The 139463-nt window shown below is 40.3% G+C and overlaps 18 protein-coding genes, 1 long non-coding RNA gene and 1 pseudogene across 30 annotated transcripts in view; 13 read left to right on the forward strand and 7 right to left on the reverse strand.

Annotated features, from left to right (window-relative positions):
* Positions 1-1917: 1917 nt before the first annotated feature.
* On the reverse strand, positions 1918-7522 carry LOC130179407 (tripartite motif-containing protein 16-like). 2 transcript variants are annotated; one of them, XM_056392358.1, is made up of 2 exons: positions 7478-7519; positions 1918-6685 (listed from the first exon to the last, which is right to left on the reverse strand). In XM_056392358.1, the coding sequence occupies exon 2, from the start codon at positions 6525-6527 to the stop codon at positions 4860-4862; it is 1668 nt and encodes a 555-aa protein (XP_056248333.1). In that variant the 5' UTR covers positions 6528-6685; positions 7478-7519; the 3' UTR covers positions 1918-4859. The 2 variants fall into 2 exon arrangements, 1 of the variants encoding a protein (XP_056248333.1); XR_008829290.1 differs by lacking the exon at positions 1918-6685 and adding an exon at positions 6700-6781 and having other exon boundaries at positions 7478-7522.
* Positions 7523-8571: 1049 nt separating this feature from the next.
* LOC130179402 (tripartite motif-containing protein 16-like) lies at positions 8572-11566 on the reverse strand. The gene has a single exon (XM_056392353.1). It carries the CDS (start codon positions 11340-11342, stop codon positions 9678-9680), a length of 1665 nt encoding a protein of 554 aa, XP_056248328.1. The 5' UTR covers positions 11343-11566; the 3' UTR covers positions 8572-9677.
* Positions 11567-13304: 1738 nt separating this feature from the next.
* On the forward strand, positions 13305-18827 carry LOC130179328 (uncharacterized). Its single transcript, XM_056392230.1, has 3 exons — positions 13305-13381; positions 13491-13589; positions 14026-18827. Exon 3 carries the CDS (start codon positions 14198-14200, stop codon positions 16055-16057), a length of 1860 nt encoding a protein of 619 aa, XP_056248205.1. The 5' UTR covers positions 13305-13381; positions 13491-13589; positions 14026-14197; the 3' UTR covers positions 16058-18827.
* Positions 18828-20870: 2043 nt separating this feature from the next.
* On the reverse strand, positions 20871-23807 carry LOC130179329 (tripartite motif-containing protein 16-like). Its single transcript, XM_056392231.1, has one exon. The coding sequence runs from the start codon at positions 23403-23405 to the stop codon at positions 21723-21725; it is 1683 nt and encodes a 560-aa protein (XP_056248206.1). The 5' UTR covers positions 23406-23807; the 3' UTR covers positions 20871-21722.
* A 1689-nt stretch (positions 23808-25496) lies between these two features.
* crfb16 (cytokine receptor family member B16) lies at positions 25497-31011 on the reverse strand. Its single transcript, XM_056391196.1, has 7 exons — positions 30942-31011; positions 30188-30314; positions 28911-29101; positions 27967-28091; positions 27643-27790; positions 26226-26377; positions 25497-25679 (listed from the first exon to the last, which is right to left on the reverse strand). Exons 1-7 carry the CDS (start codon positions 31009-31011, stop codon positions 25497-25499), a joined length of 996 nt encoding a protein of 331 aa, XP_056247171.1.
* A 4993-nt stretch (positions 31012-36004) lies between these two features.
* Positions 36005-41603, forward strand: cldn15la (claudin 15-like a). Its single transcript, XM_056392093.1, has 5 exons — positions 36005-36403; positions 37826-37990; positions 38931-39012; positions 40328-40441; positions 40960-41603. The coding sequence occupies exons 1-5, from the start codon at positions 36187-36189 to the stop codon at positions 41036-41038; spliced, it is 657 nt and encodes a 218-aa protein (XP_056248068.1). The 5' UTR covers positions 36005-36186; the 3' UTR covers positions 41039-41603.
* Positions 41604-43384: 1781 nt separating this feature from the next.
* Positions 43385-47886, reverse strand: LOC130178315 (uncharacterized). The gene is made up of 3 exons (XR_008829141.1): positions 47798-47886; positions 46685-46790; positions 43385-43522 (listed from the first exon to the last, which is right to left on the reverse strand). It is a non-coding gene; the product is annotated as an uncharacterized LOC130178315 (long non-coding RNA).
* Positions 43387-64125, forward strand: saga (S-antigen; retina and pineal gland (arrestin) a). 4 transcript variants are annotated; one of them, XM_056390419.1, is made up of 16 exons: positions 43387-43533; positions 46724-46806; positions 47836-47896; positions 48394-48438; positions 48839-49038; positions 49720-49779; positions 49878-49945; positions 50045-50186; positions 50540-50624; positions 50727-50799; positions 54073-54210; positions 54297-54374; positions 55218-55232; positions 55634-55686; positions 55862-55871; positions 56665-58073. In XM_056390419.1, the coding sequence occupies exons 2-16, from the start codon at positions 46759-46761 to the stop codon at positions 56789-56791; spliced, it is 1203 nt and encodes a 400-aa protein (XP_056246394.1). In that variant the 5' UTR covers positions 43387-43533; positions 46724-46758; the 3' UTR covers positions 56792-58073. The 4 variants fall into 4 exon arrangements, with proteins under 4 accessions (XP_056246394.1, XP_056246392.1, XP_056246391.1 ...); XM_056390416.1 differs by lacking the exon at positions 55862-55871 and having other exon boundaries at positions 43390-43533; XM_056390417.1 differs by lacking the exons at positions 55218-55232; positions 55862-55871.
* LOC130178311 (nuclear factor 7, brain-like) lies at positions 51194-53758 on the forward strand. Its single transcript, XM_056390410.1, has one exon. The coding sequence runs from the start codon at positions 51292-51294 to the stop codon at positions 52687-52689; it is 1398 nt and encodes a 465-aa protein (XP_056246385.1). The 5' UTR covers positions 51194-51291; the 3' UTR covers positions 52690-53758.
* Positions 58364-68735, reverse strand: LOC130178309 (collagen alpha-1(X) chain-like). Its single transcript, XM_056390405.1, has 5 exons — positions 65380-68735; positions 64216-64663; positions 64046-64126; positions 63185-63265; positions 58364-61908 (listed from the first exon to the last, which is right to left on the reverse strand). Exons 1-5 carry the CDS (start codon positions 65401-65403, stop codon positions 60989-60991), a joined length of 1554 nt encoding a protein of 517 aa, XP_056246380.1. The 5' UTR covers positions 65404-68735; the 3' UTR covers positions 58364-60988.
* A 149-nt stretch (positions 68736-68884) lies between these two features.
* proca (protein C (inactivator of coagulation factors Va and VIIIa), a) lies at positions 68885-77149 on the forward strand. 4 transcript variants are annotated; one of them, XM_056390415.1, is made up of 10 exons: positions 68885-68902; positions 69850-69887; positions 70028-70111; positions 70846-71003; positions 71673-71697; positions 72622-72732; positions 73576-73716; positions 74638-74756; positions 75011-75128; positions 76379-77149. In XM_056390415.1, the coding sequence occupies exons 3-10, from the start codon at positions 70042-70044 to the stop codon at positions 76963-76965; spliced, it is 1329 nt and encodes a 442-aa protein (XP_056246390.1). In that variant the 5' UTR covers positions 68885-68902; positions 69850-69887; positions 70028-70041; the 3' UTR covers positions 76966-77149. The 4 variants fall into 4 exon arrangements, with proteins under 4 accessions (XP_056246390.1, XP_056246388.1, XP_056246389.1 ...); XM_056390413.1 differs by lacking the exon at positions 68885-68902 and adding an exon at positions 69180-69515; XM_056390414.1 differs by lacking the exon at positions 68885-68902 and adding an exon at positions 69562-69672.
* A 592-nt stretch (positions 77150-77741) lies between these two features.
* On the reverse strand, positions 77742-83356 carry dusp28 (dual specificity phosphatase 28). Its single transcript, XM_056390421.1, has 3 exons — positions 82731-83356; positions 81050-81460; positions 77742-79953 (listed from the first exon to the last, which is right to left on the reverse strand). The coding sequence occupies exons 2-3, from the start codon at positions 81392-81394 to the stop codon at positions 79828-79830; spliced, it is 471 nt and encodes a 156-aa protein (XP_056246396.1). The 5' UTR covers positions 81395-81460; positions 82731-83356; the 3' UTR covers positions 77742-79827.
* A 1409-nt stretch (positions 83357-84765) lies between these two features.
* On the forward strand, positions 84766-94607 carry LOC130178310 (zinc finger protein OZF-like). 4 transcript variants are annotated; one of them, XM_056390409.1, is made up of 3 exons: positions 84766-85018; positions 85883-86647; positions 86754-87734. In XM_056390409.1, the coding sequence occupies exons 1-3, from the start codon at positions 84847-84849 to the stop codon at positions 86777-86779; spliced, it is 963 nt and encodes a 320-aa protein (XP_056246384.1). In that variant the 5' UTR covers positions 84766-84846; the 3' UTR covers positions 86780-87734. The 4 variants fall into 4 exon arrangements, with proteins under 4 accessions (XP_056246384.1, XP_056246382.1, XP_056246383.1 ...); XM_056390407.1 differs by lacking the exons at positions 85883-86647; positions 86754-87734 and adding an exon at positions 92918-94607; XM_056390408.1 differs by having other exon boundaries at positions 85883-87740.
* A 1515-nt stretch (positions 94608-96122) lies between these two features.
* Positions 96123-100796, forward strand: LOC130178305 (gastrula zinc finger protein XlCGF57.1-like). Its single transcript, XM_056390399.1, is given in 4 exon segments — positions 96123-96335; positions 96337-96392; positions 96693-96953; positions 99008-100796. Coding segments are annotated over 4 exon segments (1800 nt in total). The 5' UTR covers positions 96123-96225; the 3' UTR covers positions 100381-100796.
* A 916-nt stretch (positions 100797-101712) lies between these two features.
* Positions 101713-106984, forward strand: LOC130178307 (zinc finger protein OZF-like). The gene is made up of 4 exons (XM_056390402.1): positions 101713-101890; positions 102567-102690; positions 104295-104582; positions 105678-106984. Exons 2-4 carry the CDS (start codon positions 102582-102584, stop codon positions 106850-106852), a joined length of 1572 nt encoding a protein of 523 aa, XP_056246377.1. The 5' UTR covers positions 101713-101890; positions 102567-102581; the 3' UTR covers positions 106853-106984.
* Positions 106985-108632: 1648 nt separating this feature from the next.
* LOC130178308 (gastrula zinc finger protein XlCGF57.1-like) lies at positions 108633-113123 on the forward strand. Its single transcript, XM_056390404.1, has 4 exons — positions 108633-108811; positions 109494-109617; positions 110393-110680; positions 111806-113123. The coding sequence occupies exons 2-4, from the start codon at positions 109509-109511 to the stop codon at positions 112978-112980; spliced, it is 1572 nt and encodes a 523-aa protein (XP_056246379.1). The 5' UTR covers positions 108633-108811; positions 109494-109508; the 3' UTR covers positions 112981-113123.
* A 1492-nt stretch (positions 113124-114615) lies between these two features.
* LOC130178303 (oocyte zinc finger protein XlCOF6-like) lies at positions 114616-119787 on the forward strand. Its single transcript, XM_056390398.1, has 4 exons — positions 114616-114939; positions 115629-115752; positions 116599-116886; positions 117336-119787. Exons 2-4 carry the CDS (start codon positions 115644-115646, stop codon positions 119348-119350), a joined length of 2412 nt encoding a protein of 803 aa, XP_056246373.1. The 5' UTR covers positions 114616-114939; positions 115629-115643; the 3' UTR covers positions 119351-119787.
* A 3849-nt stretch (positions 119788-123636) lies between these two features.
* LOC130178743 (zinc finger protein 239-like) lies at positions 123637-126484 on the forward strand (annotated as a pseudogene).
* A 356-nt stretch (positions 126485-126840) lies between these two features.
* LOC130178306 (gastrula zinc finger protein XlCGF57.1-like) lies at positions 126841-131660 on the forward strand. 2 transcript variants are annotated; one of them, XM_056390401.1, is made up of 3 exons: positions 126841-126913; positions 127409-127663; positions 128834-131660. In XM_056390401.1, exons 2-3 carry the CDS (start codon positions 127597-127599, stop codon positions 130321-130323), a joined length of 1557 nt encoding a protein of 518 aa, XP_056246376.1. In that variant the 5' UTR covers positions 126841-126913; positions 127409-127596; the 3' UTR covers positions 130324-131660. The 2 variants fall into 2 exon arrangements, with proteins under 2 accessions (XP_056246376.1, XP_056246375.1); XM_056390400.1 differs by having other exon boundaries at positions 126852-127109.
* Positions 131661-132353: 693 nt separating this feature from the next.
* The window catches only part of LOC130178744 (zinc finger protein ZFP2-like), a 7781-nt gene continuing 671 nt past the window's right edge, over positions 132354-139463 (forward strand). Inside the window, exons 1-5 of the mRNA XM_056391197.1 lie at positions 132354-132995; positions 134244-135163; positions 136380-136383; positions 137172-137396; positions 138576-139463. The exon at positions 138576-139463 is cut by the window's right edge and continues 671 nt beyond it. Coding sequence (XP_056247172.1) covers positions 132824-132995; positions 134244-135163; positions 136380-136383; positions 137172-137396; positions 138576-139463 — 2209 coding nt within the window. The 5' untranslated portion in view covers positions 132354-132823. The remainder of the gene's footprint in view (positions 132996-134243; positions 135164-136379; positions 136384-137171; positions 137397-138575) is intronic.

The raw sequence follows: 139463 nt of genomic DNA on the forward strand, positions 1-139463 counted from the left end.
GCTCTAATCAGGTTTGAATAACAAACCCTGTTCACTGAGTGAGTGCACGAAACCGATCTGAGAAAAATCAAGTGGCAGAAAACCTCCAGGACAAAGATTATTTGGTGAAGAAAAACACCAAGGAGGACAGAGAACGACTGACAAACATTCTCCATCCACTCCGACCTTCAATGCCACCATTTAAATCTTCACTTCATTCACCCAGTTAGCTTAATGGTCAGTTTTTACATCGTCTTATCCAAACTAGCTAACGTGTAGCTAAAGGCTAAAGTTAGAAACTAGCTAACATGAGTCAGCTAACCTGTAACCTGTGTCAAAATCAATCCACATGTCAGCAGACAAACCGGTCTCACAGTCTTCATGAAATCATCTTAAATCTTATTATCTTATCTACTAATGATTCAGAACAGATAAATGAAGAGAGAAATCAAACTCAATTTGAACGAGAAAATAAAAATGTTGCAGAATATTTTTCTGACATACAAAAAAAACCCAAAACATATTAACACATTTGTTAGGAAACAGTTCAAATCCAGAATGATTTAAACACACATGGTTGAATCAGGAAGTTGTTTATTGTAACTCTGCATCCAGAAGGATGTGGATGAACCAGATCAGCTGCTTCTGCACTTGATCATTTAGGGCTCCTGTCTTTTCCCAGAGGTAAAGAAACGTCTGCTGGCTGCAGAGCCCTTTCCTCTCGGGCCCCTCTGCTCTGGAACAACCTCCCTGCTGATATCAGACTGTCTGACTCCATTCAGACTTTCAAATCTAAACTTCAAACGTATTTTTATAATTTAACTTTCAGTTAGCTTCTTATTCTTTTACAAACTCAGGCTCTGTACCTGCTGCCATCCTACCACCAGTGGGTGGGCCTCAGTCTCATAAACCAGTAAGCTCAGTACAGTATAGTCCAGGTTGTCATGCCGACGAAATCACTGTAAACTTTCTTAAAATCACTGCATCACTAAAACCATTTGACCGGAGAACTGATCCCTCTGATGCAGGTGTCGACCTCTTTGCTGTTGGTTATTCATTTGTCAATGAGACAAACAATCGTGATGCAAACAAATATATTTATCAAACTAGAGACAGGACGAGCTTCAGTTGTATTTAGATATAAATATGGTTTTAGCTAAGAAGTGATCCAGTTCTTTAAATAGAGTGGAACGACTGATGTCAGAAAAGAGAAACTGTCAATTCTACTGATTTATTCACTAACAAGACTGAACATGATTTAATAATAATAATAATAATGAAACACTTTATTTGTACTTAATAAAATTTAATTGCAGATAGTGAAAAATATTATCACTTTGAATAAGATAAAAAAGATTATTAAGTATTGTTAAGCTTTTTATTTGATCAAGGAGATTTCATGACCTCAACCCTGTCTTCTCAGCTGTTGCTAATTGAAACTGAATGTTTCTCTGAGTCTCTCAAACTTTTTCCTAATAAGAAATGTCTGTCAGTAGTTAATGTTTTTTTACTCAGGTCTTTATTTAAGTCAAAGACATGAAAACACAGAGTTGAAATACTCTGATACAAGTAAAAGTCCCGCAGTCAACATTTTCTTTAAGATAAAGTCTAAAAGTATTAACATGAAAACACACATAAAGTATCAAAAGTAAAAGTCCTTTCAGAATAATGTCAATCATATGACTGGATTCTGATTATTGATGTATTAATGTGTAAACAACACTTTAATGTTGCAGCTTGTGAAGATGGGACTCATTTTAATGACTTAGATGAACCTTATCTCACCTCTAATAATACATTGTAATTAATTATTGATTATATTTCATATATTTAATACGAATCTGCAAAGTGAGCATTAGCTGCAGCTGCTCTCATATTAGTTTGACATGTTCTCCGTCAGCTTTGAGTCAGATCCTGGAGTGAAGACAAAAAGAAACATTTGATTGATTGTTGATGAAAATCAACTTTATTCATGACGTGAAGCTTCAGTTTGTTCACACACTGAATCAGTAAAGTCTGTTCAATGACTCTTGTTCAGTGATTTCATGAACAGATTCACTTCATCCACACAATCAGTTTGTTTCACATGAATCTCAGAGATGGAAAAGAAAATAATGAATCATCTCCTCGTTGATTATTATCATGATAATGACACTTTGATTAAACTTCATAGACCTTATTGTGAGTGGATTTGAACAACAACAACATTTGTTCTGACAAACACATCAATGTAAATGTAATTATAGATTTCTGTCTTTACACAGTGAGAACAAAACATCTGTGATAAAGGAAGGTCTGGTGATTTCTCTGTTCAGGACCAAACAACAACATAGTTTAGTTTAATTTAGTTAGTTTATTTCGAACATGTGCGAGTAACACACAAAGTAAAATGAAAAACAAACAAATCCAATAACAATAATCAAAACAAAAATAATAATGTTAACCCAACATGTCCGAAAAGGAGTAGGATGAAGCATATGCTTATTTAAACCTACCCCTTCTCCACTACTCAATTATCAGTCTTTCTTCCCAAACATATATATTTACATAAAGTAGAAGAAAATAAATAGATTAAATAAACAAATACATAAATCATTTATCATTTATGAAAACACCCGATTATTAAAGCCCTTCTTCCTCCCTGTACCTCGTGAAAACCATGTGTTTGTACCACTTTTTAAACTGGATCATGCTTGGACATTGCCTGAGCTCCACACCCAGTCTGTTCCACAGCCTCACTCCACAAACTGACAGACAAAAACTTTTTAGTGTTGTACGTGCCCGCTGATGTTTTAAGTTGAACTCACCCCTCAGATTATAACCCCCAACTCTGTGAAAAAACAATTTTTGAATATTTCCAGGAAGTAGATTGTTTATTGCTTTGTACATAATTTGTGCTGTTTGGAAATTAACCAGGTCAGTGAATTTTAATGTTTTTGATTTTAAGAATAGTGAATTTGTGTGATCTCTATAACCGGTATTATGAATTATTCTTATGGCTCTTTTCTGCAGTATGGATAGAGATTGTATTGCACATTTATAAGTATTGCCCCAAACCTCTGCACAGTATTGTAAATATGGTAAAATCAGTGAACAGTAGAGAATGTGGAGTGATTTGTGGTCCAGAATGTGTTTTGCTTTGCTCAGAACTGAAATGCTTCTTGACAGTTTGCTTTGTACATGTTTTATATGAGACTTCCAGTTTATTTTATCATCAATTGTTACCCCAAGAAACTTGTTTTCATATACTCTTTCAACGTCCACCCCATCTATTTGTAACTGTACTAGTGTATTCTTATTGCAATTACCGAATAACATGAATTTAGTTTTACTTAAGTTTAACGATAATTTGTTTCTGTCAAACCACATTTTCAGTTTGCACATTTCAGTGGTGATCCTCCCCAGTAGTTCATGTAAATCCCCCCCACAACAAAAAATACTAGTGTCATCTGCAAATAACACTAATTTTAGTGTTCTTGAAACTTTGCATATGTCGTTTATGTAAAGTATAAATAATATTGGACCTAATACTGACCCCTGTGGGACGCCACAAGCAATGTCCAAGCATGACGATGAATGTTCCCCCAACTTCACAAATTGTTTTGTTACTTAAATAACTTCTCACCCAGTGCAATACTAACCCCCTGATCCCGTACCGTTCAAGTTTATTGAATAATATGTTATGATTAATTGTATCAAAAGCTTTTTTGAGATCTATGAATACTCCAACTGAATGCAGTTTGTGATCTATAGCGTTTGTGATCTCCTCAATTGATTCTGTTAATGCCAGTGATGTTGAGCTGTTTGCTCTAAATCCGTATTGACTGTCAGAAAGTAATTTATGTTTGTTTATGAATTTGTCTAATCTGTTATTGAATAGTTTTTCTAGAATTTTGGAGAATTGAGGAAGTAAAGAAACTGGCCTGTAATTTGTGAAGTGGTGTCTATCCCCAGTTTTATACAGCGGCACAACTTTAGCTATTTTCATGTTGTTAGGAAATTTTCCAGTTTGGAATGATAAGTTACAGATGTATGTAAGTGGTTCAGAAATCCCCTCAATGACCTTTTTTACAACTTTCATATCAATTTCATTCAGATCAGTAGATGTTTTGTATTTACATTTATTTACTATATCTATTATTTCTTTTTCTTCCACTGCTGTAAGGAACATTGAACTGGGATTTCTCACTATGAGGTTATCATTCCAATCCTCAGATAACAATGGATCTGGAATTTTTTTTGCCAGGTTTGGTCCAACATTTACAAAAAAATGATTAAAGCTATTGACCACATCATCCATATTGTCCTTTTTAATATTATTATCGATAAAATATTGAGGGTAGCTCTGTTGTTTAGGACTATTTTTAATAATACTATTTAATATGTCCCATATTCCTTTAATATTGCTTTTGTTATAATATAATATTTTAGTATAGTATTCTCTCCTACATACCCTTATAATATTGGTTAACTTATTTTTATAGTTTTTATATTTCTTTTCTGCCTCTTTAGTCCTTAGTTTTATGAATTCTCTATATAGTGTATTTTTCTTTTTACAGGCATTTTGTAATCCTTTCGTAACACATAAAACGCTGACACATAAAACGTAACACATAAAAACACATCAACACAAATATCCAACAAACACTCAGAGCTCAGAGAAGTTTGTGTTCTCATGCGGAGAAATGTGAGTTCAGGAGAAACTAACATCATCATGAGCAGTGATTTCCTCCATGGCTCCAGCTCGGCCTAAAGTCACTCCTACATCAACACCACAAGAAATGAGAAGAGGTCAAAGTGCTGACAATGACTCTCAGCGACAAACACAAAGACACTAAATACACTGAGAGGCTAAAATACACATTTTAACTCACTCCTGTCTATTTCACTTTACACAACTCTGCTGTGGTTCCATCAACCCAGTAAAGACAGAGTCCAGCATAGAGAGGCTGAGTGAATGTGGTCTGGACTCTGTGGAGGAGAGTCATGGTTTCAGAGACGCTGTAGAAGGACAGAACACCTGCTGTGTGATCCAGGTACACTCCTACTCTGGAGGGCCGAGGACCTGAGACTGGAGTTTTGATGTTGTTGAACCTAAATGAAAAAGTGTTTTGATCACAATATAATGCCCACGATTTGGAATTGTTTCCAAATAAACTTTCCTCCCCTGCTCTGCTGATATTCTTGTATGAGACTGATACACAAACTCCTCCTCTCCTCTCCACCTCCCAGTAACAACGTCCAGTCAGACTCTCTCTACTAAGGACCTGACAATATGTTGTGAATCTGTCTGGATGACGAGGATAAGACTGTTGTTTGAATGTAAATTTAACTTTTCTGTTTCCCTCAGATAATAACAGACGTGTGAAAGCTGTGTTCGGATCCAGTGTGATTTCCTGTGAATATTTTAAGAAGTCAGCTCTGGTCTTGGGCTCTGGTTGTGACAGTAAAACATCCACTTCAGTCACTGTCAGTGAGATGTTTGTCCATGTCTCTGTCAGAACGTCCTGTAGTTTCTCTCTGAGCTGTGACACAGCTGCTGTCACGTCCTCAAAGTATCTTTGAGGAAAGATATTGATACTGGACGAGTCTGTAGAGTCACTGAGTCGTGACAGTGAGGGGTAGTTGCGTAGAAAGTGGCTGTGATCCTCTGTGTGTGAGAGCTGCTTCAGCTCAGCGTCTTTCCTCTTCAGCTCAGCGATCTCCTGCTGCAGCTTCTCCTGAAGCTCTTTGACTCGACCGGCTTCAGTTTCCTGCTGGGATCTGATCTGCTGCTTCACATCAGAGCGTCTTTTCTCCATGAGACGGATCAGCTCGGTGAAGGTCTTCTCACTGTCCTCCACCGCTTCATCAGCAGAGCCGTCGATAGCCTCCACCTCCTGTCGAAGCAGCTTCATATCTTTCTCTCTGTCCTGGATTCTCTGCTGGATCTGTTGCCGACTCAGCTGGAGCTCTCTCTGCCTCTCAGTCCTTTCTGCTGCAGCTGAGACTGTGTCGTGGCCTTTATGTTCCTCCACAGAGCAGAGATAACAGATACACTGCTGATCGGTGCGGCAGAACATCTTCATCACCTCATCGTGACGAGAGCAGATGTTCTCCTGGAGCTTCTCGGAGGGCTCCACCAGCTTGTGTTTCTTTAATGGAGCTGCTTCATAATGAGGCTGCAGGTGATTCTCACAGTAAGAGGCCAGACAAACCAGACAGGATTTTACAGCTTTCAGTTTCCTCCCAGTGCAGACATCACAGGCCACGTCTTCAGGTCCAGCATAGCAGTGATCAGCAGCAGCAGATTGGAGTCCAGTCTTCTTCAGCTGCTCCACTAAAGCTGCTAACATGGTGTTTTTCACCAGGACAGGCCTCGGTGTGAAGGTCTGCCTACACTGAGGGCAGCTGTGGATTCTCTTCTCATCCTCTTCATCCCAAAAGCTTTTAATACAGTTCATGCAGTAGCTGTGTCCACAGGGAATAGCCACTGGATCCTTCAGTAGATCCAGACAGATGGAACAAGAGAAAGTCTCCCGGTCCAGCTGATCTCCTTTCTGCGCCATTTCAGCTCTCGGTGACAATGACTGTCTGAGTTTCACTTCCTCAGAACTGAAACTAGTTTGAGCTCTGATCTCAACAACATGTGTCTCTGCAGTGAACGAGGCCTGTCAGCTCTCGCACTTCACCACATGTTGGTTCCACCCATCTTCAAACTGTAGATCTGAAGGGAGGGAACAAGGAAACACATGAACAGAGTGGAGCGGACTGTGTTTGAGAGCAGGAAGAAGAGGGAGGGGCATCAGGCTTTGCCACATTCCTGGATGAGGAGCGGTAGGTAAATTAAAACTTTAGTTCCTTAAAAGTCACTTTGGTTCATTTGTTTTTAGTATTAAAAGATGGTGAAATAATTAATAACAAAACATTGAATGTTCACAATATAAAAGGGTTGTTTAACCTACAGATTTATTAATAAATAAACCTGATTATAGAAGCTTTGTTAAAATGCTTCATGTTAAAATCTTAAAATACTGACATTGTGCTGAATTATTTAAAAATAATTTGAGGAAACGAATCATGTAATGATTTGAAATAAGGCACTGATGGTGTTTCTTGCTTATTTATTTAGTATTAACGAATATGTTTTCTCTTTTTCAGCTTTTTTCATGTGAAGGTTTTTCACCCAGCGACATTTAATGACCAAAGAGTGGAACCATGTAACTGAGACTGCTGAACCTTCCAAAATAAAAGGAAAAAAAAGGGAAAACTATGTCATCACTAAGTGAAATCCAGTTAAAAGCCGTGTGGACGGACCAATCCCTTTCAAGTGGGGAAGCTGCGCATTCTCCAGGGATAACTCGACAATGTGTTAACTAACTACTGTACATTAAACTCAACACACTGAGAAGAACATCTGAGGTTATCAGGAGTAACACATGTAGAACAACTACCACCGTTCTGACTTCACAGCACTTCAAGGAAATAGTGCAAGGTATCAAGAAGAAAGGAAACTCACCTTTACACTCACACCAACAAACAGTTGTTACCAGGAGGGTTGTGCTGCAGGTGAAAGTGCTCGCACCTGAACTCAACTCTGTATATAACCTGTGATCAAGCCAGGCTCCTCCTCCTACCTGCACCTCAGTGATGACTTTCATATGACTCCTGTGAGGAGCGTCAGGGAGTGGTGCAGAGTCCTCCTCCAGAACGGAAGGGAAGACGATCAGCTCACAAACAGGAAACTTGTAGGTCCTTCCTCTGCACTTGATCATTTAGGGCTCCTGTCTGTTCCCAGAGTTAAAGAGACGTCTGCTGGCTGCAGAGCCCTTTCCTCTCGGGCCCCTCTGCTCTGGAACAACCTCCCTGCTGATATCAGACTGTCTGACTCCATTCAGACTTTCAAATCTAAACTTCAAATGTATTTTTATAATTTAACTTTCAGTTAGCTTCTTATTCTTTTACAAACTCCGGCTCTGTACCTGCTGCCATCCTACCACCAGTGGGTCGGCCTCAGTCTCAATAAACCAGTAAACTCAGTACAGTATAGTCCAGGTTGTCATGCCGACGAGATCACTGTAAACTTTCTGAAAATCACTGCATCACTAAAACCATTTGACCAGAGAACTGATCCCTCTGATGCAGGTGTCGACCTCTTTGCTGTTGGTTGTTCATTTGTCAATGAGACAAACAATCGTGATGCAAACAAATATATTTATCAAACTAGAGACAGGGCGAGCTTCATTTGTATATAAATATAAATATGGTTTTAGCTAAGAAGTGATCCAGTTCTTTAAATACAGTGGAACGACTGATGCCATGAACAGAAAAGAGAAACTGTCAATTCTACTGATTTATTCACTAACAAGACTGAACACGATTTAAAAATAATAATAATAATGAAACACTTTATTTGTACTTAATAAAATTTAATTGCAGATAGTGAAAAATATTATCACTTTGAATAAGATAAAAAAGATTATTAAGTATTGTTAAGCTTTTTATTTGATCAAGGAGATTTCATGAACTCAACCCCGTCTTCTCAGCTGTTGCTAATTGAAACTGAATGTTTCTCTGAGTCTCTCAAACTTTTTCCTAATAAGAAATGTCTGTCAGTAGTTAATGTTTTTTTACTCAGGTCTTTATTTGAGGCAAAGACATGAAAACACAGAGTTGAAATACTATGATACAAGTAAAAGTCCCGCAGTCAACATTTTCTTTAAGATAAAGTATAAAAGTATTAACATGAAAATACACGTAAAGTATCAAAAGTAAAAGTCCTTTCAGAATAATGTCAATCATATGACTGGATTCTGATTATTGATGTATTAATGTGTAAACAACACTTTAATGTTGCAGCTTGTGAAGATGGGACTCATTTTAATGACTTAGATGAACCTTATCTCACCTCTAATAATACATTATGATTAATTATTGATTATATTTCATATCATTAATACGAATCTGCAAAGTGAGCATTAGCTGCAGCTGCTCTCATATTAGTTTGACATGTTCTCCGTCAGCTTTGAGTCAGATCCTGGAGTGAAGACAAAAAGAAACATTTGATTGATTGTTGATGAAAATGAACTTTATTCATGACGTGAAGCTTCAGTTTGTTCACACACTGAATCAGTAAAGTCTGTTCAATGACACTTGTTCAGTAATTTCATGAACAGATTCACTTCATCCACACAATCAGTTTGTTTCACAAGAATCTCAGCGAGAGAAAAGAAAATAATGAATCATCTCCTCATTGATTATTATCATGATAATGACAGTTTGATCAAACATCATAGACCTTATTGTGAGTGGATTTGAACAACAACAACATTTGTTCTGACAAACACATCAATGTAAATGTAATTATAGATTTCTGTCTTTACACAGTGAGAACAAAACATCTGTGATAAAGGAAGGTCTGGTGATTTCTCTGTTCAGGACCAAACAACAACATAAAAACACATCAACACAAATATCCAACAAACATTCAGAGCTCAGAGAAGTTTGTGTTCTCATGTGGAGAAATGTGAGTTCAGGTGAAACTACCATCATCATGAGCAGTGATATCCTCCATGGCTCCAGCTCGGCCTAAAGTCACTCCTACATCAACACCACAAGAAATGAGAAGAGGTCAAAGTGCTGATAATGACTCTCAGCGACAAACACAAAGACACTAAATACACTGAGAGGCTAAAATACACATTTTAACTCACTCCTGTCTATTTCACTTTACACAACTCTGCTGTGGCGTTTCTATAATAAAGCCGAAGTCCAGCATAGAGAGGCTGAGTGAATGTGGTCTGGATTCTGTGGAGGAGAGTCATGGTTTCAGAGACGCTGTAGAAGGACAGAACACCTGCTCTGTGATCCAGGTACACTCCTACTCTGGAGGGCCGAGGACCTGAGACTGGAGTTTTGATGTTGTTGAACATAAATGAAAAACTGTTTTGATCACAATATAACACCCAAGATTTGTCATTATATCCAAATAAACTTTCCTCCCCTGCTCTGCTGATATTCTTGTATGAGACTGCTACACGAACTCCTTCTCTCCACTCCACCTCCCAGTAACAACGTCCAGTCAGACTCTTTCTACTCAGGACCTGAGGATGTGAAGTGAATCTGTCTGGATGACGAGGATAAGGCTGTTTTTCACTCATTACTGTTGCTTTTCTGTTTCCCTCAGATAATAACAGCCATGAATATGCTGTGTTGGGATCCACTGTGATTTCCTGTGAATATTTTAAGAAGTCAGCTCTGGTTTTGGGCTCTGGTTGTGACAGTAAAACATCCACTTGAGACACTGTCAGTGAGATGTTTGTCCATGTCTCTGTCAGAACGTCCTGTAGTTTCTCTCTGAGCTGTGACACAGCTGCTGTCACGTCCTCAAAGTATCTCAGAGGACGGATATTGATACTGGATGAGTCTGTAGAGTCACTGAGTCGTGACAGTGAGGGGTAGTTATGTAGAAAGTGGCTGTGATCCTCTGTGTGTGAGAGCTGCTTCAGCTCAGCGTCTTTCCTCTTCAGCTCAGCGATCTCCTGCTGCAGCTTCTCCTGAAGCTCTTTGACTCGACCGGCTTCAGTTTCCTGCTGGGATCTGATCTGCTGCTTCACATCAGAGCGTCTTTTCTCCATGAGACGGATCAGCTCAGTGAAGGTCTTCTCACTGTCCTCCACCGCTTCATCAGCAGAGCCATTGATAGCCTCCACCTCCTGTCGAAGCAGCTTCACATCTTTCTCTCTGTCCTGGATTCTCTGCTGGATCTCTTGTCGCCTCAGCTGGAGCTCTCTCTGCCTCTCAGTCCTTTCTGCTGCAGCTGAGACTGTGTCGTGGCCTTTATGTTCATCCACAGAGCAGAGATAACAGATACACTGCTGATCAGTGCGGCAGAACATCTTCATCACCTCATCGTGACGAGAGCAGATGTTCTCCTGGAGCTTCTCGGAGGGCTCCACCAGCTTGTGTTTCTTTAATGGAGCTGCTTCATAATGAGGCTGCAGGTGATTCTCACAGTAAGAGGCCAGACAAACCAGACAGGATTTAACAGCTTTCAGTTTCCTCCCAGTGCAGACATCACAGGCCACGTCTTCAGGTCCAGCATAGCAGTGATCAGCAGCAGCAGCTTGGAGTCCAGTCTTCTTCAGCTTCTCCACTAAAGCTGCTAACATGGTGTTTTTCACCAGGACAGGCCTCGGTGTGAAGGTCTGCCTACACTGAGGGCAGCTGTGGATTCTCTTCTCATCCTCTTCATCCCAGAAGCTTTTAATACAGTTCATGCAGTAGCTGTGTCCACAGGGAATAGTCACCGGATCCTTCAGTAAATCCAGACAGATGGAACAACAGAAGGTCTCCCGGTCCAGCTGATCTCCTTTCTGCGCCATTTCAGCTCTCAGTGACAACGACTGTCTGAGTTTCACTTCCTCAGAACTGAAACTAGTTTGAGCTCTGATCTAAACAACATGTGTCTCTGCAGTGAACGGGGCCTGTCAGCTCTCGCACTTCACCACATGTTGGTTCCACCCATCTTCAAACTGTAGATCTGAAGGGGAGGGAACAAGGAAACACATGAACAGAGTGGAGCTGACTGTGTTTGAGAGCAGGAAGAAGAGGGAGGGGCATCAGGCTTTGACTCATTGTGTGATACTGTGTGTTTAACCTTTGTACAACATAAAGTTCAGAATATGACCAATTAAGATGCAGCTTTCCAGACTGACTCACCATACACAAATAACAACAGCACAAAGTCACAATCAGGGTGTAGAGAACTGATCCCTCTGATGCAGGTGTCGACCTCTTTGCTGTTGGTTGTTCATGTGTCGGGGACACAAACAATCATGATACAAACAAATATATTTATCAAACTAGAGACAGGGCGAGCTTCAGTTGTATTTAGATATAAATATGGTTTTAGCTGAGAAGTGGACACAGGACGGGACTCACATAATCCCACGCTATTTCATGACGTCACCCAATGCTGTCTGTTGTTACTGATTTGATTGAGAGACCCTGAGAGGAAAAAGTTACAGACTGTGTGTTTAAAGGAGGATTTATGGGACGAAACTGCAGAACTAAGATTACACAGCGAAACCGGTGTATGCAATACATAATCAAAAAGAGCATTAGTGTACTTACAGTGATGTGTGATCCTCTGATGCAGAACTTTAGTGTCAGGCTTTATATCCTCTCGAGGAAGGAACACCCTCAGATGATTATTCATTAGCAGGAGGAGGCACAGAGGAGAATCAGGACGATTTCATAGAAATCGTGTGACCTGCAGAATGACTTTCACAATTTGTGTGTGTGGATGGTTGAGATAAAAAGTGTCTTACGTATTGAAGTCATTAAGCTGGTTTGTCTTCTTATCTTATGTACAGACTGTAGACTTGTCCTGCTTACATCGAGTAACATTTTATTTAAATATAGTCTGAAAATAAAAATGCTCTACTGGTCAAAATTTTCACAACACCTGAAATCTGGAGACTGTGCTGGTCTTCATCATTTGAGGCCACCGTCTGGTTCCTTTTCTCCGATGTTTTGGCTCATTATCTCGCTGTATTCTGACAGAATTCTGCAGTCCAGTGTTGTCCTAATAATGTATCAGAGGGTGCAGTAACAAAGTTTGTTCTAACACTGCCTTTGTACAGACAGAGGGTTTGTAAGTTATCAACAAACATTTGAATTGTTTCCATTAACTTTAAAGGCTTCATTTACTTTCATTGCTGCAGGAAAGCTGTAAGTTATCAAAAGAAGTGTGGAAAATTCTGCAAATTTTACTTTCACTTTCAGGTTTGCAGAGTGGCAAGAGAGCCTCACCCAAGGGTCTGTCTGTGTGCCTGTGTGGACTGTATATAAAGGAGCGGCAGAGTAAACTGAGACAGAACTCTCCCTCCATCCGTGATCAGAGGTAAGTTGCTGAATACACTGAGCTGTTGATTTAACTCTGTCTGTCTGTTGTTTTAGTGTTAATGTGATGATGATAGAGGCATTAACAAAGCTGCATGATTGCATTAGTATTGAAATTATATATGTTTTTATAGTCTTTTACTCTAATTGGAACTCAACTCTCGGTTTCTTGATTTTTGTTTTTTACATTCTGACCAATATAGTTGATTCCTAATATATAAAGAATCATAACTTTTATTGTGTGATGAAATAGCTGACAGTTTGCACTGCTTTTTCCATGAACTGCCTTACTCAAACTGAAACTGAAACTGGCTCATTTTTTTTCATTTAAATACATGCTTGCTCATTACTGGGTACATTCCTGTCTTTTAATGAAGGTGTAACTTACAAATAAATAAAAGAAAATCTGATCTGCCACTTTCTGCTGTTTACATTACATTAGAAGACATAAAGGAACGTAGGGCGTTGGAAAATGAAGTCCAACAGTGACGTGCTCCTCTTCATTGCCTAAGCTAAGGTAAATGATAAATGTGGAAATGTGGATCATAGTGATCCAAATAAATAGAATTTCTGAATCATAAACATAGCTCTGTTTTTATAGGCACTTTATTCTTTTTGTATTTTAGGATTTGGAGATAATGATTTAACTCTCGAGCAGCACTTTGCAAACACAACAGCTCTTGGATCCTACACTGGACAACAGGGGCAGAAAAGAGCCAACAGAGGTTTGTTGTAATTCATCTCCAGCAGTTTAATACTTAAGTGTTTTTACCTAGACTGCTTAGCTCCTACAACCAGGAACTCAACTCTGCACCATGGCTGCTAATTTTGCTTTAATCTGACTAAGGTCAACAGTGTGATGCTCTCTGAGAAACATTCTTGACCTGTCCCTGAGAGAAGTCAACTTGTTCATGTTTTACAAATGAAGCAGAATTTTTCAGTCCAACTGTTTGTACTGATGACTCAACCAAAATAATTTTATGTCCATTACAGTGAAAACAAATCCTCTAAGGATCACCTGGTGTTATCTATGGAAAAATTTAATGGACAAAGTCTATTTTATCATCCACCACCAGTTCAGCTGTTGCACGATTATTACAAGCAATAATAACATAGTGGTACTATCATGGTCTCTACAAATGTGTTTTTTTTTATATGCAGATTCAGACCAGAGAGCACTTACTTCACAATAACAGAAGCAACACTCACATCAAGATGGATGAACTTCTCTGACCACAAAGACTGCTCATCAGATAAACCTCCCAAGAAGACAGCTGGTACCAACTGATTTGTACTTTGATATTGTGATCACAAATTACTTGCCTTCATCATAATGATATCTAGAATAGCATCTGGATTTCGCTCAGCTTGCAAGTTAGTTAGATCAGTCTTTTCAAAATCAAAATCAAAATCAAAAGTTCCTGAAGAAACAAAGCCAACCACAAATTTTGCTGATTCACATCCTGTTAATTTACAACAAAATAACTATAATTCAGAGGAGCCAGAGTGCAGTAAACGGCTTGCTGATGCTGTTAAAGAAAGAAGCACAAAGCTGAAACATGAGACAGGGCCTCTCCCTGTTTATCAAATTCCCCTGATAGAAGAAAGGATCAATGTGGAGGGGTGTAAATGTTTCAGCTTTGGAAAAGAATCCACTAAAGGTAATCGCACCATAATGGTTCTTGGAGCAACTGGTGCTGGCAAATCAACTCTTATCAATGGGATGATCAATTACATTCTTGGTGTTGAATGGGAGGATCCATATCGGTTTAAGTTAGTTGACGAGGGTCAGTCGAAGTCACAAGCTGAAAGCCAGACTTCTGAAGTCACAGCATATAGAATCAACCATCAGGAGGGCTTTAAGATAGAGTACACACTCACTCTTGTTGACACTCCAGGCTTTGGAGATACAAGAGGCATAGAAAGAGACAGGATGATCGTAGAGCAGCTGCGTAATCTCTTCTCCTCTGAACTTGGAGTCAGTGAGATTGACGCTGTGTGTTTCGTCGCTCAGGCTTCTTTAGCACGACTCACACCAACACAGAAATATGTGTTTGATTCAGTTCTCTCAATCTTTGGCAAAGATGTGGCAGAAAACATCAGGGTTCTGGTGACATTTGCAGATGGCAAACGTCCACAAGTTCTCGAGGCGATCAATGCTTCAGGTGTCCCATGTCCTAAAACAAAAGACGGACTGCCAGATCACTTTAAGTTCAATAATTCAGCGTTGTTTGCACAAAACAAATCATCTGCAGCAGAGAGCATGAGTGGGGAAGATGATGAAGATGGAGGCTTTGATCAGATGTTTTGGAACATGGGGACAAGAAGCATGCAGAGGTTTTTTGTTGCTTTAAATAAAGTAGACACCAAAAGTTTGACATTGACAAAGGAGGTCCTCAGAGAAAGAAAGCAGCTTGAGATTTCGGTTGAGAATTTGAAGAAGCAGGTTAAAGATGGTTTAGCCAAGCTAGAGGAGATAAAAGAGACAGCTGAACAACTTAAAGAGCATGAGGCAGAGATCAGCAGAAATAAGAACTTTGAGTTTGAAGTCAGTGTCTCAAAGCCTTTTCAAGTGGATATTTCTGATACTGGATTTTACCTCACCAACTGTCAGCAGTGTCATTTTACCTGCCACGATGATTGTAGCATTGCAAATGATGCAAATAAAATAGACTGTAGTGTAATGGCGGATGGATACTGCACCCAGTGCCCAAGAAAATGTGTTTTTAGTGTACATTATAATCAGAAGTACAAATGGGAGTACAAGGAAGTGAAAGAAAAAAAAACAGTAAAAGAGCTGCAAAAAAAGTACCTTAAAGCCACAGAGGCTAAAATGCCTGTGCAGGCACTGATCGACAAACTGAGGCTGGAATATGATCTTGTAAAGGCTGAGGTGGTGACACTAATGGAGAGATCTGCCCAGTGTCTGAACAGACTTAAAGAGATAGCACTTAAGCCAAACCCTCTCTCCACTCCAGAGTACATCGACATGCTCATTGAGGGAGAGAAATATGAAGCCAAACCAGGCTGGAAGCAACGAGTTCAGTCCCTGATAGACATGAGAGAAAAAGCTGACTACATGGCTAAAGTAGAGAGAGGAGAAAAACTGCTGCAGAGTCCAACAACTGACTCCCAGGGTTTCAATCAAGGCCAAACAAAGAACAATGACAACCAAGACAAGGTCCTGATTTGATGCGATTCCCATTTTGTTTCAATTCAATTCAACATGGATTCAGTTAGAGATATTTCAGTTTCAATACTAATTTTTCTTGGATATGAATGAGATTCTCAGAAAACTATTGCTGTAAATTGTTACCCTGACCTGACACATTATTTAAAGGATTAACGTTATCATTAAGAATGGACTCCAAAGCGCTTACATTAATGCACTTTTTACATGACCTACAGTTTATACACACATCTGAAGAAGTAATAGGTAGGTAAGTAATGTGCATTCACTAAAGTAGCCCGGTGCACTGGCTACAGTCTTCTTCTTCTTCTTGCACATCTTGCTAATGGCTTTGCTTTTGTCTAGCTCTGTCTTCATAGTTTTTAAATCTGACATGCAACCATATATCTACCTTTAGACTTGCTGGTGCCTTTAGTGGAGCCGCATCTACCATTTTTTTGCCTCTCACATGGCCAGATCTCACTGCATGAGAAGTGTGGTCATGTGAGACTAACAGGGTTACAGCTTCACACATCCACAGACTGTAAAGGGAATATATGAAAAAGATCGGTCTCTGGATTTTATGAATCGATATCAGATTATTGAAATGAAGATAGCTACGAATCAGAGAATCCATTTTTTCCAACCCAGGCCAACAAGACAGACACTGATAACCACCAAGTCAAGACTGAGCCCAGTTCTGATAGGTATGTACCAAGATGAGGATCAGAAGCTGGATACCGACCGAGACCAAGATGAGACTGAGACTCATTCTAATATAAGCGAGGGCCAAGACAGTGAGATAGATTCTAACCCAACCCAAGACGAGACAGATTCTGATACAGGGTTTATACTGCTACCCAGCAAGACCGAGAACATACCGAGATCAGTGAAAACCAAGGTAAGACCATGATGTTGAATAAAATATCTAATATAAGTGAAAGTGCTGTTACCAATGATGAAATGATTAATTCACAGTCAATCAACAACAACTCTGCAGCTTTACGCCTCTTGAAACTCACTGTATTGGTTCTCCAGCTGTGAAGACTTTATAATGTTCTGTGTCAAAGTAGATAGCTGACAACGGTGGAAGTGAATGCAACTATGAAAATAACATTGCATATCTTACATAACATCCTTATATTTTCACACAGTTCTTTACACATATGTGCATGACATAACAGTATTATATAGGTGTGCTATGTGAGTATTATCTAATTTCATGTAACCATGAGTTATCGTTTTTATTGATGCTAGGAATTCATTCTATGTAATGTGGAAGTATGTAATTTTTTTTTGTTTTATGAGTTTGTAATGTTTCTGGTATTGGTTTCATGTTATTACTAGTTATTATAGTCCTGTATGGTCAGGTGTTCTGTGGTATGTGTTAGTGTTTTCTTTGTGGCATTGTTGTACTCCATTGGTCTGATAAAGGCTGAGGATGCCGGTTATATGTCTATCATGAGATACTATCAGAACAGGTCTCTTGACTGATATAAAAAGAGAGCTCACTGTTGTTCATTGGGAATCTCTGCTGATCCGTGTAAGTGAACAGTCCTCTATATTGTACAATATATATATAGATATATATATATAAGTCTATACACTCATCTAAAGTGTTTTCTGTGTTTTTTAGTGATGATATTTAAGCAGTTTCCAAAACACCTCTAATATTAAAGCCAGTTAAACTCTGGCAATTTGATGGTATTTGTTATACCATAGTAACTGTTACAATTAAATTATTTTGTACCCTGCAGTTGCCATAGATTTTATGTGTTTTGCATATTTTGTTTCTGAATTAAGTATATACCAGTGGCGATTGCTCTAAGACTGCAAGGGAAGCTCAGCTTCCCCTAAAATGTCAACAAAATAAGTGGTCAAATATGTCCTGTTGTGTGAACATTTCATTGACTAAATATGCGCTAGAACACGTTCATCTTTTGTTCAGAATCAGCTCCTTATCACAGGTAACCGACACGACTTCTTCTCCTTCCTCCCCGCAGCGCCACAGAGCTTTACACAGTGTAGACGCCGAGCGTCTCCTGACGTCACTGGGGAAGCAGAGAGTGGGTTGTTCCACTGCAGCTAAACTAGACGGTCATTGGATAAATGCTGGGCTTTGTCCCGCCCATCGGATGCTCAGCGTCTCTGGGGGTCTATGGGACAGTGGGCTGGCCCGGACGCTGCATGTTGATTGGATGATCTGTCTGAGGCTGAGTCCCTTTTTGATTGACAGCGAAATGAGCGAATCAGCGATCTTGAAGTATAAGCATCCACCGGAGAATTTGTCAAGTTTTTCATTCCGTTGTTCGGAGTTGATCTGGAGACGTTACTGATCCTCAGCGACTTTGTCTTTGTTAAAAACGACTAGCGTTGTGTGTGGCGACTCTCTTCTGTCACTCTGCGAATTTACATATAAATAAACGGACACATTTTATGATGTAGGCCGAAAATAAGCTTCCCCTCCTTATAAGACCAGCAGCCGCCACTGGGGTATACATAAATGTTTAAAGAAATTACACAATTGCAACCAGTTTACATTGTTCAATATAAGCTGCCTTTTACACAGAGCTGTCAGAATTTTGATTTTTGATTGTGTTCCTAACCTTTTTATCTTCGGAAAAAAAAACAAAGGTGACATAGATACTTACTACTGACACATAAACTATTGATGGGTATGGAAAAACATTTTATGGTCATGTGGTTTAATAAAAAAAAGTGCTGAGAATGACTCTCAACAACAAACACAAAGACACAAAAAACATTGAGGAGCCAAAATTCACATTTTTACTCACTTCTCTCTATTTCACTTTACACAACTCCGCTGTGGCGTTTCTATAAAAAAGCCGAAGTCCAGCATAGAGAGGCTGAGTGAATGTGGTCTGGACTCTGTGGAGGAGAGTCATGGTTTCAGAGACGCTGTAGAAGGACAGAACACCTGCTGTGTGATCCAGGTACACTCCTATTCTGGAGGACCGAGGACCTGAGACTGGAATTTTGATGCTGTTGAACCTAAATGAAAAAGTGTTTTGATCACAATATAATGCCCAAAATTTGTCATTATATCCAAATAAACTTTCCCTCTCTGCTCTGCTGATATTCTTGTATGAGACTGCTACACAAACTCCTCTTCTCCTCTCCACCTCCCAGTAACAATGTCCAGTCAGACTCTCTCTACTCAGGACCTGAGGATGTGAAGTGAATCTTTCTGGATGACGAGGATAAGACTGTTGTTGACTCCATGTTACTTTTCTGTTTCCCTCAGATAATAACAGCCATGTGAAAGCTGTGTTTGGATCCAGTGTGATTTCCTGTGAATATTTTAATAATCCACCTCTGGTCCTGGGAGAAATCAAACTCAATTTGAACGAGAAAATAAAAATGTTGCAGAATATTTTTCTGACATACAAAAAAAACCCAAAACATATTAACACATTTGTTAGGAAACAGTTCAAATCCAGAATGATTTAAACACACATGGTTGAATCAGGAAGTTGTTTGTTGTAACTCTAAATCCAGAAGGATGTGGATGAACCAGACCAGCTGCTTCTGCACTTGATCATTTAGGGCTCCTGTCTTTTCCCAGAGGTAAAGAAACGTCTGCTGGCTGCAGAGCCCTTTCCTCTCGGGCCCCTCTGCTCTGGAACAACCTCCCTGCTGATATCAGACTGTCTGACTCCATTCAGACTTTCAAATCTAAACTTCAAACGTATTTTTATAATTTAACTTTCAGTTAGCTTCTTATTCTTTTACAAACTCAGGCTCTGTACCTGCTGCCATCCTACCACCAGTGGGTGGGCCTCAGTCTCATAAACCAGTAAGCTCAGTACAGTATAGTCCAGGTTGTCATGCCGACGAAATCACTGTAAACTTTCTTAAAATCACTGCATCACTAAAACCATTTGACCGGAGAACTGATCCCTCTGATGCGGGTGTCGACCTCTTTGCTGTTGGTTGTTCATTTGTCAATGAGACAAACAATCGTGATGCAAACAAATATATTTATCAAACTAGAGACAGGACGAGCTTCAGTTGTATATAAATATAAATATGGTTTTAGCTAAGAAGTGATCCAGTTCTTTAAATAGAGTGGAACGACTGATGTCAGAAAAGAGAAACTGTCAATTCTACTGATTTATTCACTAACAAGACTGAACATGATTTAATAATAATAATAATAATGAAACACTTTATTTGTACTTAATAAAATTTAATTACAGATAGTGAAAAATATTATCACTTTGAATAAGATAAAAAAGATTATTAAGTATTGTTAAGCTTTTTATTTGATCAAGGAGATTTCATGACCTCAACCCTGTCTTCTCAGCTGTTTCTAATTGAAACTGAATGTTTCTCTGAGTCTCTCAAACTTTTTCCTAATAAGAAATGTCAGTCAGTAGTTAATGTTTTTTTACTCAGGTCTTTATTTAAGTCAAAGACATGAAAACACAGAGTTGAAATACTCTGATACAAGTAAAAGTCCCGCAGTCAACATTTTCTTTAAGATAAAGTCTAAAAGTATTAACATGAAAACACACATAAAGTATCAAAAGTAAATGACAGAATAATGTCAATCATATGACTGGATTCTGATTATTGATGTATTAATGTGTAAACAACACTTTAATGTTGCAGCTTGTGAAGATGGGACTCATTTTAATGACTTAGATGAACCTTATCTCACCTCTAATAATACATTATAATTAATTATTGATTATATTTCATATCATTAATACGAATCTGCAAAGTGAGCATTAGCTGCAGCTGCTATCATATCAGTTTGACATGTTCTCCGTCAGCTTTGAGTCAGATCCTGGAGTGAAGACAGAAAGAAACATTTGATTGATTGTTGATGAAAATCAACTTTATTCATGACGTGAAGCTTCAGTTTGTTCACACACTGAATCAGTAAAGTCTGTTCAATGACTCTTGTTCAGTGATTTCATGAACAGATTCACTTCATCCACACAATCAGTTTGTTTCACATGAATCTCAGAGAGGGAAAAGAAAATAATGAATCATCTCCTCATTGATTATTATGATAATGACACTTTGATTAAACTTCATAGACCTTATTGTGAGTGGATTTGAACAACGACAACATTTGTTCTGACAAACACATCAATGTAAATGTAATTATAGATTTCTGTCTGACACAGTGAGAACAAAACATCTGTGATAAAGGAAGGTCCGGTGATTTCTCTGTTCAGACCCAAACAACAACAGACAAACACATCAACACAAACATCCAACAAACACTCAGAGCTCAGAGAAGTTTTTGTTCTCATGTGGAGAAATGTGAGTTCAGGTGAAACTACCATCATCATGAGCAGTGATTTCCTCCATGGCTCCAGCTCGGCCTAAAGTCACTCCTACATCGACACCACAAGAGAGAAGAGGTCAAAGTGCTGACAATGACTCTCAGCAACAAACACAAAGGCACAAAATACATTGAGAGGCTAAAATACACATTTTTTTAAAGTTATTTTTTGGGGCTTTTTGTGCCTTTAATGGACAGGACAGTAGAGAGACAGGAAATTGGGTGGCAGAGAGAGGGGGAATGACATGCAGCAGGTCGTCCGAACCGGGGCCAACTGCAGCGAGGACTGTAGCCTCTACACATGGGGCGCCTGCTTAGACCACAATGCCACACAACGCCCCCCAATATACACATTTTAACTCACTCTGTCTATTTCACTTTACACAACTCTGCTGTGGTTCCTCTATTATAAACCCGAAGTCCAGCATAGAGAGGCTGAGTGAATGTGGTCTGGACCCTGTGGAGGAGAGTCATGGTTTCAGAGACGCTGTAGAAGGACAGAACACCTGCTCTGTGATCCAGGTACACTCCTACTCTGGAGGACTGAGGACCTGAGACTGGAGTTTTGATGCTGTTGAACCTAAATGAAAAACTGTTTTGATCACAATATAATGCCCAAGATCTGTCATTGTTTCCAAATAAACTTTCCTCCCCTGCTCTGCTGATATTCTTGTATGAGACTGCTACACAAACTCCTCTTCCTCTCCTCTCCACCTCCCAGTAACAACGTCCAGTCAGACTCTCTCTACTCAGGACCTGACAATATGAAGTGAATCTGTCTGGATGATCAGGATAAGACTGTTGTTTGAACATAAATTTTACTTTTTGGTTTCCCTTAAATAATAACAGCCATGTTAAAGCTGTGTTTGTATCCAGTGTGATTTCCTGTGAATATTTTAATAATCCACCTCTGGTCCTGGGCTCTGGTTGTGACAGTAAAACATCCACTTCAGTCACTGTCAGTGAGATGTTTGTCCATGTCTCTGTCAGAACGTCCTGTAGTTTCTCTCTGAGCTCTGACACAGCTGCTGTCACCTCCTCAAAGTATCTCAGAGGAAAGATATTGATGCTGGATGAGTCTGTAGATTCACTGAGTTGTGACAGTGAGGGGTAGTTGCGTAGAAAGTGGCTGTGATCCTCTGTGTGTGAGAGCTGCTTCAGCTCAGCGTCTTTCCTCTTCAGCTCAGCGTCTTTCCTCTTCAGCTCAGCGATCTCCTGCTCCAGCTTCTCCTGAAGCTCTTTGACTCGACTGGCTTCAGTTTCCTGCTGGGATCTGATCTGCTGCTTCACATCAGAGCGTCTTTTCTCCATGAGACGGATCAGCTCAGTGAAGATCTTCTCACTGTCCTCCACAACTTTATCAGCAGAGCCATTGATAGCCTCCCCCTCCTGTTGAAGCAGCTTCACATCTTTCTCTCTGTCCTGGATTCTCTGCTGGATCTCCTGTCGCCTCAGCTGGAGCTCTCTCTGCCTCTCAGTCCTTTCTGCTGCAGCTGAGACTGTGTCGTGGCCTTTATGTTCATCCACAGAGCAGAGATAACAGATACACTGCTGATCAGTGCGGCAGAACATATTCATCACCTCATCGTGACGAGAGCAGATGTTCTCCTGGAGCTTCTCGGAGGGCTCCACCAGCTTGTGTTTCTTTAATGGAGCTGCTTCATAATGAGGCTGCAGGTGATTCTCGCAGTAAGAGGCCAGACAAACCAGACAGGATTTAACAGCTTTCAGTTTCCTCCCAGTGCAGACATCACAGGCCACGTCTTCAGGTCCAGCATAGCAGTGATCAGCAGCAGCAGCTTGGAGTCCAGTCTTCTTCAGCTGCTCCACTAAAGCTGCTAACATGGTGTTTTTCCCCAGGACAGGCCTCGGTGTGAAGGTCTGCCTACACTGAGGGCAGCTGTGGATTCTCTTCTCATCCTCTTCATCCCAGAAGCTTTTAATACAGTTTATGCAGTAGCTGTGTCCACAGGGAATAGTCACCGGATCCTTCAGTAAATCCAGACAGATGGAACAAGACAAGATTTCCAGCTGATCTCCTTTCTGCGCCATTTCAGCTCTCAGTGACAACGACTGTCTGAGTTTCACTTCCTCAGAACTGAAACTAGTTTGAGCTCTGATCTCAACAACATGTGTCTCTGCAGTGAACGGGGCCTGTCAGCTCTCACACTTCACCACATGTTGGTTCCACCCATCTTCAAACTGTAGATCTGAAGGGGAGGGAACAAGGAAATGCATGAACAGAGTGGAGCTGACTGTGTTTGAGAGCAGGAAGAAGAGGGAGGGGCATTACAGGAAGTGGTTTGATACTGTGTGTTTAACCCTTTGTACAACATAAAGTTCAGAATATGACCAATAAAGATGCAGCTCTCCAGACTGACTGAAGTGAAAACTGCTTGTTGTATTCTTGCTGTTGTCACTTTACTGATTTGGATTATTTAGACGTTGAGTTTAAATTACCTTGGTAACTGAGTGAGAGTTTGTGACTTGAACTGTGATGTCAATTCTCATCCCACTTTCACTGATATGACTGATACTTGAATATTAATCAATTTAGAATGTTTATTAAACATCACTTTATTTTGGTAGGATATGTTGCATAAACAAATGATGATGTTACCAAAAACAGTTAGAAAAATGGCAAAGGATAATGACGTATCGGCTTGTTTGCAATTGTGTCGAGATAATTTTATTTCCTTTTTTGTTTTTTTGAAAAACAAATAATTGAAATTTATGATGCAATGCAGAATCGGACTTATTTTGATTTATTTCTTATTCAGTTATTCTTTAATAATTTATTTAGGTCATCAATCCTGATTGATTTTTGTAATGTTATGATTGTGTTCATTATTTGGTTTGTTTAGTATGACTTAATGTGTTAAGTTCGATCTGTATTACATGTTTTGTATTATGGTTATTTATGTCTTATTTTTGTTCAATTTAAAAAAAAAAAAAAGAGAAAAAAACCCAATTAAGACAGCCAGGGTTTAATACGTCACAAACCTAAGGAACAAGTCCTGTCAACTTGTGAGGACGGGGGGCGGGGCTAAATTATCCTGAAACCTTGTCAGTACAAAGAGAGAGTTAGCATTAGCAAAACTGCTAACACTGTGTCAGCCACTGCCAGTTACAAGCTAACAAACAACATAAAGAAATAAAAGATGCTAACTGTGCTAACCGTTCTGACCCGTCTGCTAGTCTCTGGTTCTGGTCTCAGACTCCTCCTCTGAGTCTGGGTCTGACTGAGGCTCAAACATGTGTCTGAGTCTCTCCAATGTTTCCTCCTCTCACCATCTTGATGCTCTCTGCTCTTTCACCTGTCCACCTGGAGCCAGCAGGTGGTGGGCGGGGCTAAAGGCCTGATCCAGATTTCTCAATGAGGAAGTAAGTGTAGATGATCTTACATGATTTCCATGTTTTTATGAAACATAATTTAAGACGCTGTTTGTCATCTCACCTTTTCCTCCCCTCTTTCTGTCATGTCTGTGTTTGTCCAGGTGTTGCCCTTGTCTTAGTTTCTGTCTGTGAGTTACCTACAGTGTCAGTCAGTGTTTAACCCTGTTCTAATTAATGTTTCCCTCAATCAAACACATGTTGACATGTGAAGGAAAAATGCTGAATGTCAGTCTCCTCAAACTTGAAGTGAATTGATTTGATACTAATACATATTCAAGAGCAACCAGTTTGTTTTATAGAGCATGTAGTAAAATCACAAGTAAATCACAAAACTCACGGGAAATAACGTCATGAATTCACTTTAACCACGTGGCTAAACATCATGTTACAAGAAGCTGGTAGAAAACTGGAAACAAAAGTCCAGTGTTTAGTTGTTCCACTCCTCCATACACCGCCTGGCGTCTTCCCTCAGTCCTGATGGACAAGAGTCATAAACACCCAATTGGAAACAAACATGTCATTTTTGGATATTTTCCTATTAAACCAGACGTCATCAGGGCCTCATGTTTCACCTCCTGTGGGCCACAAACTCTGTGTCCTGGTTTGACCCCCTTCCAACACAGACCAGTTGTGTCTCCATGCTGTTGTGCCATTTCCCTTTTGTTTCTTCTTTTGTTCCAGTTTTTCCCACAGCACTTGAAAGCAGCACGTACTCCAACCAACTCCCGTAAGACGCAGGAGAAACTTTTACACCACAAACTCCACAGTGAATGGAAGTTCACTACTCCGGTCTTCCAGAAGTGACATGAGTCCCGCATCAGCCTTTGACGCTTGGCGCTCTGAGTCGATGCTCGGCACCATGGTGATCCGCTCACAAAGCTCCGCCTCCTGATGACTCTTCTGGATTTGAATGTCGAGATCAGTTTGCCTCTGAGAAAAGATAAAGGAACAGTCGGCCTCACAAACTTTCTTCATTCACATTCAAAGTTGAACGTTTCAGCACACATTGATAAAACACTCACTTTTTCTATTTTAGAAAATATCTTGAGCAAATTATGACGAAGTATCTCAGGTCCTGGCAGATTTTTGGTCAAATTTAAATTCATCTGCGTAAAGAATATTAAATGTCTTATTTCCACATCTTAAATTTTTCACAAAAAGAAACAATAAATCAATTAACAAATACAAATCAATTAAACAAAAAGAAGACAAACAACACTTTACAGCTTAAAGTTGAAGTAGGTCTTTGAATTAGAAAAACATAATTGTGCTGATTATTATTGTAATTGTGATGAATTTGGCATTTTTAATATAAAATAACTTTTTTGAACAAAGCAGCCTTTGCATATGTTCCTATGAAGTGTTTTATACACACTGAATATTTCAATAACCAGTAAGTTTATTTCTACAGAGGCAACATGCCTTTCTGATGCTGATGTCGTATTTCTTCATGTATTTATCAGAGATGGAACTGACCAGCGAGTCGGGCAGTGGCTCTTTATGGAAATATGTTTGGCAGGCATCTGGATGACAGTGACTGATGGACCAGAACACGGCGAACAGGAGACCCGCCATGATGATGACAGTCACGGTCACAGTGGTCGCCCTCTTCCACACAGCGCCTGGACCTGCCAACAGTAAAAACATCCGTCTTTCTGTTTGCACACTGTCGGTATGTTAGATAGTTTTTACCAACCGGATCATTTGGACTTTACAGCTGTGTAGAGATGAAAGGTGTGATAATTATCTTCTGACAGTAACTGTCATTTGTGGCCATTTTCCCTTGATTACGTCAGGTTGGGATCCAGACCTGTTCACTGCTCCATCCTGGGGACAGAGCAGCTGATTCTCCACTCTACTGGTTTGTGAGATTTTTTTGTTTTTTATGTTTTCACCTGTATCAGTCAGCCAGTCAGTCAGTCAGTCAGTCAGTCAGTCAGTCAGTCAGTCAGCCAGTCAGCCAGTCAGTCAGCCAGCCAGTCAGCCAGTCAGTCAGTCAGTCAGTCAGTCAGTCAGTCAGCCAGTCAGCCAGTCAGTCAGTCAGTCAGTCAGTCAGCCAGTCAGCCAGTCAGTCAGTCAGTCAGTCAGTCAGTCAGTCAGCCAGTCAGCCAGTCAGTCAGTCAGTCAGTCAGCCAGTCAGTCAGTCAGTCAGCCAGTCAGTCAGTCAGGATTACACAAAAGTACTGAACCGATTTGCACCAACTTGGTGGAGGACATGGACATGGACCAGGGAAGAACCTGTTAAGTATTGGTGAGGATCCACTAAAGGTGTGTGCCCAGGAATTTCCTTTATCACTTATTCCTTAACATTGTGAGCATTTTTCAACATGTTTGATAATTTCTCAGGACAAAACGTTTGGATCTTTATGTAAAAAATCAGATGTGTTAGCGGTTTCTATGAGGTTGTACATTTTGGTAAGAATATGGATTGTGAAAACATTTTCTGAAGGTCAGTAAGTGCTCTTGAAAAGTGGGAATATTTTTGAAATTAGACATTTTAAGAAAGTAAAAACATGAACCATGAGGATGTTTTTGGAAAGGTATTTTTGTAAAATTAGGAAATTTTGGGAGAGTGGGGAGATTTGAAAGTTAAGTTTAAGGAAAAACATGAAATGTGCAGAAACTTATAAACACACTCTTGGAAAATGAGATTATTTTTGAAAATGGGAACATTTTAAGAAAAGTAAAAATAGTAATTTATTATAGATATTTTTGGAATTTAATTTAATTGAGTTTAAGTAATTTTATAAAATAACATTTTGAAAAAGTGAGTTTGGAATTTGGAAATGTTTGTTAGTTAGAATAGTTTAGCAAAGTAGGAACAGGAAATGTGAAGACATGAGGACACATGTCAGCAGAACATGCGTGTGTGAGTTTGCATGTACACCTGTACCTGTGAGGGACAGACAGTGGGGGTAGGTGCTGCTGCTCTGGAGCTGCGGTTGCAGGATGGTCTGAGCTCTGACACAGTACACGACTCCCTCCTGCAGGGCGGCGACATGCAGCATTTTCTGCTCAGCTGGCATCCTGTAGACAACAGCCTGAGGAGAGGGAGAGAGAAGAGCATGAGAAAATACAAGCATAGATGGAAGAAGGTAAGAACAGATAAAGGATGAAGGACAGAAAGAAGGAAAGAGAAAAGAAGAAAGGAAACGAAAGAGTAGAAGTAGAAACGAAGAGAAGAAGAAGGGAATAAAGAAGTGAGGGGAACTCTGACCTGCAGCTCGTCGCCTTTTTTCCACACCGTCACATTGACGACGGCCATGTGAGGAAGTTTGTCAAACGACACCTGCAGGGCGCCACCCACTGCCGACACATTCATCTCCGGCACCGTCAGCACCGCTGCACATAAGATTCACACTCTCACTCATTTATTCCTAGACTAGACTAGACTATGGTGGACAAAGGTCAAAGGTCAGTGTGAGTTTTTTAGCCATTACTTGAGACTTCACACAGCAATTATGACGAGATTTCGCACAAATGGTAAATAGTATTTCTAGTTTATGATGTCAGAATCTATTAGGATCTCCCAGTGATGGGGGGGGGGGGGAAACTGAATACAGTGATTTTAAAATGAGTCATCAGTTTTCAGCCTGACAGTTTAATCGTGGTCTTAGATTTCATCCGTCCATGCAAACGCAGTACCAGATTTTGGCCTGCAGATGTCGCCATTTCCCCACAGTGAAATCCTTCATGGTGCTTCAGTGCTTCACTAGGCCTCATTTACCCCATCACTAGTTGTAGAAGTTATAATTTGGTGTAATAATAAGATCACTGTATTATTAATTATAACAATAATCTGATCATATACATTTATACATTTGGTTCAGGGGGAGAACTTCAGCCAAACAGAGCAGAGGGGCAGCAGCTCGAGTCCCTGTAGCCACAATGTGTGAATGTTCGTTACCAGAACATGTTTAGTACTACTGACAAACCAAGAGATGGCGCCTCTGAGCAGCTTCGCTAATTCTGAGAATTACAATATGTGGCCTGAATATGAAGTGATTCTAACAAGGCAGCATAAACAGAGCAAAAATTCACCTGTCAAAAACATCTGCATTCTTTGAACAAATATTTAATTTGTCTAATATTTGATTTCACGTGTGAGGAAACAAAATCAGTTGCTGTGTCTCTGTAAAACCTGCCCTGTCGCCGTCTTACTGTCTCTGCGGTTGAAAGGTCGGCTGAGTTCGGTCCAGGCCGAGAGCTCCGACCCGCACTGCGCTCTGACCTGGAGGTTGTAGTCCGAGTCAGAGCCCAGGTCAGAGGTCAGGTCGCAGTGAGTGTGCCGAATCCGCTGGCACTCGTGAGCGTCCACCCATCTGCCGTTCTGGACCGTCAGCTCGAACTCGCTGAATGAGAAGGAGACACAACATCACAGAGAGTTTCAACCTGAACTGTTCCTCTTTTGTTTTTATTTAACATTATAGTTTCCTGGGTTACAGTTGCTCATGTCATGTTCTGACAACATGTGGCCGCCAAAGAGTGAAGAGCCAGATACCAAGTTCTGTCTTCGGACTCATTTCATGCCAAACTGCAACCAACATTATCTGGTGGCTTCAACGTACTGAGGAAATTTAAGATAAGATTTAAAGAAGTAGCTGAGCTGTTCAAAAGGAACCAATACTGATATCAGCTTTTAAATACATTGAACTCTGCTCCCGTCAAAACAGGGAAGTGTTGTAAGACTTGTCAACAGCCACAGGCCTGTACCTGAGAATGAACTAATACTGTGTGTGATTGACAGCTGACATGACACAGACTGAAGGTAGAAACTGTGAGTGTGAGTGTTGATGTGTCAGCACAGCGTCAGAGCAGACACACCTGCCGATTAGAGTTTATTTCGGCAGGTGTGACATTAATGTCTGTATGTAGATCAGAATTTAATTGTGCACAATGATCAAGTAGAACCTGCTGGTCTCAGCTACGTGTTTCACATATTTCACCCTGTGAGACTTGTTACTACTGCAAATACACTGCGCCCAAAACAATGGGACGATTAATTAGTTAGTCCATTAGCAAAAAGTTTGATCATTGCTCAGCAGCATTGTTGCCAGATTGGGCAACCTTCAGGTAAAAGCTGATTTGGGCTTTTTGTACCATTCGTTATTAGTTGTTGTAGTTTGGCTGCTCATCAAACACAAGTAGCAGCAGCTTTAAAGTAGGTTACTTTAAAACTCTTAACCACCTGATTGCTGCAATCTGAACCATGACAAATCTGAACACAGACATGAGGCACATATTTTTAGATTCAGTGACTCCCACTTTCAGAAGAAATCATTATCTTTGATTTGCATTGCAGATTGTATATATATGTATAATATAAATGAATAAACATCCATAAACCCACTTAATGAATAAACAAAATAGAGTCCAGCGCCTATGAACTGAAATAAGTGGCAACCTGACATGAAACTAAAATCATGTGTCTTACTCACCCCTGGAACTGGACATAGTAGAGGATTGAAGTGCCGCACGACGCCTGCGGGGGGCGCCACCTCAGTGTGTGTCTCATGTTGACAGACTCCATGGAGACTGTGCCGGGAGCCGGCAGCATCCAGACCTCTGCTGACACAGTGAGTTCATATTTCAAATCTTATCTTGAACGTCCGCAGACAGAGAGGGAGTGATTATTGTCAGGGTGGCGACTTGAGGTTTTAAGGCCCTTTGGTTTTTATAGTGAACTGAGCTGAAAAACCCAACACTTACATTTAACAGTGTAATCCTCAGGCTCTCTGTCAGTGTTGTTTGCTTTATTTACCGGCGCGTAATGAATCTCGGGGTCGGTTGGACCACAAAGAATCCATCGTCGGATTCTTCGTTGTCCAAGAAAAGAAGGATGCATTAGAAGGAGCCTTTGAAATAGGACAGTCTAGTCACGCCGCTGTGACCAATCGGTCCTCAAATGCAGCCTCTGAAGGATGCGCCCCCCCCCCCCCCGAGTTGAGACACTGCTTGTTGTTGTGTCCAGGCGAACGGGTCAGAGCATCAGTGAAACACCAAGGCTCGTGGTGCTCGCGGTCATCAGTGGTGACTCTGACGGACAAACAGCGCACTCTCATTCTTGCAGAGCACTATCAGTAAGACGGTGTCCTGAAAACCGCCAAAAAGTTGGGTGTAAAATGATGGACAATTCTCACCATCAACAGTCGCCATCTTGGCTACGTAGCAGGAGGGGAGGGACCAACGTACTTTCAAACTTGTGAATATGGCGGCAGAGGAAGGAGGACATGACACCAGCGCACACGGCAGCAAGTTCCATGTCGCAACACTAGCAGCGTGTTTCCATTAACTTGCTTAATGCGCGATTTGAAATTGCCAACTAAAAAACGAGTCATGGAAACACGTGAGATAAAAAATAATAATAAAAAAACTTTTCAAATGTAGCAAAAACAAAATGTTCGCATCCTTGCACGAGGTTGGTTTTCAGACTATTCCACAAAGCAATATTTCGGGGAATTGAAATGGAAACACTTTTTCTGCTTTTAAGTCACATGACATCCAAAAACTGATTCTGTCATTACCTGCACCGGACGCCCTCGTCGCCTTCAATCACATACAACAGCGATTGTTGCAGTGGATGCAACGATTACCAGATGATGGAAATCCGTCACCATGTTTAATTGGGATGATATCGCCAGAGGAGTCATCATTCAGTGGAAACACACGTTCACAATTATGTTTTGCCAAAAACATCGCTTCTATTTTTAGCAAAACTGCGAAGGAAACTCAGCTAATTGCAATCACATGTTTGATGTTTGATTGATCATGTTTGATTTCAGACGACACAACCCTGTCGAAGGTCGCGCCCCACGTCGGTGAGTATCTAGTGTAAACAGTGTACTGCACAGAAAGGGAAGTCGGGGGATGTGCTGGAAGTCTGATGCCTGGTCCACCTCGCGACTGACAACGTCCTGCTGCCAGAGCCCACAGGGACCACGGGTCTTGGTGAGCTGTGTGCATGAGGACCGGCAGGTGCAGGTCTCTGCAGAGTACAGACCTCATGCAGGCCGCCTCTATGTTCAATTTCCTGGATCAATTAGCTTGTCACACAACGAATAAAATAACACGATATCGGTTGTGTTGGAATTTGGTCAAATTCGTTCAAACGGAGGAATAAAAAGTGACAGCCCTAAAAAGTTTCCAGTGTTTAAACCGTCTTTTTACTTTCAGACATAATGTTCATACCCTCCAGCTTCTTTCACAAGGTATTGATCTTTTGTTGTAACTGATCTCCTTCTGACAGATTAAGACCTGAAACAGACTCTACTGAGAGAAAGTGAACTCACCATTCAGCAAGACCATCATCATCATCATCATCGGCAGGAGACTCACAGTCCATCTCAGTCTCATGACCACAGTGTTCAGTCTCCGACCGAAAGGAGGAAAAGGTCTGTTCACGTCAGGTCCACCATGTCCCGAACCCAAACTGATCCAGAATACAACATTTAATTTGATCCACAAATCCCTCAGCAGAGAAAACCTGGTCACTTCAGTTCATCCAAGAGGTGAGTAAAACCCTTAAATCCACTGTGAAGATGACACTAATACCCAAGTTAATCCTTCAGGTCAACATCCGCGTCGTTTCTCTCAGCGTCTGAATTGTCGGTTCAACACATGAGAAGCAGAAGCCGTGTGAGCGTCAGATTCCTGGACCTGCAGAGAAAAAGCTGGTGTGTCCGGATGCTGAGGATGGATCCGGGGCGGCAGAGCCGGTCTGACTTGTTGTCACCTCCCTCGGGGCGTCAGCTGTCATCTAATTTACAGGCTGACCTCATAACATGCCTGAAGACGCTTATGGGGCCTTTACAGCTGCAGGTATGTGCAGCCCTGCTGAGGGTTTCTGTGTCACTGTTTTCTAATGACAAGCAGTCTCTGTGCTGTGGGGGGGCTGAGTCTCTCCTGACGGGGAACAGTTTGGAGTTTATTATTAAAAAGTTAGAAATTATTGGAAAAAATAACTTTCTTTTCACAAAGACAAACAACATTTTTAATACTTGATTAATACTGTGAAAGTATCAAAGCCTCAGTCCACAGAGAAATGCACACAGCCTGTATTCAGAAACTGAGCCTTAAAACCAGCCGTCAGGACTTCTGGAACTTTGTGATGTCATAACAAAGCAGTCACCAAGCCCCGCCCACCTGGACCCACCATCCAAACCTTTACAGGATTTGGTTTCTTTACCTGAAATCTGCTATATTTTTATTGGATCACTCAGAATACAGTCAGCCAATCAGAGGAGAGAGCCTCCTCTCTTCTGGGGGCAGTTGCACACACTGTGCACCATGTGGTTTATCTGTAATCAAGAACATTTATACTGTGAATACACAATTTATGAAAAAACACAGTATGAATACCTGAAGCATGACGGCCTCTGTCCCTGTGTCCTTACAGTTCAGCAGGTTCAGCAGGTTTTTATTTCACAGTAGAAAGTAACAGGAACATTGAGTCTGTTAACAAAACATATTCAGACATCACATTCATCATATTCACGAATCATATTCAGACTGTCCCAGTGAATTCCATTGGGAGTGAAGGTAGAAGAAAGGGATCCGAAGAAAGAAATAAGTGCAGCATGAAAATTCTGGAGGAAATAAAAATAAAACTCAGATAATTAAAAGATGTTGAAATGGATCAGTTCGGGTGGATTTGTTGTTAGAAACTGTTTAGAAACAGTGGATGTTGCTGCTTTTCTTCTCATGTTTAGGGAGAAACTTATTGGGATTTACAACATTTTCGTTCTGTCTCTCTGAGAGAGAATAACCCGCCTCAGTCTGATCGTTTTTGTTTGTTTCTGTAGGACTGATTCACTCGGGTATGAAGTGTGAAGTGTCAGACTTTGGACTTTTATGATGATCAAACATTAACTGTCACCAGCCATAAAACTATAAAACAGAACCAATAAAACAACCTGTGAACCAGCTTCTTCTCTCTCTGTCTCAGCCTGAAACCAACAGATACACAACAACATCTGTGACAACTCACTCTCACATTATTTTTTAAGGTACTTGCTTAAAACATCATACCGACGTTTTATATCACAATATTCAAAACTATCTTGGCTCTCTTTTATAATAAAAAATTGAAGCCCAGTCTTTTGAAACTCTTGTGAAACAAACCTGTACTGATGTGGATGAATTGTTTTCGTGTTTGAAATGTGTTTATCAAAGTCTTAGGTTCATAAAAATAGAGCAACATGTGAGTAAAATAGTAGATTAATGCATAATAAATGCCTAAAACCTTAGAGGCCTTCTATCTCCACCTATGAGTCACGTACGAATATGAAACAGAAAGTGGAGAGTCGACAGATCCTAACAACATTTAAAGTATATTGCTACGCTGTGTTATCACAAAGATATTAATGGAAACATCCGTCGACCTCAGAGATTTAATATAATATTGTATTTATTCACAGTTTAAAATGTGCTCACACAGGTTCAAGCAGCTGTAACTTTTCCATTTCCACTGCAGCCATCATAAAAGGGTCAAAATACTTCTTACAGCAAGACACTAAATAATCGCCTCTTCAACAGAAGATTATGTCATTATTAGGGCGAGGAGACAGGAGACATTCCTGCCCTCCATGTTTATGTGACTCGTCAGTGAAAGAGTAGGCTGGGACCTGCACTTCTTTAATTGGACATAAAAATGTTTATTGTCCTTTTACTTCCTACAACACATCGCAGTGCGACGTCTCCTTTTGTCAGCGTTCGGAGGCAGGAAGTATGTGAACAGTGAACTTCAGAATAAAGGAGAGGATGAAACTGACGTTGAGCAGCCGTGTGCGAAACGTCACTGCAATAAAAATTGTTTATCTCAGTTTCATGGTAATAACTGCTGCTGGTTCACTCGAGCTCAGTATTCTTATTGTTATGCCCCATTTGTTCCTTACTTTTATAGTTTCAGGTTGATTCTCTTAGGTATCTGAACATCACAGTCCAGACGAGCTGAATCCTTTTCAGTTAATTACTTTCCACCATGCACTTAAAACAATAAGCTTAACACCCTTTTAGCTCCTAAGGCCACAGGCTGCTTATTGGTGAGGGTTGTTGAATGGAGTTCCTGCAGACACTTAAGGTTTTAAAGAGAAATCTGCAACTTTGTGATTCAGCTTAAAAGAAACCAGAACTGAACACCTTTCAGAAATAAGACTGTAAAGTACAGGGCTCTTTGTAGAGAAGATGCAACTTTACTATCAATCAGACTGATCTAAAAAGATCGTAAGTAGGGTTAGTACATTAATAAAACAGATGTCTACATAAAATTTATATCTGCGACACCAATTCTAAAACCAAACTGCCATTATTCCCTTTGTTCGTTTTGCATGTGAAGAACTGAGCTGTTTTCACTGTTACATAAACACATCCCAGCTTCTTCATTATATTCTTGTTCTCCTTCCTCTGAACATTTCTTCCTGTTTCTCCTCCTACTATTCATAATCACCAAAGCAACAACCTACAAGCAACCACTTTAACTCCCTAATAACTACTTGCCTGGCAACACACCGAAAAAAAAACATTTAGCGACACAGTAGCGTGCATCAAGTCCTAGCAAGCACCTAGCAACAACAGCCCTAGCAACGAAATAGTAACCAATAGAAACGTCCTGCAGGATGGAAATGCCCCTTACCAACCACGCTGTGTACTCAGCCTCTTACTATGTCAAAATCAACTGAACACCTAGCAACACCCTAGCAACACCCTAGCAACACCCTAACAACACCCTAACAACACCCTAGTGGCCAAATCCAAGCATCTTATAGAACGCCTAATAAAAACGTAACAACTACCACACTCAAGTATTTAGAGCAGAAATACTCCCCCAACTACCAGGTATTTAGCAGCATCTCAGCAACCAGGTGCACCATAGATACCACTCTAGCAAATCGTTAGCAACCACCTAGTGTCTTTTGGCATGAGGTGGTTTTAGCCCCTTCCTGTTGTGGCTGTAGTTCACTGCGTTGTTTTTGTTTCTGTAGCTTTCTGTTTGCAGAGCATCTCTATGTGGGAGACGCAGCTTTGAACGCAGAGCTGTGGATGGTTTTCAGGGTTATCTTAGGTGTGGTTGAAGGTTCATCATGATGATGATCAGTGCTGGTGGGTGGCGGCGGGGGGGGGGGCAGGGAGCGGCTCTCAGCAGTTTATGGCCGTGGCAGAGTGTAAAGTCCTCCTGTTCGAGCCACAGACGTCAGATTAACAAGAAACAACTGAAGGACAGAGACCAGAGCCTCCGACAAGACAAACTGCTCCTGGATTCCCTCGTTTTCTATCTCAGAAGACTGAAGACCAGGACCTGTGATCTTTTCATTCCCCTTTGTTCCACATTTTGAAGGCTCGACTTGACGGCTCCGTTTTCTTTAGATTATTTGTGGCAGTTGGATTTCCTCTGAGGGTCTTTGTTGTTTCATCTCAAGAGTTTTCTGGAAAAGTTGCCATCATGTCGACGGCTATGGAAGGGGTCGGATTCATCATGTGCATCATCAGCTGGCTGGTCACCGGAGCTGCACTGGCCAACGACTACTGGAAGATTTCCACCGTGTCCGGCAGCGTCATCATCTCCCAGAGGCAGTTTGAGAACTTGTGGCACGCCTGTGCCGAAAACAGCGCCGGCATCGCCGAGTGTCGGGACTTTGAGTCGCTGCTTGCCCTCCCCGGTAAGACGACATCAATGACCTACTGAGTTTTAAAAGCTTTTTCTAAACTTTTGCTTTAAAAGCAATTTTCTGGAATAAGGTGCAAGTGTAAGACATTTTAAGGGTTAGGGTTAGGCTTACCCTAGTCTCTTTGGTTTTTGCTTCAGTTTTCAAGTTTTCTTCTTTTGGTAAAAGTCAAAAAGAGTGTATGGGCACCTACATATTCAGTCTCAAGTCTGTGATGAAGTCTATAATGTACATGAGGTGGAAATTGTCACTACTGAGAGATATAAAATAAAACAAGAAATAAGAAATAGATAAAGATAGACATTTAAGAAATGCTAAGTCTTTTTAACTTCATTGGATCTTATTTAAAAAAAAATTTCTATATATTATCAAATCTGTTGCTCAGAAAATAGGCCAACAGGCCATGTGGCACCGTTTCTGAATTAGTCGTCCAAAGGTTGGTGGGTTTTGCAGTCCAGAGTTTCCCGCCTGAAAAGCAAATGAAGATCATTTACTGGTCAGACAGTTTGCTACACAGAAAACATGATTATCTTCATATACAACTGGTTTCATATACATTTTATACTTAGTTTTAGTACCTAGTTAATTTATGAGTTGATTACTTTTCCTCCCATGATGTGTCATATAAAATTATCTGTTCAGCGCCATTTTGAGCTTCATCCTCCAGTGACAGTAAAATGGAGGGAAACGCCTGTGAAGTCGAAACAGAAAGACGCAGCCGCTGTTGCTTTATGTTCACGTTAGTTTGTCTTTGCTTGTTATATCTCTTGTCTTATGGTTTTTTTTTAGTCATGAAGTAGTTGTCAGATTCCTGTTGAGGCAGACTGGTTAAGCTTTGGTACGTTGACATATTTTCACATTATTGGCTGAAAATAAAGGCCTGTGATTGGTCAGACAACTTGATTTAAATACCTCAAATATTTTGCCTGTTAAAGATTAAGCCCGGTCAATATGATCAATTACACACTGTATGATTCGACCTTCTTGGTTACCACCTCAGAGTTTGTCTCTCCTGAAACTGACTGAGGCTCATAAAGAGGCGCGGCAGATTTTTATGATCATTAGAGGTCATTTTATTAATAACTGACTGCACCAGCACAGCTGGGAACTGTGAAACACAGACACGCAATTTTACTTCCAGTTCCTCTTTTTTTCAACACTTTGGTTTTTGTGCATTTGAAACAACTGAGATATAAAGTGTTTATCAGTGAGCTTGTGGCTGTTCCAAATACTCACTAGATTAATGGATTAATCCGCCATCAACAAATAAACTACATTGACCTGTTTGTTTATTTGATTAAAAGAACAACAACACTGAGCTCCTGTTTTAGGAAACATCATCTTTTCAAAACCACAAAAATGTCTGCAGTTAAAGACTAAAGGTGAATTGATAAAAACATCTCTCCCTCTGTGCAGAATACGTGCAGGCGTGTCGCGCTCTGATGATCGTCTCTCTGCTGCTCGGCCTCGCCTCCATGATCGTGTCTCTGCTCGGACTCAAGTGCATCAGGATCGGCTCGGCCACCGACCAGTCCAAGGCCAAGATCGCCATCACCGGAGGGGCCCTGAGCATCTTCGCTGGTGAGCAAAGCTGACATCAAAACGCCAAGACGACAAGCGACACACCATAACCACAAGTGTTAAACACAGAACTACCTTTAGTGGAGTCAGTGAAGTAGATGGTCAATGAGTGAACAGCGTCAGACGCCTCCTCTTTGTCCAGGACACTCGAGCAGTGTGGGTGTCCGTCACCCAGCTCAGGGTTCTCCAAGGAAACGTCAATCGAGGGCAACTGGACTTGGTTGTAGATACTTGAAGACGTTTTACTTTCTCTTTAACCTCTGTGGGGTCGTCATCACGGGCACTGGGTTCGTTAGTGCTCCTGGCTGTTTGAATGACAGTGTTTAGAGTCACCTGAGGCCAAGTGTGAACGGTTCTTGTTGTTCCTGGGAAGCGATGAAAGGATAGTTTTGTTTGATGGCCGCCCTCACTTCTCTAAAATACGCCCGTGGTTGTCGTCCTTCAGGGGGAGGTAAACTCCTGAGCTGAGCCGTTTGTTTGTTTAAAGGTTGTTTGTGTCGCAGAAATAAAGTTCTGTATATTCCTCACTGCATGTGGCTTTTAGATGGACCAGTGTTTGGTCTCGGTGTGTTTTGTTTTACCGTATGTTTACCTCTTGAAAGCCGTCAGTCACGCCTCAGCCCCTCCACTAATGGAGATCGGCGCTCTAAGAGAAGGGCAGGATACAAATAGTTTGATGGTCAACTTCTTATCTTATCTTCTTAATTATCATTAGCAGTCTAATGATCAGGTGCAAACAGCTGATGTTTGGACACGTACTGGTTTACCAGTGTTGTAAGTAACTGAGTAAATGCTGTTTTCTTATCTTTCATATTTCTTCCCTGAACCTGATACAACCAGCGTTGACTGAAATATGTAACAGAAAATGCAGACAGGATTTTATCAGTCAATTATGTGAAAAAAAAGTTAAACTCATTAAACTTGTTTTTTGTGTTCACAGGTCTGTGCTGCTTGACAGCTTGTTCCTGGTACGCCTACAGAGTCGTTCAGGACTTCAACAACCCATTCTACGGCGGTGTGAAGTGAGTTGACCATCAGAGATCTCCCCTGAAAAGTTTAGTTTGTTCCTCCCACACAGTGGCTGACAGAGTTCAAGGAAAGAAGAAAGGGAAGTGATGTAATGAGTCTGTGGCGAGAGAACGACCTAAAGGTCCCATATTTTAAATGTTACTGGTGTTTTATTTGAAGTGTTGATCCATCAGAAGATATAAAAACCATCTCAGTGTAGTTTTACATCTCCTCTCTCAGGCTTCTCTCTGCAGCTCTAGTAACAACAGGTCAGTGAGCCAATCAGAAGAGAGGAGGCTCTGAGCCTCTCTTCTGATTGGCTGACTGTTTTCTGAGTGATCCAATAAAAATATAGGAGATTTCAGGTAAAAACACTCAGAGAAACCAAATCCTGCAAGGTTTGGATGGTGGGTCCAGGTGGGCGGGGCTTGGTGACTGCTTTGTTGTGACATCACAAAGTTCCAGAAGTCCTGACGGCTGGTTTTAAGGCTCAGTTTCTGAATACAGGCTGTGTGCATTTCTCTGTGGACTGAGGCTTTGATACTTTCACAGTATTAATATAGAAGCTAGAGCTGATCTATAATCTATAATCACACTACACATGGACACACACCTTTACACTGGAGGAGCTTTAATAATAACAAACAACAACTCGTTGTTTTGTTTCCTTTCTCCCACATTATTTAACATTTCACAAATCTGAGTTTTTGTTGCTGGAAAGTGACATGACGAGGATTTAAATCTGTACTGAAAGGTATTTGGTACCATCCTTCGATAGGCCACTTACAAAGGGTTTATATGCTGCAATTAATGAATGGATTGATTCATGGTTAAAAAATCATTTACTGAAACTTTATAGATATTTAGTTATATAGTTATGAGCCATTAATAAGAGCAACTTTTGGGTCACCAGGTTGTGGAAAGTCCTGTCTTCTCACCTGCAGACTTATTATAGTAGAACAATATTAACTTATACACAGAGTTTGAGTCAGTGTTGATGTCTGCATGGAAAGCTTGAAATAGAACAAATGTAGATAATGCAGATAATAACAATATTAATAATAATAAGTCATCAGGTCTGCAGCTATCAATGTTAGTTTGACATTAATAAAGACTCTCTGGGTTCTTGATTTCTAATGAGCCTTTAGTTTGTTAGAAACAGTCACCTGCAATTATAAACTTCAATAAGTTATTAATAAAAGGTTCTACATCAATGAAGTCCGCGGTTGTAAATGTTAATAATTGGTGTATAAATATAAAAAGACAGAAGTGTAAAGGTTTTAAGTGTAAAAGCTTATTGTGGTTGCTGAGTGACTGTGGTGTCTGCAGGTTCGAGCTGGGTACTGGTCTCTTCATGGGATGGGGCGGAGCCTCTCTGTCCATCCTGGGTGGAGGTTTTCTCTGCACTGCATGTAAAAGAGCGTCACCTGGTGGCAAGAAAGGGTAAGTGCATACACACCTGTCATACCTCCTCTGTCTTCTTTCTTTCTTTATATTTTTTGACAGTAACTTAAGTTATAATTTATTTCAGTTTTACTTTTCAGAAGAAAAAACATCTGTTTTATTATTATTTTATTCATTATTTATTATTATTATTATCATTATTATTATTATTATGTAATATTATTAATATACAAATTGTACTATGAGTATTTGATATATGTTATAAACTTATATGTTCATATATCCAGAGGAAGTTAAATATGTAACAATTATCTATCTCCTGTTAGGCGACGTATATGGCAACACCATTGATACAGGGACATATTTTACATTTCTGTATTGGATTGACTCTAAGCTGTTTTATGATGATGATGATGATGATGATGATGATGATGATGATGATGATGATGATGATGATGATGATGATGTTGTGACGCGTCGACATGACTCCTGTTTGGAGCTAATGTCCACGCACATTCACTTTAAACGAGTCTGACCTTGTCGCGCTTGTTTTTCAGAGGTTACCATGGAAACCAACCGCAGAAGGTCTACACTGCTACAGCAAAGTCGGATCCAGACTCCAGAGCTTACGTCTGAACACACACACACACACACACACACACACACACACATACACACACACACACACCGTACTACCTGCTCTCTTATAGACTACCATTCATTTTCTGAAGGCACTAAAAATAAAGTTTCTTTGAGGGGGCGGTTGGGGGACGGACCTGTACACAAGATGTCTGGCAGGATTTTAACTGATGTCTTAGGAACTATGGGAATTTTCTTACTTGTTTTGAAGAGTTTTTAAGGTTTTGAATCTGAATCTGAATCATGGGAACAGATAAATCTCTGCAGATGATTATTAATGATTGTGTGAGTGGGTGTTTTGTGTTTGTGTATATGTTACACATATGTCTTACAAACTGTGTTCTAATGTTTAATACAAAAATCTTCTACATATGTACGTGTATTACTAAATAAAATGACTAAATTAATACAATACAATGTCCAGCGTGTGTGAATCGTATGTGGAGCCAATATCGTTCACGTCTGTGGAAATTTAAAGTTTCCACATGTTCATCTTTACGTGAAACTAAGACGGTGAAAAGATGTGTTTTTTATTTTGTGATTCTTATTTCAATCGGTTGAATCTCAGCTCTTCAAACTTAATAAGAAAATAGTCATTTGAATCCTCTGGTTCAACATTTATAAAAGGTCAGTATACAACTAATAACTGGTTTGTAACGTGATGTGAGAACATATAGGACATTTATCATTTATCATGTATTTGTCAATAACTGTAAATCCTCCCATATAACACAGATCCTCAGGACCCTGGGCCAGTGCAGAGCGGCTTGTTTAGTAATCCAATATAAAATAACACAGCTGTAATAATTGTTAATATATTAATAAAGACTTAAAATGTCCTTGTATCTTACAACTTCATATTACTGTGTTGTATGGCTGTGACCCCAGGCACGTGCATACTGTGTGTGTGTGTGTGTGTGTGTGTGTGTGTGTGTGTGTGTGTGTGTGTGTGTGTGTGTGTGTGTGTGTGTGTGTGTGTGTGTGTGTGTGTTGTAATCCCCTGTGTAATAATGATGATTAATGCAGTAATCCACCTCTGTCTGTTTACCCGCTGACAGGCAGAACAGTGGATTAAAGATCCACAGCTTCACTCTGCCTATCTATAGACCTCTATACACACACACACACACACACACACACACACACACACACACACACACACACACACACACACACACACACACAAACACACACACACTGTGGACTGGATCGAACCTGCTGCTCAACCTTGAGGTTGCGTCTGGACAAACTCTGGATGTCAAAAGTCTGAACACAGCTTCCTATATGACATATGTTCATATGTCCTTATATCAAGAGTGACCTATAAGGAGATATATTATTATCACATACATCTGGATATGAAGATATAAGTTTAGAACATATATGAAATACCCATAGCAAAATTTGTATATTTACACATATTGAAAACACAAACAACACACAACAAATTATTTGTTAACATTATATATTTATTTATGCAAGTTTATTAAAACAACATACATGTTAAAAATCTATATGTTTATCTATGTTTGTGCATACATAAATAAATAAAATATATTATGTTAACACATAATTTCTAAATAGAAAACATGTGTTCTATGTAAAAACTCGTCACAATACAGATATTTTTAATACATATACATATACAAATTTCACAATAGGTATTTCATATATGTTCTAAACTTATATCTTCATATATCCAGAGGATGTATATATGTGATAATAATATATCCCCTTATAGGTGACATATGTGTCAATGCTCACTCTTGATATAGGGACATATGTCATATATTACATTTCTGCATATAACTAGTATCATGTAACATAATAAATGACAGATCTGTAAAATAATGTTTCCTGTTGAATTTCCCAGCATGCAGTTCTAAACTGTGTTTCCAAACCTCTCTCCTTGCTGCCTGCAGGGATCATTTATTTTGATGGGCTCAAAGTTGATTAACACATTATAACTTCAGTATGAAAAATTAATTGTAAAAATTATCATTCACAATTTAACATGAGTCTTCATCTAACACTCCACCAGAAATCAAATAAAGGTATTTTCGACAATATGTGGAGCTGTTCCTTCGACACAGTCAACTGTTTGTTTGTCTTTTGACAGAAACTGGAAAAAGTGGACCAGCATGAGATGCTCTCTCTCCCCTCTTACTCTGTCTCTCTATGTCTCTCTCTCTCTCTCTCTAATCTGGTCTGATGTGCTGACTGAGGGGGAACCAGCTTCAATCCTCTCAGTCGGCTCATTCACAGGAAGTGTGTGTCTGTCTCTCTGGATGTTGTGGGTTTGTGGGGGGGTGGAGGGTCAGCCTCCTGTGCGTTCAGGGTGGGTCAAAGTTCACAGCCGGGTCACCTGATTGGCTGATGCGGGTGAAGGAGGCTGTGACGGACAGCAGGTGTTGACATATAGAGCTTCTCTGACCGGCGTCTGTCTCCTCCTCTCATTCAACAACAACACACCCTTCATTTCTGCAACACAGGTGAGTCATTCTCATTCTAACATTGCAGAGAAGAAAACATTTCAGCTGTGATATAAATTGCATTTTTTAAATCCTTTTGTCTGTTTTTAAGTCTTAAAAATATAAAATGAGCATCACTATCTTCAAACACTGAACTAGAACCCAGAAAATGTTTGTGTATCTGTGGGAAATCCTCGAAAGGAGTTGATTTGTGTGTTGTGTTGATTTAATCTCATCCACACTGGAAGAATGTTCCACCTCTTTTTTTTAGGAAAATATTATTTCTGGGACTAAATTATAAATAGAAGGACTCAAAAACAAAGAAATTTGTCAATCAATGAGTATTTAAGCATAGATCATTCATATGGTGCGATAAATGTGTCATCGTGGCCAAATGATAGATAGAGATTTTTTTCTTTTCATCAATAGGAAGCAAGAAGGAAAAATAAAAGGTAAATATAAATCCAGCTGAGGGCACGGATGTCAGTATGACATAAATATATAGTTTTTATTTTCTTTTATATTTTAACATTTTATATTTGGCACCAGTATTGCTGGTTTTACTGAAAATATAATCTCATGTATCTTTTACACATTTTCTGTAAAACTTTTCTTGCTTATTTGAATCCTTTTCACAAGTTTTCAGTCGATTCCAAAACAATGAAAAGAAGTAAAAAATTTGTTTCCATTGTTTTCAGTGAGGAAAGGTGAAACACATCTGAGAAGATTTTAACAGGATTAAGAAGCTCAGCAGAGCTAAGTCTGTTTAAATCGCTCAGTCATCTCAATTCGATTAACTCTGCAAGGGGAGCTCATTCATCTATGTAAAATATAAATGAAATGAAACATTGAGTTTGTGAAAATATTCCGTTTTTCTTGAAATATAGTTGATTTTATTTTCACTTTATTCTTTGGTATATGTCTGGAATTTAAAGAAAGACGTACAATTCTGGGAAAAAGTTATAGTCTAAACATTGATCTTATCCATATTCGATTTTTAAAAAAAATCATAATAGATGTTGCATGTGGTTTATATCTAATTCCGTCTTGCAGTTCATCTTTGAGCCACTAAAAGGCGCCAAAGCACCGTGACCAGAGTTACACAGGTGTTGAGTTTTTTCGCTGAGATTTCTGCCTCCGCCACAGCACAGGGGAACAGAGGGCTACTTCGTTTGTGGTAATTACAGGAATTAAGAAATAGGTTTTAAAAATTAAAAGGTAACAACCTATTTATATTTCAGTGTCAGGTTAATCTTGGTAATCTTCAGAAAACGCAACTGACAATTTCCACAGGGACTATTTCTTTAGAGGAAAGTAGTTCCGGCGGAAAACGTTGACAGTTGCAGGTGTTTGGAGTCTCCGATGACGCTGTGTTTGGGAAGAGATGTCGGTGTTACGGGTCAGTTGGGATTATTTCGGAGATCCAGATTCACAGGTATCGATCTGAAGAGATAAAGTATTGATCTGATAAGATTAATATAAGTTTAAATTGGCAGATTCGACTCCTATTATCAAGCTAGTAGCCTCATTTGTGAAGCAGAAATCCTTAAACTAAGGAGGGGTCCTCCATGAGAAGTAATTGATAACCTACTTCCAATCCTTGAAAGAAGGATTATTTTCTCGATTAATTGATTATGCATCATTTAAAATGCCAGAAAACTGTGTGAAGTGTTTCGCAGTTTTGCTTTTAAATTACATCAACAATTAATCGACTATCAACAGTATTTGCTGCTTTTTTCTGTCAATGAATCCAACCAAACAAGGCCACTTAGCTAGCTTAGTTTGGGGTTAAATATATCAGACATGGCTTAAAGTTACCGAAACTGGCAAGTTGAGCAAGTTTAACGTTAATAAACAACAGTCAGGTTTCATTTGATCGTCTGGTCAGTTTATGGAATTAACGTTTTTAATGTTACAGTTAAACAAAATGGCGCCATTTGTTGTTTAAAAGTTCAGCGGTTACAAATGAGAAGCTTGATAACGTCACTCTCTTGGTCTTAATGCGCCCATGATATAGGCAAAAAAAAATAGTTCCATGTTGAACTGCTGTGTAAACAAACCTCACCCTGACAAAAAAAAAAATATAACAGTTAGTGATGAAATACTAGTTTAGCTAACCTGGTTATCGAAGTTGGTTTCTCTAAAAAAAAAAAAAAAAAAATAGATGTTTGGGATGTTCTGAAGGTGTTTCCATTCCCTCCAAACATCTGGTTGAAAAAAATATTCTGCTTACTGAATGATCAAGATGTGAATCCCCCTTTTTCAAGTTGTTGTATGACCTATTCATGTTGCTGGAAATAACATGCCCTTGCTCTTTTTGAGAAACACAAGCAAAATGTTGAAAATGTATAACATTGGAAAATCACTAACTAGTTCTGGTGACCATATTTGTTTGGATTAGGAAAGAGAGGTGTAATTAAGGCAATGGATTAAAATAATCTTTGCATTGCTCATTAGATGGAATATTTTACACACAGATGGTTTTAAGAGTCTCTCCAGGAATACCTCCGGAACAAAACTATGTGGACTTGCTTTATCTAAGGGTACTTTAAGGTCCTCAGGTTGGACAGAGCTATTCTGAAAAATATGTGATGTTACCAAACTACATGTACTATTATCAAATGAAGGTGTACATTGTCACAGTCCACCAGGTGCATAGCTACCTGGAGAGTGATGGGAGGACACACAGGGGTTGAGTAAAGTAAAAATAAGCAAAAACTCTTGTGTGGGTGAAACATGGACGTGTAGAGGCTTTAGGGAAATGTAAGGAGCCCTAAAATGGTCACAAAAGGGCTAAATCAAGCTTCTCAAATCAACATGGACGGCACCATGTGTCAGTGATTCGGTTGTGGTATATAGTGATTGTTTGGATCAGTGCCTCCAACTGGTAGTCACACCTTTGTACCCAGGTTGAAGGCTTTGACTGCCGACAGTCTGTGCCGTCGTTGTTAAATATGTCATTTTAGTTAAGCTGTATGACAGGTTAGGGGCACTTACTGACTCTACTTTATGCTGGTATATTTTACTGACATTTCTCTACAGCTTTCATGGTGTAATATTGAAATGTGTGACTGACCCCTGGCCTGAACCAGTTAATCATATCACAATAATCTGTAACAAACATTCATTGTTCAGTCTCAGAGAAACACATGGTCAGAGCTGCGACTCTCACGTGATGGAAGATGTTTACGTGTCGGGTTCTTTCTCTCAGGCGCTGCTGACTCGCTGCCCTCCATCCTCACCAACATGAGTCCAAAGAATGTCGTTTTCAAGAAGATCTGCAAAGACAAGTCGGTGAGTGAAACATCCCAGATGAAATAATATCACCACCTACACCCTCAGTCACTGTTAGAGAAAGTTAGGAGGGCCACAGCACAAATTTTATTAAACGCAACTGACATTTAAGAGATGGTTCAGTTCTGTAAAGGAACAGACTTGACTGTGCATTCTGTCCAAGTCCTCTTGTTAAACCACAGTCAGACATGTCTGACTGTATCAAGATTGACTCTCGTTAGCCAACGAGCTAGTCAGCAGCTGTAGTCAGCAGGGTTTAGTTAACAGTAGAGATAGGACAGAGCACAAACCTGACAGCGCCACTATGGAGATGCTGTGTGCACTCAGTAAACTGCTGTTGAACCTACAATGTCTCATTTTGTTGCTCGAGATGCAGCATCATGTGTAGTGGGGTTTTTTTGTTTTTTTAACCAAGATTTGATTTATTTACTCATATTTCAGCTTTTTGAAATAAATCTTGTAATTGTCACTGAGTAAAATATCACGTATAATAAGCTGCATGTACCAGGCATCTAACCCCTGATGACCTGCCTGTTATTATCCTCCAGTTCCTCCCTCAAACACTGTGTTTCTAAAAGGTCGTTTCTCACACTTGTTGAGCAGTAAAGGGGATAGCGACATCTGGTCAAGTGGATTAGTGTAAATGTTTGTCTTTGAGGTAAAAATTTTCCGTCTCGCTGCATTTTAATTCTGTAAAGCAGTTCAGCTGCTTGCCTGGCTGATCCTCAGGAGGTCGACACAAAGGCACGACAACGTGAGCGGAGCTGAGCCACGTGTGCGATCGACAGCTCCGTGTCAGATTACAGCTGACGGCGTCGCTCTGCCGAACTGCTTCATGTCTAATCTCAGATATTTGAGCTGCGGTCTTTGTATCTCTGTCGCTAAGACAAACTGCTTCACCTGCCTGTTTCTGCATGAGTTTGTCATATGAAAATACAGATCAACATTAATATTCAAGCATGAAATAAGATTTGATGAAGTGTGTAAATACCCTGCATGTCATCAGTGTGTCTTTTCCTGCCGCTCCAGGTTGGAGTCTACATGGGGAAAAGAGACTTTGTCGACCGTGTCGACTCTGTGGATCCAGTGGGTGAGTTGGTCCAAAACAAGAGCAGCAGTCACATGTTATATGTAATGTCAGGTCAGGGTCGACCACCTCTTTCACTGTCACTGTGACAGAAGTCTGTCATGGAGGAGCTGGAAACAACTGATCTGATGATTCCAGATACCAAACCTGCAGCCAAAACATATCATATTTTTAATCATAAGGCTTTTGTTCAGTCATACTCTAGATGATGTCTACTTGATCTTGTTCTATATTTACCCAGTTCCCTTGAGTCCAATTATTTAATAATGAAAGAAAGATTCATCTCGCTGTACAAACACAAGAAACTGACATTTTCCTCAATGCACCCGGACTCCTAAACACATTTATAATGCAATGAAATGAAATTATAGGCAGGAAGAAGCACGATGTTTATTCATTTAGTTGTTATTTATTTATGTCTCGTTTTGATTTTTGTAGTTATTAAAAAATGAGTTTCCATTTTTATTTTTTACTTTGTTTTTCTTTTTTTCTACCACTAGATGGCGTCATCCTCATTGATCCTGAGGCTCTGCAGGGGAGGAAAGGTCAGTGCTCAAACACACTATTCATTCCCGTCTCTCAGCTGTTGCTGCAGGATGCTGGTCCGGGCTCAGGATACAGTCTGAATTTAAAATGAAGTTCTGTGTGTTTTAACAAAGTTTGAACCGACCGTTTTAGAAAGTTATACATCCTCGTCCCAGTTTTGTCTTATTTTGAAATATGACTGTTGCTTCCATCTTATTATGAAGGACACATGGACACATTCACACCCTTGTCTTTGTATGCAATTTGTGTGCAATATACAATTACTGGAAATACACTTATAAGATAGAAAGATGTAAAGTTGTATAAACAGCTTCAGATGATTCCAGTTAAAATCCAGATTGATGGCTTCAGTTTTTAAAAGACCCCTGACGCTCACAGTGTGTCTCCTCCGCCCTCCAGTGTTCGTCACCCTGTCTTGCACCTTTCGCTACGGCAGAGATGACATGGACGTGATGGGAATCGCCTTCCGCAGGGAGCTGTACCTGTCAACCCGCCAGGTGTACCCGCCTCTGCAGGACCGTGAGAAAGGAATCCACACCAAGACACAGGCCCGGCTGCTGCGCAAGCTGGGAGACAACGCCCACCCGTTCTTCTTTGAGGTGAGAGTCTGTCTCTGGCAGTCAGGAGCAGCTGATCAGAGACTGACTGAAGCTGCTTTTCAGACAGCTGAGCTCTCAGCAGGAAGAAATGCTTCACCTGGGTAAAAGAGAAATACTCTCCAAACACAGGTCACAGTTCTGCATTTACAGTCTTAATAAAAACCACAGAGTCAGCAGTGGAAGAGTCAGTATGCAGACTAAAAATAAAATTAGTTTCTTTACATTCACTGTTGATAAACAGTAACGTCCCATAATGCAATGCAGAAAGGAAATGCAGCATCTGCTCAAAGCTGCAAAACATTAGAATAAATTGGTGAGAAAACAAAGTATTTTCTTTTCCTCGTGTCATATTTCATCCACAGTGACGTTCTGAAGTTACACGTCATCTGTGCTCATACAAAATACACATTGGTTCCTTGTTACTAACTGCAAGAACTATGGGTCCGAGTACAACTGACCCCCAAAGTCCAGTTCCTTTGGTTGGTGTGAACACTGTGGACCGTACCCGGGCACAGATCAACAAACCAGGATTCCAGTAAAGTTCATGTGCACTGAGGTTCGGGTCACATCAGGTGTGAAAACTACTGAACCAAAACATGCAAGTGGAATAGTTCAAGATCATTTACATGTTGTCATGGAAAGTAAGTAAAGACTGACTTACTGATGTGCTTTTGTTTTCAGTTTCCTGACAACCTGCCTTGCTCAGTGGCTCTCCAGCCAGCGCCCCATGACGTCGGCAAGGTAAGACCCTGACTGCAGATTCAAACTAGCAGCCGTTATTGATGAAGTGACCACACCGCAGGATGGCGACGCCTCTTCTCTCTTCTCTTTGTCCCTAGCAATGTGCCGTGGAGTTTGAGATCAAAGCGTTCAGCGCTGAGAGCCAGGACGCTAAAGTACGGAAACGGTGAGTCTGAGCTTCTCAGTCCTCACGGCAAGAGTGTGGAAGAAACTGAGCTGCAGGTTTGTATCAGCTGTTTGAGACTTCCTGTGCTTTGTCCAACAGGAGCTCAGTGAAGCTGATGCTCAGGAAGGTCCAGTACGCCCCAGAGGGCGAGGGAGAGGGAGTGGCGCCCTCCATTGAAACCACCAGGGACTTTGTCATGTCAGACAAACCACTGCATGTCAAGGCCAGTCTGGACAAAGAGGTGGGTTGCTTCATATTAATCGAAGTTTAACCTTTTTCGAAACCAGCTACTGGATCACACTCTTCACGGCTGCGCACAGAAACGTGAGACGTTGTGGTCTGATAGAAAACAGCCGAGATGACGTGATTCAGATCATCAGTTCTACGTGATAATCCCTGGAAAAGCTGCTTTGATAAACACTCTTGTATAACTCTGTATAACATCTGGGTTTTTGTCTCCATTTAAAAGCACTTGACTTTGATCAGCTCATTATCTTGATGGTTGTAGCTTGTAAACAGGAACATACCTGCGCTCATCGTGACCAGTAGTAAAAGATAATATGTTAATAGATGTTTCTCTGACCTTGTTTTTAGCTTTACTACCATGGCGAAGTCATCAAGGTGCACGTCAACGTCACGAACAGCTCCAGCAAAAACATCAAGAACATCATCGTCTCTGGTAAACATGACGCTGTGACATGTGTGACATTTTGCATGAAGCCGGTGCAGGATCAGAACTGGTGTTAAATGTGGTCTACGTGTCTCCTCTTGTCTCCCTCAGTGGATCAGGTCTCCACAGTGGTCTTGTACTCCAATGACATCTACGTCAAATCTGTGGCCATCGAGGAGTATGGGTAATGGTCAGCACACACAACATTTCACAACATTACAAACAGATGTTTGGTTATGACATCGCAGTGAGTTTTTGTCTGTTCGTCCATGTGTTCAGTCGCATGATGAAGGAATTCAAAAAAATCCCTCATAGTGAACTGGTTTCTGTCCAAGACGGTTTTTCTTCAGAACGTCACATGACACATTGTCTGTGTAAAGTGTTATTGCTTTATAGTATGAAGTTAAAACTGACCTTTGGACCCGAAAAAGCTCCAACTCACTTCAGACAAACCAGGAAACTAAAGTTATTATTTTTCCTCGGTGAGAAGAGACGCACTAACAAAAAGACAGACGAAGAATTCAGCAGGGAGTTCTGTGATCTCCGGCCTGCTGAGGGCTCCACACACTGAAGTCCGACAGGGAGAAAGACTCAAACTAACCTGGAGGTTGGAGGCACGTCGACTGACTGATGCTTTTCTAGTCTGAGCCATCAACCTGCTGTGTTTTCAGCTCCAATGGCTTCCAGATTAGAGCAGGATCTCTGCTGTCCCATCTGCCATGGAATCTTCAATGATCCTGTCATCCTGTCATGTCGCCACAGCTTCTGTAAAGACTGTCTGCAGAGCTGGTGGACGGACAGAGTGGCTCACGATTGTCCAATTTGCAGGAAGAGATCTTCAATGGAATTCCCTCTGTGTAATATTGTGTTAAGGAACCTGTGTGAGACCTTCTTACAGGAGAGAGATCATGGATCTTCAGAGGCTCTCTGCAGTCTGCACTCTGAGAAACTCAGACTCTTCTGTCTGGACCATCAGCAGCCAGTGTGTCTCGTCTGCAGAGACTCAGAGACACACAGCGACCACAGATTCAGACCCATCGATGAAGCTGCTCCACAACACAAGAAGGAACTTGAAGAAACTCTGGGGCCCTTAAAGGAGAAGTTAAATGCTCTTAATGAAGTTAAAGTGGAGTTTGATCAAACAGCAGAACACATTAAGGTCCAGGCCCGACACACAGAGACGCAGATCAAGGAGCAGTTTAAGAAGCTTCACCAGTTTCTAGAAGAGGAAGAGGAGGCCAGGATGGCTGCACTGAGGGAGGAAGAGGAGCAGAAGAGTCAGGTGATGAAGGAGAAGATGGAGGCTCTGAGCAGAGAGATAGCAGCTCTTTCAGACACAGTCAGAGCCACAGAGGACGAGCTGAGAGCTGAAGACGTCTCATTCCTGCTCAGCTACAAGGCTGCAGTGGACAGAGTCCAGCAGCGCCCCCTGCTGGAGGATCACCAGCTGGGCTCAGGAGCTCTGGTAGACCAGGCCAAACATCTGGGCAACCTGACCTTCAACATCTGGAACAAGATGAAGGACCTGGTCTCCTACAGTCCTGTGGTTCTGGGCCCAAACTCTGCTGATCCAGAACTAATCCTGTCTGAGGATCTGACCAGTGTGAGATGTGGAGAGAGACAGAAGCTTCCTGACAATCCAGAGAGGAGGAGGTGCTGTCGCTGCTCTGTCCTGGGCTCTGAAGGCTTCGACGCTGGGACTCACAGCTGGGACGTCGAGGTTGGAGACAGCACAGACTGGGAACTGGGTGTGTTCTCAGAGTCTGTCAGGAGGAAAGGACACTTGTGGACCGGGTTGTGGACAGTAGGTTTCTCTGATGGTAAATACAAAGCTCACTCCACTTTACATCCATCCAGTGTTTTCCTACTGAAGAAGAAGCCCCAGAGGATCAGAGTGAGTCTGGACTGGGAGGCCGGAAAATTGTCTTTTTGTGATCCCGACACTGACGCACATGTACACACCTTCACCGACACTTTCAGTGACAGAGTGTTTCCGTACATTTGGAATGTGAAAAATGTCACCTTGAAGATTTTACCAGTCTCCGTCTCTGTGGCTGTAGATCAGCAGAGTTAAGAGCCAGAGTTGATCCGTTTTATATCACTTATCTTAAAGTAATCGTCCGTATTATGAGGAATTATTGTTACTGCGGAGTGCTGACAAAATGTCATATTAATAATTGTCCCTGCTGGTTTTCATTGACACGTTGGTGAAACGGTTATTAAACTGTTTTCTATGTGGTATTAAAAATGAACTTGGTGAATCCTCCTGAAACCCTGATCACAGCTTGGGTCTAAGTTCATTAATAATTATTATTTGTATATAGTAGTTGGATTCATCAGGTTAGTGGCTGAGGGAAGTCTGATAGGTCGACCAAGCTGACACACAAACGCACACACACCTTAACACACACTTTCACTGGCAGACTATTTCCATACATGTGGATGGGGAGTGGAGATTTTACCAGTGACGGTGAATGTGACGGTACGACAACACTGGTGATGATGATGGTGATGCCACGCTCATAAACTCTTTGGGGTCATTTTGCCCACATTGAGGATTTTAACATGTCTACGTGTCACTGTTCTATAATAGATTTTGTCTGATCTAATTCTAAAATGTGTTTTGCGTTTTGTGTTTAATGGATGAATCCCTCGTTACTTCGTTGTTCTGCTTATGTCGCAGCGGCCATGTTAACTTGTCATAGTAGGAAAGTCACATGGAGCCAACCTGCACAAAACAAGACCCTCCATCTAGATCATCATTTTTACACATGCGATTTTCCTGTTGTGACGTGTTGAGATATCTTCCATTTAAAAGGCTTTTCAGAAACTCCAATGATTTTGTTTGAAGGTATCGTAAATTACACTGATACAGATTCCAAGTTGAGATTTAATTTAGTTTTTTTTATAAGAGCATGGGATGAATGTGTGACCATGTGATCTACATCTGTAACAACAAAGAAACAACCTGTGAAAACAGCAATACATGCACCTGCTTCTAGTTTAAAAATGTAAATTAATTTCCTTTTAAATTAATGTCTCTGTTGCTCTGGTGTTAATGTTAACTTTTATGTTTTTGTGCTCCACTTTCATGCTACAACCCTTTTTTTATATATATAGTTGTCATTTATTCATAAAGGTTTATAAAGCAACATGTCATCCATTTAAAACTTTTTATTGCTCTAAATAAAGATTGAGCAGGAAACTACAGAAGTCTCCTTGGTTCATGTTTATTTATTTTGTTACATGGAAGGAAGATTGATCAGGATAAAATTTGTGTTTGTGCTCGTCGTGTTTCTACTAAACTCCCTGGTTTATTACACGTCTAAATCTCACACCTTCCTCCCAGCTCAGGAGGACATTAAAGGTTTAGAGGTTGTGTAATGGCTGTTGATTGCATCTTGTTTTGTTTCCTGCTGAAGTTTTTATGTGCGACTGTGTCGTCCTCATGTCTCAGGGATTCAGTGTCTGCGGGAGGGACGCTGGAGAAAGTCTACAAGCTGCTGCCTCTGCTGGCCAACAACAGGGAGAGGAGGGGCATCGCTCTGGACGGCAAACTGAAGCACGAAGACACCAACCTGGCGTCATCGAGCATGTGAGCAAATGATCACAGCCTGCATCTTTAAATTCTGTTGGAGAGATCCAGACTCTCATTTAAATCATCTCTTTCTTCTCTTGCAGCATCAAGGAGGGTGTGTTGAAGGAGGTCATGGGCATGATGGTTTCATACAGAGTCATGGTGAAGCTCATCGTTGGAGGGTCAGTGTGTGTGTGTGTGTGTGTGTGTGTGTGTTTAAAACAAGTCAAGTTTGAACAAATTTAAACTCATAAGTAATTTGAGTACAGTCTCAGTATTTCCCCTTGTGGCAGCTGAAGTGTGCGTCTTGAGGTTGCGGTGAGAACGTTCGGCCATTATCCTGAAAACTCCCTGAAGCTGTTTCAATGAGCTGCTGCATATAGATTTTTTTTATGTCAACACGTTGTTTTGTTCCACACAAAAACACAACTGAATCAACTAAAGGAGCCAGTGATTGTGTTAATATTTATTTTTTTTAAGTTTGGTCGTGGTAAACTCAGCAAACATTTCAGACTAAATGAATCTTTATTTCTAAAGCTTCAAACACAGACTTCAGATCCACCATGGTCTGTGGTGAACAATCTTCTGCCTCATCTTTATCTAACGTCGCCATCGTTAGGACACTGACAGGTTCGTGACTGACAGTGGAGGAGTTGGCTGGAACAGCGTGTGGTCGATCACATTTTCAAAATAAAAGAAAATAAATTCCACTGACTAAAACCTGCTTCAAAGTAAGAGTCAAAAGTACAATATTTGTCTTTTAAGTGTAGTGGAGTAGAAGATAAAAGTACCTCCTACGAGCTTCAGGTGAAACTGCTGAGGATGACTGCTCACATTCACACAGCTCACACAGCGCGAAGGCGTCTTTAGACAAAAGTACTAGTAGTGCAGCCGTCTCAGATCATTCAGCAAAATATCTTTCCATACGATTCTTCCTACGATGCCTCCTGAGCATCGCGTTCTCCCTCTGTTATTTTGTTTGTCTCTAACTTTGACTTTCATCTTTGTCTCTGCGGCGCTCACAGGATGATGGGATCAAGGTGGGTTCACGTCTACTTGTTTCATTAATAGTAGCTGCTCTGTTCTGTTCGAATAGGTTACGTTACGTTGTTCTATTGCTTTTGTGCAAAATGAAAGTTAAGAAACTACAACTAAGGATGTAGTTTAGCAGAGAAAAGGCATGTAAGTGCACGTTCATTAGTGCTGCTCAGTACTATTACTTGATATAGTCTTCAGTTAATTAAAGTTAATTTATATTTAAATTTTTCTGTGTTTTAATCATCATATTGCGTAAGATGAAACTAAAAAATATTATTTAAATTTACATTTTTTGGGAATAGTGTATATTTATCACCATGAAGTGTTTGTTCACATCATGATGAATGATGCATTAATCCATTAAACACAGTTACAGCTAGAAACATAATTTTTTGTTTTGCAGTGAGGTCGGCCTGGAAGTTCCCTTTAAACTGATGCATCCTAAACCTGACGCAGGTGAGGACACGGACATTTCCCTGTGTTTGTTAGTGTGATCCGAGGCAGCTGTGCACATCTGTATCCAGTTAGAATAGAAAAGTCCACATTTTAACAGACAGGTGAGAGAAAGTCGACCAGCAGTCAAACTGAATGTAAACCCTCCTGTCTTTTTTGTCTTTACTGCTGCCAACAGTGAAGGAGAGGTAAGATGGTTTTTCCACTTACAGAAATAAATATGTAAAAGAATCTGAAGTTTCTTTAGTTCTTTAGAACGAGGACAGATCACAGTCCCTCGTGCCTGAGGACAAACATTCTTGTCTTTATTGTGACACGTTGTTTAACTGTCCTCTGTCTGTCGTCGCTTTTTGTTCAGTTCATTCGGGGACGGGATCAAGTTCCCGGATCTTTTATCACTTCATCAGCTCTTTTTCTAGGCCATTTTCCTCCGTTAGCTCCTGTTTATATCCCCGTGTCTTCTTCTGCAGTGTCAACTTTCCTCTGTTTGTGTTTTGATTTCCTGTTTCTTCAAGCCCCTTTTTGCTTTTTTTAAAAAAAAACGTTTTATCAGATCAAGTTCAGGCAGTTAACAGGAAACGATTTAAGTTGACTCTGGTTCCAACTTATTTATTTATCTGATTCTGTATTCCCATTCCCAGTTTCTTCAACCTGGATAAATCAGAGAAATCATATTCTGTCCATCAGTTTGACGGACAGGAGCTAACGGAGGAAAATGGCCTAGAAAAAGTCGGTCTCTGAGGCACAATCAGGAAAAATAATTTAAAACACCTCTACATGTGTCTTCTTTGTGACTTGAGTCTGAACATCAAACAACAAATCATTTCTAAAAAAATGACCACCACTTCACAGTATTTTACCATTTGTTTGCAGTTTTGGTCAAAGGTCACTGCTCAAGTTCACCTCACATATTGGTAGAAGTAGTTGTCATGTGTGGACTTCAGTCAACTTAAAGTCTGTTCCCACTGCTGTTGTCTGTAGTGAGTTGGAGGAAGAGATGGTGTTCCAGGAGTTCAAGCGCTCCTACCTGAAGGGGATAGTCGCCGATGACGAGGACGAAGAGGGAAACGTGTCGGGTGGTGACGACATGGCGCCCAAAGAGAAGTAGAGGAAAGAGTCGACCAGGGTGACGACAGCTGAAACAAAGACAGCTGGGAGTTTGAGTCGCCTCAGAGTTTGTGATAGAAAAAGATGAGATTTAGTTAAAGGACCATGTCTGTAATTCTGCATGTTTCAGCATCTCGCAGATGTACTTCACACCACTGTCTCTCGCTGACGCACTGACTGTGAAAACCTACAAGTCAACAGGCGAGAAACTCAGTGATGAAATGATCAGCTTCCTCGAAAACTCCACCATTGGCTTTTTCCGTTGTGACTGTGACAAAAATTGCTTTTAGTAGATTTTGACATCACAGAGCTGAACACAAGACTTGACATTTAGCATTAAGCTGCAATAAGTGATTTAGGGGCAGAAAGTCTCCAGCAACTCCCTACAGTTTTACATTGCATGTCTGTCTACTTGCAGTGTCTCTAATTCTGTCAGATTCTCTGCAACAAACACATGGCACAAATATTTGATTACAACGTCCCTTTTGAAGAGCGATCTGATATATTAAGGTTGGTCTTTCTAAGGTATGCTTGGAATATAGGACAACGGTGTTCATGGTGCCTGTAAACAGTGAGGAATATGTGAGACGGATTTCCTCTTTTTAAAACACTGATGTGATGTCAGTGGGAGGCAGAGGAAAAAAAAAAAAAAAGAATTATAACTTTCTCTTGCCTCACAGTTTCCTGCAAACACGCAAAACCACAGATATGGTCCAAAGGATCCTTTTAACGTAATTTGAAAAGAAAATGTTCAGTGCTTTTGTACTTTTAGTAACGTACATAGTATCTGACTCATGTCCGGATCTGAAGTAACTTGAGACATCATCAGTCCGTTCATCACCTGTTCTTTTCCTACGACAGGAGAATGATGGACGGCAGGAGACGGCAAAGAAGCTGGAGTGTCATAATATTTGAGCTGGGATTATGAATTTTAAATGTTTAAAAATGTGATGATTATTAAAAAACATTCAACTTTACTCTCAGAAAGGACAAAATCACAAGCTCCTTATAAATAATGAGAATTAGAGCACATGAGCGTTGAAACCAGCCGACACAGATGCCAGACGACGCCGTCGTCAACGCACTGGCTGAGTTTCTTCTCTGCTCAGCTCTGGGGGAAACAGTCAGTTGTTGCAATCAGCTGATGAGTTCAGATTTACCGTAGAAACATTTGTATAGAAGGCTGCGTTTTATTTGGCTTTTAAAGGAGATGTGAAGCTCTGTGCGACTGTGCAGTTTGAACACCTGTGACAATAAAAGCTGTTTGATCCATTCTTGCATTAGACGGTGTCTTGGTGTCATGTCGTTTCTGAGGCTGGAGGTCATGTGATGTACAGACAGTTCGTGGGACATTTTTACGATGGATCTATCATGGGGTTTTTTTGGATATATGTAAATTTTTAGGTTTTAAGGGCTATGACTGTTTCTCTCACAAACCCACGTTCAGATTCACCCCAGCGGTTCACAACACTTTCTCTCAAGCACGTTTGATCCTACTGAAAATGTAAATATGCCAAAAACACCAGTTTTTATCTTGTCACTCAAACAGGAGGAAATGGTGCATTTGTTTGGGACTACGTTCAGCAGCGGATGAATCCACATTTGGTGCTGTAGTGAGTATTTTGGGCAGCAGGACGGTGTTTGTGGGACTGAGGGCAGAATAAACCACAGTGAGTGTTCATGGTGATGAAGGAACATGTCGCCCAGTGTAACAGTATGACTATGACTGAAGGGAATAAGATATGTTAGAGTTTGAAACACACAGTACTTGTTAGTAAGTGACATTTATTGTTGGTTTGGCTCTGCACGTGAGATTGGATAATGGGAGGAAATATAGAATTTTACCAAACATAAACTTCCATTACGTTCTTTATTTCTCTCAATTTGAGGATTTTTGGGACCGTAATGTGAGTCAGGAGCCCAGAACACACGGATATGTTCACATATGGTATGAATTGTACAAAAAAATCAAAACCTCTGGATAAACTGTCAAACAGAAGCCTCAGGAGAAAGTTGATTTTTAATTTCAGACAAAAACCACGATGCACAGATCACAGCAAACTGAGGCATGAATATGTGACACACAACTGCTTGTTATCTGAAAACACTTCACTGAGGACTGACAGTGTTTTATCCGTTATGCCACCTTTCATCAGACTCTTCCATACCCATCTGTATCGTCCAATCACATGTCAAGAATCACCTGAAGGTGTCCTGTAGCATTCAGGATCACAGCATCCTTTTTAACATGTTTTTAATTTACCTCAAGGAGTTTTATGTCATTGATTGTTGTATAAATTCATCCATTTTTATTGATTTTGTTGGTCAGATAGTCATATGATGCCAAAATGCACCTTAAACTTCATAACAGCAAATCAATCAAAAAACAAATCATGTGACCTTGGATTCTGCCTTCAAAACTAAATATTCTTCAGATTTAAGGCAATATAAATAAAATAAATCCACTTGTTCCCTGTGCAGTCTCTCTCAGTATCTGCACTGTTATGTAAAATTCATTAAATCAGTTTTTTAATTGGTGAAATTCTTTCCGTTCACTGGCACATTTCTGTTTTTGTTTTTGGTTGTGATACTTCCCATCGTTCTTTAAACAGCCCTACCTGTACGCGTCTTTGTTGCTCCACATATTGGTTCCTTTACAGCGTCCTCCATCACCTGCTCACCTGCTCCTTCTCCGTTTAAACCTCTTCAACTAATCAAACCTTTGTCTCAACAAACCAATTTTACTCTAATGCAGGGCGCTGATTCACATATGAGAGCATCACAAGTCAGGCATGAGAATGGCGACCAGGTTTTCCATTTCGTTCCACCTTCGACATTTACAAAACATTGCACTTGCCACCATTACTCAGAGATTGTAGAGATAACTGATCTGCTATATATGAGCTTTAAACAGGCCATCAGTGCCTGCAGGTTCCACTCAGAAGTAGTTCCCACAGTCAAGTAGTGTAAAAACTTTTAAGTCTTACAAATAATTATTTTTGATAGTATTTCCTTGGCCTCTTGGGACTGTAAAGCTGTTTCTAGCAGTGCTAATTTATATATGTATTAATCAAAACTTCACCAACCCTGACTCTGAGAAAACGAAATATTCATATATTGCCTGATCTGCCATCCATCCATCCATCCACACTGGAAACAGCAGGAAGTGCATGTTTGTCAAACTCTACTTCAGACACTGTCGCTTTTGTCTGAAATAAAATGGGTAAAATAAAATGTCAGTGGACTCATGATAGAAGCAGCCGCTTTGGTTGCAATTTAATAGTCTTTTTTTTTTTTATGCATCAACATTTGAGAAGGCAAAGTGATAAAGGCTCTAAGACTAAGCTGCAGCAAACTGAGTTAAAAATAGGATAAAAATAAATTTACTCTGTGGATGCAAAGTGCTTTTAAAACATTTACCATTAGAGCAGATCTGAACCTCTAAAGCCAACTGAAAAAGTCTGCGGCCAGCTCTGCAATCTAAACATTTATTATAGTAAGTGCATGATCAAATGCAGATGTCAAGCTGGCACGTATAAGTCATTTTTATATTTCAGGTAGTGTTGAATCATGAGTGAATTTATCTCCGCACTTAAAGGGGGGGTATTTTCCTCCTCAATTTCTGTATCATATATATTTTTTGTTAGTTTCTTCTGACTTGTAGTTTCTCCAAGTTGTTTGGTTTCCAGAACGTCAGTACTGCTGATTTGAGTTTAACACACATAAAACACAAAACATAAAACGAAATAAAAATATGTTTCAAATAAAAGCGATATAGTTTCAAGAGTGTTTTAAGAAATTAGTGTTTGTATTTTAAGGTGAAAATTAAGCAGGTGTATTTACCATGTTCACAGTCTTAGTTTAGCTTTAGTTTAGACAAAATTTAATGTCAATGTCAGAACTAAATTCCATGGCAATCCATCCAATAGTTATTTCACCCAAAACCGCAAATGTTGATCCGATATTTGTTGATATTTCAGTCTGGACCAAAGTGGAGAGCCCATCAACAGACTTGCACTGAGTCACAGGTCACAAGCATGGCTTTTTTTTTTTTTTTTTTTTCCTCCATCTGAAAAATGGACGATTCTGCTTTTCTCGAATACCCCTCCTTTAAAAGTTGCAGTCATAAATACACACAGTGTTTGATTGGATGCAGGTGGATGCTTCATCTATATCTTTGCAACTGACTGGAAGCCTACTATGGTAGAGGAGTAGTGTTGCCTCGTGGACCATCCCAGCCAAAGTCTCCCTCCTGATACATCTTCATTTGCAGGTGATGTCGGCCCAAGGGAATTTCACAAGAGTCAGGGTGCAGCAGATACCCAGAGAACGTGCTGCTGCTCTCAATGTCGGTGTGAAGGCCGTTAGTCTCAGAATTCTTCACCTGCAGCCACACCTGGTCTCCCATAGTGAGGTGGAGGACGATAGTCTGGCTGGTGGTGGCTTGGTCGTTTCCTTCTGTTGTTCTGACTACAGGGTAGAGGTTACGGAACAGGCCAACTTTAAGCATCCTGAAGGCGACCGCAAGGTTGTAGGAGAAGACATAGGTGCCGTTGACAGGAGCTGTGTAGATGCCAGTGAGTGGGTTGAAGTGCCCTTGCTGGTTGGTAATTACAATTGGGAAAGCTATGGGCCAGTTGCTAGTAGGAAACGACTGGTTGATGAGTGCGGTGAATGCTGATTGGATGGCCGGGGAGCAGGGACCAGGTGGTCCAATGAGACCAATGATGCCCTGGTTACCTTTTGGCCCAGTGCGACCCTGTAAACCTTGGCCACCAATGTCACCTTTGTCCCCTTTAGCCCCCTTTTCTCCTGGTCTCCCCTCAGCGCCGCCCATCCCATCTTTGCACTCACATACCCCCTGCTCACCTTGATCACCCTTCTTGCCATTTATCCCGGGGACACCAGATGTACCCATGTCACCTTTATCACCCATAAGACCTTTGGGTCCCACATCTCCCTTGACCCCAGGTAAGCCACGGGCTCCAGCTGTTCCAGGGAGGCCTTGTACACCTGGTGGACCCTGGACACTCTCACAGGAGGCAGGGCATGTCCCGGTTTCTCCCTGGGGGCCCTGTGTACCCTGGGGCCCTATCAATCCTCGGTCCCCTTTCTCCCCTGGAAACACAAAAACACACATCAAGAGTATTTGCATTACATTGAAGCATCAAGTCAAATGGTTTAGTATGAAACCTCTCAGCACCTTAACCCTTTCCACGCCAAATGAGACCATCTGCCATTTTCAGAAGGTTTCTGATGATGGCATAAACTTACCAAATGGCTAAAGTGGATAGTATTGCAGAGTTCTTTCATTTCTATATGATCAAAGTTGCAGCTGAGAATTTAACGAACAGGTTCAGCAACATCAGCATCTACTGTTTCATTGTTACAAGCAGTGATCTTGCGTAATAGGTCAAGGCTTCGAGGAGTATGTGGAGTGTAGCTGAACATTTTTGGTTAAGTCAGTATCAATGCATGTATTGTTTAAGACGTATGACTAAACCGATGATGTGTGAAGCTTCGCACCTGTACCACGTGACTGCTTTTGGTGACAGTTTGAATTATGGAGCGACATTTGACTATCGATATAAGACTTTTGAGAGAAACAATGCATTGTCATAGATTTGGTCTTGGTCTTTGCTGGAATGGTTCAGTGCTTCAATAAGGAGACTTATTGTAGTTCAATATTCTCTCAGATGTCACTTATTAGCCTGAAGTTCTTCATTTTGGCCTCACATTTGTGGAGCGGTTGCTGATTGAATTTCTGTATATTTTTATAGACATAAATTCTTAAATTTGCCTAGGACTTGAGGTGTTAATCTCTTGATTCTCTCCTTCATTTCCCCCACTCTCCCACACAAAATCAGTGTCACATTTCTGTCTTTCTTCGCAAGGATCCCCACATTTTTCTTCATTTAATGTGTGGAGAATCATGCTCATCTGCCCAGACTGCATCTGCCTCTCTGCTCAGAATATCTCTGGATGAGGTTGTCTCTCTCAAAAATAACAACAGTCTTCATCAGTTGTTTTTGGAAATATCTCAAAGGCCCTCTAATGATTCTTAACCCTGATCAAGTAATTTCTGTTCTCCAGCCTAACCAAACCTTAACCATACTGGTGCATGGATGGTTCATCAAAACACTTGACTTGGACTTTGATAAGTAAGGCCACTGTTCACTCCATTTCTTACCATGAAAAGTTGGTCTTTTTACCATGACCAAAGTCTTTCCCTGACCTTAACCAAGTACCAAAACCTTAACCATAGCAATGTTAGATCATAAAATGTATGTTTGTAACAAATGATGCCATCCTTATGTAAGTGGGGTCATGGCGTCCATGTGACTCTAATGACCCTTTATATAGAGTGATCTTTCACGTAGTGATCTCAACAGACCTTTCAAGCCTCGCTCGCCCTTTGTCCCGGTGAAACCGACGGGGCCGGTCTGCCCTTTCTCCCCCAGGTCTCCCTTCTGACCTGCAACAACAGACAAACACAGAAATTATGAAAAGCAAGAGGTGACCTGTATTAAGACACACTAAACTAAACCAACAGGTCAAGTACATTGACCTGTTTTGATGATGCATTGATGCACAAACTGAACAAATAAAGACTTTGTTGGTGTCTGAAGTTTGATTTTCGACTGTAGTCCGGCAGGTTGAAGTAAAAAAAATAAAAATAAAAATAAAAAATTACATAGAAGCATGGCCAGCCCACTTTGCATTGCCTATGGTTCAATTTAAAGCCACTTTATGGAGGATTTAAAATTTTTTCTTTCTTTGGCGACACCTGATGTTATCATCAACTGTCAGACTTGCAGAAATCTTCTCTACTCCCACAGTAGCGAAGACAAGCAGACACAGAGACTGAAACAATTTTTGATTGTTCTTACTTACACATACACATGATTTGAAAGATGCTATAATCACACAATAATTCTACACACAGTGGCTTTTAAAGCAAAGTTTAACATTGCTTGCTGTTTTATCCAGAGTCAGAGAAGGACATGGATAAAATCAGACATTTCTGGAGTGGTTGAAGGTTTATGGTTTATTTTCTTCTGTAGGGATGGTGTTAGGATTGGAGTTTCCCCCTGCTTCCAGGCTTGTTTATGGTGTTATCGATGTTATCAGTGGACCCTCTGCAATGACAGAGCTGAGTCCAATGTAAAGCTAGCCTCGAGGTGAACAGGTCAATAGCGGGACTGAAATTTTGTTATGTTTGTTGTCATTACCAGTGCAGTGATGAGTAACTCACCCTTCATCCCCTGAGGGCCTGTGAATCCTGCTCGACCTTTGAACCCCATCATTCCTCTTCTCCCAGGACTCCCAGGTTTACCTGATCAAAGATTACAGTCTGGTCAGTTTTTGTTTTCTTTTCTTTTACATTTTAACATTCAAACTTGTGATTTAAAGTGGTCTGCATGCCTGGAGGACCCCGGTCTCCACGATCTCCTTTGGGTCCCATGGTGCCTTTACAGTGCGAACAGATGCAGAAAAATGGAATCTGGTCCATAGGCGGTGGTACCGCTGCGTTCAGCAGCATGTCGCAGATCGATGTATCAGGCATGAGCGGCGTCATCTGGTTGGTTTCGTCCAGCATCCGGAGCTTGTGGGGGTCACCGGTCATGTTGCCGCTGGGTGGCCATGGTTGTGCGGGGGGCATCGGCAGGGGGCCGCTGCGAGAGACAGGTGACCAGTTAGACGTTTCCTCCGATGACTCAGAAGGCCCCCCCTCATCTGAGCCAGACCAGTGGAAGGTGTTGGGGTCCGAGGTGGAGCCGCCCTCTTCACTGGACTCCATTTTGGCAGGGTTTCGTCGCAGCATGGCTGAGCAGAGGGAGGACAGGACGAGGAGTCCCAGCAGCCTCAACATCTGGAGGAAGAAGAGGATGATGAGAGTAAAAGAGAATTACACTGGGAAAATCTGCATCAGTCTGTTTGTGCTTATTTCCATAAAGTTTTTTAACTTAAGTGAAATGAATTCAAGCTGTTTCTAACAGAAATATGTTTTTCTCAGGTATTCTCCAGAATCAAGTGTCTGTGCTGAAGTGTGGCACTGACTCCATTTCAAGTGTCTCATATCCAAGACCAGATGAGATTTAATACCCCTCCATTTTACTGTACATTTAGCCACATATTTTTTTCTTTGTTGCCCAAATCATAAATCTGATTGCAAGCCTCTTTGTTTTCCTGGCTTCATGCAAATCAGGGTCGGCCCTCCTCCGGTCGAGAGGGAAGAGGTAATGCTACTGAAGCTGTTCTGCTCCTAAAGGTGGATAAAGAATCATGTAGAAAGGACTATGTACTTTTTGGGGGCCAATACACAGCGAACGCATCATCCACTCATGTAATAGATACGACAAATATCAAATCATTTTCTAAATTGAACCTCATCTTATCATTAAGAAGCTAAGAAGCATTAAGACAAGATGTTTTAAAGGAGCTGTGGATTGACAACATGTGTCTAACGTCTTAATAAAAAAATGTTTTATTGGGTTTAAAAAACTAAACAGGATAAAATTCCAGCCGACCTAAACTGCTCGCAGACAGGAAAACAACATCCTTACAGGCGTTTTAGGAAAAACTCACCGCTCCGTCCGAGTCGCGCAGCATCGTCTGGAAAGGGATTTGTGGGAAGATGAGCAGGATCGAGGAGGCTTTGATCCATTTATAAGCCTCGCCCAAAACAAAACTTCATTCAGGGTCCGTCTCACCTGCCGGGCCAGCAGACAAAGGCTGAGGACCGGGGGGGAAGAGTGGGAGGGAGGGGAGGTGCGTCTTCATTGTCTTGCTTAGGAAGAACTGGGCCCTCTGCCTGCGATGTGACCTTCCTCACCATGAAACAGCAAAAATATATTCAGAGCAGAAAGAAGAGACGCCTCTCTATTTATCTCTCCATCATTCTCCACCCTCCTTTTTCTCGCATCCTTTCATAAAACAAGATTCCCTCTTCAGTCTTTCCACAGCTCGTCTTTACTCACGGTTCCTCTAAAATCTGTGGAGTACTTTGTCTGATGCGGTTCATCGTTTGTTTCGATCAGTTTGGTTTTTCAGAGTCCAGGATTTTGTGTCAGTGCTGTTGATTCACAGCCTCTGAAATCTTAAATCTGCAACAAGAAAACCTTGTTCCAGACATTGCAAGTCATATCACTCAACACAATATAGTCCCATGAGTAAGGATGATTTTGAAAGTTGTTTATGAGAAGGGCTTATAACCTATTTCCTCATTTAAAGCTGGATATATTAGGGCATGAAATTTAAAAATCCGCCCTGCAGCAGTCACCCCCTCTGTTCAATAACTGCTATTTCTTCTATCCTCAAGAGACTGTCATTACATCCATGATGTTATTGATGTTATTCAAATATTTTCAATAAAACAAGAAAAAGCAAAATGAGCCAAATATAAGGAATTAGAAAATAAATTAAATGACTCCTCATATGAAAAGATACACAATGAAAACAAAAACAGCAGAAAGTAAAGTAACATGTTTTATCAACTTTTTGAACAAAAATCTAAATTGATTGATTTTGTTCTTTAAGATATAAAAGAATGACAAAAATAATAAAAGAAAGAAAGCAGTACTAATGATTTCATATACACATATACTTACACCTAAGTGCTTAATGGGGAAAATGATGTGTCCTCGGATACAAATCTAAAACTGTTTCACAATCAGTTTATTGAAGGCATCCGTCGTCTCCATCTCCACCACTGCACTGATCCAACAATCGGCAAGTAGGATGTTGGAAGAATTTTCGGGTTTTATTTTTCATAGAAACCTGCCTCTTTCTGTCTTTTTGTTGACACCAACTTCCATGACATTGTTTGGGAATAGATTTGTGTTGGAAACAAGTTGAAAGAACAGGAAACAAAAGTGTTTCCAAAAATGATTCGGTGAGGGAGGGAGTTCTTTGTGTGCATTCTGTAAACAAGCAGGTCAGTTGGTACAAGAAGCTGCTCAACAATACTGTAATCTAATCCTTCACAATAAGCAGCCTACTTTTATTTTCTAGCACATTTAACAGCAGAGGACAATCCACTCTGTAACAGCACCTCATGGGATTATCTGGATACAAAACAAATTACAAACATGAGAAAAAACAAGCGCACACAGGACAACACTTGTTGGCTGAAATTTAAAACTGGACTCTTACAAGACCTAAACTCTGACAAACCAGTGTAACATGATACTCATCCACCTGATCCTGTCAAACATAAAGTTTACACTTTGTCACTTCAGTTTCTGATGCTTCCTTCACTTTTACTTCAGTAAAGTCTTGAATCCAGACAGGTCTACTGCTGAAGTATTTGAGGACTTTCCTGTCTTCGCCTCCATCTCTCCGTCTCCTTTTTCTCTCAGCTTCTTGTCTTTTCTTTGTGACTTCTGGTGTCGATATGCAATAAGAAGCCCAGACTGTAAACAGATCAGACGGCTCACTGTTGCTGCTGTGACTGACGATGCTCCTCAGTCGCCATTTTCAGGCAGCACCTCATCTACTGAGAAATTAAAAGTGGGTAAAGACAAGACGAAACAGTTTATCAGTTCAATTCTAATTCAGAGAAGTCACTACGTCTGGCTGTTGGTCGCCAAGAAATAGCTCCAAGAAGTAAAACCATACATTGTTGGGGTATCTGGTAGTACCCCTTAACATATAACTTCAAAGACCCCTGGTTGAATTCTTACATTTACGGCATATATGAAAATTTTGCTAATTAATTAATCGTAAAAGTCCAATGTGAAGATTTTCACAGTAAACTGAAGGTCTTTGAATTTTGGACCATTGGTCAGACAAAACAAGACATTTGAAGATGTCACAAACAATCTGAGAACTAAAATTATTCTAAAATGAAATGACAACATTTTAATTGTTGGGTTCATGGGTCACAGGCAAAGAAATTCTGAGAGATTGTGGTGTTTTTGTTTTAGTGCTTTGTAATTGCGTAATTTTATCAACCTTGATTAAGGTACATTTTCTGTATCAGGACATTTTATTTGTTTGTTGGGAGTTTTTTGCAAGTTGTAAGAGAAGAAGTTTATCGTAAACATAAATGATCCACTGTTATTGCCTCGAAGCATTGACTGTGCATTGGCATCTGTATCAGTCAAACTTCACTCTGCAGAGAAAAAGACAAAAAGAGGAAATCCCATCTATAGAAAACAGTTGATGGAAGTAAAGGGGACAAACAGGAAACTGGTCTGAACAGCCAGTTCTCAGACCAGCTCACCATCACAAGAGAGTCATGCTTGGAAAGACCGCGCCCTCCCTCGCCACCTTCCAAATCAGTCACCTCATTGCAGAGTCACCCGTGGAACCAGAGACAGTTCCTTTATGTTCACAGGCCAGCTTTTATTCTGAAAAAATCAAAACACTTGAGGACACAAAAGTAAATTGAGCCAAGGGAACAAGGCTGAGGCACAAAAGAAGACAAGGAGATGAATAGTTAACCTTAATATGTGTCCTGGTTTCCATAGCCGCCGTTGCTCAGCGACACCCCAGAGGCCGGCCCGGGTTTCACACCTGTACCTGCTCGATCTTTGGGAGTTCACAGCAGGAGAACAACAAGACCGGCATTCCTGCTTGACTGAAGTTCACTGAACTCACTGTCATGTTGATGAAACCAGTTTGTGACATGGAGCATGATCCTGCAGGAAGGAGCCATTAGAAGATGGTGAACTGTGGCCATGAAGGGATGAACATGATCAGCAACAATACTCAGAGAGACTGAGACATTCAGATCATGATTGATTGATTGATTGATTGATTGATTGATTGATTGTTTGGTATTAAGAAGAAAACATTCCCCACACCATCACACCACCACCACCAGCCTGGACTGTTGACACAAGGAAGGTTGGTCCATGGATTCAAACTCTTGCTCTACCATCTGCTGCCTGAGCACAGATCCAGATCCATCAGACCAGGTCTTCACCTGTCCAGTGTTGGTGAGAATCAGGTTTCTGTTCTTGGTGACAGGAAGTGGAACCTGCTGTTGTGGGTTGGACGTGTTGTTCGCTCTGAAGCTTTTCTGTCAGCTTCAGTCAGTCTGTTCAGTCTCCTCTGACCTCTCTCATCAATGTGGGGCTCCACATTAAACCAGGACTATTTATCTGTGAGTGACTGCTACCGTCTACTGAACCTATGAGCCACAGCCTGGACTGGTTCTATATGAAGGGAGGGTTTAATCCAGTCGCCCTAAATCACATTCGATTGGATAAATTTGGACGTTAATCATTAAAAATACTGTAATGTTATCAGGTTGTATACTTCACTGTGTCTCTTTAAATATATCTGTTATATTGTCATCCTGGAAGAGGATCCCTCCTCTGTGGCTCTTCACGAGGTTTCTACTTTTTTGTTTTTTCTGAATCAAGGCTCTGAGGACGGAGGGTGTCGTATGCTCTACGGGGCTGTATAAATAAAACTAACTTGATTTGAATAATGTCCAGATCAATGCAGTTTTTTCTGCCGTGGACTGTTGTGTTTTTATCCGTCGCACGTCTGGTGTGAATGAGCAGAAACACTGAAAATGTAATAAAAATAGCAGCTTTTGGGGAACGGGGCTCTGCTCTGTTGCAGAGGTGAGTGGGTGGAGGTTGTGTTTGTGTGTTGGCAGACAGTGTTCGGCTGCAGACTGTGGACTCTCAGTAAACACTGGTAGTTAGTTATTAACAGTAGAAACAGAGCGAACTGTCATCTCTGTCCACCGCTTCGATTCTTCTCACGTAAGTACAAAAACACTCCTCCGTCTGAGAGATCCACTCATTTTTTTGTGTCTTTGTTTCATGGTGTTATGACAGTTTTTAGGACGTTGTCTCGGCCCCCGCTCCGGGCGCTGCCGTGAGCTGAACAGGGGTCAAAGGTCGTACAGGTTCAAACAAGGTCTGTCTCCTGCTGTGTGTCAGTTCAGGGGGCCTCTGCGGATTCAGCTGAAAATGATCAATAGTGTTGAAATGTTTGACTGAGGCTACAGAGGGATTATTGCAAACATTTAAAGCAGTGAGAAGGAAATTCTGAACGTGATGTGGTTGTGATTTTGTTCTTCTGTCTCGCCTCCAGCTCCTCCAGAATTCATCTTCTTAACCAGCTTTCATTTGGTAAGTCACACGAGCCTCCGCACCATCGCTCAGCTGTGGATTATGAATATTAATGTTTGTATTACTGGAGACACTGGGTAAACATAAACACTGAGGAGATAAGAAGTTGTCTCATGTCTGTCTCATCCCGTTGGCTGCAGGGACGCCTGACATCATGTCCCGCCTCGTGCTCTGCGTGTCCGTCATCGTCGCTCTGTGGTCAGCTTCAGTGCTCAGTGTCTCAGGTGGGTGTGCACGGGCCCACCGTGCACGACCTCTGTTTGAGATATTCACAGTTCTTGTTGCAGAGTGTCTGCAGCTCTTTAAAAGCTGATTTCAGTTCCCTTAAAAACACGGTCTCATATTTGTTTTCTATCCTGCCGCAGACAGTAAAAGCAAGATGGAAATGTTCCGTACAAATGTTCCAGACCTCCATTAATTCATTCATTCATCATCATTAATTCCTTCATGTGAATAAACTCATGTACTTTGTTAATAATTGTAGCTGTAGCAATGCTCTTATTTTCTGTGGTAATCATATTAATATTCTCATTGTAAAACAGTAACCAGTCTAACGGTTTATTCAAAATGCAAACAATTTATTTCAGTTAAGTGGCAAGTTCATCCAAAAACCAAACAAAGATTTTATCACTTTCCTCTTGTGTCGTCAGTAGTTTTGGTTTTGTCTCTCCAGGCTTTCAGAGATTTGTCTCTGAGATTTCTACCTCAGCACATTGGAGCTGGGCAGAACTGGAAAAAGATGCTGCTCTTAAAGTTTAGAAATGTCATTTTTCAACACCACTAACTAAATACTTTTCACCTCCACTGTACTGAGGTAAAGGCAGAACTGTAAGAGACAGAAATCTCAGAACCTGGACCCGTCAAACCAAAACCAACCTCACGAAGAGAAGAATACACTGTGTTGTTTTCTAATCTGGATGAGGTTTATGATATAACATTAGTCCTCTGTCTTCTTCAGTGTTCTCTGACCCTCCGGAGGCTCACATGCTGCTCCGGTCCCGTCGGGCGAACTCCTTCCTGGAGGAGCTGAAACCCGCCTCCAAGGAGCGCGAATGTGTGGAGGAAAGGTGTGACTTTGAAGAAGCCAGAGAGATTTTCGAAACCAGGGAAGCCACAGTAAGATGTTGAGTGTTTCTATGTCTCTCAAACATTTCATACATGTTCTTTTGTGTTGTCTTTGACCATTTTCCAGAGCATATCAAAGGTTTTATCTGATAGATTTCAGGTAAAAACACTCAGAGAAACCAAATCCTGCAAGGTTTGGATGGTGGGTCCAGGTGGGCGGGGCTTGGTGACTGCTTTGTTGTGACATCACAAAGTTCCAGAAGTCCTGACGGCTGGTTTTAAGGCTCAGTTTCTGAATACAGGCTGTGTGCATTTCTCTGTGGACTGAGGCTTTGATACTTTCACAGTATTAATATAGAAGCTAGAGCTGATCTATAATCTATAATCACACTACACATGGACACAGACCTTTACACTGGAGGAGCTTTAATGTTCTGCTCACTGCTGGGATGGAGGATCCGTCTCCAGCACCTTTCAAGAGTCTGAATATTATCAGCAGGAGTGTGAAGTATTTGTACTTTGTATTGAAGAAAACAAATCACCAGCAGTTCACTCCTTTATTACACAATCACAGCGAACGGCCACTTTTATGGACATCACCTACTAATTTCTCTCGACACATTCATGTTCAGGTTGTTACAGTGTCACAGTCGGACATCTCGACTCCTGAAGTCAAGTTTACCAGCTTTATCTCTGACTTGTTGCTCTGTGTGTTTGCAGCTGGAGTTCTGGACGGTTTACACAGGTAAGAAAAAGCTTCTTCCTCAGTATGAAACACTGAAGCATCTACTGTAACATACACATCATCAGGTCTGTTTCCAGCCACCTGATTTAACATGGTTTAGCATGAAAAACTTAAATGGAATCACCAGAAACGGCCACAGTATGTTGTTGTGCTCTTGATGCTAGTGTAAAGTTTCCATATGAGTAAAGAGAAGAGAGAAGTTTTAAAGGCTGATGCTGCGGGACCCGTTTCACCGGTATCAGTGTCCTGCTGCCTCTCATGGTTGTCTGTCTGACCAAACAATAAATGTGTGGACACAGGAAACTATTTAAGTTATGCAAATAATAAGAAAACATATAGGATGTAACCTGGAACTAGTCTGAGTGGCGGAGGCAGATAACTGCAAGGAGATGATTCTAGTTTTAACATCTGAATGGAAATATAACTTTAAACTTTCCTAAACTCTAAACTTTAGGCTTCCATCTCTCATCTAACGTTCTTAAATCACAGGTTATTGTCAGCAGATAATTAACGGAACACAAAAGATAATAGGCAGGATGTCGCTTTAAAATGACCTCATGAATTCAGAACTTCACGTCACTCCACAGTGGTTAGCCCTGGTGCTAATCGTCGTCATGCAGATAAACAGCTTCAGTCAGCTGCTGTTACCAAGTGAAACCGGACGGAAACAAACAGCTGTTATAAAAGGAGCTGAAGTGTAAATACTGGGTTTTATTTGGATGGAAGTGTCAGTGGTGAAGCGGGCGGGTGATGGGAGCATTGATATCTGATGTGAACGCAGCAGAAACATTTGTGACTAAACAAGTAGAATTAGTGTCAAAATGTCCAGAGACTGTGAATCTATATCATTTATCAGCTGATTTCTTGCGGCGCCTGTAGAGCATTATGGGAAACGTGTTTCATGTTGTTCTGAATGTGTTTTAGATGGGAACCAGTGCAACTCCAACATGTGTGTTCATGGAACCTGTGTGGATCAGTACCAAGGCTACGCCTGCCGGTGCAACAGCGGGTATGAGGGAAGATACTGCGACCACCGTGAGTCTGTGTGTGTGTGTGTGTGTGTGTGTGTGTGTGTGTGTGTGGTTTCTTACCTCTTGTGTTCATGCAGGCGAATGTATTGAGGTTTTAAATCCTAATTATATTCTCTCTGGTTAAAACACCTCAAGCTAATAAAAGCTAATAAAATAAAAGGAAAGAGACAGAAACTCGACGGCTGAAGCTCGTAAAACGGTTTATGAAGATTCCTGATGTTTGTCATTTGAGTTTAAATAAAGTTCTTTGTCATCAAGTCACTTTTAAACGGTAAATACCAGACGATGCTGCTAATGCACAATGTTGTGTTCTGGTGTTTTTGATCAGCTCAACTTCATCATAGTTCAAACTTTTTATACCATTATTATGATACATGTAACGAAAGAAAACAGGTTTTCAAATTATATGAAGATAATTCTAATATTATCCTTTATTTATATGTTTCAAAAACGAGTGAAAAGAAAAAGAAAAATTACAAAATAGAAAACAGATCAAGAAGTAGCATAAAAATAAAAACAAATAATAGAATAAAAATGAATTAACTCTCACTGACAAAAAATCATCTGAAACCTTTTTCCACTCGTTATAAAAATCCCAACTAACAATTATTTTCATTATTGATTAATCTGCTGATTATTTTCTTGATTGTCGATTTAATGGTTTTGACTGTAACATTTATAATTTCCCTGAGCTGAAGGTGATGTCTTCAGATGAGCAACATGTGATATTTTATTATTGAGATATGAAGCTCAAATCTGTTAGTTACTGTAAATAATTAAGGTCAGTGTTAATGTAAATGTAAACATGTTGTTTAGTTGAGGTAACACTCTGTCACCTGTGGCTCAGTTCTCACAGCCACTAACTGCTCTGTGGAGAACGGCGGCTGCGACCACGACTGCACGGAGAGCGAGGACGGTCTGGCGAGGAGCTGCAGCTGTGTGGGCGGATACAGACTGCACAACAACTCCAGGAAGTGTCTGCCAAAAGGTGAGAGAATAAATGATGATTGGTTTATTCACCAGCTCTGTAGACGACACCTGAGCTGCTGGATGGAGAGATTTGTTTCTAATAAGCAACATTTATTCATCTGAATGTTGAAACCACTTTCAACAAGTCTAGTTTCAACTCAGCCTCCAACCAATCAAACTGTCACCTGATAAATCCAGCACCAAGGTTATTTCTTTAGTCGGCGCTCACGTCAGATAATCCACCTGCACAAAGTCTTAACAGTGCGGAACTCATGTGCATCTCAGACAGAGGTGATTCAGTGTTTCACATAACGCCATAAAAACTGAAAAAAGAAAGAAGAACAGCATGAACATGTTCAAATTAAAAGAACAGGAAATTAAACATTAAATACTTAATTTGTGCTCTTACATTATTTACATTCTGCACACAAATTAGCACTTACAGTATTCTGTGTGCACCAGTTACTGAAGTCGTGCACAGGAATAAGACACTGTTGTGGTGTTGAAGCGTCTACAAATATCAGATTTATTTCCACGTGTTGAAATATTTGGACTGTCACATCCTCGGCGGAGGTTGTGATGCTGCACGACGTTGTTTCATCTGCTCAGCTCTAGTTTAAAGCTGCAGTGAAATAGAAACAGTCTAGAAACAGACCATAGACAATCTGCTCCACATGAACTGCAGGGATTTAATGATGTTTCACTCTGACGTTGGACACAGAGACACACTGATACTCTCAGTGTTTATTAAACCCTGTGGTGTTGTTTGAGTCCAGACGGGACATTTGTTGCTCGTCATCCCTCTGCTGTGAGCTGCCCACTAAAGACACAAAGAGGGTCATAAATATCTCGTAGAATCACTGGGCTCTGGAAATATCAACACTGGAGAGGACCCCTGTATATCTCTCTCTCTCTCTCTCTTTCTCCTTTTTCCCTACAGGTACCTCGTCCTGTGGTCAGCTGTTGATCGGCCGGTCGTCGTACACAAAACCGATGGTTGGTCTGCTGCCGTGGATGGTGGGAGGGGAGGTGGGAAAGAAGGGAGAGAGCCCCTGGCAGGTAACAAGAGTTTAACTGTCACTGCTTCTCTGAGCTGTAAACACTGTGGAAAATTCACCTGCAACACGACACAGCGGCCGAGTCCCGTCACGCCGGATCATTTAACCACCAGCTGCACACACACCTCACACAGACAGAAACAGTCAGGAGTCACGATATCACCATGTCACCTTCCATTGAAAACAGCAGCTGCAGGTGTTTTCATTTCTCACACACAAGCTCCACAAATTAACACTGCAGCCGTTTGTGTGCAGGTGCTGTTGCTGAACCCCAGAGGACAATTTAGCTGTGGGGGCGTCCTCATCGACGAGAGCTGGGTCCTGACGGCCGCTCACTGCCTCGAAAACAACCTGAAATTCAGAGTACGACTCGGTGAGTTCTCGCCCTGCACATACACGAACGCCCATAAACTAAAAGAACTTGTGACATTGTTCAGAGTATCTGCAAGTCTGGAAAACTGGAATGAATTCAGTTTCAGTTTAGAAGGTATCACAAAGTCTCAAATTTGATTTACAAAAAGCATTTTCTCTCGAACGCTGTCAGCATTAATGTTTCGTTGTGACGGTGGATCGAGCTGCAGGAAGGTTGAATTTCATTCTAAATTTAACTTGGTGAAACCTGCAGAAACCCAGATATCATCGAGAGGTTTATTTCTGTTGTTCAGTGAGTCTCATACAAACATAACACCACCTCAAGAGCTGTGTCCCAATTCCACATCCAGCCACAAAGGAGCTTGTGTTTCACCGTTTTTAACTGCTGAATCTCGGTTGAGGGCGACGGAGTATTAGGGGGCCACACTGAGGGAGAAACATTTTGAAATCGTGAGGAAAAAGTCATAATATCACAAGAACAAAGTTGTATTTTTAGTTTCCATGTTGTTTTCGAGGGAAATATCAGAAGCTTTAAAATGAGGAACGTGAAGCATCGAGTGAAGCTCTACTTTAGGTTTCACTAATAAGGAAAACCTTCATCTTTTGGCTCATCATCATCATCATCAGGATATTGGAAAGATTGTGAAGAAACTGAGTCTGTTCTATTGTCAGACAAACAGCAGCTGACTGTCCTTTCACCTGTTTGATTGATGTGATATTCTTAAAAATTATGTTTTTTTCTCTCAATATTTTACATTTTTAATTGTAACCCTTGTAATATTACAACTTTTTCTTGTAATACTATGACTTCATTCTCAAAATGTATTTTTTTTCCTAATACTTGCCTAATACTCCGTCGTAGTTAAAACCCTGCTAACACAATTTAATTCTGACTCCTCCCATCAGTGGAGGCTGCTGTATAAACAGTGGATTACAATACAGTAAAACACAGCTGTAATAATATAAAATACGTCTTCATGGGGGGAACAAATGTCCACATGTCTATGGAGTAGATGTAGCAGAACTAGATGGTCCAGGTTTCCTGCAGGGTATCAAACATCAGAGGTTATTATTACACTTTCATGTTATAAACCAAGTGTCAGGAAATCCAAGGCGAAGGTGTAACTGAGCTCAGCAGGTGAGTCATTGCCAGTCACTTCTCAGTAATCAGTCGGAGCTGAGTGGTGACAGCAGTCAGTCACTTACCACCTCAGGTGACTCATCCTGGAGAAACCTGATCTGTGTCTTCAGGTGACTACGAGCGTCGGAGAAATGAAGGCACCGAGGTGACCCTGAAGGTCATCAAGTACTTCAAACACCCAAACTACGACAGCAGGACGGTGGACAACGACATCGCCCTACTGCGTCTGGAGACCCCCGCCCCGTACTCTGAGTACATCCTCCCCGTTTGCCTGCCAGGACGCGAGATGGCCGAACGCGTGCTCCACCTCAACGGCACTATGACCGTGGTGACCGGCTGGGGCAATACTGACGTGGAGAGCAAAACGTTCAGCTCTGCGCTCAACGTCATCAAGATCCCGCTGGTCAGCCGCAGCGTCTGCACCCAGCAGATGTTCAACAACGTCTCCGACAACGTCCTCTGCGCCGGGTTCCTCGGACAGAGCATGGACGCCTGTGAGGGCGACAGCGGAGGACCGATGGTCACTCTGTACCAAGACACCTGGTTCCTGATCGGTCTGGTGTCCTGGGGCGAGGGCTGCGGCAGGAAGGACAAGGTGGGCATCTACACTAAGGTGTCCAACTACAACGATTGGATCAGCAGAGTGCGTGAAGAATGGGACAACAGTCATTTTACACCAAAACCACCAAGCATCTGAACCACCTCCAGCCCCAAGTCGATCCAGTCCGGTTGGTTAAACCCACTTAGAGGCCTCAGTACAGCAGAAATGTAACACACGGTTAAATAAACTCATTCTGGCCTCATTTAACTTTTTTAACCACGAATGAGTCTCAGAGCTTTGAGTAAGCTGAACAATAAAAAATAATCTCACTGTCAGTTCATACCTGTGGTCCTGACTTATTTCATTTACTCCTCTGACAGACGCTTTTGTCCAAAGCTTCATCACTAGAGCTTCAGTGCAGTAGGAGACCTCGGTGTGAGTACGAAGCACTGCATCTGTTTAATGAGCGAAGGAGATCGGGTGAAGAAGTGCGGTGAAAGTTCGTAGTAAGTGTTAGTCAGACATGTCGGGGTGTTTAGGAGAGGAGGATGGTGATGGATGATGGAGTTCTGTAGCATGTTGCACCATCGGGAACCACAGACCAGAACCGTCCGGACTCAGATTGTCGTGTGCAGGGATGGTGATGGTGAGAGTTTTATGCTGTAGTAATAAGCATTCATTGACAGATTAATCGTTCATTTATAAATTATTTTTACAATTCCTATTTTTAATGCCTATTAAAATATGAAACTAAGGAAATGCTTTATTGCTTTTCGTGTCACAGACACATGTAATTACAGACACAACCACAGTGCACAAGGACATTTCTCTGAACGTATTGTATCAGTCTCAGTATAATAAATGATAATTTTACCCATTTTTAATTATAACTTACTTAAAATTTCACAGAGAACACAGAACCGACTCCCGAGTGATGAACACAGCTTTATTTCATTTTTCAGCAGGTAAAACCCGCAGACATTTGTACAGTAGCAGAGTCTCAAAGGGACGTGAAGCATGTTCAGGACTAATGTGATAATATGTGCTGCAAACTGTCAACTAACACATACAGTCATATCTGTTTGGTTTTATCACCACAGACTCGTTAGGACATGTTGAGGTCTATGTGGTTAATATTATTCCTTTAAATTCAGTTCTAAATGACAGCACCACAAAACGAGCAAGACACACCTGAGATTTACAAGCACACACACACACACACACACACACCTCACATACAGTGTGTTCCTACGTTTACGTCCAGTCACTGTGTCGTCGCTCTTCACAGTATCAAGAGAAAGCTCTGAGTAATGAACCATCAGCAGCTTTAACACGACAGCGCTCACATTTAAAACTACTGGGGTTCATGATCTGAACATCTTCCTGATATCAGCTGCGTCAATACGTTTCTTCCTACATTGATAACATGCTGCTGCTTATTAAACACTAAAATTTCACTTCATTTCACAGTTTTGCTAAATATGTACTTCCGAATAATGCGTCTCCTACTCTCACTATTACTTTTAACCTGAGCTTAACTCTTCATTTGTTTTATTTATAAGTCCAGTAAAGTTTAAGACATTTGATGGCTTGTTACAATATTCATCATCTACAGTGTGTTGAATTAAAATGTACCTGTAAAACTAGATACTGTACAAGCAATTAAAAAAAACATTAAATACATAAGTTAATAACTGTTAAATCAGATAAGGCTTGAAGGATGTTGCAGGACAGACTTTGAAAAAGTAGTATCATCGTATCCTGCTGCAGAGAAACCATTATCTGTTTAACATACTGCATCATCATCTAGAGGTAGAAGGTGGAACTGCAACCACAGTCCTGGTACAGAAAGACACAGGAGCTCAGGTCTGTGGCTTCAGACAGAAAACCTGTTTAAAAGATTTAGGCTGACAGGGTTTTATCTGGTTTTAGCCTGTTTTCACGTCTTTTATAAACCTTTGGTCAAAATGGACAACGTCCTGTCAGGTGCCTCTCTGAAGACGGAGACGTACAGTGAAATCAGAAATCAAATAATACACCTGTGGACAGTATAATATGTTAAATAAATACAGTACATATTTCTGACCTGCTAAGCCCTTATGTAAAATAACACACACTGAAAAGAAAGATCTTTTTAAGTCTAGATATTTTACCATTTGCTGTCAGGTCATTTAAAATGCAGAACTTCTGTTCACAATCTGCACTGTTACTTTTTATTATTGTCATAGATGAAAACACAGATTTTTAAACAGGCATTTAAGCGACTTTCATATTCTATTTATAAATGTTTTATTGTGTCTCCTGTTTTTTTTTTTTTTTAAAGCACTTTCTTATGTTATGAGCTGAAATAAAGTTATTAAGGCTGCAACTAACAATTATTTTCATTATCAGTTAATCTGTTGATTATTTTCTTGTCATCAAAATGTCAGAAAATAGTGAAAAAATGCCTGTTTGATCTGTTTAACCAATCAAAGAGCAGCATCAAATCCTCAGATTTAAGAGGCTGGAACCAGAGAGAAAGGACTAATCAATGAACTGACTAATTGTTTTTATTATTATCACTATTATGATTGTTATGCAAATTGAATTGATGCTCACTCTATAGAACAGGACGTCGGTATTGGTATGTGCAGAGTATATCCAGTAATTATTCATCTTACCTTTAATCTCTAATCTCAGTTTTTTTTATTCTATTTTCCATGTGCATATTAAACTAAGCCTACTTTAGTTATTGGATATTATTATTTCCCTTTAAAGCTACTGAAGCATCTATCTATCATATGATGTTTGATTTTGGGTACACATTGAAGGAAGTTAAATAAATGATACGTTTCCTGTTCATGTTAATACTGAGGCCAGAATCTAGAGGTTAATTAAGCCCTGACTTTAATTTTTTAATTGTGCAACACACTCAGGAAAGAGGGTTTGGATCAAAGCAGCCCTGATATGTGGAGACAGAAACAGTGACTCTGAAGCAGGTCACCTGTCATGTTTCCACGTCGCGACCTTCAGGAGAGTTCAGGCCTCAGGTTGAGGATCAGGACTCGTCCCTCCTCGTCTGTTCTTCAGCTCCCGTTCGTATCTCTGCAGCTGAGACATGAAGCCGGGGTTCGGGTCAATCACGTGACGAGCCGTCTTCACTTTCTGGGAGAAGAAACAAACAGAAGCAAGTGTTTGAGTTATTAAAGTGACACCAGCATGGATATTTACAGATCAAGGCGCCTGACACTGGTTTTAGCAATTGAGTCCACACTCGTCCTCTGTGTGCTCGTATCTCATCAATTCAGTTAAAACAGATGAACTGTGGATAATGTGACCTCCACCTGTGATAAGGTGAAGGTGCTGACGCCTCATTGATCCATAAGTACTGACCGTGTCCCTGCTTCGAAAAATTCTGGACAGGTGATGTTCAAACACTTTCTCGGGACACACATTTGAACACAACTAAACATTAAAGCTCAGGGGCCGGTTGCACAAAACACATTAAGTAAAGATTTTCCTTAAAGTCTGAGTTAAGGTTTCCTTAAAATAAAAACAGTTGCACAAAACAACCTAAAGTCTTCTCCTTAAGGTTTCCTTAAAATGCTCACTTAACGTATTTTAAGGTTTTCTCCTACACTTAAAGAATCATTTAAAGTCAATGAAACTGTTGCACAAAACTCCTTAGCAACTAAAGTAAGGAAAAAACTAAAGGTGCCTCTGACAATTTCACAACTGCAAACGCCACAACAGGAATGTGTTTTGTTTTCGTGTTATTGCTTTTATTTGTGTTGTGGCTTTTCCATTGTGTTGACCCGTCTGGGCCACCATACTACACTAATTAGAAACGTTATTTAGTAGCAGTAGGTTTACCCTGATAGTGAGTAACACAAATAATGGAAACAGCTACCGACGTGTTGTTTTAGCGCTGAGCAATAAAATACAGAACATCCTCTTTGTAGCATCACACATTCCGACTTTAATGCACATGAACACACCAAGGTCGGAGGAACAACTTCCCAACTCGGGAAATCCGAGGAGCACGTGAATACAGCATCTATCACCACGCAGGTGACCCTGCGGACACTCCCAGCGCTGTTGGCGGTTAACTGAGCGACACTATCCTGACTGTAACACATGGAGGACACAGCTGACCTTAACGAAGAGGAGGCAGAACTGGCTGAACTAACACCACGTGGCTCATCACACTCTGAGCTCCTTGGTCATTATTTTCTTACACTGGAACACGTCATTGTCTCACCTGTAAGGAGTCCGTCAGTGTCAGTTTGCGGTGCTTCATCAGGTAGGCGATGCAGATGGTGGCCGAGCGGCTGCGCCCGTTCTTGCAGTAGACGACGCTGCGTCCTCCACGGTTGGCCTCCTTCTGGATGGCGTCGGCGCAGCGGTCGAAGTGGCTGTACAGGTCCTCGTTGGGGTCGTCGTAGACTGGGATCTGCAGCTTGGTGACGCTGGTGGCGGGAAATGGCTGCTGCTTGGACACATTGATGCAGAGCGTCACCGCCTCCTGCTGGATGAGCTCGTCGCTGCAGGCTGAACGGGCGTTACTGATGAACAGAGCGTTGGTGACCTTACACAGCTGCAGCATCCTGGTCAGCGTTTGACCCTCACAGGCTTCCTTAGTCAGGCACTGAGGCTCACAGGTAACTGCTACCTGGTCAGACAGAGAAACAGGAGCGTGTCGTTTTTTTTGTTTTCCGGTCGTCCGTCCCATATCTCAGTAACACCTTCACAGAACTTATTCAAATTTGTCACAAACATCCACTTGGACTCAAGGATGAACTGAATAGATTTTGGTGGTCGAAGGTCAAAGGTCACTGTGACCTCCACATAACAGTTTTAAGCCATTAATCAAGACTTCACAGCAATTATGACAAATTTTCACACAGATGGTTCATATTTTCTCTGACTCTGGATAAACAGGGATGTAAGCTGAAACTACTCTGAGTGGAGGAGGCCTACGACCACGCTGCGGGGATTCTAGTTTCCAACAAGTTTGTCATCATGACCTTTGTTTCCAGTCAGTCAGCTCTATGGTTACTTTTAGGCAACCAAAGCGAGCTGGTTACAGTTAAAGAAAGATGGTGGTAGTAAAAAGAAACCAACACTGACTCTTTACAGGAGACAAGAGGAGAACCCTGGTCTCCGGTATCATCCATCCACCCTGACTTCCTCCCTCAGAGGTTTTGCAATATCGCCCTATTTTTTTTTTTTTTTTTCATTTCAGTGACCATGACAAGACCTCACTTCTCAGAGAAACATAAACAAAAAGTTCTACTGCCTTTTTTTTACTGTTGAGGATTTGCCTTTTGACCTTCAAAGGTTTCCGTAGCCAGTGGTCAGTGCTACCGCTGAATCAGTTAAACCTGCAACAACTGATAATGTTTTTAGGCCACTTGTTTTCAACAGAAACAAACAACACACGGACAAATCACCTTCTAACAGCTATTTGTTTCCACATCCAGCTGTTACAGAGCAACATGATCATTCATCTGGAGCTGAAATTTAGCGTCAGGATTGTTTTTTTTTAAATCAGCATCTAAACATCTTCCTGATACATTTTATCCAACATTAATAATGAGAGTAAGAGACACATGATTCTGAAGTGCATATTCAGCATAGAAGTAAAGTGAAGTAAATTGAAACTTTAGCATTTAATGAGCAGCAGCATATTATTACTTTTAACCTGAGTTTAAGTCTTCATTTGTTTTATTCACTAAGTCCAGTGCTGTGTAAATCATTGGATGTGTTGTTATTATAATCATTATATGTTTGTTGAATTACAATAACATACAAAATGCTCACATCCACCAACACAGACAGATTATTTCTCTCTGAAATAACACATCTAGAGTGAACCAACAGAGGCAGTGGTAAGTGAATGCCTCACTCACACTCTTAACACCAAGGACACACCGACTCACATCCAGCAGTCAGCTGATCTTCAGGCTCCTGTTCTCTTTAGATAAACTCTGTGTCTGTAAGGATTTTCAGATGAGAGTATTTCCTGTTCGGTCTTAAAAGACAGAGGACGGAGAGTTCAGACTGATCCGGTCGGTTCAGGCCTCCTCATGACCCCCAACTGCTCTAATCGACACACACCACACTGCTGCTATATTTAATGCACAGACTCTGACAGCTGCTCTGCTCTGGGTCCTAATGCTGCTCAGATTCATGTCTGACGGATCAAACATGGACAAGTAAAAAATAGAAAGAAAAGGGTGCCAGGAAAACAGTGCAGTACAGCTGCAAATAATAATGATCATTCCCATTATCTATTTATCTGTCATTATTTTTTCGTGTAAAAAAAACATTTTGCAGAACTGACAGAAACATCCTCAAAGACGTTGCTTTGTTCACCCAACAGTGCAAAACCCAAAAGGATTAAGTTTTTTCACTAGTTTTGCTTGAAAAATTACTTTAAAAAATTCAATTATCAATTGTCAAACAGTTTCCTGTAGATTGACTCAACAATTAATCCATGAAACTCTATTGCATTCAAGACCCAAGATGGGGCTAATATATATACTGCTGGTCAGCACAATAACATCTTATCCTGTGATAATAGGCATACATCATATTATTAATCTGATTCTGAGAAATAACTAGAGACTTAAGTTACAAGACAAATGTGGTGCAGTAAAAAAGTATAATATTTGCCCTCTGTATTGTAGTGAAGTAAGAAAATCAAAATATTCAAGTAGTACAAGTAACTGAAAACTGTATTTACGTACAGTGGTTTCACTCTTTTCTGGCATTTTATGAGCAAAATGTTTTATAGGAAAATAAAAGTTGCTATAAATAAACTTAGTTTTGTCAAAGAATTTTAAAATTAAAAATATTTCTTTCAGTGCTGGTTTTTTGGATTGATATTTCCACATTGATGACTGAATAATTACAGTAACTATTGTGTGTATTGAGTGTTATCGGCCTAAGTGGTAGTAATGCATACAGTGATTAGTGCCAAAAGGAACGTGGGAGAAATTCTGTTTTTTTTCGATCTCATGTATTTATTCTAACAGTAAAGAACAGTGATAATGTAAGTGAAACAGAGTGTATAATACTTAATACTTTAAATTACATTTTAATGAAAGTGTTGCATGCAATGCATTTTTTTTTTTTACAGAAGGTCATGTTCATGTGAAAATCCACAAAGGTGAGGAACAAAATTCTTGCAATATATAGGCGAAAATATTCAGTGATATGTCAATGTTGAAAAAGCACATGACAACCCACAAAGATGAGAGACCATATTCTTGTACCACCTGTGGGAATTTTTTTTCTAAATTCAGTCGGATATCAAACTTGCATACTCGTAGAAGAAGAACCCACAAAAGTGAGAAGCCATACCCCTGCAACACCTCTGGGAAAAATTCAATCAGAAGCAAGACATGGAAGGACATGGAAAGATTCATACAAGTACCATAACAAAGCTTGGTTATCTTGAGATAACGGAATAATTAAGTTATCGCGAGAAACCAGAGCTCTGTTATCCCGAGATAACTAAGCTTTATTATCTCGAGATAACCGGATATAAAAAATTTTTGCAAGGATGGCGTTTCTCAGCTTCCGTAGGTACTAGATGAACGTGACAACTTTTTTCTGCCTATGGTTTTTTTGTTGTTTTTTTTAGCGGATATTCTCAACTCATATTATTGAATGATTATAGTAACTATATAATGAAAGTATTGATTACAATAAGGTTATTTTTAAACTGAATTTTACTTTTACTTTCCTGTGTTGTCTTCTTTTATACCTGCTTATTTGTTAAATACAAACTCATTCTTTGTGAAATAGCTCGAGAAGACATTAGTAGTAATTGAGAGTGACATGAAGCGACACAACAGAAGTACAACCATAACTGAGGGCGGATATAAAAGCTAACTCACTTTCACTACCGGAACCTCACATTGTGGCACCCAGCGGAAGTAAACAATGAAAGCGCGCGAATGGCGTTAGTTCTAGGTATATGTGGAGCTAGCTTGAAGATTACAGTGTAGTCGTATTGCAGATAAATATTTCAGTGGTAACTAAGCAACAATGTCTTCAGTTCAGTATCTGAGAGAGTTTGTCAACGAGCGACTAACTGCTGCTGCTGAAGAAATATTCGGAGTCTTTGAAAAAACTATCGTCGAGTACGAGGAAGAGATCGATCGTCAGCGCAGACTGCTGGATATCGTTTGGAAACCCGAGATAAAGCTACACAGGACAGGTCTGTGAAACCAGGATGGTCTGAATGAAAACTAACACAGGGACATGACTCATACTGGATCCTGATCAACTGTTTACGAGCATCTGCCTGTTTTCAAACATCATATCTTCGTTAATTGTCCTTATCTGTATTGATTTATATTATTTGTCATCCGTACATTATTTGTGTCCTGTTTTTGTTTGCAAAGCACTTTGTAAACTCTGTTTTTAAAGGTGCTATGTAAATACATTTGCCATTATTATTATTATTATTATTATTATTATTATTATTATTATTTAGTTTTCGTGTCACTGCAGATGAAGGAAACACTTTAGGGGCAAAGTTTGTTTTGTTTCAGAGAAATAACGTGAATGAATTTTATGAGTTTCTTAATGAGTAAACATTCAACATCAAACATACAGGTTGTATAAGACACAGGGGAAACTGACTGGTCTTTGTTTCACAATTCTTCTATAATCTTTTAGTTCAAACAAAGGAAATTAATGCATCTTGCTTTAATGCGTCTCTTTTCAAACAGGCTTCAGTCAATGGCTGCCCGGTAATAATCGACCAAACATTAGTTGATGACACAGATAAGTGTTTTGACTTGGGCAGTAGTGTAGCAGAGACGCAGCAGTCTTTGTTGTTGTGATTTGGGAGCGGGTCAGGACCACTGTGAAATAACTTCTTGTAGTGTTCCTATCCTGTTTCCTGCTTCAGTTTTACACACAGCACTTTGTTGTTGTTTTTTTATACTTTCTTTTGCTTTTTGAATTTTTGGACAAGTGTGATGTGTGAGTTCTCTTAATATAAGACCAACCCAAGATCTGCGTTTTTCTAGCATCACATTAGTAACCTATTTCTAATGTCCCTTTGTCCCTCCAGAGCTCTCACAGCATCATGTCTGTAAGGAGGAGGAGCTCCTCACTGACCAGCAGCTCTGTGACCAGGAGAGGAACTCCAGTCTGGACCAGGAGGACCCAGAGCCTCCACAGATTAAAGAGGAAGAGGAGGAACTCTGCACCAGTCAGGAGGGAGAGCAGCATGTACTGAAGCAGGAGACTGATACCTTTTTGTTGACACCTACTAATGAGGAAAGTGACCACCAGCTTCTCTCTCACAACTCTCACGGTAACACTCAGACAGGTACAAACTCTTTAAAATGTGACACCTGTGGAAAAGATTTTAAGTATAGGTGTCTACTGACTGTACATCTGAGAAAACACACAGGTGAGAAGCCATGCATCTGCAACTTCTGTGGGAAAAGATTCAGAGAGACAAAAACTTTGAAGGACCATCTGAAAATCCACACAGGTGAGAAGCTATACCCTTGCAAGACCTGTGAGAGAAGATTTTGTACAGAGTCGGTACTGAAACAACATACAAGGATCCACACGGGTGAAAAACCATATTCTTGTGAAACCTGTGGGAAAGCTTTCAGACAAAGTAGTTCCTTGACAGCCCACATACGAACTCATACAGGTGAGAAACCGTACCGCTGCAACACCTGCGGGAGAAGATTTTGTACAGACTCGGTATTGAAACAACATACAAGGATCCACACAGGTGAAAAACCATATTGTTGTAAGACTTGTGGAAAAACTTTCAGACAAAGTAGTTCCATGACAGCCCACATGAAAACACACACAGGTAAGCAGCCATACTCCTGTAACACCTGTGGGGAAAGATTCTACATGAAATCGCACTTGCTAAGGCACATAAGCATTCATACAAACTAAAAATTGTATACTTACAGAACATGTTGGAGACTTTTCCGACTGAGTGGAGAATTGACAGTCCGCATGAGAAGAGTCAATACTGGAGAGAAACTACACCACTGCAACACCTGAGGGAAAAGTTACTTCGATGTGTCTTATGCCCTTTTTCAATTGGTCAAAAGGTAAACTAAGAACCGTCAACATCGGGCTTTTGTCAGCAGTGGAAAAGAGTACAATCAGCATTCAGCCTCGAGGTAAATGACTCTACAGTAGACACAGGTATCTATTGTCTACGGCTCCATTCGGCATGGATGTAAGCACAACACCCTGGCGAACTCGCTAATTTTTGCCCCTTTTCCAGCACAGAGCTATTAAATCAGAAAGTTTTAATAACACACAGTCACCAATCTAACTGTCTCATGCCGGGGCTCTGACAATGACAGAAGCACGAACCTGGGGATGACGCGTGAAAGATCAATTTTACTGGGAGAAACCATCAAGACGAATCTTATGTGAAGAGTTCACCGACTGAATGAAATACATTTTGCAATAGATACAGCTCTGTAATTTACTGTATAACATTTACCAAAGAGAAGAGGTCACAGTATCTTGGTGTATTTTAATGTAGTACAGTGTCAACAATGTCTTCAAGTTTTATTTTTTCTTTGTCTGTTTGCAGCTGTATTACTTTGAAGCAAACTGCCAAATCTTGGTAAGATCTGCTTCACAGTGAATGCATAGGTCATACAAATGTAACTGATTGGCATCTTTAAATTAATATTATTTTTCAGTATTTTTATACTCTATAAAAGTTATACAAGTGGACTGTGAACTCTGTGATGTTGAGGCTTAGAAACCTCATCATCCTGCAAACTGGACTCTTCTTTGTCTTCAGCATTTCCTTTAATTTTGTGATTGAATTGACTGATATTTTTTTGTTCTTTCACACTTTAGAGATGACACAAAGATAAAATGTAGAAAATAAACTACTGGTTTTTGTAAAATATGCTTTATAAATAGACTGACTTGCCTTTGTCAAAGAATTCTGATAGAAAAAACTCTTAAAGATGGGGACCACCACCCCGGTTTGCCACTCCAGAGGCACTGCCCCCGATGTCCACGCAATGTTGCAAAAGCGTGTCAACCAAGACAGTCCTACAACATCCAGAGCCTTGAGATACCCAGGGCGGATCTCATCAACCCCCGGGGCTCTGCCACTGCGCAGTTGTTCCACTACCTCGGCAACTTCTGCCCCAGAGATTAGATCATCCATCCCCAGGTCTCTTGGCTCTGTTTCTTCCACGGAATACATGTTGGTGGGATTGAGGAGCTCCTCAAAGTATTCCTTCCACCGTCCGACTATATCCTCAGTTGACATCAGCAGCTCCCCGCCCCCACTGTAAACAGTGTGAGCGAGTTGCCGCCTTCCTACCCTGAGGAGCCGGACGGTTTGCCAGAACCTATTTGGAGCCGATCGATAGTCTTCCTCCATTGTCTCACCGAACTCCTCCCACGTCCGAGTTTTTGCCTCAGCAACTGCCGCGGCTGCACTCCACTTGGCCCGCCGGTACCAGTCAGCTGATTCCGGAGACCCACAGGCCAACCACGCCCTGTAGGCCTCCTTCTTCAGCCTGACGGCTTCCCCCACCCCTGGTGTCCACCAGTGGGTACGGGGGTTACCGCCACGACTGGCCCCAGCTACCTTGCGGCCGCAGCTTGCAACAGCCGCCTCAACAATAGCAGAGCGGAACAAGGCCCATTCGGACTCAATGTCCCCCACCGCCCTCGGGACGCGATTGAAACTCTGCCGGAGTTGTGCGTTGAAAAATTCTTGACGGGTTCTTCTGCCAGGCTTTCCCAGCAGACCCTCACAACCCGTTTGGGCCTGCCAGGTCTGCGCGGCGTCTTCCCCCGCCATCTGATCCAACTCATCACCAGGTGGTGGTCGGTTGACAACTCTGCTCTTCACCCGAGTGTCCAAAACATGCGGCCGCAGGTCTGATGATACGACTACAAAGTCGATCATAGACCGGCAACCTAGGGTGTCCTGGTGCCAAGTGCACCTGTGGACATCCTTATGTTTGAACATGGTGTTAGTTATGGCCAAGCTGTGACTAGCACAGAAGTCCAATAACTGAACGCCGCTCGGGTTCAGATCGGGCAGGCCGTTCCTCCCCACCACACCCCTCCAGGTCACGCTGTCATTGCCCACGTGGGTGTTGAAGTCTCCCAATAGGACAATGGAGTCCCCTTTCGGGGCACCTTCCAGCACCCGTCCCAAGGACTCCAAAAAAGGCGGGTAGTCTGAACTGCCGTTCGGCACATAAGCACCGACAACAGTCAGAACCCAATCCCCGACCCAGAGGCACAGGTATGCAACCCTTTCGTCCACTGGGGTAAACTCCAACATACAGGCAGAGAGCCTGGGGGACACCAAAAAGCCCACCCTGGCCCTCCGCCTCTCACCCTGAGCAACTCCAGCAAAGAGGAGAGACCAGCCCCTCTCAAGGACTTGGGTTCCGGAGCCGACGCTATGTGTCGAGGTGAGGCCGACTATATCTAGCCAATATCGCTCAACCTCTTCCACAAGCTCCCGCTCCTTCCCCGCCAGAGAGGTGACGTTCCATGTTCCAAAAAACAGTTTCCGTAAGCGAGGATTGGACCGCCAAGGCCGCCGCCTTGGTCTGCTGCCCAATCCACACTGCACCGGATCCCGCTGACTCTTCCTGCAGGTGGTGAGCCCACTGGGAGACCAACCCATGTAGCCGGTTTGGGCTGGGCCCGGCCGGGCCCCATGGGCCAAGGCCCGGCCACCAGGCGCTCGCCCACGGGCCCCAACCCTAGGCCTGGCTCCAGGGCGGGGCCCCGGTGTCCCTCCGGGCCGGGTACTCGGGTTCTTGATATTTCTCATCATTAGGATCTTCTGAACCGTTCTTCGTCTGGCCCTTCAACTGGGACCAATCTGCCTTGGGAGACCCTACCAGGGGCAAAATGCCCCCGACAACATAGCTCCTAGGATCATTAGGGCTCTCAAACTCCTCCACCACGGTAAGGTGACGGTTCAAGGAGGAGAAGTTTTTAAGTATGAATCCAAAATGAAAATACATCGGAGACACCACACAGATGAAAGGCCACATTCATGTGAAATATGTGGGAGCACTTTCAGATATAACAGTTTCTTGAAACTACACAAGAGAACTCACACAAGTGAGAAGCCGTACCACTGCAATACCTGAGGGAAAAGATTCCAATATTATGACAGTTTTGAAAAATCACACGAGAACTCACACAGGTGAGAAGCCATACCCCTGCAAGATCTGTGGGAAAAGATTCCGTACAGTGACGGTTTTAAAAAATCACACAAGACTCCACACAGGTGAGAAGCCGTATTCTTGTAACATCTGTGGGGAAAAATTCAATCAGAGAGCAACATTGAATGATCATTTAAGGACGCATGCAGGTGGGAAACCATTTCTTCACAAAATGTGTAGAAAAAATTTTGCATGCAATTATGGCTTGATGAGCCACCTGACAACCCACAGAAATGATACTCCTGGTAGAAAATCACTTGGATAAAAACCACAAACCTGAAAGAGACACCTCACGGTGCTCCACACAGGTGCTGAGGTACCTGTTAAAGCAGGTACCAAAGGCAGTGGCATAATGTTATGAACTAGCATCACAATGGGACATTGCTGCATTGCTTGCAGATGGGGGTTTAACGTCCCAGCCAGCTAAGTTACTGACTCAAGTTGTGATGATTGGCTGAGTAGCGTCATGTGACCAGTGCTGTAAAGGCTAGAAACGCTGTACTGGTTAAAATAAAAATGCTCCATCAAGCTTTTGAATTTCTCAATAATTTATAGGTTATAGGTTATAGGTCCAGGTCCGGATCGCAGTCTGTCTATTGGTGACCTCTGACATAGTGTGTGAGTATAAAGCCAGTGTTATATTTACTGCATCCCCGATTAAATGGGGGGGTCTGTGTGGCATATATTTTGTAATCAGAGGATGTATGTGACGTCCATGTACCACATCTGTACATGCAGACTCCAAGCAATCTAGAAAGGAGTGTATAACCACACAGCTCTGCTCTCCACAGCTTTCTCAGTGCTCAGTCTGCACGGGAGTGTAATTGAGGCCTAACACAGTCTAGTACGACACTACCACTAAGGGCTACAAAAAGTAATTGCTGCAACCTGTTATTTTGTTGCTTATTGTCACTTTAAACTAAAACTAACATTGACTTTTGTTTGCAGGACAAAAACTAAATCTAAAAATCACTGACACAATGAAGATTTTCCAAAGAAAATGAATAAAATACACTTTTGCAATAACTACAATATATTCCTGAATAAAATTAGAAGACTTTGTTTTAATCTGTTTTCCACTTTCAGCCAGGCAAGATCAGTGTGTGTTCAGTTTAGCCTCAACAACTTGCTCTCCAGACCTCCCTGTGATGGAAATGGATAATTGGTTCTCTTGCCTTAGTGCCTGGCTTGAGCCAAAAATGTTGTAGTGCATTGTCATCAAAGTTTTGTTAAACTATCCTAATTTTTTTCTTCATTCCCCTCCTTATTTTTTATCACTATTTTCACACCCTCAGATTTATGAGTGGATTATGAACTCTGATGCTGAAACTGAGGAACACTCTAGTGTTGTTGGGTTAGGTTATGTTTTTTCTTTTTTGTCTAGATTTTTATGTACTTTTTGATTGCATCAGCTTGGTTTAATTTATATTGTTTCGGACTTTATGTTGTCAGATAATTTTAATTAAAAAAATATTCTTTCAATCCGGGTCATTCAGACTGCACTCCACATGAATGAATGAATGATTGCAGTAATGATCAGCGTCATCAGCCTAAGTGCTAGTAACGTATACCTCAATCATTGCCTAAAGGAACATGGGAAAGGAAAGCAATAGAGCTTTGTAAGTACATCATGTAAGAATACCAAATTCAAACTGCAGTCTAAAGCTACAAGGGAACTGTTTATCTAGGCTCCAGATAGGCGTCAGAGTGAAAATACTCCGTGAAGAAGATTTCCTTTCACAGTTCAATTATATCAGGCCACCGTTTGGTGGTTTGATCAATGGAAGTGTCTCACATTGAACAATCATATTTACAGGCGTGCAACGTGACTAGATACATTTAACCAAGTACTCTGCCTAAGTATGTCATATCTAAATTCCATACAGATATGAAATATTAAACACTTCAATTAAACAAATCAGTTCTGACCTATTTATACTTTGAAACATTTTATTTTATAATATGTGCAGTATGTAATTCTACTTTCAAAGGCAAATATAAACTGTATTCCAAAACATTCACTTATGTTTATTTTGCCAAATATTATTTTAAATTCTTTAAACTTATACAACTTATAAAATATGATAAACTGGATAAAGTGGATTGTTTAACTTTGTTAAAGTTTCCATCAGTCTGAATGAGGTAAAAAAACGAAAAAAAAAACCGTCTCCAGCTCACCCACCTGCTGCTATTAAGATTTTATTTACACATACTTTCACCTTTCATACTTAAAAAAACTGAAGCCTTCAGTTTTTTTAAGTATGAAAGATGAGTATGAGAGTTAACTCTCTTCCCCTGCCGGAACGGAAATTTACGGTGTGACACCCAGCGGCAGTAAACAATGAAAGCGCGAGCAGCGTTAGGAGTTAGCTTGAAGATGGCGGTGTAGTCGTATCGCAGATAAATATTTCAGTGGTAATAAGCAACAATGTCTTCAGTTCAGTATCTGAGAGAGTTTGTCAACGAGCGACTAACTGCTGCTGCTGAAGAAATATTCGGAGTCTTTGAAAAAACTATCGTCGAGTACGAGGAAGAGATCGATCGTCAGCGCAGACTGCTGGATATCGTTTTGAAACCCGAAGTAAAGCTACACAGGACAGGTCTGTGAAACCAGGATGGTCTGAATGAAAACTAACACAGGAGTTTATTTACCCAGAGTTCCGATTTTGAAACATCATATTATTTACCGACATTAAATGTGTCCGTGTGTCCCTCCTGTTCCACTGTACCACCTCTCATCTACTGATTCTTAACACAGACCACTGATGATTATGATGTGTTGATAGTGTTAAACATCTCATCTAATCACACCCATTTCACTGGTAGAGTGACTCGCAATCATTATAATCTCTGTATTGATGCTATTTTTTAATGTCCCTTTGTCCCTCCAGAGCTCCCACAGCATCATGTCTGTAAGGAGGAGGAGGTTCTCACTGACCAGCAGCTCTGTGACCAGGAGAGGAACTCCAGTCTGGACCAGGAGGACCCAGAGCCTCCACAGATTAAAGAAGAAGAGGAGGAACTCTGCACCAGTCAGGAGGGAGAGCAGCTTGTACTGAAGCAGGAGACTGATACCTTTATGTTGACTCCTACTAATGAGGAAAGTGACCACCAGCTCCTCTCTCACAACTCTCCTGTAGCTGAGAGCCAAGATCAGGAAGGAAGTAAGCATGTAGACCCAGAATCAACTAGAAATGGAGACACACTACCAAAGAAGAGACATCACAAAAACACAAGTCACAGTGACAACATTTATAACTTTCCCACAACAAAGAGTCACTGTAACACTCAGACAGGTGAAAAGTCTATAAAATGTGACACTTGTGGAAAGGATTTTAAGTATAAGTCCAAATTGAAAATACATCAGAGACGCCACACACGTGAGAGGCCATATTGCTGTAGCACTTGTGGGAAAAAATTCACTCAGACATCATCATTGAAAAATCATTTAAGAATCCACACAGATGAGAAGCCATATTCCTGTAGCACCTGTGGGAAAAAATTCAGGTGGCCATCAATATTGAAAAATCACTTAAGAATTCACACAGGTGAGAAACCATATTTTTGTGAAACATGTGCGAAACGTTTCACTTTTCGTGCAGACTTGTTGGTCCACATAAGAACCCACACAGGTGAGAAGCCGTACACCTGCAACACCTGTGGGAAAAACTTTCGTCATAGGTCAGTTTTGAGTAAGCATACAAAAACACACACAGGTGAGAAGCCTTATTCTTGTGAAACATGTGGGAAAGATTTCAAAACTTCTTATGAATCCTTCATCCACATGAGAATCCACACAGGTGAGAAGCCGTACACCTGCAACATCTGTGGGAAAAATTTTCGTCATAGGTCAGTTCTGAGTGAGCATACAAAAACACACACAGGTGAGAAGCCTTATTCTTGTGAAACATGTGGGAAAGATTTCAAAACTTCTTATGAATCCTCCATCCACATGAGAACCCACACAGGTGAGAAGCTGTACACCTGCAACACATGTGGGAAAAACTTTAGTGACCAGTCAGACTTGAGTAAGCATACAAGAACCCACACAGGTGAGAAGCCGGAACTCTGTCACATCTGTGGGGAAAGATTCAGTCAGAAGACGCACTTGGCAAAACATCTAATGATCCATACAAATATAAACTCATATACTCACTGAAGGTGTGGGAGAGCTTTCCAACTTAGTGGGGAATTGACAGTACACATGAGAAGAGCCTTGGAAAAATCTTTGTGTTACAGTGACTGCACAGTGTCTATGAATGTAAATGACTGAACTCTTGAATACTATTAATTTTAATATTTTCGTACTCTAACTACTATTCTATGAGTGGATCTGTAATGTCAAAGGTGAGAAACCCTCAAAGGCTGTTGTGTCACTTATGTGGTCATCTTACCTACTAGTTCTTTTTGTCTAGTGGATGTGCCTTCATTTTATGTTTTTAATAATTTTGTGATTGAATCAGTTGGATGGAATTTGTATTTTCTCATCTTTTATAGGTGACATACAAACGCAAGTTGTAGAAGATGAACTACATTGTTTTGTAAAACGTGCTATACAAATAAACTAACTTTTGTCAAATATTTCTGATAATGAAAATATTTCCTTCAATGGTGGTCATTCAGACTGATCTCACTTTGATGGATTGGATTCAACGATTAAGTGTCGTCAGCCTAAATGTTAGTACTGTATACATGCATCAATACTGAAAGGAACGTGGGAAACAAATGCTTCTTCACTGATCACATGTATTTATTCAAACAGCAAAGCTTTGCAGTGTGATAATGTAAGAATACCAGATTCACACTGAAGTCTAAATCCACAAGGACACTGTTCATCAAAGCTGCAGGTAGATGTGATGCAGCTGCACTGTCTCCCCTTCAGATGTCTGTCTTGAAGATCCTACCTTATTTAGATGACTGGCTGATCTGTGCCCCATGTTGCAGTCAGGTTGTCCAAGACACAAGGCAGGTCATCAATCACATACAAGCCTCAGTGTTTAAGGTGAATACGAAGAAGAGCCATCTTTAACCCACACGGCACATTTTTCTCGTTCTATGCTTGAATCCCTTCAGAATTTCAGCTTTCCTTACCCCTCAGAGGGTTATGGAAATTTAGACTTTGTTGGAACAGTTTTGTCTGGAGGAGTTTCTGGCAAGAGCCATGAGCAAGCTCACCTGGATACTCTTATAGACGGCAAGCCAAGCCTATTGAAGTTAGTCACATGACTTTGTTGACATTAAGTCTCAAGAATATGTGTAAGGATGGCATCCTTCAAGGAGAAGATCATTGTGACAGTCATCATTTAGTCTCATTGATCAGTAGCTATAGACATAGTTTAATTTATTTTCAGAGTTCAATTAAAATATGCATCAGGTATTTTTATGTTGAATCTCATCAGCTGGGAGTGAAATTAAAGTATGTTATAACATTGTTTGCTAGTATGAACAAGTCCCATATTGAACATGCATATTTACAGAAGTGAAATGTAACTAAGTATATTTATTCAGGTATCTTACCTGAGTACAACATTGATTGTCCTTGGATGGCCAGACCTAATATAAATTATAGACATGAAATATTGAACACCTGAATTAAACAAATAAATTTTGAGGTTTTTGTACCTTGTTCACTTTATATTGTATTATATATACTTCTACATCTGTACATTTAACAGCCAAACATTATCCCTTTAGTCCACTACATTTACTGGATTTGACAGCTATAGTTACTTTGCTGGATAAAAATTTACACTTTTAAAAAAAATATTATGCTTCTTTAAAAAATAACATGATTCCATCTCGATCATCATGGCCCCGTCAACACAGAGATATATGTACCTTTCATACCTTAAATTACATTTTATGGAAAGTAATTTCATAATTTCTTCCAGCCCTGCTGATATGTTAAATACTAAATTAATGTTTTCTAAATGACTTAAGAAGACATCAGTTAAATGTGGTAGTACAGAGAAAATAAAAGTAATATCACTGTCTGAAGTGACACAGATGTACAATCGTAACTGAAGACAGAAATAAAAGCTAATTCACGTCCCCTGCCGGAACTTCACAATGTGACACCCAGCGGAAGTAAACAATGAAAGTATGCTCGTAGCGTTAGCTCTATAGATGTGTGGAGCTAGCTTGAAGATGGCGGTGTAGTCGTATCGCAGGTAAATATTTCAGTGGTAATGAAGCAACAATGTCTTCAGTTCAGTATCTGAGAGAGTTTGTCAACGAGCGACTAACTGCTGCTGCTGAAGAAATATTCGGAGTCTTTGAACAAACTATCGTCGAGTACGAGGAAGAGATCGAAGCGTAGACAGATGGATATCGTTTGGAAACCCAAAATAAAGCTACACAGGACAGGTCTGTGAAACCAGGATGGTCTGAATGAAAACTAACACAGGAGTTTATTTACTCAGAGATCTGGTTTTGTAACATCACGTTATTTACTGAGATTAAATGTGTCTGATCGTGTGTTCCCCTCTCATGTACCACTTCTCATCTGCACATAATCATTCTTATTAATTCAGGCCACTGCTGCTTATGATGTGTTGATAGTGGTCAACTAAACATCTTATCACTCCCATTTCACTGGTAGAGTGACTCACATGATAAGTCATTTTGTATATTGATGCTATTTCTCGTGTCCCTTTGTCCCTCCAGAGCTCCCACAGCATCATGTCTGTAAGGAGGAGGAGGTTCTCACTGACCAGCAGCTCTGTGACCAGGAGAGGAACTCCAGTCTGGACCAGGAGGACCCAGAGCCTCTACAGATTAAAGAGGAAGAGGAGGAACTCTGCACCAGTCAGGAGGGAGAGCAGCTTGTACTGAAGCAGGAGACTGATACCTTGATGTTGACTCCTACTAATGAGGAAAGTGACCACCAGCTCCTCTCTCACAACTCTAACTGTAATACCCAGACAGGTAAAAAGTATTTAAAATGTCACACTTGTGGATCATATTTTAAGTATAAGTGCTACTAACCTTTTTCCAACAGCATCTTCACTATCTCATCACTCTTCACAGACACACTGGTAGATAGATATCAGTGAAAATGGTGAATCTGCGAACAGCAACATCTGGAGCACAGGAAGTGGCATATGTAAACAAAGATCACGAGTTCATGTTATAAGAAAAACACGTATGGATAAACACAGCTCACTGGTGAGTCTCAGCCAGAACTGTGTGTAGTTGTTTGGTTATAAACAGGGAAAGAAGGGAGGGAATAAAAAATGTAAAATCAAAAGTCCCAAACCTATAATTGTTTGAGGTAGCATGATATGTCACAAAGTGTCATCCCATTCATATTTGTACTATTTGGGATTTATACATTGTTATCAGGTCTTGGATGACCGACTTTTGTTTGGTTGGTTTGTCACAAGAGAAAAACAATCAATCAACCTCCACAGGAAGTGGTGACGGTGAGTCATGGAGAGACATCGATCACACACCTGATTCCTGTGGTTATTAGCTTCTTTGGTTCAGTATACTGGTCAAATTTTCTATTAAAATAATAAACAGGACATGGAGAGAAAGTGCAGTAAACAGCAGCCACTACTTCTTTATTTTTTTTAAAACATGTGTGACTTGGGGCGTTGAGTGGCGCAGTTGGTTGAACAGGCGCCCCATATGTAGAGGCTAAGGTTCTCGCTGCAGTTGGCCCCGGTTCGAATCCCACATCGGACGGCCCTTTACTGCATGTCATTCCCCCTCTGTCTGCCTCCCCATTTCCTGTCTCTCTCTACTGTACCATCAATAAAGGCATAAAAAGCCCCCCCCAAAATTTTTTTTTTTTTTAAACACGTGTGACTTGACACACACCATCTGTGCAATATATCTCTTCTTTGCTGCTATTCTGCAAATTTTTGTAAATATCTAATTGTACATATTTGATTGTCTATTATTTATATTTTACATATTTGTTACTGACATATTGCAGTTTTTCTTTCTTGTCCTGTCCACTTTGCTGCTGTAATACTGCAAATTTCGCCACTGTAAATGAAACGTGATATTGATTGTATGGTCGTATGCTGGTTTCCACATAATGTAAACACTGTGGGTGTGCGGTCAGGCACAATTAGACACCAGGAGAAGTAGAAGTCGAATCTATCCAATTCTGATTTATTGTAGTCTTTCAGGATTAAATGTGCAGGTAGATGGATGACAATTGATGTTGGTTTTACATATTACACTCAAACAATCAAGTGTAGTTTAGGGGACATTCTACCTCCAATCCCAAACCAAAAGTCAACACAGGACCATCTATGAGAATAACTACATACCGGTATGTCAGGCATAAAATCCACAGTGTGGGATCATTTCAAAAAGGTAAATGTTGATCCCAAGAAGGTGACAAGCAAATATTCACGTTGACCACAAACATGGCTCATCATTTGATCATTTGAAACATTTAAGTAGCCTAACGTTAGTTACTTATCATGGCTGCTCACTCTAACGCCTTTCTGGTTTTTCCAACAGATTTAAAACCATTACCGCTTTTGCCTGTATCGTTAACATAGATTTCAAACTAATTGATGGAATCTAGAGATTTCAGAGTAGAATTCAAAACATATGATGAATTTTTTGTAAATTGTGTATTTTCGTAAGTCTGCTGAAATCAAATCTCTTTCAGCTCTTCAAGACTGATAACAGAACATGTTTATGTATAGGGCATTTTTACTTGTGTATACATGTTGAAATGGGCAGTAGTGTAGCATAGGCACAGGAGTCTTTGTTGTTATGATTCAGAGCAGGCCACTGCGGGAATAATATTTGTTTCCTGCTTCAGTTTTAAACACATCCCTTTGTTTGCTTTGTGTGCTGCTTGTCTTTTGTTTTACACTCTCTATTGTACGTTTAGAGCATTGTTTTGTTTTGTTTTTTTCCATTTTTGAAGTGTGATCTGTGTGAGTTGTCTTATGACCAAACCAAGATCTGTAGATTAGTAACCTATTTCTTGTGTCCCTTTGTCCCTCCAGAACACCCACAGCATGTCTGTAAGGAGGAGGACATTCTCATTGACCAGCAGCTCTGTAAACAGGAGGGAAACTCCAGTTTGGACCAAGAGGACTCAGAGCCTCCACAGATTAAAGAGGAAGAGGAGGATCTCTGCACCAGTCAGGAGGGAGAGCAGCTTGTACTGAAGCAGGAGATCGAAACCTCTATGTTGACTCCTACCAATGAGGAACATTACGGAAGTGAACCAGAACCAAACAGTGACCACCAGCTCCTCTCCCACAACTCTCCTGTAGCTGACAGTCAAGATCAGAAAGAAAGCAAGGATGTAGACCCAGGATCAAAGACTCACTGTAACACTCAGACAGGAAAAAAGTCTTTAACATGTGACACTTGTGAAAAGGTTTTTAAGAATAAGTCCAAATTGAAAATACATCGGAGACACCACACGGGTGAGAGGCCATATTCATGTAAAATATGTGGGAAAGCTTTCAGATATAACAGTATGAAACTCCACATGAGAACTCACACAGGCGAGAAGCCGTATTCTTGTAGCACCTGTGGGGAAAAATTCAGTCGTACATCAACATTGAAAAATCATTTAAGAATTCACACAGGTGAGAAGCCATATTTTTGTGAAACATGTGGGAAACATTTCAGAACAAGTACAGGCCTTTTGATCCACATGAGAACCCACACAGGTGAGAAGCCGTACACCTGCAACATCTGTGGGAAAAAATTTAGTGACAACTCAGCCTTCAGTAAGCATACAAGAACTCACACAGGTGAGAAGCCATATTCGTGTAGCACCTGTGGAGAAAAATTCAGTAATAGACCAATATTGAAAAGTCATTTAAGAACTCACACAGATGAGAAGCCATATTTTTGTGAAACATGTGGGAAATGTCTCAGATCAAGTAAAGGCCTGTTGATTCACATGAGAACCCACACAGGGGAGAAGCCGTACACCTGCAACACCTGTGGGAAAAAATTTAATAACAAGTCAGCCTTGACTAAACATACAAGAACCCACATAGATCAGAAGCCGTATTTTTGCGAAACGTGTGGCAAAGGTTTCAGTACTAGTTCCATCCTGTTGGTCCACATGAGAATCCACACAGGTGAGAAGCCGTATTCTTGTGAAACATGTGGGAAAGGTTTCACTACTCGTACACGCTTATTGGTCCACATGAGAATTCACACAGGTGAGAAGCCTTATTCTTGTGAAACATGTGGGAAAGGTTTCAGTACTAGCACTCGCTTGTTGGTCCACATGAGAACCCACACTGGTGAGAAGCCATACCCCTGTCACATCTGTGGGAAAAGGTTCAGTCAAAAGACAAACTTGGCAAGACATGTAATAATCCATACAAACACAAAGTCATATAATTCCTGAAGATGTGGGAGAACTTTCAGACTTAATGGGGAATTAACAGTCCACATGAGAAGAGTCTTGAAAAATGATCTTTGAAAAGTCTTTGTTTTAAAGTGAGTGCACAGTTTCTAACATGTAAGCGAGTAAAAGACTGAAATTCTTGATTATTGATTTTAGTATTTTTATGCTCTACCACAGTTATATGTAAGTCTGTAATGTTGAAGGTAAGAACCCTTCAAATGCTGTTGTGTCACTCATGTGGTCATCTTAGCATCAAGTCTCTGTATAGAGCATGTCCTTTCTTTTTGTAATTTTGTGATTTAATCAGTTTGATGTAATTTTTGTTTAAGAGGTGATGCACAAACACAAGTTGTAGAAGATGAACTACATTGTTTTGTAAAAGGTGCTATACAAATAAACTGACTTTTGTCAAAGAATTTCAACAATGAAAATGTTCCAGGCAAGAGCTTGAGGCAAGTTCACCTGGATGCTCTTAGATGGCAAGCCAAGCCTCTTTAATCACATGAGTGTGTTGTCATAATTTCTCAAAGATATGTGTAAGGATGGCATCCTTCAGGGTGAAGATCACTGTGACAGTCATCATTTGGTCTCATAGAGCCGTACCTTAAGCCTTTTCTTCAGAATTCAATAACAATATTAGACAAGTGTTTTAATATTGCAGGTCACCAGCTGGGGGTGAAGTTAAAATATGTTATAATATGATTTGGTAGTTTTATCATATTTCACTGTGCCGTTTCACCTGTGGGTAGTGCCTCTGTGTTTATAAACGTTGGGAGGACCAACAGTTTAACAGGAGAGACTCCAGTGCCAGACCCTAACACAGAAGTTCACTAATATGTATTTGCTCTGAGACCGGAAACCAAGACAGGGAGCAAAGAAACTCAGATTACTACACACAGAGAGGGGAAGCGGCTTCATTCTTTAGTCAGGACGCCGTTACTCCACTACATCTTTACATAGAAAGTTGTTGTTTACTGCTCTATTATTCTTTGAAATCTAATTTACAAAAATTTCCAACAAATCAATTCTGAGGTTTTTGTACTTTTAGTCACTTTTTTTCTTCTTATTACTTCCACTTTCCTACATTTTACCACCAAATGTTTTATCTTTAGACCACTACATTTACTATACTGGACAACTGCAGTTACTTTGGTGAATATATTTTTACACATAACAGCTTAAAAAAGAAAGTGGAAGTACAGAGAAAATGACATAATTTCCCTCTAAAATGAGGCAGCGCAGATGTTCAATAATAACTGAAGGCGAAAATAAATCGAACTCACGTCCACTGCCGGACCTTAACAGTGTGACACCCAGCGGAAGTAGACAATGAAAGCGCGCGAGTGGTGTTAGCTCTAAGGATGTGTGGATTTAGCCTGAAGACAATGGTGTAGTTGTTTTACAGAATACTAACATCGAAAAACTATCGTCGAGTACGAGGAAGAGATCGATCGTCAGCGCAGACTGCTGGATATCGTTTGGAAACCCGAGATAAAGCTACACAGGACAGGTCTGTGAAACCAGGATGGTCTGAATGGAAACTAACACTGATCAGAGCTCTACGCTTACATTTACTTTTAGAGTCATTGCTGCACACGAAGAAACAACGTTGGGGCAGTTTATTATCTTATTTTTAATGAGTAAACATTCAACATCAAACGTACAGGTTGTATAAGGGGAAACTGACCGAACTAAAAGATAATAGAAGAATTGTGAAACAAAGAGCAAACAAAAGAAATGAATGCTTCGTGCTTTGATGCGTCTCTTTTCAAACAGCCTTCAGTCAATGGCTGCCCGGTAATAATCGACCAAACCCTACTCGGTGACATAGATATGTGATTTTGGTCAGTAGTGCAGCAGAGACGCAGCAGTCTTTGTTGTTGTCGTGATTGGGAGCAGGTCAGGACCACTGTGAAATAACTTCCTTTAACTTGTTGTTTTTATCCTGTTTCCTGCTTCAGTTTTACACACAGCACTTTTTTTGCTTTGTGTGCTGTTTGTGGTTTGTTTTGCACTGTCTCTTCTACTTTTGTGTATTTTATACACCCTTTACTTGTTCTTTAATTCAATATTTGGAAAAGTGTGTTATGTGTGTGATGTCTTAGGATAAAATAAGACCAAACCTAGATCTGAGTTTTTAAGTCATCACATTAGTAACCTATGTCTTGTGTCCTTTGTCCCTCCAGAGCTCCAACAGCATCATGTCTGTAAGGAGGAAGAGGTTCTCACTGACCAGCAGCTCTGTGACCAGGAGAGAAACTCCATTGTTGGTCATCTTTTTGAAACCTGAAATAAAGCTACACAGGATAGGTCTGTAAATGTAAATGTAAATGTACTTTATTTATAAAGCCCTTTACAACAATCCTTTCGGTGTACCAAAGTGCTTTACAACAGATAATAAGTGCAGAGATAAATAAATGAAAAACAATAAAAAAAATAATAATAAAAGAACAATAAGAGCAATAAAATACAACAAAATTGATTAAGACAAGATTGTGAAAAGTGTTGTCATACTACTGGGTATTGAAGGCCATCCTAAATAGGTGGGTTTTTAAGCTAGATTTGAAGCGGCCCAGGTCAGGAATAAGACGGATCTCGGTGGGGAGCTTATTCCAGAGCCTAGGGGCAGCAACAGAAAAGGCTCGGTCACCCCAGTATTTGTATTTGGATCTGGGCACTTCCAGCAAAAGTTGAATTGTTGACCTCAGAGGTCTACCAGGATTTCGGACGGTTAAAAGATCAGATAAATACGATGGGGCAAGGCCGTTGAGAACTTTAAAAACAAACAATAAAAGTTTAAAATCGATTCTATAACGGACAGGCAGCTAGTGAAGAGAGTTAAGAACAGTAAAACCAGAATGGTCTTAATTAAAACTAACACAGGAGCTTATTCAATCAAATATTCATTTTTTTAACATCACATTAGTTACTGAGATTAAAATATGTCTGATCGTGTGTCCCTCGTGTTTCACTGTCATTTACCACCTCACCAGCACATACTGACACTTATCAATACAGGCCACTGCTGATTATGATGTGTTGATAGTGTTCTACTCATAAACATGTTATCACTCCCATTTCACTGATAGAGTGACAAGCGCAATCAGACCCTTTTTAATCTCTACGATCTGATATTTCTCATGTTTCTACATTTATTTATTTATGTATTTATTTATTTATTTCTGTGTCCATATGTTAATCTTTTCACCTGACCACCCCCCCACCCCCCCCAACCGTACCACTACCAAACCGCTGTTATAATCCTGATTTTTATACCTGTTACGTCACCTGATCACTCAGAAAGAAAGTTAGAAGCTCATTCATGTCTATGTTAGCTGTGTGAACTGCATTTGCTGCTCTGCCTCTCACTCAAAACAGTAGAGGCAGAGGGTGCCTCTCGTGAGGCAGTACTGGTGAATGTCCTTGATGGAAAGTAGCGAAGGTTTGTTCAAAAAGTCACTAGATTTGTTGCTCTGTGTTTTATGAAAGAGTCTGAAGAATCACTCAATCTAGTGTCAAAGTCGCTAAGTTCATAACACTGGAAAAACAAAGACCCTGTGTATCAGTCAAGGCAGTAGTAATAGATCCATCCAATTAGTCACACCACTTTAACCAATCCGGCTTTAAACTGAAGGAGGACCACCTGCTTAATTAACATTGACACAGTAATGAATAAATATATGAATAAGTGAATGTAGATATGCAGTACATAAATGCATGAATAAATTTTGAAATGCGGAAATAAATAGTCAAACAAATATAGAAATGAACAATCAAATAAATGAAAAACTGCTGAAATAGAATTTTTATTGCCAAAATGTTTTTATTTTTGAATTAATTAATTAAATTATTTATGTCAGAATTTATTCATTTATTTTTAATTTTGTCATACTCATGTCCCTTTGTCCCTCCAGAGGTCCGTCAGCAACATGTCTGTGAGGAGAAGGAGGTTCTCACTGACCAGCAGCTCTGTGACCAGGAGAGGAACTCCAGTCTGGACCAGGAGGACCCAGAGCCTCCACAGACTAAAGAGGAAGAGGAGAAACTCTGCACCAGTCAGGAGGGAGAGCAGCTTGTACCAAAACATGAGATCGATACCTTTATGTTGAATCCTACTAATGAGGAAAGTGACCGAAGTGAAGCAGAAGCAAACAGTGACCACCAGCTCCTCTCTCACAACTCTAACTGTAAAACTGAGACAGGTAAAAAGTCTTTAAAATGTCACATTTGTGGATAAGATTTCAAGTATAAGTGCTACTGACCTTTTTCCACCAGCATCTTCACTATCTCATCACTCTTCACAGACACACTGGTAAGTATCAGTAAAAATGGCGAATCTGTGAACAACAACATCTGGAGCACAGGAAGTGGCATATGTAAACAAAGATCACTGGTTCACGTTATAAGAAAAACATGTATGGATAAACACAGCTCACTGGTGTTTGCAGTTGTTTGTTTCCCAACAGGGAACGAAGTGTTGTCTTCTTCATATTTATACTATATTTTAGCCCTTTCAGCCTTTTCCACTCAGTCACTTACCAGAACATGTCAGTTAAGTCTGAGGGTTCAGAGCTCGGGCCTTAGAGGGGACTTTGGTATTGGACAGACAGACATCAATTACATGGCTGTTCCTGTAGTTATTAGCTTGTTGGGTTCAACTAACTGGGCATATTTAGTAATAAAATTATAAACCCGACAAGTGACAGGGATATGCGTTTTGACAAAGAAGGGGGGGATTTTGTAGCAGTAATGTAGCAGAGACGCAGCAGTCTTTGTTGTTGTCATGACTGGGAGCAGGTCAGGACCACTGTGTGGATAACTTCTTTTAACGTTTAGTGTTGTTATCCTGTTTCCTGATTCCGTCTTACACAAAGCACTTTGTTTGCTTTGTGTGCTTCTTGTGGTTTCTTTTGCACTGTCTCTGTTGTATTTTTTATGGATTTTATACTTTATTTATTCATTTTTTATTGAATATTTGGACGTTTGTTACTTGTGAGTCGTTTAAGGACAAAATAAGACCAAACCAAGATCTGAGTTTTTCCACCATCACATTAGTTACCTATTTCTCTTTTTTTCTTTCTTTTTTCTTATATTTTTGCCTTTATTTTCATAGTAGAGTGAAAGATAGACAGGAAAGTCAGGGAGAGAGAGGTGGGATGACATGCAGCAAGGGTCCAGGTGCAGACTCCAATCCATGGCCACTGCAGTAAGGACTAAGCCTATGTGGTACGCGCTCTACCAGATGAGCCACCGAGATGCCCCAGTAACCTATTTCTCATGTCCCTTTGTCCCTCCAGAGCTCCGACAGCAACATGTCTGTAAGGAGGAAGAGATTCTCACAGACCAGCAACTATGTAAACAGGAGGATCCAGAGCCTCCACAAATTAAGGAGGAAAAGGAAGAACTCTGTACCAGTCAGGAGGGAGAGCAGCTTGTACTGAAGAAAGGGACTGATACCTTTATATTGACTCCTACTAATGAGGAAAATGACCGAAGTGAACCAGAAGCAAACAGTGACCACCAGCTCCTCTCTCACAGCACTCCTGTAGCTAAGAAACAAGATCAGAAAAGAAGGAAGCATGTAGACCCAGGATCAAAGAGTCGTAAAACTCGGACAGGTAAAAACTCTTTAAAATGTCACACATGTGGAGCAGTTTTTAAAAATAAGTACAATTTGAAAGTACATCAAAGATGCCACACAGGTGAGAAGCCATATTCTTGTAGCACCTGTGGGAAAAAATTCACTCGGACATCAACATTGAAAGATCATTTAAAAACCCATACAGGTGAGAAGCCATATTCTTGTGACACCTGTGGGAGAAAATTTAGTCGGACATCAAGATTGAAAGATCATTTAAAAAGTCACAGAGGTGAGAATTTATATTTTTGTAAAATATGTGGAAAATGTCTAAGATCAAGCTCAGGCCTCGTGGTCCACATGAGAACCCACACAGGGGAGAAGCCGTACACCTGCAACACCTGTGGGAAAAAATTTAGTATCAAGGCTGACTTGACTAAACATACAAGAACCCACACAGATGAGAAGCCATATTCTTGTGAAGAATGTGGGAAAGGTTTCACTACTCGTTCAATCTTGTTGGTTCACATGAGAATCCACACAGGTGAGAAGCCTTATTTTTGTGCAACATGTGGGAAAGGTTTCAGAACTTGTTCTGCATCATTGGTCCACATGAGAAACCACACAAGTGAAAGCCCATACACCTGTAACATCTGTGGAAAAAAATTCAGTAACAAGTCCGACTTCAGTAGGCATACAAGAATCCACACAGGTGAGAAGCCATATTCTTGTAGCACCTGTGGGAAACAATTCACTCGGACATCAACATTGAATGATCATTTAAAAAATCACACAGGTGAAGAGCCATATTCTTGTGACACCTGTGGGAAAAAATTTAATCGGCCATCAAAATTGAAAGATCATATAAGGAGTCACACAGTTGAGAATTCATGATTTTGTGAAACATGGAATAAGTCTCAGATCAAGCTCAGGACTGTTAATTCACATGAGAACCCACACAGGTGAGAAGCCGTACCCCTGTCACATCTGTGGGAAAAGGTTCATTCAGAACTCAAACTTGGCAAGACATGTAAGAATCTATACAAACACAAAGTCATAATTCATGAACATGTGGGGGAATTATCAGACTTAATGGGGAATTGACAATCCACATGAGAAGAGCCTTGAAAAATGATCTTTGAAAAAACTTTGTTTTATAGTGAGTGCATAGTTTCTAAGATGTAAGCATTTAAACGACTGAAATTCTTGATTTTTTTTTTTTTTTTTAATGCTCTACCAGTTATATGTAGATCTCTCTAAGTCTGTAACGTCAAAGGTGAGAAACCCCTCAAATGCTGTTGTGTCATTTATATGGTCATCTTACCATCAAGTCTCTGTCTAGAGCATGTCCTTTCTTTTTGTAATTTTGTGATTTAATCAGTTTGATATAATTTTTGTTTAAGAGGTGATGCACAAACACAAGTTGTAGAAGATGAACTACATTGTTTTGTAAAAGGTGCTATACAAATAAACTGACTTTTGTCAAAGAATTTCAACAATGAAAATGTTCCAGGCAAGAGCTTGAGGCAAGTTCACCTGGATGCTCTTAGATGGCAAACCAAGCCTCTTGAGGTTAGTCACATGAGTTTGTTGCCATAATTTCTCAAAGATATGTGTAAGGATGGCATCCTTCAGGGTGAAGATCACTGTGACAGTTATCAGTTGGTCTCATAGAGCCGTACCTTAAGCATTTTCTTCAGAATTCAATTACAATATTAGACAGGTGTTTTAATATTGCAGGTCACCAGCTGGGGGTGAAGTTAAAATATGTTATAATATGGTTTGGTAGTTTTATCAATGAGCATGTCTCATATTGAACATGCATATTTACACAGGCATCATGTATCTTACCTGAGTACGACATTGACTGTCCTCAGATTTCCATGACTGCATATAAATGATACACATGAAGTAATGAACACCTAAAGTCAAGGTTCTGTAAACGGTCGTCACTGCCACTAGATGTCGCACTAGACTACTAGCATCTCAGACCAAAACAAATGCTTCTTCAGACACGCCCTTGGCCTCCGTTTAAACCCTTAAACCTTCGCCGTCACGTTGTACACTAAACTTTCTACTAGAAGATATTTCACTGTGCCGTTTCACCTGTGGGTAGTGCCTCTGTGTTTATAAACTTTGGGAGGACCAACAGTTTAACAGGAGAGACTCCAGTGCCAGACCCTAACTCAGAAGTTCACTAATATGTATTTGCTCTGAGACCGGAAACCAAGACAGGGAGCAAAGAAACTCAGATTACTACACACAGAGAGGGGAAGCGGCTTCATTCTCTAGTCAGGACGCCGTTACTCCACTACATCTTTACATAGAAAGTTGTTGTTTACTGCTCTATTATTCTTTGAAATCTAATTTAAGAAACATTTTAACAAATAAATTCTGAGGTTTTTGTACTTTTAGTCACTTTATTTTCTTCTTATTACTTCCACTTTCCTACATTTTACCACCAAATGTTTTATCTTTAGACCACTACATTTACTATACTGGACAACTGCAGTTACTTTGGTGAATATATTTTCACACATAACAGTTTAAAATGAATGTGGAAGTACAGAGAAAATGACATAATTTCCCTCTGAAATGAAACAGCGCAGATAATAATCGAACTCACGTCCACTTCCGGAACTTAACAGTGTGACACCCAGCGGAAGTAGACAATGAAAGCGCGCGAGTGGTGTTAGCTCTAAGGATGTGTGGATTTAGCCTGAAGACAGTGGTGTAGTTGTTTTACAGAATACTAACATCGAAAAACTATCGTCGAGTACGAGGAAGAGATCGATCGTCAGCGCAGACTGCTGGATATCGTTTGGAAACCCGAAATAAAGCTACACAGGACAGGTCTGTGAAACCAGAATGGTCTGAATGGAAACTAACACTGATCAGAGCTCTACGCTTACATTTACTTTTAGAGTCATTGCTGCACACGAAGAAACAACGTTGGGGCAGTTTATTATCTTATTTTGAATGAGTAAACATTCAACATCAAACGTACAGGTTGTATAAGACACAGGGGAAACTGACTGAACTAAAAGATAATAGAAGAATTGTGAAACAAAGAGCAAACAAAAGAAATGAATGCTTCGTGCTTTGATGCGTCTCTTTTCAAACAGCCTTCAGTCAATGGCTGCCCGGTAATAATCGACCAAACCCTACTCGGTGACATAGATATGTGATTTTGGTCAGTAGTGCAGCAGAGACGCAGCAGTCTTTGTTGTTGTCGTGGTTGGGAGCAGGTCAGGACCACTGTGAAATAACTTCCTTTAACTTGTTGTGTTTATCCTGTTTCCTGCTTCAGTTTTACTCACAGCACTTTGTTCGCTTTGTGTGCTGCTTGTGGTTTGTTTTGCACTGTCTCTTCTACTTTTGTGTATTTTATACACCCTTTACTTGTTCTTTAATTCAATATTTGGAAAAGTGTGTTATGTGTGTGATGTCTTAGGATAAAATAAGACCAAACCTAGATCTGAGTTTTTAAGTCATCACATTAGTAACCTATGTCTTGTGTCCTTTGTCCCTCCAGAGCTCCCACAGCATCATGTCTGTAAGGAGGAAGAGGTTCTCACTGACCAGCAGCTCTGTGAGCAGGAGAGAAACTCCATTGTTGGTCATCTTTTTGAAACCTGAAATAAAGCTACACAGGATAGGTCTGTAAAACCAGAATGGTCTTAATTAAAACTAACACAGGAGCTTATTCAATCAGATATCCAGTTTTTTAACATCACATTAGAGATTAAAATATGTCTGATCGTGTGTCCCTCGTGTTTCACTGTCATTTACCACCTCACCAGCACATACCGACACTTATCAATACAGGCCACTGCTGATTATGATGTGTTGATAGGGTTTTACTCATAAACATCTTATCACTCCCATTTCACTGATAGAGTGACAGTCGCGATCAGACACTTTTTAATCTCTATGTTGCTGATATTTGTCACGTTTCTACATTTCTACATTTCTTTATTTATGTATTTATTTCTGTGTCCATATGTTAATCTTTTCTCTTGTCAAAGTCGCTAAATCACTAAACACTGGAAAAACAAAGCTCCTGTGTATCAGTCACGGCAGTAGTAATAGATCCATCCAATTAATCACACCACTATAACCAATCCGGCTTTAAACTGAAGAAGGACCACCTACTTAATTAACATGGACACAGCAATGAATAAATATATGAATAAGTAAATGTAGATATGCAGTACATAAATGCATGAATACATTTTGAAATGCAGAAATAAATACTCAAACAAATATAGAAATGAACAATTAAATAAATGTAAAACTACAGAAATAGTATTTTTATTGCCAAAATGTTTTTGAATTAATTTATGTATTGAATTATTTATGTCAGAATTTATTTATTTATTTTTAATTTTGTCATTTTTCGTCCTTCATACTCATGTCCCTTTGTCCCTCCAGAGCTCCAACAGCAACATGTCTGTGAGGAGAAGGAGGTTCTCACTGACCAGCAGCTCTGTGACCAGGAGAGGAACTCCATTCTGGACCAGGAGGACCCAGAGCCTCCACAGATTAAAGAGGAAGAGGAGAAACTCTGCACCAGTCAGGAGGGAGAGCAGCTTGTACTGAAGCAGGAGACTGATACCTTGATGTTGACTCCTACTAATGAGCAAAGTGACCGAAGTGAAGCAGAAGCAAACAGTGACCACCAGCTCCTCTCTCACAACTATAACTGTAAAACTGAGACAGGTAAAAAGTCTTTAAAATGTCACATTTGTGGATAAGATTTCAAGTATAAGTGCTACTGACCTTTTTCCACCAGCATCTTCACTATCTCATCACTCTTCACAGACACACTGGTAAGTATCAGTAAAAATGGCGAATCTGTGAACAACAGCATCTGGAGCACAGGAAGTGGCATATGTAAACAAAGATCACTGGTTCACGTTATAAGAAAAAACATGTATGGATAAACACAGCTCACTGGTGATTCGCAGTCAGAGCTGTTAGCAGTTGTTTGTTTCCCAACAGGGAACAAAGTGTTGTCTTCTTCATATTTATACTATATTTTAGCCCTTTCAGCCTTTTCCACTCAGTCACTTAACAGAACATGTCAGTTAAGTCTGAGAGTTCAGAGCTCGGGCCTTAGGGGGGACTTTGGTATTGGACAGACAGACATCAATTACATGGCTGTTCCTGTAGTTATTAGCTTGTTGGGTTCAACTAACTGGGCATATTTAGTAATAAAATAATAAACCGGACAAGTGACAGGGATATGCATTTTGACATAGAAAGAGGAGATTTTGCGGCAGTAATGTAGCAGAGACGCAGCAGTCTTTGTTGTTGTCATGACTGGGAGCAGATCAGGACCACTGTGTGGATAACTTCTTTTAACGTTTAGTGTTGTTATCCTGATTCCTGATTCCGTCTTACACAAAGCACTTTGTTTGCTTTGTGTGCTTCTTGTGGTTTCTTTTGTACTATCTCTATTGTATTTTTTATGGATTTTATACTTTATTTATTCATTTTTTATTGAATATTTGGACGTTTGTTACGTGTGAGTCGTTTAAGGACAAAATAAGAACAAACCAAGATCTGAGTTTTTCCATCATCACAATAGTTACCTATTTCTCTTTTCTTTTTTTTTTCTTTTTTTTTTTTTAATATATTTTTGCCTTTTATTTTCATAGTAGAGTGAAAGATAGACAGGAAAGTCAGGGAGAGAGAGGTGGGATGACATGCAGCAAAGGCCCAGGGTCAGACTCCAATCCATGGCCACTGCAGTAAGGACTAAGCCTATGTGGTACGTGCTCTACCAGATGAGCCACCGAGATGCCCCAGTAACCTATTTCTCATGTCCCTTTCTCCCTCCAGAGCTCCGACAGCAACATGTCTGTAAGGAGGAAGAGATTCTCACAGACCAGCAGCTATGTAAACAGGAGGATCCAGAGCCTCCACAAATTAAAGAGGAAAAGGAGGAACTCTGTACCAGTCAGGAGGGAGAGCAGCTTGTACTGAAGAAAGGGACTGATACCTTTATATTGACTCCTACTAATGAGGAAAATGACCGAAGTGAACCAGAAGCAAACAGTGACCACCAGCTCCTCTCTCACAGCACTCCTGTAGCTAAGAAACAAGATCAGAAAAGAAGGAAGCATGTAGACCCAGGATCAAAGAGTCGTAAAACTCGGACAGGTAAAAACTCTTTAAAATGTCACACATGTGGAGCAGTTTTTAAAAAGAGGTACGGTTTGAAAGTACATCAAAGATGCCACACAGGTGAGAAGCCATATTCTTGTAGCACCTGTGGGAAAAAATTCACTCGGACATCATCATTGAAAGATCATTTAAAAACTCACACAGGTGAGAAGCCATATTCTTGTGACACCTGTGGGAGAAAATTTAGTCGGAAATCAAGATTGACAGATCATTTAAGAAGTCACACAGTTGAGAATTTACATTTTTGTGAAACATGTGGAAAAAGTCTAAGATCAAGACCAGGCCTGGTGGTCCACATGAGAATTCACACAGGGGAGAAGCCGTACACCTGCAACACCTGTGGGAAAAAATTTAGTATCAAGGCTGGCATGAAAAAACATTCAAGAACCCACAAAGATGAGAAGCCATATTCTTGTGAAGAATGCGGGAAAGGTTTCATTACTAGTACAAGCTTGTCGGTTCACATGAGAATCCACACAGGTGAGAAGCCTTATTTTTGTGCAACATGTGGGAAAAGTTTCAGAACTTCTTCTGCTTCATTGGTCCACATGAGAAACCACACAAATGAAAGGCCATACACCTGTAACACCTGTGGGAAAAAATTCAATAACAATTCTGAATGCAGTAGGCATACAAGAATCCACACAGGTGAGAAGCCATATTCTTGTAGCACCTGTGGGAAACAATTCACTCGGACATCAACATTGAATGAGCATTTAAAAACTCACACAGGTGAGAAGCCATATTCTTGTGGCACCTGTGGGAAAAAATTTAATCGGCCATCAAAATTGAAAGATCATATAAGGAGTCACACAGTTGAGGATTCATGATTTTGTGAAACATGGAAAAAGTCTCAGATCAAGCTCAGGACTGTTAATTCACATGACAACCCACACAGGTGAGAAGCCGTATCCCTGTCACATCTGTGGGAAAAGGTTCATTCAGAACTCAAACTTGGCAAGACATGTAAGAATCTATACAAACACAAAGTCATAATTCATGAACATGTGGGGGAATTATCAGACTTAATGGGGAATTGACAGTCCACATGAGAAGAGCCTTGAAAAATGATCTTTGAAAAAACTTTGTTTTATAGTGAGTGCATAGTTTCTAAGATGTAAGCATGTAAACGACTGAAATTCTTGATTATTTTTTTTAATGCTCTACCAGTTATATGTAGATCGCTGTAAGTCTGTAACGTCAAAGGTGAGAACCCCTCAAATGCTGTTGTCATTCATGTGGTCATCTTACCATCAAATCTCTGTCTAGAGCATGTCCTTTCTTTTTGTGATTTAATCAGTTTGATGTAATTTTTGTTTAAGAGGTGATGCACAAACAAAAGTTGTAGAAGATGAACTACATTGTTTTGTAAAAGGTGCTATACAAATAAACTGACTTTTGTCAAAGAATTTCAACAATGAAAATGTTCCAGGCAAGAGCTTGAGGCAAGTTCACCTGGATGCTCTTAGATGGCAAACCAAGCCTCTTTAATCACATGAGTGTGTTGCCATAATTTCTCAAAGATATGTGTAAGGATGGCATCCTTCAGGGTGAAGATCACTGTGACAGTCATCATTTGGTCTCATAGAGCCGTACCTTAAGCATTTTCTTCAGAATTCAATAATATGCAACAGGTGTTTTAATATTGCAGGTCACCAGCTGGGGGTGAAGTTAAAATATGTTATAATATGGTTTGGTAGTTTTATCAATGAGCATGTCTCATATTGAACATGCATATTTACACAGGCATCATGTATCTTACCTGAGTACGACATTGACTGTCCTCAGATTTCCATGACTGCATATAAATGATACACATGAAGTAATGAACACCTAAAGTCAAGGTTCTGTAAACGGTCGTCACTGCCACTAGATGTCGCACTAGACTACTAGCATCTCAGACCAAAACAAATGCTTCTTCAGACACGCCCTTGGCCTCCGTTTAAACCCTTAAACCTTCGCCGTCACGTTGTACACTAAACTTTCTACTAGAAGATATTTCACTGTGCCGTTTCACCTGTGGGTAGTGCCTCTGTGTTTATAAACGTTGGGAGGACCAACAGTTTAACAGGAGAGACTCCAGTGCCAGACCCTAACTCAGAAGTTCACTAATATGTATTTGCTCTGAGACCGGAAACCAAGACAGGGAGCAAAGAAACTCAGATTACTACACACAGAGAGGGGAAGCGGCTTCATTCTCTAGTCAGGACGCCGTTACTCCACTACATCTTTACATAGAAAGTTGTTGTTTACTGCTCTATTATTCTTTGAAATCTAATTTACAAAAATTTCCAACAAATAAATTCTGAGGTTTTTGTACTTTTAGTCACTTTATTTTCTTCTTATTACTTCCACTTTCCTACATTTTACCACCAAATGTTTTATCTTTAGACCAGTACATTTACTATACTGGACAACTGCAGTTACTTTGGTGAATATATTTTCACACATAACAGCTTAAAAAAGAAAGTGGAAGTACAGAGAAAATGACATAATTTCCCTCTAAAATGAGGCAGCGCAGATGTTCAATAATAACTGAAGGCGAAAATAAATCGAACTCACGTCCACTGCCGGAACTTAACAGTGTGACACCCAGCGGAAGTAAACAATGAAAGCGCGCGAGTGGTGTTAGCTCTAAGGATGTGTGGATTTAGCCTGAAGACAATGGTGTAGTTGTTTTACAGAATACTAACATCGAAAAACTATCGTCGAGTACGAGGAAGAGATCGATCGTCAGCGCAGACTGCTGGATATCGTTTGGAAACCCGAGATAAAGCTACACAGGACAGGTCTGTGAAACCAGGATGGTCTGAATGAAAACTAACACTGATCAGAGCTCTACGCTTACATTTACTTTTAGAGTCATTGCTGCACACGAAGAAACACGTTGGGGCAGTTTATTATCTCATTTTTAATGAGTAAACATTCAACATCAAACACACAGGTTGTATAAGACACAGGGGAAACTGACTGAACTTAAAGATAATAGAAGAATTGTGAAACAAAGAGCAAACAAAAGAAATGAATGCTTCGTGCTTTGATGCGTCTCTTTTCAAACAGCCTTCAGTCAATGGCTGCCCGGTAATAATCGACCAAACCCTACTCGGTGACATAGATATGTGATTTTGGGCAGTAGTGCAGCAGAGACGCAGCAGTCTTTGTTGTTGTCGTGATTGGGAGCAGGTCAGGACCACTGTGAAATAACTTCCTTTAACTTGTTGTTTTTATCCTGTTTCCTGCTTCAGTTTTACTCACAGCACTTTTTTTACTTTCTTTACTTTACTTTTGCTTGTGGTTTGTTTTGCACTGTCTCTTCTACTTTTGTGTATTTTATACACCCTTTACTTGTTCTTTAATTCAATATTTGGAAAAGTGTGTTATGTGTGTGATGTCTTAGGATAAAATAAGACCAAACCTAGATCTGAGTTTTTAAGTCATCACATTAGTAACCTATGTCTTGTGTCCTTTGTCCCTCCAGAGCTCCCACAGCATCATGTCTGTAAGGAGGAAGAGGTTCTCACTGACCAGCAGCTCTGTGACCAGGAGAGGAACTCCAGTGTTGGACATCCGTTTGAAACCCGAAATAAAGCTACACAGGATAGGTCTGTAAAACCAGAATGGTCTTAATTAAAACTAACACAGGAGCTTATTCAATCAGAGATCCAATTTTTTAAACATCACATTAGTTACTGAGATTAAAATATGTCTGATCGTGTGTCCCTCGTTTTTCACTGTCATTTACCACCTCACCAGCACATACCGACTCTTATTAATATATATGGTGATATTATGATGTGTTGATAGTGTTTTACTCATTAACATGTTATCACCCCCATTTCACTGATAGAGTGATAGTCGCGATCAGACACTTTTTAATCTCTATGTTACTGATATTTCTCACATTTGAAGGACAAAAAATGACATATGTAAACAAATCAGTAAATGCCAAACTGAATAATTAAATGTATGAATAAATGCAAAATAAAAACATTTTGGTGATTAAAAAAAAATGCTATTTCAGTATTTTATTCATTGATGCATTTCAAGATTGATATATATATATTTGTATGTATACATAAATATATTTGTATTTTTACATTTATTTATTTATTTCTTTGAGACTGAGGAAGGACCACCTACTTAATTAACATGGACACAGAAATTAATAAATAAATAAATGTAGAAATAAATAAATGAATGTAGTTATACATAAATGAATAGATGCATAAACACATTTTGAAATGCATAAATAAATAAGTAAATAAATGTAGAAATGCGGAAAGAAATACTTAAATAAATGTAGAACTGCACAATTAAATGAATGTAAAACTACATTACAATTAATTACATTTATTTATGTATTTAATTATTTATGTCAGCATTTTTTTTATTTATTTTTAATTTTGTCATTTTTCGTCCTTCATACTCATGTCCCTTTGTCCCTCCAGAGCTCCCACAGCAACATGTCTGTAAGGAGGAGGAGGTTCTCACTGACCAGCAGCTCTGTGACCAGGAGAGGAACTCCAGTCTGGACCAGGAGGACCCAGAGCCTCCACAGATTAAAGAGGAAGAGGAGGAACTCTGCACCAGTCAGGAGGGAGAGCAGCTTGTACTGAAGCAGGAGACCGATACCTTGATGTTGACTTCTACTAATGAGGAAAGTGACCGAAGTGAAGCAGAAGCAAACAGTGACCACCAGCTCCTCTCTCACAACTCTAACTGTAAAACTGAGACAGGTAAAAAGTCTTTAAAATGTCACATTTGTGGATAAGATTTCAAGTATAAGTGCTACTGACCTGCCCAAAAGCAGTCTTTGTTGTCATGACTGGGAGCAGGTCAGGACCACTGTGTGGATAACTTCTTTTAACTTTTAGTGTTGTTATCCTTTTTCCTGATTCCGTCTTACACAAAGCACTTTGTTTGCTTTGTGTGCTGCTAGTGTCTCTTTTGTACTTTTTATTAATTTTATACTTTATTTATTCATTCTTTTATTGAATATTTGGATGTGTGATACGTGTGAGTCATTTAAGGACAAAATAAGACCAAACCCAGATCTGAGTTTTTCCATCATCACATTAGTTACCTATTTCTCTTTTTTTTTTTAAGCCTATGTGGTACGCGCTCTACCAGATGAGCCACCGAGATGCCCCAGTAACCTAGTTCTCATATCCCTTTGTCCCTCCAGAGCTTCGACAGCAACATGTCTGTAAGGAGGAAGAGATTCTCACAGACCAGCAGCTATGTAAACAGGAGGATCCAGAGCCTCCACAAATTAAAGAGGAAGAGGAAGAACTCTGTACCAGTCAGGAGGGAGAGCAGCTTGTACTGAAGCAAGAGATTGATACCTTTATATTGACTCCTACTAATGAGGAAAATTACCGAAGTGAACCAGAAGCAAACAGTGACCACCAACTCCTCTCTCACAACACTCCTGTAGCTGAGAGTCAAGATCAGAAAGGAAGCGAGCATGTACACTCAGGATCAAAGAGTCACTGTAACACTCAGACTGGTAAAAACTCTTTCAAATGTCACACTTGTGGAACAGTTTTTAAAAATAAGTATGATTTGAAAATACATCATAGACGCCACACGGGTGAGAGGCCATATTCTTGTAGCACCTGTGGGAAAAAATTCAGTCGGACATCAACATTGAAAGATCATTTAAGAACTCACACAGGTGAGAGGCCATATTCTTGTGATACCTGTGGGAAAAAATTTAGCCGAACATCAAGATTGAAAAATCATCTAAGAACTCACACAGGTGAGAAGCCATATTTTTGTGAAACATGTGGGAAAAGTCTCAGATCAAGCAAAGGCCTGGTGGTCCACATGAGAACCCACACAGGGGAGAAGCCATACACCTGCAACACCTGTGGGAAAAAATTTAGTAACAAGTCAGACTTGAGTAAACATACAAGAACCCATACAGGTGAGAAGCCATATTCTTGTGAAATATGTGGGAAAGGTTTCACTACTCGTACAGTCTTGTTGGTTCACATGAGAATTCACACAGGTGAGAAGCCTTATTTTTGTGAAACATGTGGGAAAGATTTCAGAACTTGTTCTGAATCATTGGTCCACATGAGAACCCACACAGGTGAAAAGCCGTACACCTGCAACACCTGTGGGAAAAAATTCAGTAACAAGTCCGACTTGAGTACGCATACAAGAACCCACACAGATGAGAAGCCTTATTGTTGTGAAGCATGTGGGAAAGGTTTCAGAACTAGTTCAGTCTTGTTGGTCCACAAGAGAATCCACACAGGTGAGAAGCCCTATTCTTGTGAAACATGTGGGAAAGATTTCAGAACTTCTTACGAATCCTTGGTACATATGAGAACCCACACAGGTGAGAAGCCGTACACCTGCAACACCTGTGGGAAAAAATTTAGTAACAAGTCAGACTTGAGTAAGCATACAAGAACCCACACAGGTGAGAAGCCATATAACTGCAACACCTGTGGGAAAAAATTTAGTAACAAGTATGACTTGAGTAAACATTCAAGAACCCATACAGGTGAGAAGCCATATTTTTGTGAAATGTGTGGGAAAGGTTACTCTACTCGTACAGTCTTGTCGGTCCACATGAGAATCCACACAGGTGAGAAACCGTATTCTTGTGAAACATGTGGGAAAAATTTCAGAACTTCTTCCGAATCCATGGTCCATATGAGAACCCACACAGGTGAAAAGCCATACACATGCAAAACCTGTGGGAAAAAATTTACAAACAAGTCAGACTTGAGTAAACACACAAGAACCCACACAGGTGAGAAGCCATATCCTTGTACCACTTGTGGGGAAAAATTTAGTCAGATATCAATATTGAAAAATCATTTAAGAACTCACACAAATGAGAAGCCATATTTTTGCGAAACGTGTGGGAAAAGTCTCAGATCAAGTAAAGGCCTGTTGATCCACATGAGAACTCACACAAGTGAGAAGCCGTACACCTGCACCACTTGTTGGAAAAAATTTAATAACAAGTCTACCTTGAGTAAGCATACAAGAACACACATAGACCAGAAGCTGTATTTTTGTGAAACGTGTGGGAAAGGTTTCACTACTCGTACCCTCTTATTGGTCCACATGAGAACCCACACAGGTGAGAAGCCGTACCCCTGTGACATCTGTGGGAAAAGGTTCAGTCAGAAGACAAACTTAGCAAGACATGTAACAATCCATTCAAATAAAAAGTAATGTACTCACTGAACATATGGGGGAGCCTTCAGACGTATGAAGAGACATGGAGAAATGAGCTTGGAAAAATCTTGGTGTTACAGTGGCTGCACAGTGTCTAAGAATGTAAACGACTGAACTCTAATATTATTAATTTGAATATTTCCTTACTCTACCATAGTTATTTGAGTGGATCATAAGTCTGTACTATCAGGTGAGAAACCCTCAAGTGCTGTTGTGTCACATATGTGGTCCTCTTTCTACTTACTTCAAAGTCTTTTTATCTAGTGCATGTCCCTTCAATTTAGATTTTTAATAATTTTGTGATTGAATCAGTTTGATGTAATTTGTATTTTCTCATCTTTTAGAGGTGATGCAAAAACACAAGTTGTAGAAGATGAACTACATTGTTTTGTGAAAGATGCTATATAAATAAACTGACTTTTGTCAAGAAATTTTAATAATGAATTATTTCCTTCAGTGCTGGTTATTCAGACTGATCTCACATTGACAGATCGGATTGAAGGATTTCAATTGTCATCAGCCTAAGTGGTAGTACTGTATACATGGATCAATGCTAAAAAGAACGTGGCCAACAAATGCTTCTTCACTGATCTCATGTACTTATCTAACAGTAAAGCTTTGTATGGTGATAATGTAAGAATGCCAGATCCACAAGTCTAAATCTACAAGGACAGTGATCATCAAGGCTGCAGATAGGAGTGATGCAGATGCACTGTCTCCCCTTCAGGTATGTCTTGAAGATACTACGTTGTTTAAAGACTACCAGCTGATATGCGCCCCATGTCGCAGTCAGGTTGTCCAGACACAAGAGGGGGTCATCGGTCAGATACAAGCTGAGGGTTCCAGGGAAAAAATGAAAAAGAGCCATCTTGAACCCACACAGTACACTTTTCTCTGTCTATGCTTGAATACCCTCACAATTTCTTCCAACCGTCAGTGTCATAGAAATTTGTCTCTGTTGCAACAGTTTCATCTGGAGGTGTTCCAGGTAAGAGGAAGAGGCAGGTTCACCTTGAAGCCATATCCTCCCCAGCAACACAGAGTGGGGCCATTGTAAATGAGTACTTCAACTTTCATACTTTAAATTACATTTTACGGAAAGTCATTTCATAACTTCTAGCCCTGCCGATGTGTTAAATACAAAATAAGTGTTTTCTTTTGTTTTTTTTAAATAGCTATAAATAAAAACATCAGTTAAATGTGGTCGTACACAAAATACCTTATTTTTCTGTGAAATTATGTGACACACATGTACAATCATAACCGAAGTTGGGGGAAAAAAGCTAACTCACGTCCCCTGCCGGACTTTCACAGTGTGACACCAAGCAGAAGCAAAAAATGAAAGCGCGCGAGCAGCGTTAGCTGTTGGTATATGTGGAGCTAGCTTGAAGATGACGGTGTAGTCGTATCGCAGGTAAATATTTCAGTGGAAACTAAGCAACAATGTCTTCAGTTCAGTATCTGAGAGAGTTTGTCAACGAGCGACTAACTGCTGCTGCTGAAGAAATATTCGGAGTCTTTGAAAAAACTATCGTCGAGTACGAGGAAGAGATCGATCGTCAGCGCAGACTGCTGGATATCGTTTTGAAACCCAAAATAAAACTACACAGGACAGGTCTGTGAAACCAGGATGGTCTGAATGAAAACTAACACAGGGACATGACTCATACTGGATCCTGATCAGAGCTCTACTTTCATTCAGATTTAGTTTTCACTGTTGCACATGCAGGACAAACTTTGGGGCAAAAATGTTTTGTAAAGAAATAACATGAATGAGTCTTTATTTTAATCAGTAAATATTTAACATCAAGCATACTGGTTGGATGAGACAAAGGAAAAACTGACTGAACTATATATGATTATTGAAGAATTGTGAAGCAAAGACCAAACGAAGGAAATTAATGCATCGTCCTTTCATGCGTCTCTTTTCAAACAGCCTTCAGTCAATGGCTGCCCGGTAATAATCGACCAAACGTTAGTCGATGACGCAGAATTGTGTTTTGACATTGAAAAAGGAGATTTTTGGGCAGTGGTGCAGCAGAGACGCAGCAGTCTTTGTTGTCAGGTCAGGTCAGGTCAGGTTAGGTCAGGTCAGGACCACTGTGAAATAACCTCTTTTAACTTGCAGTATTTTTATCCTGTTTCCTGCTTCAGTTTTACACACAGCACTTTGTTTGCTTTGTGTGCTGCTTGTGGTTTGTTTTAAACCGTCTCTATTGTACTTTTTGTGAATTTTATACTTTCTTCATTAATTTCTTTTATTGCATATTTGGGCAAGTTTGTAATGTGTGAGTCATCTTAGGACAAAATCTTATTAGCCTTTATTACACAGGATAGTAGAGAGAGACAGGAAATGGGGAGGCAGAGAGAGGGGGAATGACATGAAGCAAAGGCTGTGCGCTGCGGGACTCGAACTGGGGCCAATTGCAGTGAGGACTGTAGGCTCTACACATGGGGCGCCTGCTTAGACCACTACACCACTTAACGCCCCTTGTTGTCACATTATTAACCAATTCTTGTCTCCCTTTGTCCCTTCAGAGCTCCCACAGCAACATGTCTGTCAGGAGGAGGTTCTCACTGACCAGCAGCTCTATAACCAGGAGAGGAACTCCAGTCTGGACCAGGAGGACCCAGAGCCTCCACAGATTAAAGAGGAAGAGGAGGAACTCTGCACCAGTCATGAGGGAGAGCAGCTTGTACTGAAGCAGGAGACTGATACCTTTATATTGACTCCTACTAATGAAAGAAGGTACCACAGTGAACCAGAAGCAAACAGTGACCACCAGCTCCTCTCTCACAACACTCCCGTAGCTGAGAGCCAAGATCAGAAAAGAAGTAAGCGTGCAGACTCAGAGTCAAAGAGTCACTGCAACACTCAGACATGTAAAAAGTCTTTAAAATGTGACACCTGTGGAAAATATTTTAAGAATAAGTCCAATTTGAAAATACATTAGAGAATCCACACAGGTGAGAACCTGCGACACCTGTGGGAAAAAATTTAGCAACCACTCAGACTTGATTAAGCACACAAGAACCCACACAGGTGAGAAGCCATACCACTGCCACATCTGTGGAAAAAGGTTCAGTCAGAAGGCAAACTTAGTAAGACATGTAATAATCCATACAAATAAAAACTAATGTACCTACTGAACATGTGGGAGAGTCCAAATTAGAAGAGCCTTGGAAAACTGAATTTGGAAAAATATTTTACAGTGAGTGAATAATTTCTAAGAATATAATATTTAATACTATTCATTTTAATATTTTTATACTCTACCACAGTTATGAGTCAGCTTAAGTCTAATGTTGAGAAACCTTCAAACACTGTTGTGTTATTTATGTGGTCATCTTACCAACTAGTTCTTTTTATCTAGAGACTGTCCTTGTGTATTTTTAATAATTTTATGATTTTATCAATTTGATGTAATTTGTATTTTCTCATGTTTTAAAGGTGATACACAAACACAAGTTGTAGAAGATGAACTACATTGTTTTATAAAAGGTGCTATATAAATAAACTGACTTTCGTCAAGAAATTTTAATAATGAATTATTTCCTTCAGTGCTGGTTATTCAGACTGATCTCACATTGACAGATCGGATTGAAGGACTTTAATTGTTGTCAGCCGAAGTGGTAGTACTGTATACATCGATCGATGCTGAGTGGAATATGGGCAACAAATTCTTCTTCACTAATCTCATGTATTTATTCTAACAGTCAAGCTTTGTAGTGTAAAAGACCGGATGACCTGCACCGCATGTCGCAATCAGGTTGTACAAGACACAAGGGGGGTCATCTATCACATAAGCCTTAGGATTCAAAGTAAATATGAAGAACAGCCATCTTGAACCCATACAGCATACTTTTCTAGGTCTATGCTTGAATCCCTTCACAAATTCAGCCTTCCTTACCCCTCAAAGGGTTATTGAAATTTTGACTTTATTGGAACAGATGTGCAATTACAACTGAAGTCGAAAATAAAAGCTAATTCACGTCCCCTGCCGGAACTTCACTGTGTGACTCCCAGCGGAATTACACAATGAAAGTGCGCGGGTAGCGTTAGCTCTATGAATATGTGCAAATAGCAACATGTCTGTAAGGAGGAGGAGGTTCTCACTGACAAGCAGCTCTGTGACCAGGAGAGGAACTCCAGTCTGGACCAGGAGGACCCAGAGCCTCTACAGATTAAAGAGGAAGAGGAGGAACTCTGCACCAGTCAGGAGGGAGAACAGCTTGTACTGAAGCAGGAGACTGATATCTTGATGTTGACTCTTACTAATGAAATGGACCCCAGTGAACCAGAACCAAGCGATGACCACCAGCTCCTTTCTCACATCTCTCCTGTAGCTGAGAGCCAAGGTCAGAAAGGAAGTAAGCATGTAGACCCAGAATCAAAGAGTCACTGTAACACTCAGACAGGTAAAACGTCATTAAAATGTGACGTTTGTGGAGAAGTTTTTAAGAATAAGTCCAATTTGAGCTTTTTTGGACCTTTATAAGGACTGATGAAAACTTGGCTCTCAGCACCAGTGAGAGCAGGACACCCCCTCCCTTTCTACTGTGAAGTGAATTTTTCACTTCCGTATGTGTGAGTTAGAATTTTATTTATTTATTTGTTTTTCTTTTGATTGCTCAGTACATTTCTTCTTTATGCACCATGTTTCATGATATCTATGCCAGAACCAGTAGCTGTACCACCAACCCTGCATTAATGTCTTTTAATTTCAATAAAATATTATATAACAAAATAAAAAGAATAAGTCCAATTTGAAAATACATCAGAGACGCCACACATGCGAGAGGCCGTATTGTAGCACATGTGGGGAAAAATTCAGTTGGACATCAACATTGAGAAATCATTTAAGAATTCACACAGATGTGAAGCCACACACCTGCAACACCAGTGGGGAAAAAAAATTATTAACTGCTCAGACTTGAGTAAGCATACAAGAACGCACACAGTAGCCTTTGAAAAAACTATTGTGTACAAGGAAGACATTGATCGTCAGCACAGACTGTTGGATATCGTCCTGAGACCCGACATACAGCTACACAGGACAGGTCTGTGAAACCAGAATGGTCTGAATGAAAACTAACAAAGTATGACTCATATAGGATCCTGATCAGAGCTCTACGCTTACATTTACTTTTAGGGTCATTGCTGCACACGAAGAAACAACGTTGGGGCAGTTTATTATCTCATATTTAATTAGTAAACATTTAACATCAAACACACAGGTTGCATAAGACACAAGGGAAACTGACTGAACTTAAAGATTATAGAAGAATTGTGAAACAAAGAGCAAACAAAAGAAATGAATGCATTGTGCTTTGATGCGTCTCTTTTCAAACAGCCTTCATTCAATGGCTGCCCGGTAATAATCGACCAAACCCTACTCGCTGACATAGATATGTGATTTTGGGCAGTAGTGCAGCAGAGACGCAGCAGTCTTTGTTGTTGTCGTGATTGGGAGCAGGTCAGGACCACTGTGAAATAACTTCCTTTAACTTGTTGTTTTTATCCTGTTTCCTGCTTCAGTTTTACTCACAGCACTTTGTTCGCTTTGTGTGCTGCTTGTGGTTTGTTTTAAACTGTTTCTATTGTACTTTTTGTGAATTTTATACTTTCTTTATTAATATCTTTTATTGAATGTTTGGAGAAGTTTGTTACATGAGTTTTCTTAGGACAAAATAAGACCAAACCAAAATTAGAGTTTTTCCATCATCACATTAGTAACCTATTTCTAATGTCCCTTTGTCCCTCCAGAGCTCCCACAGCAACATGTCTGTGAGGAGGAGGAGGTTCTCACTGACCAGCAGCTCTGTGACCAGGAGAGGAACTCCAGTCTGGACCAGGAGGACCCAGAGCCTCCACAGATTAAAGAGGAAGAGGAGGAACTCTGCACCAGTCAGGAGGGAGAGCAGCTTGTACTGAAGCAGGAGACTGATACCTTTATGTTGACTCCTACTAATGAGGAAAGTGAGCACCAGCTCCTCTCTCATAACTGTGGTGTAGCTGAGAGCCAAGATAAGAAAACAAGTAAGCGTGCAGACTCAGAGTCAAAGAGTCACTGCAACACTCAGACATGTAAAAAGTCTTTAAAATGTGACACCTGTGGAAAATATTTTAAGAATAAGTCCAATTTGAAAATACATCAGAGACGCCACACAGGTGAGAAGCCCTACACCTGCGACACCTGTGGTAAAAAATTCAGTCGGACATCAACATTGAAAGTTCATTTAAGAACTCACACAGGTGAGAGGCCTTACACCTGCGACACCTGTGGGAAAAATTTTAGTAACAAGTCAGACTTGAATAAGCATACAAGAACCCACACTGATGAGAAGCCATATTTTTGTAAAATATGTGGGAAAGGTTTAACTACTCGTGAGTCTTGTTGGTGCACATGAGAATCCACACAGGCGAGAAGCCATACAACTGCAACATCTGTGGGAAAAAATTTAGCAACCACTCAGACTTGATTAAGCACACAAGAACCCACACAGGTGAGAAGCCATACCACTGCCACATCTGTGGAAAAAGGTTCAGTCAGAAGGCAAACTTAGTAAGACATGTAATAATCCATACAAATAAAAAGTAATGTACCTACTGAACATGTGGGAGAGTCCAAATTAGAAAAGCCTTGGAAAACTGATTTTGGAAAAATATTTTACAGTGAGTGAATAATTTCTAAGAATATAATATTTAATACTATTAATTTTAATATTTTTATACTGTACCACAGTTATGAGTCAGCTTAAGTCTAATGTTTAGAAACCTTCAAATACTGTTGTGTCACTTATGTGGTCATCTTACCAACTAGTTCTTTTTGTCTAGAGACTGTCCTTGTGTATTTTTAATAATTTTGTGATTGAATCAGTTTGATGTAATTTGTATTTTCTCATCTTTTAGAGGTGACGCAAAAACACAAGTTGTAGAAGATGAACTACATTGTTTTATAAAAGGTGCTATATAAATAAACTGACTTTCGTCAAGAAATTTTAATAATGAATTATTTCCTTCAGTGCTGGTTATTCAGACTGATCTCACATTGACAGATCGGATTGAAGGACTTTAATTGTTGTCAGCCGAAGTGGTAGTACTGTATACATCGATCGATGCTGAGTGGAATATGGGCAACAAATTCTTCTTCACTAATCTCATGTATTTATTCTAACAGTCAAGCTTTGTAGTGTAAAAGACCGGATGACCTGCACCGCATGTCGCAATCAAGTTGTACAAGACACAAGGGGGGTCATCAATCACATAAGCCTTAGGATTCAAAGTAAATATGAAGAACAGCCATCTTGAACCCATACAGCATACTTTTCTAGGTCTATGCTTGAATCCCTTCACAAATTCAGGGTTATTGAAATTTTGACTTTGTTGGAACAGATGTGCAATCACAGCTGAAGTCGAAAATAAAAGCTAATTCACGTCCCCTGCCGGAACTTCACTGTGTGACTCCCAGCGGAAGTACACAATGAAAGTGCGCGAGCAGCGTTAGCTGTTGGTATATGTGGAGTTAGCTTGAAGATGACGGTGTAGTCGTATCGCAGGTAAATATTTCAGTGGTAACTAAGCAACAATGTCTTCAGTTCAGTATCTGAGAGAGTTTGTCAACGAGCGACTAACTGCTGCTGCTGAAGAAATATTCGGAGTCTTTGAACAAACTATCGTCGAGTACGAGGAAGAGATCGAAGCGTAGACAGATGGATATCGTTTGGAAACCCAAAATAAAGCTACACAGGACAGGTCTGTGAAACCAGGATGGTCAGAATGAAAACTAACACAGGAGTTTATTTACTCAGAGATCTGGTTTTGTAACATCACGTTATTTACTGAGATTAAATGTGTCTGATCGTGTGTCCCTCGTGTTCCACTGTACCACCTCTAATCATTCTTATTAATTCAGATGCTGATTTTGGTGTGTTGATAGTGTTCAACTTATAGACATATTATCACTCCCATTTCACTAGTAGAGTGACACACGTGATCAGACACTTTTTAATTTCTATGTTGCTGCTATTTCTCACGTCCCTTTGTCCCTCCAGAGCTCCCACAGCATCATGTCTGTAAGGAGGAGGAGGTTCTCACTGACCAGCAGCTCTGTGACCAGGAGAGGAACTCCAGTCTGGACCAGGAGGACCCAGAGCCTCCACAGATTAAAGAGGAAGAGGAGGAACTCTGCACCAGTCAGGAGGGAGAGCAGCTTGTACTGAAGCAGGAGACTGATACCTTGATGTTGACTCCTACTAATGAGGAAAGTGACCACCAGCTCCTTTCTCACAACTGTAACACTCAGACAGGTAAAAAGGTTAAACTGTGACACCTGTGGACAAGATTTTAAGTATAAGTGCTACCAACCTTTTTCCAACAGTGTCTTCACTTTCTCATCATTCTTCACAGACATACCAGTAGATATCAGTGAAGCTGTGAATCTGAAAACAACACCATCTGGAGCACAGGAATTGGCATATGTAAACAAAGATCACTGGTTCACATTATAAGAAAAAACATGTATCGATAAACACCCCTCACTGGTGACCCCCAGCCAGAACTGTGTGTAGTTGTTTGGTTACAAACGGAGTGAAGGGTAGGAATTAAAAATGTAAAATCTAAAGTTCCAGACCCATAATTGTATGAAACATGTTTTGGCATCGACAAGGTAACATGATATGTCATAAAATGCCGTCCCGTCCATATTTATACTATTTTGAGTCCTGGCTGCCTTTCGCACTCAGTCACTTACCAGGTGTCGTTAGTTAAGTCTTTGAGGGTTCAGAGCTTGGTCCTAAGGGGGAACATCGGTATCGAGCCTTAGTCGACCAAGTTTTGATTGGTTGGTTGATCACAAGAGAAATATAATCGGCCTCCATAGGAAGTGGCGACACTCGGTCACGGACAGACAACGATTACAAGCTGGTCCCTGTGGTTTTAATCTTAGATTCAGCTAACTGGGCACATTTAGTAATAAAATAATAAACAGGACACAAAAAGATTGCAATGAACAGCAGCAACTACTTATTTCTTTTTCCTAAAAATAAACATTTTGCACTTTTTCTTTCTTCATCATTTGATCATTTGTTTTCCGGTATCGTTAACATAGATTTCAAAGTAATTTATGGTATAAAGTGATTTCAGAGTAGAATTTAAGACATATAGATAAATACTGTATAGATATTTTAGTATATCTGCAGAAAACGAATCTGTACAAGAAGCGTTTCACCTGAACTTTGTCTGTGATTAGGTGTACGATTAAAGGTGTTTCTCATGTGTGATGGGTGTGATATAGCATAGTGACATCTGCTAGTTTGCAAAACCTAGAGAAGCTATTCAAGATTGATAACGGAACACATTTATATTTTTAAAGTGTGTTATTTGTTAGTTATCTTATGACAAAGTAAAGACAAAGCAAGATCTCAGTTTTTCCATCATCACGTTAGTAACCTATTTCTCGTGTCTCGTTGTCTCTCCAGAGCTCCCACAGCAACATGTCTTTAAGGAGGAGGAGGTTCTCACTGACCAGCAGCAGTTTAACAAGGAGAGGAACTCCAGTCTGGACCAGGAGGACCCAGAGATTAAAGAGGAAGAGGAGGAACTCTGCACCAGTCAGGAGGGAGAGCAGCCTGTACTGAAGCAGGAGACTGATACCTTTATGTTGACTCCTACTAATGAGGAAAGTGACCACCAGCTCCTCTTTCACAACTCTCCTGTAGCTGAGAGCCAAGATCAGAAAGGAAGCAAGGATGTAGACCCAGAATCAAAGAGTCACTTTAACACTCAGACAGTTAAAAAGTCTTTCAAATGTGAAACTTGTGAAAAAGATTTTAAGTGTAAATCCCAACTGAACATACATATGAGAAAACACACAGGTGAGAAGCCGTACCACTGCAACACCTGTGGGAAATATTTCAGGCAGATATCATCACTGAATGTACATCTAAGAACCCACTCTGATGAGAAGCCATACACCTGCAGCACCTGTGGGAAAAGATTCTCCCAGAAAGCAAATTTGCATAAGCACATAACAACTCACACAGGTGAGAAACCTTATTCTTGTGAAACATGTGGGAAACTTCTCACATCTAGTTTGGGTTTGTTGATCCACATGAGAACCCACACAGGTGAAAAGCCTTACCTTTGCAAGACCTGTGGGAAAAGATTTACATCCATGTCAATATGGACAACTCACATGAGAATCCATACAGGCGAGAGGCCGTACTTGTGCAAAACATGTGGTAAAGGTTTCAAATGTGATCCTGCCCTGAAAGTCCACATGAGAATCCACACAGGTGAGAGGCCATATTCCTGTGAAACATGTGGGAGAAGTTTCATTACTAAAGAGGGTATGATGGCCCACAGGAGAACTCACACAGGTGAGAAGCCATTCCTCTGCAACACCTGTGGGAAAAGTTTCCGTCATACAAAAACTCTTAATGATCACATAAGAATCCACACAGGTGAGAAGCCATATTTTTGCGAGACTTGTGGGAAAACTTTCAGACTTGGTGGTGAATTGGCAGTCCACATCAGAACCCACACAGGTGAGAAACCGTACCTTTGCAAGACATGTGGGAAAAGGTTTCGTGCCAAGTCAGCACTTAATTCCCATGTAAAAATCCACACAGGTGAAAAACCATATTCGTGTGAGACTTGTGGGAAAACTTTCAGTTTTAGTAGTCATTTGAGAGTCCACATTAGAAAACACAGTGAGAAGCCGTGCCTTTGCAAGACCTGTGGAAAAAGATTTTGTAGAGAGTCAGTATTGAAACAACATACAATGATCCACACTGGTGAAAAACCATATTCTTGTGAGACATGTGGTAAAGCATTCAGACAAAGTAGTGTTTTGACAGTCCATATGAGAATTCACACAGGTGAGAGGCCATACTCCTGCAACACCTGTGGGAAGAGTTTCAAGCAGCAAGCAAACTTGCAAAACCACATACGGCTTCATACAGGTTAAAGGTGTAGGAGACATGTAGGAGAGCTTTCGGCTTAGGGGTGAACTGAAAGTCCATATGAGAGGAGCGCACATTGGAGAGAAACCACATCACTGCAAAACCTGAGGGAAAAGATACTTCATGTGTTTCAGTTGGGAAGGCATTTAAGATCACATCCAGGAAAGTAGTTTGATTTGTAAAATATGAGGGAGGATACAATTTTTGTGATTCAGAGATAAGACACAAGAACCCACGGAAGTGAAGAGCCACATAATTGCAGTTCTTCTGAGAAAAGTTTTTCTCAAATCACACAGTTGGAAAAACATCTGAGAGTTTACACAGGAGAAACCATCAGGATGTATCTTGTTTGGCGAAGAGTTCACCAACTGAATCAAATACACTTTGCAATAAATACATCTCTTTAATATAATGTATAACATTTTCCACCGGAAAGAGGTCACAATATCTTAGTTTAATGTAGTACAGTGTCAACTAGGGGTGATCAATTAATCAAATTTTATTTTTGATTACGATTTTGGCCTCCAACAATTATAAAAACAAGATATAATCGAGGGAAAATTATAATTTTGCCGCAATCCATTTCTCAACAAATTTCAACCCGTCTACAAATGTTTGTTGTTGCAACATAAAAGTTTTCTTCCACAATCACCAACTCTGTTTCTGATTAAGACATACGTCTATGATGCATTTTTGCTGTTCACTACGCAGAGGTAGGGATAGTATAGCATAGTTCCTACGAGTATAAATGATTGGCCTCACAAGTTGATGTTAATTTTTTTAATTTTATGTTCTATCAAAGGTATTCAGGTGGACTGTGAGTTGTGTGACATTGAAGTTAACTTCTAGTGCTGTACAATCACCTATGTTGTCATCCCACCAACTAGAGTCTTTACTTTTTTGTTTAGAGCCATTTCCTTTCATTTTATATTTACATGTATTTTTTTATTTAATTAATCTGATATAATTTTGTTCTTTCACACTTTAGAGGTGACACACAGATTAAAAAATGTACAAAATGAACTACATGTTTCTGTAAAATGTGCTATATAAGGAAACTGACTTGTTTTTGTGATAGATAGATTGTTGATAGTAAAAAATGTTTTCAGTGCTGGTTATTTAGACTGATGTTTCCACATTGATGGATTGTAGTCATAGTGAAGAGGAGTTGTTTTCAGAGTTCAATTATAACACACAACAGGTGTTTTAGTGTTGTAGCTCACCTGCTGTAAGTGAACTTATAGTTTGATATGATACAGTTTGGTAATGTGATCAATGTAAGTGCCTCATATTAAGCAATCATACTAAAAGGGATGGAATATAACTGATTACATTTACTCAAGCACTCTGCCTAAGTACATTTATTCTCAGATGGCCAAGACTGCATTTAAATTACACACAGATGTGAAATTTTGAACACTTCAAATAAACAAATCAGTTTCGAGCTAGTTGTACTTTGAGACATTTTATTTTATATTGTGTAGTGTATGTACCTCTACTACAAGGCAATTATAAATTGTATTCCACTACATTCATATTTACTTTGCTGATTAATATTTTAAATTCTAAAACTTACAGAACTTCTAAATCACATAAAGACATGAGATGTTTAATACTTTAACAAATCAATTGTAAAGGTGTTTGTACTTTGACTCACTTTATTTTATGTTAAATATACTTCATGTTATGTTATATACTCTTATGTTGAACAGCCAAATACTATGTTTACGTAACAGCTATAGTTAACTTTGGTTATGAGCAAAACTTACATGACATTACTACTACTTATTAAAAAGTAAAATACGTTTTTTTTAAGTTTGTAAAATAGCTAAAAATGATATCAGTTGATTGTGGTAGTACAGAGAAAAAAAAAACTAATTTCCCTGTGAAATAAAGAAACACCGACAGTTATAACTGAAGGCGGAAATTAATACTAACTCACGTCCCCTCCCGGAACTTCACAGTGTGACACCCAGCGGAAGTAAACAAGGTGACCACACTTCGGCGTTAGCTGTTGGTATATGTGGAGCTAGCTTGAAGATGACGGTGCAGCTATAGTTAGTTTGCTGAATAATATTTTACACATAAAAACTTAGAATGAACTCATAGAACTTGATCAGCATGGCCCCAGCAACACAGAAGGGGGCTATTGTACATGAGCACCTTTCATACCTTGAATTACATTGTACGGAAAGTAATTTCCTAACTGATGTGTTAAATATAAAACTAGTGTTAACCAAATAACTCAAAAGACATCAGTTAAATTTGGTAGTACAGCGTAAATAATCTAATTTACCTATGAAATGAATCGACACAGAAGTACAATCATAACTTAAAGCGGAAAAAAAGGCTATTCACTTCCACTGCCGGAACTTCACTGTGTGACACACAGCGGAAGTAAATAAAGCGCGCGAGTAGCATTAGCTGTATGGATGTGTGGAGCTAGCTTGAAGATGACGGTGTAGTCGTATCGCAGATAAATATTTCAGTGGTAACGAAGCAAAAATGTCGTTAGTTCAGTATCTGAGAGAGTTTGTCAACGAGCGACTAACTGCTGCTGCTGAAGAAATATTCGGAGTCTTTGAACAAACTATCGTCGAGTACGAGGAAGAGATCGATCGTCAACGCAGACTGCTGGATATCGTTTGGAAACCCGAGATAAAGCTACACAGGACAGGTCTGTGAAACCAGAATGGTCTGAATGAAAACTAACACAAGGACATGACTCATATAGGATCCTAATGGTTTAAACTTTCTTTACGACGGCAGATTCTTAATGTCACAAATAAGGAAGGGGAAATAAATTCATGTAACACCAACTTTGTCGTTAAGGATTAAATTTGTCTTTGAGTTCTTTACACTCCCGTTCAAGATTATTTCTGTAGCATGCTTTGTGATTTCCTTGTTCAGTGACATTTATGAAACCGTCTAATTGCTGTTTCTGTTAATTTGCTTCGATTCTACCTGCTCGGTATTAAAGAGTTCAAAGAGGAAAACTCAAATGTAGGTGATTTCCGGTATAAAAAAAAGATGATGATGAAAAAAGCGTAACGCTAGCTGTTGTCCGAGGTCACTAATAGTATGACCACAGTCCGAATCCAGACAATGTCTTATCTTGACACAGACATATAACCCATAAATCACTGAGAATTATTACACTTTGATACAGTGTTTCTGTGTTAACCTGCGCGGCTTTTCAGCTTTGTTAGACTTTATGGTGGAATAGGTGATATCCAAATTTAATATCTTGATACAGTCCAGCCAAAATTTCGTACAAGCTCATCACTGGGTTATAATATAATTATATTGTATGTTTCAGGGATCAGCAATGCAGCCACTGTACAGCAGATCCAAGGCAGACTGTGCTATACTGGAAAAGAAAAGAAATGACATCATGAAAAATATTGTATATGATGCTAAATATAGCAATATTTGATATCAACGAATAGCGGCTAAACCTGCTTTATGGCACTGTTCATGTGATGCTACTTAGCCAATCACTGCAACTTCAGTCAGCGACTGAGATAAACACACATGGTGAGACATCAGAATAAGTGGGGAAAGTGGGGAAATGTGATATAAGAGGGAAAGAAAGAGAAAAGGATGTGTTAAAGTGTTAAGTTGTTAAGATGTGTTTAGACTATTTATTATAAAAAATGCTGAGACTGTTAAGATGTGACATGGACTTAACAAAAAATAAGAATAAGGGAAACTCAAGTTACTTTTTCACGACTATATCTTTAAAATTAAACATTGTACTTTTCACAATTGCTCTGCCATATACTTATTACTCAAAACCAAACTTATTTTCTTAGAAGTTAGAAAATAACTTGTGGGTTGTCTGAGGACAAAATAAAACCAAGCCAAGATCTGATTTTATCCATCATATTAGTAACCCGTTTCTAATGTCCCTTTGTTCTTCCAGAGCTCCCACAGCAGGATGTCTCTAAGGAGGAGGAGGTTCTCACTGACCAGCAGCTCTGTGACCAGGAGAGGAACTCCAGTCTGGACCAGGAGGATCCAGAGCCTCCACAGATTAAAGAGGAAGAGGAGGAACTCCACACTAGTCAGGAGGGAGAGCAGCTTGTACTGAAGCAGGAGACCGATACCTTTATGTTGACTCTTACTAATGAGGAACGTGACCACCAGCTCCTCTCTCACAACTTTCCTGTAGCTGAGAGCCAAGATCAAGAAGGAAGCAAGGATGCAGACCCAGAATCAAAGAGTCATTGTAACACTCAGCCAGGGAAAAAGTCTTTCAAATGTGACACCTGTGGAAAAACTTTTAACTTTAAGTCCAAATTGAATGTACATCTGAGAATCCACACGGGTGAGAAACCGTACCCTTGCATCACCTGTGGGAAAAGATTTAGTGACAAGTCAGTATTGATAAGGCACATGAGAATCCACACAGGTGAGAATGCACACTCCTGCAACACCTGTGGGAAAAGGTTCTATCAGAAAACACACTTACAAAGGCACATAAGAATTCATACAGGTGAGAAGCCGTACTCTTGCAAAACATGTGGCAAAGCTGTCAGAACTAGTACAGGCTTGTTTGTCCACATGAGAACCCACACAGGTGAGAAGCCATACCCATGTAACACCTGTGGGAAAAAATTCAGGCACAGTTCAGTATTGAATGAACATTTAAAAATCCATACAGGCGAGAAGCCATATTCTTGTGAGACTTGTGGGAAGAGATTTTGTACAATGACATTATTGAGACGTCACATCAGAAGCCACACAAGTGAGAAACCATATTCTTGCAAAACATGTGGCAAAAATTTCAAATGGAATGCTGGCCTGAAACTTCACATGAGAACTCACACAGGTGAGAAGCTATAACTTTGCAACAACTTTGTGGAAAAAAGGTGATGCAACAGTGTTGAAAGAGAAAGATAAAGAAAAAACATTCTTGTGCGACTTGTGGAAGAGCTTTAAGATTTAATGATGACTTGAAAGTCCACAAGTATCGCCACAGGTGAGAAGCCTTACCCCTGCAACACTGGTGGAAAAAGATTCAATATGAAGCAGAACTTTGAAAGACATGTAAGAATTCATAAAGTTTATAAGTCATGTACTTAGAACATGATGATGTGGGAGAGCTTTCAGGCTTAATTGAGAATTGACAGTCCCCAAGAGAAGAGTCCATACTGGAGAGAAACCACATCACTGCAACACATGCGAGAAAATATACTTCAATTGTTAAAGTTTAGAAGGCATATAAGGTCACATAAAGACCTGAAGCCTTTGATTTGTAAAATATGTGGGAGGATTCAGTTTTAGTGATTCATGGACAGAACACACAAGAGCCCACAGAAGTGAAGAGCCACATACTTGCAGCTCTGGTGGAAAACGTTTTTCTCAAATCACACAGTTGAAAAAACACATGAGAATCAATTTACACAGGGGAAACCATCAAGAAGTTCACTTAATGAATGGAATACACTTTGAAATAGATACAGCTCTGTAATTCCATTTACAATTTTTTTCACAGAAGTCACTGTCGCAGCATTATTTCTCCTTCATATGACTATATTACTCATATTCTGTTTGCAGCTGTATTTCTTTGAAACAAGTGTAATCTTCCAAATCTTGGAAAAAAATTGTTTCACAGTGAATGCATAGTTCATATAAATATAAATGGTTGGCTACTTAAACACTTAAATCAATATTGTCTTTTACTACTTTTTTACTCTACCTGAGGTGTAAATGTAGACTTTGAACTCTATCATGTTGAAGCTAAGAAACTCTATGTATTTTGTGAATGAATGAACTTGATATATCTGTTATACTAGTTGTGAGCTTTACACAATCCTGTCTCTGAGCTCTGCAGGCAGTTGCTTCCACCTCATGGCTTTTTATTATTCATTGTCAGCTGTGAGATTTAATAAAGACGTGTGCCTTCCCAAATCATGAAATGGAGGAACCTGAGTTAAATTTTAAGTGTCATAGCAAAGGGTCTCATACATTTGTCAATGTCATATTTCAGTTTTTACTTTTTAATAAATTTGCAAAAAATTGTAAAATTCAGTTTTCACTCTGTCATTGACTATAGTCCAGTGAGAGAAAAAAAAAAGTTTTTTTATAGCAAAAGTCTGTAACATAACATAATGTGAAAAATTTGCAGGGGTTCAACACTTTCTGAATGGACCGTATGGACGTGCATCCAATTAGAGAATCAATGGAGGAGAATGGCCTCAAATAAAAGCCCCATTATTGATGAGTACTGGTACAGTATGCGCTTTGGTCTAGAAAGGTAAAAACAAAATGTACATATATTCTGAACTATGCCTAAGTACATTGATTATTCTCAGGGACAAGAGTGCATCTAAATTACACACAGGTATAAGATATTGATCACTTCAGTTTGAAAAAAAAAATCTTGAGGTATTTCTACTTTGAGCCATTTTATTTTATGTTATATAAAGTATGTACCTTTACTTTACCACATTGTATTGTTTATATTATATACAGTATATATTTCTACTTTACTACATTTCAAAGGCAAATATACATTGTAGTCCACTAAATTCACTTGACAGCTATAATTAATTTGCTATATATTATACAAAACCTTAAAATGTATAAATATAAAACTTGATGCCTCGTTAAACCATCCATCAGTACGTGAACTATGTAAAAAATTCAAACTTTTCCACCTCAACCAGCTGCCTCAAAATACATCATGTAGTAGTACAGAGAAAATAACCTAATTTCCCCGTGAAATCAATGAAGCGACACATATGTACAATCATAACTGAAGGCGGATCAACTGCCGGAACTTCACAGTGTGACACCCAGCGGAAGTAAACAATGAAAGCGCAAATAGGGTTAGCTTTGGCCTGAGGACGTCGGTGTAGTCGTATCGCAGATAAATATTTCAGTGGTAATGAAGCAACAATGTCTTCAGTTCAGTATCTGAGAGAGTTTGTCAACGAGCGACTAACTGCTGCTGCTGAAGAAATATTCGGAGTCTTTGAACAAACTATCGTCGAGTACGAGGAAGAGATCGATCGTCAGCGCAGACTGCTGGATATCGTTTGGAAACCCGAGATAAAGCTACACAGGACAGGTCTGTGAAACCAGGATGGTCTGAATGAAAACTAACACAGGAGTTTATTTACTCAGAGATCTGTTTTTTTTTTTAACATCACATTATTTACTGAGATTAAAAATAGTCTGATCGTGTGTCCCTCGTGTTCCACTGTCATGTACCACCTCTCATCTTCACTTATTGATCCTTATTGATACTGCTGAATATGATGTGTTGATTATGTTGATCTTGTAAACAGCTTATCACTCCCATTTCACTGGTAGATACCTCTGTCAATTATAGAATAATTAATCTTTACTTTAAAGTGTCATCAGACTTTGTCCCCGGACCTTTCTCATGTTGTTTTATAGATATTTCACCTGGGCCTCCTCTCACTACATGCACAACTCACCTGGTGGACAGTGGCGTATCTGCCGCTGGAGCCACACTGACTGTTCTCATGTAGCACAGAACAGCAACATACCAATAGTCAGCAGCTGCATTTGACAGTAAAGGATCAACATGAATGAGTGGAGAGTGGAAGAGGAGCAAGATAATGTGTCCTTGTTTGATAAGCTGGTCCAACAGCAGTGACATGACCCTGGTCAAAGTATGTTAGACATATGACACAAACATGAGTGACACAGCAACGGTGAGTCATTGGACAGCAGTATCTACCAGTGACAAAGTCTCACACACTATCAGCACATCACAGTCAATCATGGCTTGTTTTAGGAAGAATCAGTCCGTGAAGATGAGAGGTGATGCCACTAAAACAAGTGAGTGACACAGGGATCCCATTCAGACCTGGTATTAACATCTATCTCGGGTGATCCGATCACCAGTGGACAGCTCTAAGTTCAGGTGTGAATGCACCCAAGACGCACTGAGGACGCATTTAGGATCTGATCTCTCAGACCACATTCAGAGGTGGTCTGGACCACGTGTGGCTGCATTCTTATAGCACTGTGAACGTGAATGTGTCCTGGCCACATTGAATAAAACCTTATTTCATTGTAGAACTGTGCGCAGACAAGCAGTAGTCACTTGAGATCCATGTGGAGACGCATTTAATGCTTGGTGTGAACTGACGTGCTTAGAGCTGTCGACTTGTGATCGGATCACTGAATATAAATGTGATTACGGGTCTGAACAGGGCCTCAAACACTTTTTAATCTCGGTCTTACTGCTATTTGTCATGTCTCTTTGTCCCTCCAGAGCTCCCACAGCAACATGTCTGTAAGGAGGAGGAGGTTCTCACTGACCAGCAGCTCTGTGACCAGGAGGACCCAGAGCTTCTACAGATTAAAGAGGAAGAGGAGGAACTCTGCACCAGTCAGAAGGGAGAGCAGCTTGTACTGAAGCAGGAGACTGATACCTTGATGTTGACTCCTACTAATGAGGAAAGTGACCACCAGCTTCTCTCTCACAACTCTCCTGTAGCTGAGAGCAAAGATCAGGAAGGAAGCGAGCTTGTAGTCCCAGAATCAACAGGAAATGCAGAGATGCAACCAAAGCAGAGATATCACAAAAACACAAGTCACAGTGACAATGTACACAACTCACCCACATCAAAGAGTAACTGCAACACTCAGACAGGTAAAAAGTCTTTAAAATGTGACACTTGTGGAAAGGATTTTCAGTATAAGTCCCTGTTGATTATACATCTGAGGACCCACACAGGTGAGAGGCCATATTCTTGTGAGACATGTGGGAAAAGATTTAGTAATAAATCAGCATTGAAAAGGCACATAAGAATCCACACAGGAGAGAAACCGTATTCTTGCAACACCTGCGGGAAAGGTTTTGCAGGTCGTGATGGCTTGTCGGTCCACATGAGAACTCACACTGGTGAGAAGCCATACACCTGCAACACGTGTGGGAAAAGATTTAGTGACACACCAATGTTGAAAAAGCACTTGAGAATCCACACAGGTGAAAAGCCATTTTCTTGCAAAATGTGTGGAAAACGTTTCGCACGTAGTTATTGCTTGTTGATCCACATAAGAACTCACACAGGTGAGAAACCGTACGCCTGCAACACATGTGGGAAACAATTCCATCAAGTGTCAGGCTTGAAAAGACACATAAGACTTCATAAGACAT

Source organism: Seriola aureovittata, chromosome 12, assembly GCF_021018895.1.
Source record: "Seriola aureovittata isolate HTS-2021-v1 ecotype China chromosome 12, ASM2101889v1, whole genome shotgun sequence".
In the NCBI taxonomy this organism is placed as follows: Eukaryota; Metazoa; Chordata; class Actinopteri; order Carangiformes; family Carangidae; genus Seriola; species Seriola aureovittata.

Coding starts and splice junctions, on each gene's coding strand:
- LOC130178308 (XM_056390404.1), top strand. CDS start 109,509: ATGTCTGTAAGGAGGAAGAGGTTCTCACTGACCAGCAGCTCTGTGAGC. Junction 109,618..110,392: donor AATAAAGCTACACAGGATAG/GTCTGTAAAACC, acceptor TTGTCCCTCCAG/AGCTCCAACAGCAACATGTC. Junction 110,681..111,805: donor TAACTGTAAAACTGAGACAG/GTAAAAAGTCTT, acceptor TTCTCCCTCCAG/AGCTCCGACAGCAACATGTC.
- LOC130178311 (XM_056390410.1), top strand. CDS start 51,292: ATGGCTTCCAGATTAGAGCAGGATCTCTGCTGTCCCATCTGCCATGGA.
- LOC130178303 (XM_056390398.1), top strand. CDS start 115,644: ATGTCTGTAAGGAGGAAGAGGTTCTCACTGACCAGCAGCTCTGTGACC. Junction 115,753..116,598: donor AATAAAGCTACACAGGATAG/GTCTGTAAAACC, acceptor TTGTCCCTCCAG/AGCTCCCACAGCAACATGTC. Junction 116,887..117,335: donor TAACTGTAAAACTGAGACAG/GTAAAAAGTCTT, acceptor TTGTCCCTCCAG/AGCTTCGACAGCAACATGTC.
- dusp28 (XM_056390421.1), bottom strand. CDS start 81,394: ATGCTGCAGCTGTGTAAGGTCACCAACGCTCTGTTCATCAGTAACGCC. Junction 79,954..81,049: donor CACTGACGGACTCCTTACAG/GTGAGACAATGA, acceptor TTCTTCTCCCAG/AAAGTGAAGACGGCTCGTCA.
- crfb16 (XM_056391196.1), bottom strand. CDS start 31,011: ATGGAACTTGCTGCCGTGTGCGCTGGTGTCATGTCCTCCTTCCTCTGC. Junction 30,315..30,941: donor CCATATTCACAAGTTTGAAA/GTACGTTGGTCC, acceptor CTGTGTCAGCAG/AGGTCTGGATGCTGCCGGCT. Junction 25,680..26,225: donor AGCCACTGCCCGACTCGCTG/GTCAGTTCCATC, acceptor ATCTTTTCTCAG/AGGCAAACTGATCTCGACAT.
- LOC130178310 (XM_056390407.1), top strand. CDS start 84,847: ATGTCTTCAGTTCAGTATCTGAGAGAGTTTGTCAACGAGCGACTAACT. Junction 85,019..92,917: donor GATAAAGCTACACAGGACAG/GTCTGTGAAACC, acceptor TTGTCCCTCCAG/AGCTCCCACAGCATCATGTC.
- LOC130179402 (XM_056392353.1), bottom strand. CDS start 11,342: ATGGCGCAGAAAGGAGATCAGCTGGACCGGGAGACCTTCTGTTGTTCC.
- LOC130178307 (XM_056390402.1), top strand. CDS start 102,582: ATGTCTGTAAGGAGGAAGAGGTTCTCACTGACCAGCAGCTCTGTGACC. Junction 102,691..104,294: donor AATAAAGCTACACAGGATAG/GTCTGTAAATGT, acceptor TTGTCCCTCCAG/AGGTCCGTCAGCAACATGTC. Junction 104,583..105,677: donor TAACTGTAAAACTGAGACAG/GTAAAAAGTCTT, acceptor TTGTCCCTCCAG/AGCTCCGACAGCAACATGTC.
- LOC130179328 (XM_056392230.1), top strand. CDS start 14,198: ATGATATCTAGAATAGCATCTGGATTTCGCTCAGCTTGCAAGTTAGTT.
- LOC130178309 (XM_056390405.1), bottom strand. CDS start 65,403: ATGCTGCGCGACTCGGACGGAGCG. Junction 64,664..65,379: donor TGCGCGACTCGGACGGAGCG/GTGAGTTTTTCC, acceptor TTCTTCCTCCAG/ATGTTGAGGCTGCTGGGACT. Junction 64,127..64,215: donor TGGAGACCGGGGTCCTCCAG/GCATGCAGACCA, acceptor ATCTTTGATCAG/GTAAACCTGGGAGTCCTGGG.
- LOC130179329 (XM_056392231.1), bottom strand. CDS start 23,405: ATGGCGCAGAAAGGAGATCAGCTGGAAATCTTGTCTTGTTCCATCTGT.
- saga (XM_056390419.1), top strand. CDS start 46,759: ATGAGTCCAAAGAATGTCGTTTTCAAGAAGATCTGCAAAGACAAGTCG. Junction 47,897..48,393: donor CGACTCTGTGGATCCAGTGG/GTGAGTTGGTCC, acceptor TTCTACCACTAG/ATGGCGTCATCCTCATTGAT. Junction 48,439..48,838: donor GGCTCTGCAGGGGAGGAAAG/GTCAGTGCTCAA, acceptor TCCGCCCTCCAG/TGTTCGTCACCCTGTCTTGC.
- LOC130178306 (XM_056390400.1), top strand. CDS start 127,067: ATGGATATCGTTTGGAAACCCAAAATAAAGCTACACAGGACAG. Junction 127,110..127,408: donor AATAAAGCTACACAGGACAG/GTCTGTGAAACC, acceptor TTGTCCCTCCAG/AGCTCCCACAGCATCATGTC. Junction 127,664..128,833: donor CAACTGTAACACTCAGACAG/GTAAAAAGGTTA, acceptor TTGTCTCTCCAG/AGCTCCCACAGCAACATGTC.
- cldn15la (XM_056392093.1), top strand. CDS start 36,187: ATGTCGACGGCTATGGAAGGGGTCGGATTCATCATGTGCATCATCAGC. Junction 39,013..40,327: donor CCATTCTACGGCGGTGTGAA/GTGAGTTGACCA, acceptor TGGTGTCTGCAG/GTTCGAGCTGGGTACTGGTC. Junction 40,442..40,959: donor TCACCTGGTGGCAAGAAAGG/GTAAGTGCATAC, acceptor CTTGTTTTTCAG/AGGTTACCATGGAAACCAAC.
- LOC130179407 (XM_056392358.1), bottom strand. CDS start 6,527: ATGGCGCAGAAAGGAGATCAGCTGGACCGGGAGACTTTCTCTTGTTCC.
- proca (XM_056390415.1), top strand. CDS start 70,042: ATGTCCCGCCTCGTGCTCTGCGTGTCCGTCATCGTCGCTCTGTGGTCA. Junction 71,698..72,621: donor GTTCTGGACGGTTTACACAG/GTAAGAAAAAGC, acceptor AATGTGTTTTAG/ATGGGAACCAGTGCAACTCC. Junction 72,733..73,575: donor GGGAAGATACTGCGACCACC/GTGAGTCTGTGT, acceptor CCTGTGGCTCAG/TTCTCACAGCCACTAACTGC.